The following is a 144,179-nucleotide window of genomic DNA, read 5'->3' on the forward strand; positions in this document are numbered from 1 at the left end:
ACTAAAAGTAGAGAATTAGACGGGAGTGCGATGTTGCGCAATTCGAGCTCTGAAGCACATTAAAGTCGGATCCTAATATTCGAGCGGAAAGATAGCCTGCACCTTTCGGATCTCCATTCCTCAAACAACATAATCCCCGGAGACTAAACTTCTTTCCGACGTTCCACGGGCAGCCACGTCAAACGAGCACACATCGTGAGACCGAGAAACGGACGGAAGACCGTGTAGAAGAAGAGAGGATGGTATGGGATCGGTAGCACGGAGAGAAATAGAAGAGGAAGAGAGTCTGGACATCCGGAGGCAATGGCCCTCTTCAGTAACCGTAGCTCGCTCTCGAGCTACCCTCCTGGGCTACCCACCACCTTTTCCGACCTACGAACCTACCCACCGCCTTCCCTTTTCGCTCGTTGAATCTAATTACACCCGCCAAGACCCACCCGCTCGAGAGGGAGACACGTAAAGCTGCTAAGAGGAACGGAAGAAGAGGTCGCACGGTCCCTGGAGCGGAGCAAGAGGGACAACGGGACTCGACAAAGGGGGGTTGGAGAGTCGAAGGTTCGAAGGAGAAAGAAGGAGAGACCCGGAGAGATACAGAGAGAGAGGAGAGCGTGGAAAAGCAGAGCGTTGCCAAGCGACGGGAGCCATCTTGGAGGGTTGCAGCCACTAATGGCCTAATGAATTTAATGGAGGCTTCCCGGCATAGAGTAGCAGGAGAACTGAGAACCGAGAATAAGAGGGACAGAGCAAGAAGGAAGCGTGTTCCGAGTGGAACCGTGAGGAAACTTTAGGCGAGACAGAGAGGATGAGAGCTAGACGTCGTCGTCGTCGACATCGTTGTCGTTCTCCTCGTGCGTCTCTAATTCTCTTCTCTACAGAAGAGAAAGCTGGCCAAACGTTGCTGGTGACGAACGAGAAGCAATGGAAACGGTACAACATGGAACGGGACGTTGGATGATGATAGAGAGAGAGGAGAACTGGCGACGTTAGAGTCGGGGTTTCCTGCTAACCGAACCCTACGCCTGGAAGACCGAGCCTGGTCTACCTTACGACTCTTGGATTTTCGCAATTAAGTAAAGGGCGAGTGGTTGTCGCCTTCGAGGGAACGGACTTATACTTCTGTCCGCGAAATTGCTCCTCGAAATATACATAATTGCATACTTTTATAAAATTCCATTTGACGTTTTCAACAATTGCTTTTATTTAAGGCTGTCAAAGAATTCTTAGTAGATAGATGTTATGCGAGCGAGGTATCTTTGATAAATAATATAGAGGGTGTTTGTTGAATGAACAAAAATTTATCAATCTACTCGCAGGATGATTATGAAATATCGTATACACTATCGTTCAAAAGTCAAGACGCTTGTTTATTTTTGATTATGTAATATAAGCGTTATAAGGTATCTTAATCAGAAAATTACAGATAAAATTGATTGCTAATCATTCCTTATATAATAAGATATTATGATGTAATTAAACTGATTCTTAAAGGCCAACTAGTATCGTAGATATTACGAAAATTCCTAATTTTGACATTCTTTTACGTCTATTGGCAATTTAATAACAATCTATTAATTGTCACGGTCTCGGTTTGGCAAACGCACCAAGGAATTTGTATAAACTTGAACAGCGTCAATAGCAGCCGTCAAATGAGAATTTTCTTTTTGTTCAACGTTTTAGAAACAGATTGCGAATGACTCGCGGTATAATAATGGTAAAAGTACATATCATCGTAACAACCTTCTATCAAGCGCAAGCTTATTAATAAAAGTTTTAAGCGACCCTGTGAACCTCGAAATCGGATAAATCCGAATCGAAAAACACGTGTGCTCGAGAATGACCCTTGAAAGGGTGGTTTACTCATTGATAACCAACGCATACGATATGAGATTATTACGAAGATACGAAAGTTAAAACGACAGTTGTACCACGCTTTGCCTGCGCGTAGATAATGTAATGAGGAACATGATGTTTCTATCTCTTTAATTGGTCTGCTCGTTTATTTACGTAGCACTCGTGCCATCTTTCGCGCAAGCACAGACAAATAGGACAATATTTGAACGAGGGGGATGAGCACGTTTTTTTTACGAATTACCTCTTTCAATTTAGATCATGCGCATAGTACGTACATGCTTGCCTGAACAAATCATTCGCTTACAGTTACATTAGAAGAAGGAAAATTATAAATCGACGCTTTAATCTTGATAAGAGACGTTCTTGTGACTTTAGAGTCGGACTGTAGAGCCGAAACGATGAATTTTAAATAATTTCGTCGAAAAAATAGTCGAGACTCGTACAACGTTTTAACATAAACGCGCAGCAGCACCTTTGTGCTTCGATTCACTTTCTTTGACGTGCGTATGTCTATTCGCTTCCAATGGTACGTAGTTTTGGTATCTGCGCGTGCGTGGATGAACTATGAGCGATCAATCCCGAATTTCAGAAACTCTGTTCGTCGAAGATGTACACACTTTACAGCAACAGCTACTCGCCACATAAAGATGAAACTCGCAGCCCATTTTTAAGCAGATCGAATAACGAACGAGTACATTGGTAGTTCTGCGTGTACTTTGAAACTATTAGGTACACGTGATATTACGTTTATTATAGTCCTAATAGGCACTGACGTGCTATCGTAAGAAAAATAAGGAAGAAGTTTCTAAAGCTTACGCTAGTGGAATTACAAGGTAATCTGACTATATACACAACACATACATAGTATATATATGTATGTATGTAAATTTATTCGAGATTTTATAAAAGTGAATCAAAGAACGGCGATATTTATTATATTCATAAAGCAATAGTAGAACTGCATGAAAAAGAAAACATTGCGGAATGTCGCGAGAGATAGAGTTTGCTACTTGAAAGCTCTTTACAAAGATTCACAGATGCTTAGCGCCGAAAGAACTATAAACAAGAAGCAGGATGAAAATCAAGCGTTCGGAAAATGCGAAGACGCAATGTCCAAGAAACATTAGTCGCATCGATTTGGCTCAGAAACGCGGACAGAGAGTCGTAGTACATAAAGACCGAAGTTCTGCTTCTTATCGGCGAAGACAAGAAAACCAAAGAACCGTCCAGCCAAAATCCACATCGCTCTAGAAATGGACCGGTGAACGCGAAAGCGGTAAATCCTTCTCGATGGAACGCTTCTAATTACGAGTACATTGTATCCACGCGTCGAGGTGATTTATAAAATTTGTCCACGTACCTGGTTCGATCGTGTTCAGCAGGTAGATCGAGCGAAAGAAAGAACGCCTTTTTACGTGTAACGCGGTGTAATTTTGATAGGTGAACAAGAAACGTGAAGAAGAAAATTTCATCCAAGAATATTCTTCGATTTCTTCGAGCGGCTGTGTGTATATGTTGAGAATGGAAGCCGAATGAAAAATCAAGCAAGTATCGATCAATTTAAAATAGTCAGCTCGCAATCCCGCGATATAAAGTAACAAACACTCGTATCGCGTATCAACAAAACGTTCGTTTTATCTTTTGCAGGGAAGAATTGGCGGCAAATTGGCTCCCGATAAACCGAATCGACGATGTAAAATCTAAAAATCCTAATTGCAACTATTCCAGCCAAAATTGTAAATAGGTCAGGCGATTCGTCGCCAATCAGCCACCGATTTCTCTGGCACAATTCGCCGGTTGATCCAGTGTCGTGGGAGGCGAGGAAGCCGGAAGAAGTACGTAAAGAATGACAAGTCCCGTCTCTTTCCCGACAGGGCAGAGAGAGCCACGGTAAAGATGGGTCGAAAGGGGGAGGCATTGCATCCGGAAAATAAAGGAAAGTAGCGGCGGTAATCCAGAGCGCAGGCCAGGGTCTTACCGAGGCTTCTACGGATGTTTATTGAGTCGGTACGCGCACGCGCTACATGCAACACTATCATCTCATCTCATCCGGTCTCGTCTCATCGCCCGTGTACCTCGGCCCAACTCTTTCCTCTTCTCCGTTCTCGCGTCTCGCTTCCTTTCCTCGCTGATTTTTTCCCACCTATCCCTGTCCATTCCCTCTCTTCGCTATATTCCCTCTCCTTCTTCTTCTATACAGTTTCATCTGGTTTTCCCTCCTCTAGCCAGTACGCTTTTTCATACCAACCCTGTCTCTTCGTGCGCTCTTTGGATCTTGTTTTTCCTCCCCTCGCCCCTCGTTCCTCCGTATTCTCTCTATTTTCCCCAGCTCTGTCTTTTTGTTTCCACCCATTTCCACACCCACGTGTGTTCGTTTCTTCGCCAGCCCTGGCTTCGTCTCTCCACACCTTATCCCCAGTCTTCACGACGTCCATTCAATCCTATCTCATCTGACGGAGGTTAGCCGGCACCTCGCGCAGCCCTCCCATTCTCCTCTCTTCGACCGGCAAGGTTCATTCATTTCTGGCACCGGCCAAAGGAAATCAAGACCGTCCTGGAAGTCGATTACGAGTGTCATTTCTACATGACGCCCACCTCTTCCTCCTTTCTATTCTCCGCCGAGCTTTTTCTAGCGATACACCCTCTGGCAACCGACACGATTCCTCTAAATAACACGTAGCAAGATATTAGAGGAGAATCGAAAGCTGACTGGATCTTCGAATCGTTGTAGATATCGCTGCAAGGAACTCGAAATATCGAAACTATATCTGCGAGACTGGATATTTTATCAAAGGACCGTGGATGCCTGGTCGAGTGAAGTTTATGGCACGGACGCTGGTAAATTAAAATTGAAAGATTATCGAGAATGAAGACTACGTCTCCGTGATGGGCCAAACGAAGAGTATAAGTCAAGAGGCACTGGTAATATTTCAAATGTTACGTCATATCGTCCTTACAGAGTAAGTATCGTACTCCATTTAGGAACATCCTTCTTCTTTCGAGTATTGTCTACTCGTATTTATTATTTTCACCACAAATGTTCAGTTTGTCTTTCAACGGCATTTCTAACAGTCGAGACGTTTTACAAAAATTAATAGACTACAAGCGAAGAACAGCATTACACTTATCCTGTTTCGTCCAAAATTTGATTCGTACTCTTTCCTCCGCCATATAACGCTGTAATGTAACGTAAAACAATTAACGAGCTAGATTTTTAAACAATTTACGAACACTATAACTCGATACCTCCGTGTACATATATTAAATTGAACATTAAGCGCTCTATTCATTCGTATTAAAGCGAAATTAGTCTGAAATATTAGTCTTACGTTATTCGATTCAACGTTTCTAAATCGTCTAAAATTTCAGCGTAAAGCTCTTCGAGATAAGTTTCAAGATGGGAAATTAAGTTTATGCGAATACAGATAATATGACGATATTATGATACTGGCAGCAGCAACGATGAAATAATGTATTCGCAACAATGCTTACAATAACGATTCGCAACTGTCATTAAAATCTGTGAAAGCTGCCAGTGAAGTACCCAGTAAGGGTAAGCGAATGAGTAAATAAAACCGGTTTTACGGTTAAGAGATTAGTCGTCGGATTTTGGCACGATCACTGTGATTACGCGTCTTATAATATTTTAGTACAGGCGATTAAAGGATTGGCTTCGCGACTGATTCCAGATTTTCTTCTCGCTGTTCCTTTCAAATCTTCCACGGAGAAAACAATTTTTCTTTCCATTGCACGATCCTTCATCGACGATCGATATAATTTTCTGAAATTTTATTTCAATAACGCGTACAATAATTTGATAAATATTTATAAATACACGTATAATAAAAAATAATGTAATTGTAATAACATTATAATTGTCACAAGTCGATAGGTAGGAAGATGATATCTCTGCATCGTACAAAAGTGTTGTATTACTCGAATTGAAAGTTATTTCTTTCGCAGGAAAATATGAAAAGCCAAGAATTATTATCTAATTGAAGTTATCTAAAGTTATCTCGATCGATTAAATATTATCAAGTGACAAAAGCAAAATTAAAATACCGATAACGAGGTGCTAAAGAATAAAATACCTTCCATTCTTAACATTCGGCTGATAATCAAATATTCAGTAAGTATTAAAATATCCGCTGATACCAGTTTCTTACGATTAAAAATCATGAGCGATATTCATTTCTTTTTCTTTCTTTCTTCTTCTTTTCTTATTTCAGATTTGTCTTAACTTTTGGTATCTTAAACGAAATTAACTTAATGTTGCTGATACTGTTCCTGCTGAGAAAACGCCCTCTATTTCATGCATCGCTTAATGAATTACGTCGATACTCATATTCCCTTACTCTCCTCTTTACTGTACTTGCTCCTTATTTTTTCCGTGTATTTGGCCTGATTTCTTCATATATGGGACACTCGCATGGTACATAGGCGGCCCCTGTTTTCTATTTCCCGTGTATCGTACATCCGACATGGCAGCCTTTCCTCCCTCTATTTTCTGCCTTATCCCAACTTTTGTCGCGTTACTGTCCATCCTCGTTCTCCTGGCAATCTTAGCTGCGCCATTGTCCGTTTGACTGATAAAGGAGCGTCCATGTTCAGGTAGTCAGCCTTTGCCAATGTTTTGATCTATTTAATATCTCTATATGTTTCGCCATAGATAGGTTTTAATCTTCTATCTCTGTCTTCTCCGGTCAGATTCTACTGTATGAAGGCGAATATCTAAAGCTAACTTGCTTTCTTCGAAAGAAGTTAGACAGGACACGTTTATCGTAAAACAGCATGGTGGAATCGCGCGGTAATTTACAAGGGGCAAGTTTCGCCTTCTTAAATCATAGCAACAGGGCCATGGGTTCGCCTCGTTAAGGAATAAGAGTTCAGGTGAAAGTGTTTGAATGTAAGAAGAGGTTCGTGATGATGAGTGGGGCGCAGGAAGAGCAGAAGCGCGGAAGAATAGGTAGTCAAGAATGCGAAGTAGGGTGATTTTGTCGGGCCCTCTAAGCGGTGGGATTAAGTGCTACGTAAATTCTTCCGGCGCGGCGCCAGCCTGTTCTTCCTCTCTGTTCCTGCGGATAAAGAATCGCCGCTTGGTTAAACACAGGCCAAGGAAAAGTGAAAGTTTTTCGAAAGGTCGAAAGAGGTTGAGTTATATTCGAATATCAATTCTAACGATACACGTAATTTTGAAGTAACAGTACGATAATAACGTAGTTTGTAGATGAATTTTGTAAGCGGAATGATATATCGAGATGAATAGATCGCAAGTATAATAAATAAAACGTTGTATTTTATTAGGAGTTAAGAAAAATTGTAAATAGTAGGTATGAAGAAATTAATGGATTAAACTGTTAACTTTAGTTATAAAAATGTAATGCTTATTAGTTCACGAATTGGCATGATTTACGAAATATGTTTATCAATTTTATTGAGCAATCAAGTTATCTAAGCGAATGGATAATAATTTGAGTAATAAATTTTAGATTAGCCAGTAATGAACTTTATGATTTTCTCCCGATGTTTGAGAAGTTCTATTTATTTTATTTTTAAATGTTTGCTAAAGCATTATATAGGTACATATATGTAATATGAAAGGTACATCCTTAAATAATTTGTGGATTTACAATTTGCGAAAAACTTAAACAAGTTAAATCGCTGAAATTGATATTATTTTAATGTGCTGGTGTGTTTTCCTTTTTATTATAAAAGTTGTTTCAAATGTTGCAAATTCCTGAAATGTAATATAGCGTCATCTGTCGGTACACATTACATTTATGAAAATAATATCCTCATTTCTTCGTACATAAATACATACATAGAATGCAATTATAGTCTTTAATTATATTTCGGAATTCTATTATGCGTGTGAAGACAATTGTTCATAAATTATGAATAACAATAAATTGATGTAATGTAGAATAATAAATCTTGGGAATACCAATTATTATCTGCAGATATGTTCATACGTAAACTACATTACCGATGTAAGTTAAAATAAGGTAAAATCATAAAATTTTAATTTGCTGTACGTATGTGTTTAAAATTTAATATTTCCATTGCAAAATTTTCTAAATGGTATTTAAGAGAATGTCTAATGACTTCATAAATTGGATTTATACTTTGAGCCACCAAAAGAAAATAATTTCTACGCTGTTTCAAAATATTGATGCGAATTGTAAATTTTCACAAATATAACAATTATATTTGAAAAAAGATAACTATATATAATTTTATTATTTTTTTTTTTAATTATCATGAACGTTGTTACTACTAGCCAGGAGAAAAGATAGTATAAATATTATATATTTGAATTATACTATTGCTATCTCTTATAACGAAATTTTAAACCAATAATGTATGCTGGAAATTTTACTGACAATTAAATTTTTGTGAATATAAATTATTGTGTTACTATATATATTTTTTACTTTACATTGCAAATATGAAAATTATTATAAGCAAAAATATTAAATAATAATACTTATAGAAGTGTAAGAAATTTGGAGAATACTTGTTTCAAGGTAATAATCATAGAGAATGTGTCTAATTATTGTAATTTTACTTTAAACTATTTAAATATGAAGATTTTCATCCATCGCCGAAAATAATTTCAAATAGCACCGGATATTCCCGCCAATCTGAACAGTCTATTGATATAGTCTAGTATGTATACATATTACGTCTCAACTATTGAAATTTACTCCGTCGATAATGTAAAAATTGATATACAGATTAATAGAAAGAGAATAAAAAATGTACTTGTAATATATGAAATATAAATACATATTTGCCTATTCCAAGGATTTTTAAAAAATTTTGTTATCTGTTCTATTACATCGTTTATTAATACCAAATATATTAACTAATTAAAATTTTAAAAATATCTGTAAATATTTCTTATCGTATTTAAAACTGCAATATATGTAACTGCTAATAATTTACATAAATATTATCGTTTATCGACGAAAATTGTAACATAATTTTATACATTACAAAATAGATTTCTATGAATTACATATTCGATCGTTGGCTTTTTATATATCCCCTATTTTTTCTTTTCTTTATGTACTACAAAACAGAAATCATTATAAAAATAATAAAAAAATACGTAGTTTTTATGTGAGATGACCATCGTTCGCTTACACTATCAATGGTTATACATCAGGTGCAGAAGAAATTTGTGTAAGCGGATGGATTAATACGTTGATACGTTCATACTTATCGTCATGGCTCCGTTCGTATGGAGTTTTAGAGGGAACATCAACCGGTTTTTAATCGATGTTCAGATATTACAATACCTTATCATACTAGTTGGATTATTTAATTTGTCTCTGTGTCTGTACGAAGATCAAGTTGGAAAATTTGACTGGTAAATTATTTGGAATCCTTGAACAAACGTTGATTACGATGCTGAATCTCTTAAATAATGCAGTAGCATGTTACCGTGATTTGACAGCGTATCAGTTGTGTCGAATCATTCTCAATGAACCATTTACTGTTGTGCTTGCAGGAAACAGAACTATGTCGGCAAAATTAAATTCGCCAGTTTTGATACTGTCTCGACCGCAAAAAAGATTATTGTTGCTACTGAAGAAAATGTTATTGCTGCGCTAAATCTAAAGTCAGGTGGGCTATAAACATTAACGTAAAGCCATTTCGATTAAATATGCGAAACTTTTTCATTTGTTTAATTTTACATATACGTGTGAATATAAATTTATCATATTTAATTGAAATCTTTGAAATTAGCTGAAAAGATCAAAAAATATGTAACATTTGTCTTTGTGCTATTTTTACAATTTACCATTTTAAACTTAGTATTTTATTACAATTTTATTAAACATTCCTTCGCAATGTGATTGTATGATATCATACGTATATGTAAACTATAAAAGTATAAATTATAAAAGAGATAGGAAGACGTACTCTTTTGGTTTAGGGCAAATATTATGGAGACGTGTATTAGAAAAAGGATATGCGGGTCGGATTCGAGCATTGGGTGGAATTGCAGACGGTGATCTTGTTTCTGTAAGTGGAGGTGTACCGGCTATTGTTCGTGCATGGGATTTGGCTACTGGACATATACTTCATGAATGGCCAATTGCTGAACAAAATCACGATAGGTTTGTTAATATTACTTCTATTTGCATTATAGATAATTAATTGTTTTCAAAGATAATTTGAATGTTGAAAGAAAATTTTTATATTATTTAATGTTAATGTTATAGATTTATTAACAAGATTTGTTTTCACGAAACAGTTATACAAAATAAAATGTAATTATCATTATTGGTTTTCAGACGTTTCTCACCATTTATATCCTTTTCTACACTGGGATTGTACAGTGCTAACAGGTTTCTTTATCCTTATTTAATGCACAATCAATAATATCTTTTTACATACTACATGATTATATCTCACAGTAATACGTTATTACACTTGATGTTACTTTTACGTTATTACGCATTTACCAGATAGTTCCAGTGTAAAGAAATCTGTAAAGGATTTTGTATAACGTAATACAATAGAACAAAACAATGAAAGATTTTTTACTTTGAAACAAGATGAATTCATTAAGCAACTAATATGAACTGCTTGGGATCTTTTTAAATTTCATATATTAAAATATATCTTGTTTTGTATTTAAAAATATTTAATTTCCTAATTATGATCAATTTCTATAAAATAATTTGTTTCTAAACATGAAAGTATACAATAATTTTATAAATGTTATATTTCAGCAGCACATAATGTTTTACATTACATATACTGATGTTACTAATAAAATCATTTTTTTCATACAGAATTAAAGATGTGAAGTGGCATATAAAAGATGGAACATTACACCATATTTTACCAATTTATAATAGTGGCGTAGAAGTAACATCCTATGACAGTAAAACAGGAGATAAATTGAAAACAAGAAGGGTCTCAGCACCATTTATAACTCAAGAAACAGAGTAAGAAATTACTTTATAAAATAGAAATATGTTATGTCAGTAAAAAGCTTGGTATATTTAAAATTCCTGTGTAATAAAATTTTTATAATTTTTTGTCTTTTAGATGTGTTTTAGCAGCTCCATATTTAGCTTGCTTAAAAGGAGACAGTTCATTAGCTATATTGCTTTTGGTACATTTATTTGATACACATTCTCAACCACAATCAGTTACAATAAATACCATATTTGGTGCTGGTGCACAAGGTCCATATCATTTAGAATCAGTGTTAGGTGAAGAAGCTGTTGTATCAATTAGCGCAGATAATAACCAACGGAAACGTATTCTTCTTGTTGGAGAGGTACCTGTTCCTATCCAAAGGGACATAGCAGAAGATTCTATGCTCTATATTGTTTCGGTTGATAATGAAAAAGTGCTTTTAGAAACAACTTATAAAAACGGAGTAAGTATCTTAAAATTTAACTGTATTGAAAAAGATTTTTTGAATATTAATTAACAAAAATACTGAAAACTTCTATTGATATAATTCTAGGTAACAGAAATTGTTGCTTCAGAACTTTTAACATCAAAACCTATGCCAAATTTATCTACCGTTGTAACACATAATTCATTACTCTCACCAACAATTATGGCTTCTGTTTGTCCTCGACAAACAAAAGGTGTAACTTGCCGTCATTTATTAGCTTCAGAAGATCACAGTGTTGCGCTGCTACAGCATAATAAATTAGTGTGGGCTAGGGAAGAAGCACTTGCTAGTATTGTAGCAGTGGAGATTATAGAACTACCTATGTCAGATAGAGATCAAGAAATAGAAACAGAATTCGATCAGAAAGAGAGTAAGTATAAATTATAATATATGCTTGTCATATTTGTTAAGGCACAGCAAACGTTATGATAAAATAAATTAAATATTTTTGTATAAGATCATTAAACTTAGAGATATTAAAAAATAATACTATAAAGATTGATAATTATAATATTAAAGATTCACATTAAGACTTGTAATAGGTGTCTATCTGTTACAAATAATTTAATTGCAACATTTCTTATATTTGACATAAATATTTTGATATTTGTAAGATGTAAAGCATTTTTTAATGCAAATAAGTAGTACTTGTATAAAAGTAATATTCCGATTAAAAATATTTGTATTATTATGTCTTCTATATTATTACTTAGAAAGTATTAAACAGCTTAATGTTACAGTTTAATTGTGACACATACAACAATAAATAAATCATATTATATATTCTCAACTTATATCTTAATAAGAAAAGTATTAGTTATGTTGTATTAATTACATTTCTTTTGTGAATGGCTGCTGGCAGGTATTGATGTAGACAGTTCATGTAAGTAGTGGAGCAGCAAAGGCTGGTTTGAAAATTACTTTATTCCTGCTGTTTATTAGTCTTATAGGCACGTTAATTTTCTTTAGAAGCTCAAGAAAATATAAACGAATTAAATGCAGACTAGTAAATATTTTTATCTTTGCTATTTAAGAAAGTTCCTACAATGTTATTATTTGCATGATAATATAAAGTATATTAATATAGACTTTTTTAATACAACAGTATGTTTAAATTTGCCTTACAAATAGAATATTGAAGCACTATGCATGAATGATAAAAAAAGATAAAAATAATAATTATTATACTTGTAAATTTAATTGTGCCTTATTGTAATTTTTTATTAACATATATTATTAATATTGTAGTTGTTTGTTAGGTTTGCAGTTAAGAAGTTTGTTGTTCCTTTGGTTTTTATGATAAATATGTTATAAAAAAAATAATTTACAATATTAATATTATACATATGACATATTTTATAATTTTATGTTATATCTAGGGGATGTATTGAGCATGATGTTTAGAAGAGTCAGTTCTCAACTTAAACAAGCAAGAACATTCTTCCAATCCATATTAAGTCTCACACCTCAACAGTCCAATCAACGTACTGACTTAGTACGAGATAAATTTGGTTTACATAAAATGATTGTCCTTGTTACATCAACGGGAAAAGTATGAAATTACATTGATTAATTAACATATGTTATATACATTTAGTTCAAATCATACATTTAGCGTTAATCCATGATTTTATATATTTATAGTTATATGGTATTGAAACTAGAAAAGGTGAAATTATTTGGCAACTTAGAGTACGAGGTATTCGAGGTTTCAATAAAAGATCTGATGCAATAATTTTATACGTACAACGTGGTAGCAGACATTTCCCATATCCGCCGCAATGTGCGTTATTGGCAGAGGATAAAGTATGTATTGTATACATTAAAACATTAATTCAATATAAATAGATCTCTTATTTGATTTTAAATATTTTAGCAAACGGGAGAAGGCATTGTGTATACTTTTAATCCGATTACTGGTCAACCATTAGATGGTTTAATAAAATTAGGATATAGAATAAAGCAATCTATGTTACTTCATGTAACGACGGATGATTTTCTGCGAGGCATACTTATTTTTGACACACGAGATAAAGCTCACGTATATCCTGAAGGTGCAACTGCAATTGCTGCATCACTCGCTAAAAATACATATATATTTACTGCTGATCAAACAACTGGAATATTGTCTGGATATTCTTTATCATATAGTACAGCTCAAGTATGTATAAGCTTATTTGGCAAACTTTCTAAATATTCATCTTAATTTCATCCTTTAGGAACTCATTTCCCATAAAGTATGGGAATTACTGCTGTCACCAAAAAACCAAAGAATAACGCACGTCGTATCGAAAAATCCAATTGAACGTGTTCATTCTCAGGGTAGGGTTCTAAGTGATAGATCAGTTCTATATAAGTATATTAATCCTAACTTAGTCGCAATTGTAACTGAGGGTGTTGGGCGCACTCATAAAGGTACGTTTATTATGCTCCTTTATAAGAATATTGTAATTATTGAAGTTCCATGTCATATATATAACTAATTTAAAAATAATTCACGACTTACAGATACGCTTAATTTATATTTATTGGATGTGGTGTCTGGAGCAATGATATTTTCTATTATGCACAAGAGAGTTCGTGGCCCAGTCCATGTTGTGCATTCAGAAAATTGGATAGTGTACAGTTATTTTAACGAAAAGAGTCGTAGAACAGAAATTGCTAGTTTAGAATTATATGAAGGAAAAATACAGAGTAATACCACAGGTATTGTTCACGCCATTTTTTTATTCTAATTATGTTGATTCATATCCTTGCTCTTGTTTATATTAAATATTATAAATTCAATATCTTATTCTAGTGTTTTCATCGTTAGCTACAACTAAGTTGCCAATTGTAGAAAGACAAGCTTTTATTTTCCCAGCAGCAATAGAATCCATGCGGGAAACTATTACAGAGAAAGGTATCACGAGTAAACACATCATAGGTATGTATATGAATTGTATGACTAATACTTTATAATTGGTACTATAGTATTGTACTAATAATTTATAAATAGGAAAACGTAATTGTTTATAAATTACTTTTTATACGTATTAGTGGCCCTAGCTAATGGCGGAGTATTGGAATTACCGTGGATGATGGTAGATCCACGGCGGCCTATTAATCCCGAAGTACGAGAAGAAGGTGTCATACCATATATGCCGGAAATACCTATTCATATGGATGCAATAATTAATTATAACCAAAGCGTCTTTAGGGTTTCCGGCATTCATACTAGTCCTAGTGGCCTTGAAAGTACTTGCTTAGTTTTTGTACACGGTCTTGGTAAGTACTTTAAGATACAACTTTGTTTTACCGTAACATTACTAATTACTGAGGGACTAATACATTTAACCCACTAGTAATGTATTACAATTAGAAAATTACAAGTAATTATGCATGTAATACGATGTTCGCAGACTTGTTCTACACACGTGTGGCACCGTCTAAAACATTTGACGTTTTGAAAGAAGATTTTGATTATTATCTTATTGTGATAGTATTGGCAGCGCTTTTAATTTCGTCGTACATTACAAAGAAACTAGCATCCCAGAAAGCGCAAAAGCAAGCATGGAAATGATGTTTGATTTTTCTAGAGAATCAATACATTACATTCTTAAATATTTGTTCACTAAAGGCAAGACGTTTTGCTAATAATAATTTGTAAAAAAAAGTACTGTTTTATAAAAAAACCAATGTTACTGCAAAGTGAATGTTAACGATTTATTATCTTACCTAAAGTATCAGAATATATATATATATATATATACATACATACATATATATATATATGTATTATTTATCCTTTTATTAGTACAGGACGCACACAATAGATAACATATTTCTGAACATTTTAAAGTGTGCTAATCATTGTATGACAACAGTGGACCAGGATCACTAATTATTAGATTATTAAAGTAACTGACAACATGCTCAAAATATAGTTATTTTTCGTTAAAAAAATACAAATATAGAGTTACACATTTCTTTAATATACGTACACCTATATTAAGTAAATTAATTTTAATAGAAAATTAAGATAAAAATACCAAGAATATTTTAAATTATTAATTTATTTTGTCATATTTAATATTCCAATACCGGAAAAACTAACATTTTCGAATACATATTTAGAAATAATATTTGCAAGACATATTATGTCATTTTAAATTTGCATATTAAATTAAACAGTTTCCCTATCACCCGAAAATTACAAATTCGTCAAGTTTAAAACTCATAATATATGTATATATGTTATTCTAAGGACTATATTTTATAGTTCTTTCTTGCAAGAATCGAAATATTATCATGTAAGCATGTAATGAGAAATGTATATAAATGTGCATATACATAAATGTGTACTTACACAGTCTTGTATACACAATAATTATACAAACATCTTTACGATATTGTCTGGTTTACTTCCCTTTTCCTTTCTCTTTGTTTGCGACTACAGCATGGAAAAGAATTTCGATGCATCTTCTTAATTAATATTACGATAACGTAATGTTTCCTTAAACGTTATGATAACGATAACAAACGGAGGAAAAGAATGGTAGAAGAAAACATTAAATATATTTGCTATACTGAAACAATTATTTTTCCAATTTTACCATTATGGCGAGTAATAGTATGTTATTAATATTTACAATAATAGTTACTTTATCACTCCCCCTCTCCCTTACTCGCTTCCTCACTCATCCACTCGCACAATCACTTTCAAGCTACAATCGTCGTAGATTTATGATGTATCAATTATTTAGATTTAATATAAATCAACGCATCGAGTTACGGCACTCATTATCAGGACTGTGTTTAAATTGCGGCTGCAATCGTAGCTCATTTACTAAGAAGGTAACTATAAATTCTATCTTCTATTTGAAACCTGCTTGAAACAACTTTGATCTCAGCACATACTGATCATTCCTGCCACAATGCCCAAAATCGTTGTTTCCGTAGCAGCGACATGTATACTAGTAATAATAATATGTTTGCAACGTGACCGATTTTTCGAACGTATTGTATTTTTTTGCAGCGACTACGCAAAGAATGAGATGATCGTTGAGCAGATATTCCTACACCATTGTCGATACAGCCATGATGATCGCGTTAACAGTACGTTTTGCGAACATCATTTTTTCAAAAATCCTCAAATGCGCGTTCCCCTAAGCATTTTCACTCGTACACCTATATATCAAACACTTATTCTTATTACACATCGCAATAGTAACTTATCGAGAGCTTGCATCTTTTTACTTGTAGATTTGCATCAAGAAAAGTCATAGAATCTTCATCATTGTGCAAAAATGATCGATTATCGCATAATCCGAAATAGAAAGAAAGAAAAAGAAGGCAATACTATACCGGTGTTTAAACGATATCATAGAAAGATAATTTTTTATATAATTACCCACCGATCCTCTTCGTTTTAACGTAGACTTTACTAATCTCTAAAATCATTCTCTATATGTATTGTATGATGCGATAATCTTTTAATATATCGCAACTTGCTTAGGATCTTATTAACGCATTCAATGCGGCACACAAAATCGAAGGGGATCTCTAGTGGCGGAAATCGATTTTTCTGTAACATGTATCCATTTATCCAGGTGCCATTCGCAAAAATATAAGAAATTCCCATGGCGCGTACGTTCACGTCCTACGCATGGAATGTGTTAATATTATGTATACACGTGTATACGTACGTACATAAAAACTGTTACCAGCAAAAGATTTCTTCGATTCGTAGATACTATGTTGATCGTATGTTTAATTCGGTAATTTTTAAGCTGCACGTGTACCTATCGAGTTTAATGTAGTATATGTATATAATTGTCAAATTTATACATATACTAACTTGCATCGCGATGTCGATTTACTTGGTGACCCGTGTCTGGAGAAAAGGAAGGGGGTGGGCACGCGCGCGCGTTAATGAAATAAATTCAAAAATATTTTCTCCATTCGTATTCCATTACATGTTCGGTGTTCGTTTTCTTTATGCCATTACTTATGATGCATAGCATACAACGTAATTCGGTATTTCTCTCTCTTAAGATCGGCTTTTTGTAAAAGTACTATATAGATTAGAAGATACATAACATAAACGATCAACAGAAAGTTAACTAAAAATGTATATCATTTGACCACATTTTGACATTGTACTTCTATTCTACGAAATATTGCATCGTTTCTATGACCTGACAGATCATAATAATAATAGTAGCGGTAGCAGCAGAAGTAGTGTAGTAGTATAGTAGTAGTAGTAGTAGTAGTAGTAATAGTAGTAGTAGTAGGAGGAAGAGTAGTGTAGTAGGAATAGGAGTGGTGGTAGTAATAGTACTAGTACTAGCAGTAGCAGAAAGCTATTCAAGCATAGTGAAAACACTTAGCTACAAAAATAGATACATCAGCTTTCTTTATTCGACCCCTTTCTCCTTTCCCCCCACTGTCTTACCTTTTTGTTTACTCTTATTTGTTTCTCTTTTTATGGTATTCCATTTTTTCGCAGAATTCAAGATTAAAATTATATATATTAATTTTAGGTATTGATTAAAAAGATATATATTAGCAACATTGATCGAGCGTATGATTTTTAATCGAAAGGTAAATATATAGGAGATTGTTCTTTAAAGCAAAGATTCTCCAAATGGAGCGAGAACCATAACAGAATATATTTTTTGAATCGTTACAAAGATGGAACGAAATTTTGCTGCTTATTTTTTCGATCGCTAACTACAGCTACGTACGGTACGTACGTACGTACGATATTATATACAAATCACAGCGTTTTATACATGTACAATAAAAAGGAAAGAAGGAGAAGAAGCAAAAGGGAAAATGAGAGGAAAGGAAAGTTGATCGCATGTGATAACAGAGAGTGTCAGCATTACAAAATGTAAATCGATGCAAATATCGATAAAATACATCGCTTTGTAAGATTTACTCTCTCCATGCTTTGCACTTCGCTTGACAATAAATGAAAAAATGTAACCGTCGAGTCTCTACGCGGATCGATGTCAATATAATGTCCTTTCGAAAGGTGTGATAGACTCACGCTAATTTCTATTCACATTATTTTCGAGTCTCAAGTGAAAGGGTTGCTTCTCCTCTTCAACGAACCGAATCGTTTTTCAGGTTCTCTTATTACTTCGAACGGCGCGATTTTCGTATTCCTAATCTGTCTTTCCTCGTTCTCGTCGCTCGGAAAATCTTCAAAGCTCATGTTACTGAAACCGGCAGCTGTGCTAACGACAGAACATTTTTTCGCTCTTGGTGTTTTTTTACCGTAACAAGTCGACTTACTTTTGTGAGTTAGCTTCGACGATGACAGTACATCGCTAATATCGCTATGAATTTCACTGATCAAATGATATTTCGACTTCTCCGATTTATTAGATTTTTCTTTTTTATGTCTTGGCATATCGTGGTGATCGTCATCGGTAACCACCAACGGTTCCGGCGACATGGGCGAAACAATGTCCGATGCAACGTCCGGTTTCGATACGCTGTTCATTGTTTGAACAGTGATTCGAGCAGTATGATGAACCGATTTAATCGTATATACCTCTTGTAAGGTAGATGTTGCTCGATCAGCGATCGGTGGTTGCGCTTTATCTAATAGCATCGCGTCTAAGTTTTCGCCAACGAAACCCGGCTCCTGTGGCTGCGACTGGCGCAGTTGCGTCGATGACGATGACGATAACTGAACAAATGGCATGCGAGTCTCCGATCTCTTTTTTTCTTCGTTTAATTGCAAAGATGCGAATTCGTCGAACGGAATGGAACCAAAAAGATCTTTCGAAGTATCCAAAAACGTATGCGAATAATCGCTATTCGCAGAGACATCGGTAAATTTAGAGTTCAATACTGTTTTTGTAGTCGATGATGCTGCCGCTGCAGCGGTGGTAATAGCTTGTTTCAAATGACAAACGTTCGGCGAGGATTGCTGGGCCTGAATGGGATGGACAGACACTTGAGTGTAACCATCGTACGATTCTTCTTGATTCGCAAACGTCATTTTTGTCGATTGTTTCGGTGTTTGCTCCGTAACGTTTCGTAAACTGTTAAAATCAAATGAATTTATTACAAAACTGCTCGGACTAAACGGCGATGAACCGAATAAATCTTTCTCTTTGTTTTCTCCTTTTTCTTCTTCCGCTTCTTTCTCTTTTTCTTCGATTATCTTTACTCTCGCTTTATCATCCACTTCATCTTCTTCTCGGACTACTGCACCTCCCGCTTGAATCTCATCATCTTGATCCACTTCCTTTATTTGATTCTGCATCGTGTTCCTTTTCCGTTCAGAGTCTCGGCGAACAATCGAGATTGCCTTAGTAACCGGAGATCGTTGCGTTTCTCCGGACAACAAGTCGATATTCGCGAATCCCTCTGTTTTCGTGACATTTGCACACTTCCAGGATGAATTACATCTTCCTGTAGGAAGCAACTTGTTTTCTACATCCGTCACCGTCTCGGTAGCGGGAGCTACGTTTTTAAATTGATTACTCTCTTGAAAATCGTTACCCTTTCTCGAATAGCTGGATGACTTTGGAAACGGAGCTAACGCGAAAACGTCTTTGTCAAATTTCCATAATACGTCGCTCAGGAGTTTCGTCTTCTCGGTTCTCTTTGACAGACCGATGTCGTTGAACGACTGATAATTTGACCCATACCGATCATCCATGACGAATGGATCGCCATAAGAGTAATCGAGTTTCGGTTCCGGATCAAGTTCGTCATCGAGTAAAAGAGGCTTCTCTCCATATTGATGCCCGACGACTGGATCCGTATTTACCGGACTGATCGACGATCGCTCTTCTCGATAATACTTCTTCGACTTTTTCGTTCTGTAATCTTGTTCACTCGTAGTAACAACATTTCTTTCCGAATGATGAAGAGAACCACAAACTCTATATATACCTTCCGGAGTTGCTTCATTTGTTCCCTCATATTTTTCATCGTTTTCATTAGTTCTTTTTTCGTTGTCGTTGTCGTTATTGTTATCATCTATGTCATCGTTATCTTTATCGTCGTCTTCCTCTTCCTCTTCTTCCTCCTCCTCCTCCTCCTCCTCTTCCTCTTCCTCCTCCTCTTCCTCCTCTTCCTCTTCTTCTTCGTCTTCGACCTTTTCAACTTCCCCTTCCTCTTCTTCTTCTTTCTCCCTTCTTTTACTTCCACCTTCTGTTTCTTCCTTTTTCATGCTCTCTCCCTCCTCCTCCACCTCCTCTGCTTCCTCCTGTATTTCTCCTTTGTTAGCTCCGTTTCGAATATTATTATGCTTTCTGTACCCATTAGCGCCGATACCATTCAATTTAATGGCGCTGTTACAAATACTTTGATTACGCCAGTTATCACCGGGCGTCTTCGAATTACCAGCCGAGCCTGTCGAATCACCCACGACCTTGTTCACATTCTGCGTTTTCCTCTTCCTACGTATCACATTCTTCACCCTTTTTCTCTTTTGCTGAATTCGCTCTTGCGACAAATCTTTGTCGCTATCGCTGGATACATCACCAGCGTTGAACGTTAACTTTTCGTATTTAGACCGATCTTCTAAAGGGACCCGAACAAATGGCGGAGAAATAGGAGGATTATTTCCTGTCATCCTGTGGTCCAGTTCGGGGCGCTCGAATCCCGGGTTCCATTGTTTCGCTGGTATTCTTGGTCTACCGTTTAATTGTGACTTGCCTGAAAAACAGAATGTGTCCATAACTTGTGTTACTGTATCTTTTCTAATTCTAACAACTTTCGTCGCGACTCGACAACATATCGATTCATACATTTCCGTATTGCAATGATGTCAGTCTGGCGAAAGGAACGAATAAACAAAAAGAAAAGGAAAGAAAAGAAGAGAGAAGAAAAGAAAAAAAAAAAGAAGAAAAAACGATAGCAGCAAGATAATTGATATTTCTTACCAATAGAGTCATGTACATAATCGGCATTCATAGTTTCTTTTGCTAAAATCGTCCCGTCACCCACGTTTCTGTTTAAAACAGCAGAAACTAACTTGTACTTACCTACATATACATATATGCGCAAATATGTTAGAAACCATTTAACGTAATACCAATACATTCTAATTGTATCGTTATTTCAATTCATATATGTTATCAACCTCTTAATATATCATTCATAGTGATGAAAGATAAACGGAAACATCGCGCTTTGCAATCCTACTGCTTCTTTAATTACATGTTCGATATATATATATATATTTTTTTTCTATTGCCTCTCGCATAAAACAATTTCATCCATCTTACTACGAAGAGAACAATCAAATATTTTAAGTGGTTTGTATAATAAAGAGTCATATTAGGCCTATTCTGTCTCTGATTAGGTCTGTTACAGTCGGTGCACTGTACTTCTGAAACGCTTAAACGTACGTTACGCACTCCTTACACGACACCATATATACAATAAATTAAGCGTCAGTATTTATTTTCTTCGTTCCTTTTCTTTTATCTGCTCTCTTCCTCCTCCCCTCCTTCCTCTCTCCTGCTCATCCTTCTTTTTCTCCTTTTTTTTTTTCTCGTTATCAGCCCCGCTTTTATTTTGCAACTGTGCCTCATTTTTCTATTTTAAACAACGTTAATTACTACCATCACCGTGTTACTTCATACCGTCACCATATGGTCTGGAACAGTCCTAATCAGATTCAGGGGGTTAAGGATAATATGTAAGAAAACGCAGTAATGATCTTTGTGTCAAGGTAACATGATTCAATGATATATTATTGCATGTGTCTAGCATAAAAGCGATCAACCCACAATACTAGCAGCGGTACTGCGATCAGTTACGTTATCATTTTTCTATACGTAGAACGAAATAGAGTTGCTACACGGACAAAGAATTGCTGCGTTTTACATTCGAAAAAAACAATAGTCCATACACTATATGGTAATTTACATGTTTATTGCTGTAACATTATCTTAATACAGCGAATACGAGATGTCCAAGATTGTCAGCCTCCTATGGTGCTCTCGAGTTACGTGCTCGTCATTTGGCATTCGTGATTAAGATGCATGTATATGCATAGTGCGATTCGTTATATTGCGTATTGAATGGATGGATGGATCAAAGCAAATGTATCGGAACAATAACGAATTGAATCATATTGTGTGTCATCGTTATCATCACAACAATCTAAAACTTAGATCTTATACACAAATCTTAAACGGAAGACACGGAGACACAATGGAAGGCAAACGACAGGGGACAAATTCTTCTTCTTTAATGTCTCTTTACGAATAGTACATTACTGTATGTGAACGTATAAACTGATAAATCAGTGAAAATTAATTATATATGCCTCCCAAACTCATTAGGGTGTTCCAGACAGTGAGAAATAAAATACAAATATGTACGACGAAAAACGACAATTGCGAAAAAAATATTAGGAAAAAAAAGAAAAAACCTATCGAGAAGAGTCTTTATTGGCTTTGAATGGTAATGACGTGGCAATAAAATATCACGTTAAAGAAACATTTCCATCAACTATATACTGCTATTCTATTTACATCTTAATATAATCTGCAGTTCGTGAAGACAAAAATCAGCGAAATACTTGCTCGGAGTCACATACGTGCTTACCAAACGATACGATCAGACATTTTAGCTATACAGATAAAGAAAAAATACTTGATGCTTCTCCGTTAACGTTAGTTAAAAACGAAAAGCAAGACGCAGCTACCTACAAGATTTATGGCAGAACTACCATATAAATATTCAAAATACCGATGTATACGCGAAAATACAGATATGTACTACGTGTTTCCACAAATTATAAAGAAAATAGGGAGAGATGTAAGCAAGAAGTAAGTAAGTGGGGGGAAAAAAAGGAGGATTAAAGACAAGAAAGAAAATAGATAGCGTGAGAAAAAAGAAGGATAAGTACGAGAATAAAATTTACAGGAGGAAAGGAATGTTGAAACACAGACAAAAATGGAGAGAAATGTATCAAAGAAATAAGAAAACATGAAACAAAGTGAAATTCAATGTGTAAATACTTAGTGTGGAGTTGTTAATCGATTGTTATATTCTTATACGTAGCTGTATATACAGAAAAGCAATCTAATAAATGTACTTTACAGTAGAACTCCGTTTATATGAACAGCCGATTATATCACGAAATTTTAATTGCATAAACTTTTACCGAATAAATCTACTTATCTGAACGTGAATTCCTATTATATAAATGAAAAAACATCAGAGAACTCCTATCATCAGAATTGCTTTTCCTACGTTTATACGACAGATTCACTCATAAACCAAGTTCTACGGCATATAAATATATATATATTTAGGACATATATATAGATAGGGAAGAAAAGAAATAAAAAAAGGAAGAAAATCGAAAAAAGAGAGAAAGAAGAAGAGAAAGGATTCCCTCGCCTCTTTTCGCTTACTGTTAAATCACCGCGTTGGTTGACAGTTTCCTAATACTTCCTAATTTTTTCATTTTTCCGATTTGTTTATACTTTAAAACCAAAATACTATTAATAGTAATAATACGTGTCCAATAAAAGATGAATGAGATGTATGAATGAAAAAGAATCGATATCTACCCGTGAATTCATGTAAAGTCATTCACTGCACTCTTAACTTCACGTAACCCCTTCTAAATTGTACATTATGCGGATCGAAGTTTGTTAAACTAGTAGATAGATAATATTACACGCACTGTGTTTTTCAATACCATATAAATTTGTCTTTTGACATCGTGAAACATGTGTCTCTTGATGTACGTGCACGCTTGCGTGTATATCTATATATGGCTATGTATACACATATTTATAGCGTTATAAATCTCTCATTCGTTATTTAGTCTTACGAAACTGTTGCTTTAACAGAAAAATTAATTGTGTCTATGCACGTATACCTGTAATACGCTAATTAAAATTACAGTTTACTTAAAGATTACAATGCATCGCATTACTTGACTATAACGTGTACAATTCGTTAAAAGGGATAATATGTAACAACGAATGGATATTGTAATATACATTTACTCTCCGTCTCAATTCCGTATTTAACCTACGTATATTTCTATTTGGAATCTCTCAAATTTATGATTCGAGTTATATGTATGAATAAACATTGAAATTTGTTTCGGATAGGTATATACATATGTACATAAATACGTACATAGTTGTGTAATTTCATGGCATAAAAGTCAAATCAAAGTATATTGTAACACATATTGTATGAACAATTGAAGACCGAGTATCGTGAAATTGTTTCTAACGTGAAATATTTTATTACGGACAGTACTATCGCCACCATTTATTAAATCCTTATATTTGTAATGTTTTTACTTATCTACAGATATACAACCACGAGAAACACCACTCGATACACTTCAAGTGTATTACTTAATAAACATATGAATAATACAATAATACATCAGATAGCAGCAACGATCGCGATTAGCATCTCACAAATTTTCCCCTTCGAATGCACACAACGAAAAAGTGAGCTCGACATCAACGTATCAAGTATGTAATATTATCCCTTTCCGATTATCTTTAAAACCCTTCATTAAATATAGCAACATCGGAATTCTCTCTGTGTCTCGCAAACATCAAAATCGAATTTTTCACCTCGTATATAACAATAACCATCATCGATACTTATCAACAGCGATCTTTACAATTTTTACACACGTTTCTCGTGTAATGTATCAGTTTTTCTTCCTTTAACGATTCATCCTTGCCTATACAATAATATTATATATTCTACCACCCCTCTCCCTACTTTTCCTCGCGTCACCGTACGTGATAGAACAGACATTTGTCAAAACTTATTCCTCTATCTTTGGTAATTCGAACAATTATTGAAAACACATCTTACAAAAGACACCAATATCGTACAAATTAGAACGTGAATTTTATGTAATCTTTATCTTGGTAATTCGCTAAGTTAGTACGAAATGATGGTAACTTTTATAACGATTATTCATATATTGTTAGCAATTATAGTTCAGCTTAAAGCGGACTAACTGTTAACTCTGTCTGCGAAGAATCCTATCTATGGGTTGAAAATCCTAACACAAACCCTTGTCGAATATTTTCTAATAACTCGTTTTGCTTTTAATATTCTCTTTTCCTACTTTATCTTTCCTCGTTTCTTTTGTTCTAGAATCGATCATCGTTTCGGATTACTATCCTATTCCTGTATATTGCAAGGAATTTGTACACATTATTGTTCTATTGTTCTATCATGTGCGTCATGACCCAGCTGAAACTAATTTTGTTCTGTACCCGACATTACATACATAGCATAATCATGTACATATATATATATATTTATATATATATGATTTCGGAGTGTTAACGACAAAACAGAATAAAGAAATTTCTTGTTTTCTGTTATAGTTGTGTATACTTTATCCTTACTTTAATAAAATCAAATCTCTTTTCCTACATCATTACAAGTAATACTTGATCGTTTCTTGAATAGAAAAGCTGTAGTGTAACTCTATAAGAATAATCATGCCCAATTGCATTGCTGCGATCGTCTTCAATGTATGTACACCGAGAATAAGTTATTTTATACTATCCTTTTGCTTTAAATCTTCAAGCATACAGATCAAGAAAGATGGTAAGTTTGTACACATTGTTTTCCCATGTGCACATTATCTTCTAATAAATTTGTAAGTAGTTAGTAGATAGGTTTAAAACGCGTCTATCTAGGAACATAATTTTTGATAGAGATTCGTCTTTGCAACGTTTGTTCCTCGACGTATCGATATATCATTTTATAAATTACATTATTCGTATCACATTAGACAGCGGATTCGACTTAAGCTAGTCTTGCTGTCTTTGACAAAAATCTACATTTAAAAAGTTGTACATAAATGTAAGGAAGAATTATACAGCCCTGAGTATACTATTTAATTACGACTTGGTGGAACGTGATTTAAAGAGTGAGAGAAGGGGGTGGAAGAAGAGAGAAAGAAAAGGAAGATTACGAAATATCGATTATGCTTAATACGCTTACGTACATTACGTATCATTTGTAAAACTCTGCTGTATACAGACTCATAAAGGAGAAAAAGGCAAATGGAATAAGAATGTATACGAAGCAGTCTATGCATTACCTCCAGCAAGTGCGGCAGTCTTTGATCCAATTTTGTTCTTCTTTCCTGCTAAAAAATACGTCAATATGTTACAACTATTTTAAACAAAAAAAAAGCATTATAATATAAAGATGTCAATTTTTTTAATACAGACATGTTAATTTATGTTACAACTAATAGTGATGATTTTTCAAAAAACAGATTCGATTAAAGATGAATTTAATCACAACACGTACTTACTTGGCAAACTAAAAGGTGCAGATTCAAATGGATCTTCCGGTAATTCTGCATACGTCATAACGAGGCTTTCGCGACTTTTTACACCAGCGATGCTTGCATTACTGCCTCTTCTAATTTTATCAAACTCAGCACCAAAAATATGATCTTCCGTTAATTGATTGAAAGGTTGTACGTCTTCAAACGGATTCCAAGCTGCTACATCCGCACTTAAAGATCTTCCTTCAGTAGCAGTTACGCTTGAAAGTTCGCCCTAATTAGAAACATTATCAACTGTTTAGTGATTTCAAATATATCAAAATATTTATTGACACCGTATACCCTGTATGTTTTTAAGATGGGTGCTATACAGAAAATAAAAACAATAAATTATATAATTCAAACGATTTAAAATCATTTAATGAACTTAAATAGTAATGAATTCGTGATCCAAAAATGTTTAAATATATTATTAATATAATACATATAATGTAATGTAATAAACATTTTTTTGAGCATATAGTAATAAGAATGGTGATAATAGCAACAATACTGATATAATTAAAATTAAATAATAGATACCAAATGAACGTTAAAGAAAATTATTAAGACAAATCAGTGCAGTTTATGTACTTACAATACGTACATGCGAAGCACTAGATCCTAGGCAAGGTCTTACACCAGTTAGAACTTCAGGAGTGTTAGCATCTTCTGAACGTGATTTCACTGAAGCTTCGTACGGTGCTAGAAATTGTGTTGTTTCGCTTGCAAATGCTCTATAGTACAAACAACAAATAAGTGTTTTATAAATTTTGCAAACGTATCGATATAAATTAGTTTTGTGGAACAAAAATATATATACTTACTTATTAAAAGCACTTGTATCGCTAACATTTCTTCTATGACGTACCGAGGAGAGTGTCGGACTATCGGGCGGGGAGGTACTTGAACTTATATTTTGACTTAAACTTTCAGTCTTATTGACTGGTTTCGGTAAAGTTGGTACTATTACAGGAGTAGCTTTATTAGGCCCCGTTGGAGTATTTAGCTTCGATGTTAACGAATTAACAGGTGTAAATTTTGGAGGTGGACAACTAGCAGAAACATTTGCCTTAGGCAGAATTTTAGAAGGTTTGGGAGCGACAGGTGGTGGTATTTTTGCGGGTGGTGGCATAGCTCTGTTATCATCTTTAAACGGATCTGGATAACCTATACAAATATAATGAAGTAAATAAGATACAATCTAATCTAATAAAGAGAAATTTAGAGAAATCTTTGCGTATAAATCTTCTTACCAGACGGTGGGAATAGCGCCTCTAGATTTTCTTCATTCACGTTTGTTGCCACTGGTGAATCAAAGTAATATGAACCTACAGTATCTTGAACACTTACAGGAGATCGTCTAATCGTAGAACATTGTGACTGACTCTGTTGTGATTTTTGGATTTGCGACTGATGTCCAAAGGGAACGTTTTGATTAGTCGTAGTACAACAAACTTGAGGCGAAACTTGAGTGAGCGTTGACACTTGATGAGCAGATGGTTGAGTGTTCACTGGTAATGGCTGAACACTTGCTTGCATATTTTGTCCTAAGTAAGGTTGTGACGCATTTAACGAAGCAAGTTGTTGACCCATTTGAACATACGAAATCGTATTTCCTACAGAACTTTGCGACTGAGGCTGAGTTCCTTGACCAGATATTTGACTCACGATCTGACCGCTTAGACTTATAGGACCTGTGCTCACAGCCTGCCCCTTTGGTCGTTGTCTTGGTGTAACTGACGTACCCTCAACAGTAGTTACCGGAGTCGGTTTTGGTGTCTTCACTAATGATGATCTTTTCATATTTTCAGATTCCATAGGCGGACAAGGTAATGATTCCAAAACTGGTGTTTGAACTTTCTAAAAGAATAAAAGTATTTCATTACAAAATGCAACATGCACGATATGTCCACGATATGTCTAAACATAAATCTGCATTTTGCATTATATTTATAACATATTATACGAAAAATATAACAATTTCAAATTGAATTTAATAATAAATAATATAATAATATAAAATACATAATATAAGGAATATATAAAATAAATAATATAATAAAATATTCAAATATTTAATAAATAAGTACGTGCGCATTTACATACATGTAAATTCTGTACTGGACACTCTTTTCCCTGAATTTGGAATGCAATCACAGACACTTGATAAATATCAGGACGATTATCAGGATCTGGCTCAAGCATATAACGTATCAAACAATGAAGGCTTCTGCTATATCTGTACGATGTAAAATAATTGTAACAGTTTTATTATGTAAGACGATCAAAAATAAAATATATGGAAAAAAAAAATATGAATGTATAAAACACAAACCTTGAATGATTTGGTATCGTAAAATTTCCCGATTGAATAGCAAGTGTGCTTTCCCCGAATGGTAATGTAAAGAAACAAAGTTTGTACAACAAACATCCCAATGCCTAAGGATTTATAAAAAATTATTTGTTTATTACTTCTTTCCGCAAATAAATTGTTTAAATTGGAAATTCTTAATTTATTTTACCCATATATCTGCTTTCGTTGTAACAGGTTTTCCACAATACATATCAACCATTTCAGGTGCTCTATAACTGAGAGTCGTGTATTTTTTAATTTCTTCTTCGACTATCGCCGCTCCCTGTATACTGGGATTTAAAATTTTTGCTGTTGCAGAACCAAAGTCACATAATACATAATGGCCAGTATCAGAGTATAATATATTTTCAATCTGAAAAATATTTTAAGCAAATATTTAAAAAAGGATATTATAAAACTGCTACTGAATTATCTGCATAACTGACAAATATAGCATGTGATAGACACAAACCTTCAAATCTCTATGTATTATCGGTGTCTGACAATGATGCAGTCGAGATACAGCTTCACAAACATCACAAAATATTTGCAGAACTTCAGACTCGCTAAATCCAGTCTGTAACCTGTAAATAATTCAGTCGGTAAGTACTTGCAAATTTTCTTCTATATCTTATGTGATTGTTCAGACTTATTTAACACATTTTTTTAACCTATTGTTCATCATTTGTAAAACTTGAGATTTGCAGTAAGGCATTAAAAGTAAAAGTTCATGTACTCCTCCACCTATGTGAGTGATACTGCTATCCAAATATCCAATAATATTTTTATGACCATTCAAGTTACTCTGAAAATAAAAATACGAATGTAGCTTTACAGGTACAAGCTAGATTCAATTCCTTTTATGCGAAAGAAAATTTTATTTCAGTTGGAAAAGTATGTAAAACTTACTGCAATTTGTATCTCCCTTTTACATACATTGAGATCATGTTCGTTATTAACATACATGCGTTTAAGTGCATAACGTCCACTCGAAGATTTTACCAGGAATACAATGGCAAATCCTCCTGCAATGATATTATTACAGTATATAACTATGTAGTCATGATAGATTGCAGATATCAAATATTAATAGATGTTAAAATTATAAAAATATATAACCTGAGCCAGACTATTGTTACAATATGATATAAAATTCAATTGAATTCCTTATGACTAACTGCTTGTGCTTATCTACTCACAATCTCCTCTACATATCTGAAGATATCATATTTTTATTCAAGTATACACTTGATTAACTTTTATACACATTAAAGGATCTGGTACAATAAAGTTTTCAAAGAAAACATATAAACATATAAAACAAGGTTTTAAATTCACACTCACGTAATGTAAATATCGTCAATAGATTCTCTATGTATATATAAATTAATATAAATGTAATGTAAAAGTTGAATGTTCCAACTAAAATAGTTGGAATATCAAACAGTATATATACATTACTACTAATTATTCTTAGTTTAATACGGTTTATGTTCGGCGTTCGTGTTCGATATCACATAATGAACTATACTGTTGTTTTCTATAAACGAGTTGTATATGGGAAGCATAAGATGATCGAACAGACGAATGAAATAGTGGAAAGGGGTGATGAGTATTCAAGGTTGATAATAAGACGCACCTTCGGCTAGAATGTCTTCGACAGTGACAGTGTAACGTCCCACCACAAAAACTTTTCCTATGTAACTGTTAGGCTCCTTCGACGTGTTTTCGATTTTTGAAAACAGCTTCTTCATATTGGCACACGTCGTCGGCCCCTTCAATGTTGAACTGAGTTGACATAAGGCCTCCTTTACTAAATTTTTTAATCTACAATATGGCGAGTTTGACTTTCTAAATCAATAATATTTATCGTATTCGTACCTTTCAACTTTTAAGTTACGATCAGTTTCGTAATAATTTAACAGCAATGAACTTAACGAAAGGAAATCGTTCCAGTCATGATAACAGTTAACGTATTTTACCCAGCCGACATATTCAGGCCGTAGAAACTGCGCATGCACCATTTTACACAACCTATATCGTAAACATATGTGCACGACTTCCGGTCGAATGTCAAAATTTCCTAATACTTTTATTGTTTATGTCAAATCGACATTTATTCGTACACATTTCTATGTACATTATTTGTTGTGCAGTGATATTTTAAGAACTGTTTTAAATGAAAAATTCCGATCAACTCTGGTTAACCTAACATTTAATTTTTAATGTATTTCAAATCGTGATCGAAATCGTTAAACTTAATCAGCATCACCATGACTCCAAAATACGTATGTACTTACTTACATGTTGAGGCAGATGAAAGAAAAGCAGCACGAATAGTCGAACAACACGTCTTGAAAACTACATCGACACATTTATTTACGTATATAAATATAAATACACGCAGTTTAAAGTCTTAACACGTACATATGTTTTTTAGTATATTTCATATTTTATCTTTTGCAATTTGCTTACAATTATTGTAAATATATTAATAATAGATATGGTTATTTTTCATAAATTGACGTGAATTTAATGTTGATCGAAAGTGTAATTTGTTAATTGATAAATAATACCGAACTTATCCACAAATCTGTTCGTAATGAACACGATACTGAATGAAGGTAATGGAAATAATGATCTAGTCGAAATGTTGTTAGAAAGTATATTTCCCGAATGTGAAGATGAAAATCATTTTGAGAATAATTACGAAATAAATGATATCGAATTAAGCGATAACTTAAAACAAGAATCTATTAAAGATCGAATAAGTGTACTACAAAATGAATGTCAAACCAAAGATGACTTTACGGAATGTAGTATCGAAAATTGCTATGATATGTTAGAGTATAACAAACAGATAATCTCTTCTTTAATGGATTTAAAAAGCAACATAATCCTTGCTCTTACAAAATGTCAAAAAAAATTAGCAGCAATAGAATGTAATTTAAAACAAAATATAGCTAAAGATACAAAGATTTCAATTTGCAACGCTGGTATGCCTTATTTTAAGGATAAAAATTATTTTTTTGCTTCCAATAACGAAGATGAAACATTGAAGGAAAGCTATAAAGAATTACAGCTCAAAAATCTTCCCAAAATTTCTGCATGGACTAAAAAGGAAAGAGATGTGCTTTTAGATGCGGTAAAAGAAGAAATTGAAAGAGAAAGAGAATACAACGACAGGAGAAAGAAATTTTCATCTACAGATATTTTACAAACAGTCAATCAATTACAACAAAAAGAATTTGATTGGTTTAAAATATCATCTAATTATTTTGAAGATGTCCATTCTCCGTTTGATTGTCGTATCATGTGGAATGTTTTTCTTCACCCTGACATCAACAGGAAGCATTGGACGAAGTCAGAAATTACTAAACTCAGGAGAATAGTAAAAAAGTATGAACATCAAAACTGGGACAAAATTGCCGAAGAATTAAATACAAATCGTAGTGCGTATCAATGTCTTATCAGATATAATACAAGAAAAACATTACCTAAGGTCCATTGCATTTGGAAAAATGAAGAAGATAAAAGACTTTTGAAACTAGTAGAAATATTTCAAATTGGTGACTTTATTCCTTGGGGCAATGTAACTAGTTGGATGCAAAACAGAACTAAGCAGCAAGTTTATTTTCGATGGTCATACAGCTTATCACCATATTTAACTAAAGGCAGATTTACTAAAACTGAAGACGATATCTTGAAAGATGCTGTTACTAAATATGGTACTAACTTTCGTAAAATATCAGCTGCATTAATGCCTAATAGATCTACCATTCAACTTCATGATCGTTATCAAACGTTAACCATTAACCAAATTGAAAGTTGGACTTCGTGGACGTTTGAAGAAGATAGAAAGTTACTTCATCTTTTTCAGTGCATTGGTCCAAATTGGTCTGTAATAGCTAAACAATTTTCATGCAAAACCAGGACTCAATTAAGACATAGATACACAGCTTTGCAAAAATACATTAAGAGAGGTGTTTCCATAGTTGAACTGCATAAATATCAATTACACAATGGAGTACAACATTCAGAAAATGAAAACAAGGAACAAAAGAAGAAAGAATTCTGTAAAAATATCTTCAAACCTAATAATAGTATTACCAATGAAGATCATGATAATAATATTACGAATATAGATCAAGAATTAATTGACTATTTTCATAAAAAATATAAAGCAGAACAATTGATACATAAGTGGGAACTTCATAATGTGGAAAAGTTGGAATGTAAAACAATAAGCTTATATAATATTTTACAAGCATTGAATGCCAAACTCTGTATATCCAACGACATTATTGATAAAAAATTAAACAATAGAGATCAACAGCTTTTGCATTCATTAAGGGAATATATAAAACTAAAAAGCGATAAGAAAAAGTACTTTCAAATTGTAGAGGAGTATGAATCACGCATGTTTAAACGCAATGAGTCTGAACAAGATTCTTGTTTTTCACCTCCACGTCCTTTTGATTCGCAAATAAAATTGAGGAAATTAAAGAAATGTATCGATTATGATATAGATAGAAGCAATAAATTTGTATTCGAACTACCTACAGACTTTAATACATCAGAGCTTATAATTCCATACATCGGTGGTGATGAACAAGAATTACAATTTCAAAAATTTGCTCGTTCCTTTCAAGTTAATAATTCAAAATGCTGTGAATCAGCCTTTGAAGCTCGAAACTGTTCCACATTTTTAACAAAATTACTATTACAACGTCGATGTCGTACCAATAATAGCAACGATAGAAACAATTCAACTGGCAAAACATTAAAAAAATTGGAATCAATCGTTCGTTTCGACATTGACACCGCTGCATCTCATGAAAATGACGATGTCAATTACAAATCTCAGCATATGGAATTTCAAAGCAAATGTCTATCTAACGGTACCACAGAAATTATTCAAAACCATGACACACCTATGATGTATGCTAGTTATGCAACTTTGATAAGTTTTAAAAACTTGACATATTTGAAACGATTAAATGAAAAGTATAGTATTCTTGATAGATATTTTATACCGTCAAACGAATTACAAGAAGCATTTAATTTATTAGAAACACGTTTAGAACAATTATTTAAGTACCCATTAGGTCTTTCAAATATCTCATTGCCACAAGTTTACGTAGAGGATACATTTTTGTTCGAAGATATTCCACCGAAAAAGAGACGTCTCAAATATTAGACACATTAGTGGAACATAAAACAAAAAAGTAACGAATATTAAGCGAGAATTTTAGGATATAATATAAGGATTCAGTTTAGGATATTAGACCATTTTTTATTTTAAGGGCGGAACAAAGATTTCTAGTTTCGTTAACGCCTTAACGTGCGTATAATCCATTTTATAAGTTTTACACTTCCAAATAAAGGCATCTTTCATTTCATTAAATTAAAGCACTATGTTAATTTTTTGGTAAATATTATTTTTCTCTGGCTTACGGTTTAATTTATGGGGATATTTCAGAAATTTCTGTTTTTATATTATTTAGACGTATATTTTTATTTATAACTAAGTCTACCATTAGATTGATAACATTTCTCCTTGGTAAAAATGTGTGAAAAGAGATAGTAAATGGAATTAAAGTTAAGCGAATGTGAGCTTGATGTTTGGACACATTTCTATCGAGAGAAGCTTATTATACAATGGTTAAAAGAAGCGGCAGTCCTCTTTTTTCATAGGCTCGAAGTATTTTTATGCGAAAGCTTAAACAATTGCTAAAGGGAGCTTGTAAATTTCAGATGCTACCTTCCGCAAATTTTTCAATATCTGTGAACTTTAACAATTTGTGTATTCCCATATATGAGATCGTACAGCCGCTTGAATAGCGGCTCGTAGAAGCGACTGACAATGAGATATTCTTCTCCGTGTAAATCTTTATCTATTCCTATTATTAGTATTTATACTGTAGCACGCCAACATATATAATAAAATTTTTTAGAAAAAGATGAAACGCGAAGAATATGAAGTGATTTTTACCCATACTTAGTAATTCAGGTAATTGTAAATTAGACTAACTGTCAGATGAATCAGAATAACAGGAAACATTCCATAATTGCACAAAAATCGGGACCCAAGTTTTCCAACCATGTAAAGGTAGAAACGATTTTTTTTCTGAAAACTGAGATCTTAGACGTGCCGAACGTGAAAAAGGACAACTCGAATGAAAGATAACGAGGGACTGAGAATCGAAGTGTTTGGCAAATATTAAAGACCCGCGATAAGCTGAGACCTTTAACTAAAAAATCAGACGTTCTTATTTTTTATTTTTGATAAATGAAACTTTTACCAACATGTTTGTTACATTTTTCTGATTAAAATGGTACCAAACACGATAAGATATAGCGCATATTTGCTTACATTAATAAATGATAGTTACATAACAATAAATAAATATAATTCAAATTATATCATGTTTGGTCTCATTTTAATCAGGAAGATCTCAAAAATACGGTAGTAAGAGTTGAATTTAAAAAATGTCAAAAATAAAAAAGTTCCGCTTTTGAATTAGTAGCTACATACATTGTCTCAACCATATCTAATATTAAATTACGTTATATTACTCGACCGTAGCTGATCGTTGAACATTGTCGCACTGTTGGGGGGAATCTCCACACTGTGGTGGGCATGAAAACCATGCAATTAACGAGAGGTTCTTTCTCTGCAATTATCACATATTTCCTGAATTATGTTTTCCTTTTAATCCTATGTCTTTATTATACTACATTAGTTATATTTTAAGATATCGATTAATATATTGACCACGATGATATTAACATGATAATCTTTATGTAGAATAATTGTATCTTTCAAGCATTTTACTTTATAAAACCGGATTCTATAATACGAAATAAATGTTTATTAAAAGAAGGGAATCAATATTTCTTTCTTTTTTCAGGTCATTATACACCAGTAATAATTTCATGAAAATGTAATAAGAAATGTAAAAAATCAAATATTAGTTGATTGCATAAATCTTTTATCGACCAAATTTCTGAAACGATTTAATTTACTTTTGTTGTAATAATATAATAGTTCTTTTCACTTGAGGAAGAAAAGAGAATGACACAGAGCTACTATACTAACTACATTATGCAAACATATACCTTTTTTAATCTACCTGTAAGTGGACTTTCTGACCGTTTTTATTTATTAAATGCACAACAAATTTCAAAACATACTATATACACTTATATTACATTGCAATAATTACTTAAAAGAAATACATTCAGAAAAATAGATCGCAAATAATTTAATTTAAACTTAAATTCGATTTAGAGTATTATCGTATATATGGACATATCATAGAACATATATATGTATCATTTTTCAACAAGGTAAAGTAAAACGATTTAATACATGTATAAAAAATTTGACAACAAAATGCGTACTTATAAATTTAGTACAGATATTTTACAATATCATTGATAGGAAACATATTGTATATTTTCTCAGTAAATTCGTTCTCTCCCCGCTCCCACACACCTTTTCTAAATTTTATATAGATGCATATGATCAATAGATGTTTAATTAAGATGTATAGAAAAAAAGAAAGAAAAATGTATTGAGCAGATGATTATGTATTCGTAAAAATATAATATATGCATAGTTTATGAAATAATTTATATGTATGATACAACGAAACTTGATTACAACTATACACAAGCACGTTTTTATAAACATAACCAACTATGAATTATTTTTTACTGAGAACATGACAAAAATGAGATAAATACTTACTTTTTCTTTGACATTGAATTATTGTAACTAGTCATGATGATTGTACAACCTGCTGTAAAAACTCCCCATAAGAGAAGGCTAGCTTCGATTTTGTAAACCAGAGACCTAATGCTATCGAAGAATAGTTTTAACGAATCGTTTGTTATTTTGAAAGTCGGCTTATCTTGAATAATTTTCATTTTTGATAAATATTCGAGAAGCGGTGGGTGATCGTGACTAAATATTGGAAAATATTCCCCGATTTTTTCTCTTGTCCACCAAGCTTGTTTATTCCACCTAATAAAAAATAAGATGAAACAGAAAATAATTAAGACTATTCAAACTTAAGAATAATTGAGAAGATATATATACATGCGTATAAATACTTACGATTGACTCCATGGGGTGTAATGATAACGATAAAGACTAGCTTTAATATATCTAGGTGGTTTTTCAGCAAATGGGTTTTTTATGTTATTCATTAGAGCCAACACTTCTGGTTGACCGCTCAAAAGGCGATACGCTAATGACATTAACCATGGATTTTGATGATAAGTACCTAACGCAGCAAACCACATTTGCCAATCGAGCCGTGGTTGATGAGGAGCTGAAAACAATAAAGATTAATAATAATTAATTGCAATTCCTAAAGATGTTGAATAATGTGATTTAGAAAGAAGAAGAAAGGTATAAAATATCGATTTTCGAAATGACCAACCAACAAACGGTAATGAATTATTAACATTTCCTGGTTTATATAAAAATTCGTATTCTTTCCATGGCCCGTCAATGTCATTGCTTCCTTCGATGATTACTTCTAGTCTACCTCCTACTCCGGTCATACGTCTAAATAATCCATAACTATTTACAAGATGAAGATGTTCAACTTTCCCTTGTATCTGTTTTAGTTGCACTGGTATCGTTGAATTATAACTGTGATGTAAGGTGGCATATGGTACCTAAGCACATAAACATTAAGAACATAAATGTTAAATAACATAAACAGTGACACATAATAATAGCAGGTACATACGTACAATACTTATAGCGAAGATAAAACAAACTGCTGCTGTATAAAGACTCGTAACGAACGTTGCCAAAATTTTATTTTGTATTCCTTTAATGGCTAATAAAGACGTAACTAATGCATTTACAACTGTAAATGCGAGGGATATTATGCCGATGGAGATAGAAACCGGGATTGTTCGTGATAAAACGTAATCAAATTGTTTCTGCGTAAATGCTGAAACAATGAAGTAAATAATAAAAGAAATGGCAACCATTAAGAAAAATACTTGTGTCTTTTGTTAAAGATATCTACATACCAATGTCGCTTTGGATTGTCCAATTATCAGATATTCTAAGATTGTAATATATATATGTTGCATAAAAAATTCCTCCATAAACTACAATACACAATATTGTAGAAAAAGATTCTATGATATTATAAGTACCATTTTTAGATTTTTTTTTATAAAAAAATTGATCATCAAGTAAAGAGATACATAAACAGATGGTTAAAAAGTTGAAAAAATTGTAGTTTCCTGTTGCTATAATGTGTATCTGAAGAAATACCTAATAGAATTAATATAGATTATTAAACAATCGTCATATATTAAGCATTGCGTAATACAAATAGTTATGACTCAGTTCATCAAATATATTTACCTGTGTATAAAATGCAATTATTCTGACTTTTCTGTTTGGAAAGAAGAACAAAAATGGAATGACAAGTTCAATAATATTGACAATCACAGTAGTAAAACGTAAAAACCATGTTGGCAAATGATGTGCGTACCATGCTAAATGAGTAGGTATACACTGTGACTCAAAATGTACATTCAAAGCTGAAACATTGTTGCAAGGAACTAAACATTCTTCTATCACTTGATTACAATGTAAATGTATGTTTGACAAAATATTATACCATTTAATTTCCACCACACAGGACAACCAGAAGTAAGTTTCACTACTCCACTGGAAAACATTAAACGGAAAAGTAGCCAACGCACAGTCCAAAAGGTTACAGCATCGCTTGGTGTACTTAGCTTTCCACGTTGAGAATAGCAGAATGGTGCTACAAATATACATAAAAATCCTGCTTCCAATAAAAGTACATCCCTGTAAAAGTATACAAAAATATCTATAAGCTTATCATAAATGATTTATATGGTTTATGGAATTATTGGTTTATATTTCTCTATGTTACACATAGTTACAATATGTTTCTATTAATTAACTTGTAATCATCTTACTTGTAGCTTTGTACCAATAGAAATTGGTTAAACCATGGTACATTACATTACACATATATTTATGCTGATTGAAGTCAATTTCAGAAAATAATAAAAATAAATTAACACAATTGATCCATATTGAATTAATACTATTAATTGATATATTATTCTGTACTTTATAGATATATGTATATATGTTTGCATATGTATATGTGTGTATGTTGTCTATAATGTTATATATATATACATGTATGTAATATGCATATACAACACAAGTATTAACAAATTTAGGAAATATTACTTGCCATTGAAACCACATAAATGTTTGACCAATTTGATACAAAGAATAATATAATGACCAAAGTAGTGCAAATACCAATGCAATACAAAATCTTTGTGATACAAATCTGGAAATAACCGATATTTACATTATTATAACCATTTATGTATACAACACTTATATAAATTACAATGAAATAATCAATCATTACCCTGCGAAGGAAAGAGCAACACCCACAAGTGATAATACATCTAACATGTATTCTATATTTAACCCAAGATAAGGAGCAAACCACAGTAATGTTGGTTTCTGTCTTAATTTATGAAATAAAGGTGAACGACTTTTAAGATCCAGCTGAGTTCTAGCCGGTAGGATGCCATTATCTCCATATAATCCTTTATCACAAATAGAAAAAGAAAAGAATAAATGTTAGAAGGAACAATGTAATAATGTAACAATGTAAAATAAATATTATTTATTTTGAACCTTTCAATTTGTACTCACCCGGTATTTGTATATAAAAACTAAGAAAAGCAAAAAGATATATAATGCAAATTCCTCGTAAAAATAAATTACGTGTATATCGTACTTGAACCATCGTCGATTACTATACGTTAGGATTATTTCAAGAGATTAAAATGTATTCGAATGTAATGATTGAGATCTGCAATGTGAAACAATATGTATATACATGTGCGTATAGATAAAATTAAAATTTCATTTAAATCCTTTAATTCTTTAATCTTTTAATTAATAATTGTAAATATTTTTTGAAACATCGTTATTATTTTATAGATATAGTTACCCTATTATTTCATAACCTGATAGAATATTGTTCATCAAGTCGTAATCCAAATACGTAACCTTTATTTCTAAATACATATATGATATAACTTACAAGTGATACAACGCTCAAGCGATTGTCAGATTTCGATTGTTTTTTCCTAGACGTTACTATCTAGTAGTATCAGAGAGGAAATGAGAGTGTTCACGCCCGTAGGTTGAGTTGCTGGCCACCAAGCGAACAAGTGTTGCACTAACTCAACTCTAGTATATATAAGAACCACGGTCGTGACAACAACTTATTGTGTTCCATCCTAGCATAGACAAGAGCTTATTCAGTTCTATCCAGACGAGTTATATGCGTAATTATATACAAACAGTGGTATACACAGGACTGAAAATTCTCCTGGTGGGGTAAGACTCTTAGTGACCGGACGATGTTGATTACCTGCTGCAGTAAGGCGCTTCAATCAAGTAGTTAGGATTCGTTTCGTGACGCCATCATGTAAATATTGTCCGAACCCGGTTGTCTCTGTTTCTTTCTCTCTCTTTTTAATGTTGTCCTGTATTCGATTCACGGCGAATTGAGTAGCAGGCGGGATGCAAAGAAAAGACGGTACCACGATACTGATACTAGAGACTGATCTTTGCCTTATATATAAATAATTATTACGATTACATTATTATTATTTCAGTCAATGTATTAACAGAAAGAAATGACTCAGGAAGAAATTAAAAGTACATAGATACATGTTATAAAAACTTAATAAAGCTAAACAATATCTAAAAAGTTGTTTAAAAGAAACAACTAAAGTGTTAATTAAAAATGTTTTATTAATTGTTTCAACCATGATAAAATTATTTTATTTGAATTAAAAAAAGGGATATATTTCACCAGCAAGGCTCGAAATCCGCTATTTGATTATCCATGTGTCCAGGTGACACATAAACTATACGTACGCAGTTTGTAAAGCCTGCTCCTTGACGCCATCCACTAACAATTACGATCGCATCGCCAACTCTAATGTACCCTTTTCTTCGGAGAGAGTCGATACCAGTCTGTATTCGAGTTTGCATGTCTTTACCCCAATCAGACAAGGGCTCCGCTGTATTGATAATTACATATATTAAATATAAAAATTTTTACTAAAGGACTAAATCATTAGTACTAATTGTATTATAAGACAGCGATAAGAAATTTATTACGCTGCGAAACTCGTTTGACTTAGTTTCATCACAATGAAATAATCAGCTGTCTATATCAGCATAAAAATCTAATGCTGCGAAAGTGGAGACGACATTGAAAGGAAAAGTATTGTTCTCTTGGTACATTTCGTATTTTTATATTACAACCTTTTAATAAAACTTTGAACGATCTACGTTTATATAACATTCTTTTACTCAACTCTACTCGTAGAATATACTGGTAAGGTTTAATCGTTAAACCCTGGGAGACTCTGTATAATAAAAAATATATGTGCACATCCATGCATATGAAGAAATGAAAAGGATAGTATATTTATTTTAAGGAAAAACATAAGATATATTTACTTCTGTAATGAAGAGAATGGATACCATAATACAGCTGTAGCCATCTAGCAACTACTCCATAACGAGTAACTGCAAGAATTAGACATCTAGGACGATACATTGATAATAAAACAGCGCTGCGTCCTGTTGTTGTAGTAACGACAATTGCTGCTGCATTTGATTTTATCGATGTCTCAACTGCTCCAACTATGATAGCGTGTAAAGGATCTAAAGGTATTGGCACCTATTTTCGCACAAAATATCTTCATATTAATGCATATTGTATTACGAAAAATCGAATTATGATAATATCAGCTTAATTCCACTGAATATCCCTACCTTGTAGCTTAATTCATCGAAAATTTCCTTTTGCCACCGAGCGCTTTCAGCTTCTCTGCATACTATATCAACATCTCTTAATAATTTAGTAGTATCTTTCATATTCATAGCACCAGTTTTCAAAAAAATTGCATCGACTCCATTTAAAACAGCATGCGCAATTAGATTCATATCAATATTTAATTGCTCGTTGTTATATACTTGAAACCCTAATATAATTGGTTTTCCTATCTATAGGAAAGGAAAAAGTAAAATAGAAATTTATTTATGGATCATGATCTTGAGAATTATAGCTTGCTAGTTTCGTTAAATATTAGCTACGATTAATTAATATAATTTCGGAACAATTCTTCTCTCTTTTTATTTATACATTACCTAATTACGGAAACAAAAATTCGACTTAAAAGGAACATAAATTTTTGTAACAGATATTTGTATTGACAATTTGTAAATTTGTAAATTTCTATCATTATGGCAAATCTGTTTTGTTACGGAACTGAATTGCATAGTATCCTAAAGAATTTACAGTGAAGCTATGCAAGGCAAATATCTATTAATAAAAGCTTACCCTGACACATTTCGCAATAATTATTTTTTCGACTAAAAATAGTTTTTCATTCCCTACGTCTATTTCAATATTGTTTCTATCGAGAAGAATAGCATCAGCTGAATGTAAAATTTCATCGAAATTTTCGAATCCTTGCTGAGTTGAGATCTTTGCCATAACGCAAATTTTAGTAACGCCTTTAATCAGTATCGATTAGCGTAATATCAATGTCATGCATCGAACAAATCATTGGAATAATGTATAGTTTATCCATACCCATTTTCTTCAAGCGACTTTTAATACCGTACAACATTTTCTCGTTACGTGTATGATTCATTATAAGGAAATCACATTCTAACATTGAAGCCAATTTCGTATGTTCAGTGTCTTTTTCCGAAATTTGTGGTAATGAAACTACACTGTCCAGTAATTGCACCAATTTGTTATCCCTTACTATACCACCTTTAATTATTTTACAAGTTACGGCTTCTTCATCTGCATTAAAAGAATTTTGGTTTCTATTAATGTTTATATCGTATGCATATTAATGTTTTGTAAATCAAGCTCTATTTCCAGATCAAAAGCTAAAATAAATGATCATTAAATACTACTACTACTATTTTCTTAAATTTATATTTTACAATCAGCGAAAGGCAGTACCAGTAACCATAGCGGAAATTTAAATCTAAAACATTCACAACTAATTTATCCATTTAGTCATTAATTTATCAACATAGGGTAAGTGTAACTAACGGATACAGGTGACTTGTAATAGAGCAGCGCCTCGATCAATCAATATCCTGTCTCCTACCCGACATACGCGAGGTAATTCAATGTAAGAAATCCAAAAACATGTAGCACACCCTCCACGTTTTGCGATATCGTTCGTTACCAATTTTACCATTTTACCTTCCTCTAATTTAGCGTATCCCTATAAATATTAATACTCAGTATATACAATCGCCACATAGAATGCCATGTAAAAATTTTACTAAAACATATACAATATCGTCAATAAATATCTTAATTCAAGTGGTTTTAGATAATAATCATACTATACTCTTCTCATCACCACGGAATACACCCGTTCTTATTTCGGGGCCCTGCAGATTCATTGCAACTCCCAAGGGGTAAACCTCCGTCGTCAATTCATACATTCTATTTCCTGCTTCTCTAACAGATTGTACAGTGATTGCATGCCATTTCTCTGTTTCATGAGACATATTCAAACGAACTATGTTCGCACCAGCCATCATCATATTAACGACGGCGTCAGGATGAGAATTTGCCATGCCTTATTAAATATATAAGATATTTTACAGTATACACTCTATTCATATCTAGAGTTTACTTATTTATTCCTTTTTAATAAATTTAAATAATATAACCTAATAATCAAAGGAATGTCACTACGAATGAGGTAGCCAGATTTTAAAAATTTAATGTTTTATGGCAAGCAATGATTGTATCTAAAAACTGGAAGACAAATTAAAGGCACTTGTTAAAGGAAATAATATTTTAAAAGAATGTACTTTATGGACATCGTTTTAGTCATTGTAAATATAATTTCAAATATCTAGTTTTGAAAGAGCAAAGATTTTTTATTTAAAAACATATAACTAAAGTTTAGCCGAGCATCTTACGGTACCTTCTTATCAAAAGCAATTTGTATTAAAAGACTAAAAATGACACAAATGTTTGCTCACCTAGGGTAACCATAATTCGTGTGAGCCTTGCTAGTTTAGGGCTGGAATTGATATCAAGTTGTATGTTGTGTTCAAGACGTGTATTTTGATATGCTGCTTTTACTTGATCATCTGTTATGTACTGATCTTCAAGATTTATCATCTGTGTATTACGAGATAAATTGACAAATTTAAAAAACATATTTTATGAGGTCAGATTGGAATGAATCAAAAGCATAAAAGCAAAAAGTTATAACATAACAAAGATGGGACATTAGCGTATTACTTATATTTTTACTATAATCAACGCAACTTATTTTCTATTTCGTTGTATAAACATGTTTGGCTTTACATTCTATTCCCTTTGTTCCTTGTATAATATTTTTATGATTTTTACTGTTTTGTATTAAAATATTAGAACTGTATTGAAGAAAAAGGGAAATGTTTCAAAACATAACGCTAAATTTTTATGAAAGTAAATGGAAAATTTTAAATTAAAAAATAAAAACATAATTGTATAAATTCAGAACGTTTAATATGTTCAATCGAAATAATAGTCCTTGATTCCTACTTATTTATTAATGTAAATGAAGCACGTATACCTAATCACGATAATTAATCAACTAATCTCTATTAGGTGCAAAAATGTCAATTATGAATATAGTACCCATGGCATTCGGCGGCATGATTTTATCCATTTAGTTGCTGGTGCAATGTCATTGGTACATAACATTGTGTAATTCAATATATGTTACAATTGTGTATCCTTCGAAGCTTAAAGAGATGTATGTGATTATTAAGAATAGGAACTGTAAGTTATTTGTCCATTTTATTAGTAATTTGGTAGAGGTTTATAAATGGTCAGGTTACATGTTGTGGTTATAAAAAAATTTGAACACTGTATGCTCTGATATAAGAAGGTAGTCCAGTCTTTTGAAATTTAATACAAGATGTTAGAATTTGAAGTTTGCTATGTTTATGAGTAATTTGGAAACGATAATAAAAAAATGCATGAAAGTAAAATAAATTTCTTTATTTATGTTTCCTACAGAAGATAAAGAATCAAGCATAGCGTTTCACTTGGCGAACAATAACTCAAGTTTCAATAATTTACTATTTCAATTAATTATTGTACTTTATTATTGAACAACGGGATTGTGTATATGTATATGTACATTTACATACATATATATATATATATATATATATATATATGTAAAACCTGATATACATACATGTATACACATGTAAATACATATGTATATATATACATTTTGGTTTGCTGTATTTATGGAGGTACATTGTAATGATATTAATACTGCAGCTACTGGCATCTTTAGATTGTTATCCTTTCAATGATTTTACTAAGTTTATCATACATCATCATACAATGTAAGTTACATATTAAATTTCCAAAATCTAAAGCTATTTAGTATCTCCTGCTCTTTACAATACAGCCAGTGTACATTTATTCAACCGTCCTAAAAAAAGGAAAATAAATATTAAAATTATATCATGAGTTTTTAAGAGTAAAAAATAAAAAATATGAAAGTTAATTCGTTAAAAGTAAAAATGCAACAGTTAAGGACACAAAAGGCAAGACAAAAACAACATTTACATTCTAGTACTTTTCAGTATGTACAGTTTGCTATAGTATATTTCAAACAATTTTTTAATTATTATTTGTGAATCTATATGTTCAATAAAATTATTAGTATAAAAAATTAATGGGAATTAAATCACACTTTTTTAATAAAATACCTATTGATGATTCAAAATTTTCGTTGGGAACTGCTAAGAACTAAAAAGAATACGATCGTTACTAGGACAAATATAAGATATGTTTTGATATATTAGCCCTCACTAAAATAAAATACACCCAAACATATATCAATTTGATCCGATTTTTTCAAGTTTTACTTTATTGATAGTTAGAACAGATAATAATTTCTTTCTGATGAAAAATTTTCATAAATTTAAATTACAATAATAAAATAGAAAACATTAATACAAACTGAAACAAATCTGTTTAATGCAATTTATAATTTAAAAGTAGATAATATTATTTTTTAAATATTTTCTATTTCATTAAGCAGAACGATATATTTTTATACAAACTGAAAATTCACTGCATGTTTTCTGAAAAATATTCTTCACTTTCGTGAAAATATTGAAATATATTATTAATACACAACATTATATTAATGCACAAAACGTTATTAACAAAGCCAAATACATAAATGTTAATTAGACCAACTATTTTCTTCTGTTTAACAAACTTTGTTAAAATGAGCACATATAATGTAATAAATTTGTATTTTTGAAAAGTGCAAGCGAAATAAATTAGCAATTGATATCAATGGACTGCATACAATAAATGCAGAAATTACATAATAGATTCATAACTATCTGTATCACTACGTATAGTACATGCATCATCATCTCGGGGAACTTCTATATCTACGTACACAATACGAAGTGTATTCGTAAATCCTGGGCCTTGCTTCAATCCAGTAACTATTACAACTGAATCTCCAGATTTAATGAAACCACGGCCTTTGCCGAATTTCAAACCACACTGGACGCGTACATCAACGTCTTTCACCCAGTCAGCTAATGGCGCTTCTGTACATAAGAAACAAAAAAAGTGAAATAATTATTATAACATAATTATATACAAAGTTTTCATATTTAAATTATATTTATACTCTTACTAGAAAAGTTTTATTCTACATTACTTAGTAAACGTCATTTAGTTGGATTATTTAGTACATTTCTTTTGAATAAAAAAATTCAAGTTTGATAATAATGTTAACCATAGGAATTCAATATATTCATCACTTCTTCATTAATTCCTCTTCCTGACAATTTATTTATGCAAAATATATCTAGTTAGCAATCTTAATTCAATCTCAAAGCCTGTAATATACTATTTTCTGGTTAGTACCTTCATAATAAAGGGGCAAAATGCCACGATAAAGATGTGCTTGTCGTGCAACTTGATGGAATCTAGTTACTGCTATAATTGGACAACGTGGTCTGTATTTTGCAACTATGTGCGCTGAACGGCCGGTAGTTGTGATTACTATAATAGCACTAGCTGCACATTTTACGGATACTTCTACAGCAGCGATTCCGATAGCATGAGTAGCATCAATTGGTGGTAATGCTTTGTGAGAAAGATCTTGGAAAATTTGTGTCTGCCAAATTACAGCCTCTGCTTCTTTACAGATGTTAGCCATTGTGCGCACACACTCCAATGGGTAATCTCCTTTGGCAGTTTCACCTGTTGAAACAATAGATAATTACATATTTATGTAAATACTAATATATAAAAATTTAACAGATTAATTAAGAAATTATATATAGATGATAATCGCTTATTATGAATTAATAATATAGCAATTAAATAATTTATACCTGATAACATGACACAATCTGCACCATCAAGTATAGCATTAGCTACATCCGATGTTTCAGCTCTAGTTGCACGCGGTTTCTTCACCATAGACTCAAGCATTTGAGTAGCACAAATTACTGGTTTCCCAACTTTATTACATCTACTGATCATACATTTCTGCGCTAAGAATACTTTTTCTGGTGGTATTTCAATACCAAGATCACCACGCGCTACCATAATACCATCAGAAGCGTCGATAATTTCATCAAGATTTGTCATTCCTTGCTGATTTTCAATTTTCGATATTATTTTAATATTCTTTCCCTTTTCACCAAGAATTGCGCGAATTTCCGCTAAAGCTTTAGCATCTCTTATAAATGACGCAAAGATCATATCAACGTCTTGTTCAACACCAAATTGCAAATCAGATTTATCTTTTTCAGAAACAGCTGGCAAATCTACTGGTGATCCAGGTAGATTGACACCTTTGCGAGAACCTAACATTCCACCATTTTCAACAGTAGTTACAATCACATCAGGATCTAAAATATTCAATACACTTTAATTAAAATCCACTAATTTTTTGTATATTTTTTAAACACAGAAGAGGAAAGAAGAATATAGGTAGAGAAACGACACGTACTGACTGCAGTAACTATGAGGGAAATCAAACCATCGTCAACGTAAACGCGACTTCCAACTTTTAATACTTTAGAAATATTCTCGTAATCTACGTAAACAAGATTTGCATTGCCTTTCTCCATGTATGCCTTATCGGTAGATAACTTAAACGTTTGGTCCTTAAGTAATTCGACTTCAGCAGATCCACCCTGAGAAAGTAATAAACAATTATTTATTATATGTTAATTTTATGTCTTACACGATATAGGATGCGTGAAAAATCCTATCACACTACATATTTTCATTAAAAAATTTCTCGACGAGGATATTGTAAATAGTCAGAATGTTTTTGAATATTTAAACTTTTTATTTTCATAATTTATGTGTGATTGTGTGGTAGTGCTCTGAAAGATGTTGAAATACTTTGAATTACTGTATTATGATCAAATATACGAATAAATAAATGAGTTACGTACGCCTTCCAAAAGTCCAGTACGGATTTCAGGACCTTTTGTATCGAGAGCAATCGCTACAGGAACGTTAATGCCTGATCGACCGGATAAGTTCTTCTGTGCTTTTCGTACGTTGCTAATAGTCTCAGCGTGGTATTCATGAGAGCCATGAGAAAAATTTAATCGAGCGATATTCATGCCCGTTTCAATCATCTTTTCGAGAGTTTCGACGGATCTTGAAGCCGGTCCGATCGTGCAAATAATTCCCGAAAGACGGACGAACGATGCATGGCTGTCGATGTCCAAGGCACACATATGATCTAAATGGCTTTGAGCATACAAAACTTGCGTGTTCGGCTTTCCAGCCATCTGTGAAGATACATAACGATTAAATTTAATTCTGTTTTTATGGGAAATATTACAAGAATATTAAAAACAATTCAAACATTTAATAGTTTAAAGCATCGCTAGACTCTGCGCAACATTTAACTATAAAAGTAGTTACTACGCAAAAAATTGTCTAAAAAGCACTGCATACTTGTTTCCTAATTAGCAAATAAAATGTAATATGTGCAAGTAAATGCGATACTATTATAATATTATACAAGCTGCAAAGGTGCTCGTAAGGCGTAATTCTTTCATATGGAATTGTGTTTTTAAAGCGTGGTTAAGACGTAAAGGGAATGTCTTGTAACCCTCACACAGGAGTCTATAAACTACTGCATCTTATTATTATAATATCGATGAATGTAAATAGTGGTAAAGTGGTGTTTACATAAAACTGTGCAAACGAAATTATTATTTCCGTTTAAGATCCGTTAAAGATCCGTTTAAAATGGCAAAGCAAACAATAGACATACTTTATAAAATTTAGGTTTAGGATTATAACTACAAGCCTCCGTTCTATTGAGGTATGACATGAGATTAAAGTATCGTAACTACTTATGTACATATATATACATACAGGATGTTCCATTTGAAGTTTCAAATAAAACTTACTCTGTTTCGGGGGAAAAGGAGAGAAGAGGATCTTACGGTGGTCACAAATCTCCTCTAGGTGCACGCACTTCCCTAATCTCAAGGTGACCTTTGCTTTTTTGTGCGAAACTATATGTTTTTATTTAGGTAGGCGTATATCCCGTTTCGTAGCAAATTTATCGGCCTATAACGTTGGTGTTCCAAAATTATTCAACATTATTTATTGCCATTCAAAATTTACCTTCGTTGGACGTCCCCAAGATTTGATTTACCGGAGTAGTGCGTCCATTAGGATGTAAACATGAATCGAAATCAAACTAATGATTCGATTTATCATTATTTTTATTTTTTCCTCCTTATTCTTATCTATAATCTGCTGCTAGGCAGATCTCAGTTTCTGTTACAGTTGCTTCGAAGAAATCAGTGTTATTGCAAATAGTATTACGCGTGCTTCCTTTCAGTAACCATCTGCTTTACTATAGTGTATTATACGCCTAATGGAATTGTCGATCCGCTTGTGATTTTAAGAGAATACGAGGAAGCTAGAGGAACTAGTTCTATCGTTTTGAGAAGAGCCGAGCTATCATTTGAGGATAGAGTAAATAATTGTATCGACGTCCAAAATTATTCTTTTGAATACAGGAGATAGGAAAATAGTAAATTTTAAATGACAATCAATGATTTAGGATGACTTTAAAATACCAACACGTTATGGGTCGATGAATTCGTCACGAAACAGGCTATACTCGCCCACCTAAGTAAAAACATACAGCTCTGCATAAAAAAAACAAAGGTCACCTTGAAATTATGGAAGTGTATCCATCTAGATTTGTGTCCATGATAAGATCCTCTCCCTTCCTCCAAACAGGGTAAGTTTTATTTGGAACATTTTTTAAAACGACCTATAGCTTGGGAAACAATTGCGTGCGAAACATTAAATAGGGCATATATTATAAAACCGGTATAAACCGTATATCGTACGTAGATGAACTAAGCTTGCATACATTTGAATAATTATTCAGCTTAAAATTAACTTAAAATATATTATAATATAAATCATAATTAATTTGCTTTAAGGGAATAAAAAATGAATATGATACAAAGAATTTTTAACCATATACTAGATACAAGTTATAAAATAAATTAGAAGATTCTAAAATTTGTCAATTACCGAAAGTAACAAATATTTCTAAACATTTTGTTTCCATCAAAATGTGTATATTCTCGTCAGTTGTGAAGAGCATACTACGTTCTGATACTTTTTTGAACACTTCTACCTGACGCTTGCCGTTTAGAGTTATAGATAACTCGACAGGCAAACGTTCATCATTGTCGGTAAGATGGATGTCGATGATCACAACCTAACCCATGCTTAGCATATATTACTTTAAATTAAACTCATTCGTTAAAAAACATGTATTTACTAAGGAAATTTATTTTACAAATTTATGATGCTTTTATTCTTCGAGAGAAATCGCTCAAAGAATGCAATGAATCTGTCACAGGAATACAGCGCTAAGATAATCATATTTTTGCATACCATAGCCATCGAAATAGTAACTAAGCAGTAGCAGCATACCTATGCGACCGGCATCCAGCGATAACCCCCCCACAGGAACTAAACACCTGATATAAAAAACCCTCCCAAGTCAGCACTCGACATTCTGTTCTGTTCTGTTACGACATTCTGTATCTTTACTCTTAATTATATATGTATAACTGTATCTTTAACTATCGTAATTGAAGTACCAATCTCTCACCTCACGTGCGGAACGCGAAATAATCTCGAACCGACGTGACAAATCCAAATTAAAGCTAATACACGTATAATACAAAAATCATAGGAATTGGTTATCTAAAACTAATAGGTACGTATACAACGGTAATAATGATTCATCTTGTGATTATTTCAAATTATTTGTTGCTTTAGTTATAAAATAATTTCACGTTAAACAAATAAATAGAAATGTTATTAATTAGTCTTTGTTAATTGGTAAGCAGCTAATACTAGTGATAAAAAAACGCTAATTTATTTTGTTAGTATCTACGAAGTGCACAAGGAAAAATAAGCATTCGGGTGGCCTTCAAGTTTAAATAGATCGTGTTAAAGTGTATTTATGCTAAAATATTGCCTTAGGATGTTTAATTGGAGAAAAATATCAATTTCATCGAGCATCAGACTTCCTTTTACAATTATCTCAATCGAGGAAAAACTTTCTGCTAATTATCTTGACCTTCATAGTCCTTCATATGATACAGACCGTGTTAAGGACAAGACTGCTTACAATTTATTAGGAAATTACATTCTGTTGTAAGCTCAGTAAGTTAATTTCATCATGTTTCTAACTGTATTGTATTTTTCAATCAAATATGAATATTTACGAACACTTACTGAAATTGCACATACGCCAATAATAGAAAATAGTTTTTTAAACCCTTTAGTTCAAATTAATAATTTGTCATTGATATTTATTGCACGCTAATTAGTATAGATGCTGAAATTAATCGAAATAAAAAATGCGAATTCTGATCTAGTAAACAGTTTCATTCAAAGGTCATGTATCTACGTTGTTACTAGGTACTGAGAATAACATGGTTACAAGATAAACGTTTTAAAAATGTACGCTCTTAAAGAAGAGTAAAGTTTTCTTGACATGCATCTGTTAGTTTGTCACGTCATGCATATAATCCTTCGCGACAAAAAGATAGCGCGCTATATAAATATAAATATTTTTAACTTTCGAAACAATATTACTTTTTCACTTTTATACCGTTTAATAAGAATAGCGTATTATTTCGATATGTTTGAATACGTTTATTACAAGAAAATTTTATTTTACAATACGTATTGAAAAATAACGAAAAATCGAATGCCTAAATGCCTAATATGTATAGAAAAATATTATTTCGTACGTTTGCTTTTATAAGCAATTAAACGTCATACATTGGCAAATATTTAAATCATTTTTTAACAAACTTCCGGCTTGATACCCAGTTTCGCTCGATGTATTTTTTAAATTTCTCAACGCCGTGAAATTATCTTCCCTTGACGCGTACTGATCTTTCATAGAGGCTCAACTCAGACCACGAGTATATACGATTGTGACTTAGACGGGCCACTTAGAACCGCAGCTAAACCATAGAACGGTGGTTGGACTATGTTCGGACAGAACGACACTCGGCCGGCCACTCGTGACCATTCGCAGAACACACGCGAATCACTCGTCTCTGTTCTATCGTGTTTTGTACTTGCATGGTTGCGAGTAGTAGCGAATAGCCGCGAGTGGTCGCAAGTGGTCGGCGTGTCGCTCTGCCCGAACATAGTCCAACCACCGTTCTATGGTTTAGCTGCGGTTCTAAAGTGGCCAATCTGAGTCAAGTCCTAGTGCGACCACCATCGAACAATTTCATTCTACAACTTGGATAATTTGCTGTCTGAAGTATTCTTTTGACTTTGCTTTGTGAATACTTGTATTATTCTATTGGAAAATAAAGTTTGTGCTCGCAATGATTACAATATATTTCTTCAATTGTTCGTCTATTAAAGCAATACAATTTGAACTCCTCGTCTTTCCACTTGTAAATTTAATCTCAGTGTTTCCGTAGTACCCAACGCCAGCCCACACCGTTACTCCTCTACCGCCTTCTAGTCGGCAAGTTAAAATCTATGTTCTATCACTTTTTCTGACTAAAAATAGCTCTTCGCCATTTTTCTCTCTCGAAAGCATATATCTCTTAGCAAATTGTAAACGTGCTTCTTTACGTTGCCTCGTTAACGGTGGTGATCAATTTTTGACGTTTTACGTATTCACATTCTTTTCTAATACGTTGTACATTACGCACATCAGCGTTTACACCAACTTCTGCTACAATTTCTCTTACAATAGCAGTAGAATTTGATGCACTTGTTAAAGTCGAACATCGTTGACCATCGGCTTTTAATTTTGGACGACCTGTGCTTTTGTTCTTTCCATACTCCTTTGCATTTCTTAAAACATTGTATACAACTTTCCGACTACGATTTAATTGTTTCGCAATTTTAGAAATAGAACAGTTTTCTTCGCGTAAATTACGAATTGTTGCTATTTCACAGTCACTCAATTTTTTACCACGACCCATTGTTCTTAATTGCACAAAATTTCGATACTGAAACACGCAGTATTAAATATCTTCTCGTATGAGCAGTTTGACGTCTTCGCACTAACTGAAAAAGGAAAACTTTGAAGCAGCGCTATCATTTTGACGCAGCGATCACCACTAATGTTTACGTTCTCAGTTTTAGTCTAACCCAGTAGGCAAAAACGAAGTGTTTACCGCGAAACGTGTAATTTATCGCTGACCGAAATGATATACAGAGTGTCTCCAATTGAAATGTCAAAACTTCGGGGACCGATAGTTACTTAAATTTGTTTCACAAAATCTTATAATTTTTTTTTATATACATATGAAGAAAGATCGTGAAATTTTTCTAGTTTTATCGTTGAAACATTACAATATAGAATATGTATTCAATTTTCAATTACATCTATGGAGTCTTTAGAACCATGAATATACAGAATCGTGTCTTTCGTGGACATAATATTAGGTTGTACACAAGAAAAATGAAAGTCACAGTAAACTTCAAGCATTATTTATTCAAGTATTATAGTTTAGTATAATAAATGACTATCATCACACAGTACTTTCCCAATATGGTCTTTTTCCAAACTTTACATTATATTACTGCTATACACCGACTATTTACTTATCTGTATTACATACTGTGATAATTAATATTTACTTGGAGACATTTATTCTTATCGATTTGAATTACTTTGAGACATGCTGTCATCATTCCGAACAACTTTCCCTTGTACATGTTACCGTCGCGATCACTCGATCTTAAATTCTCAGATACACAGGCAAGAACAATTTTATCACAATGTACACACTTGTAATATTATGTATTTGTTAAGATCTTTATTTAAATTGAGGCTAATTAGCGAGAAATAAATACATATATTACGATTTATAATTACTAAATTTATCGTTACGTATCGTAATTGATATTATGTAACCGGGAAATATTTCCACCATTATATCGAAAAATGCAGTTATTCGATTAGCAAAATTATACCGGCGACGAAATAAAAGTTCTACGATATAACCAACTATGGTAATTTTGTTCACAAGTTCCGTACGTCTTGTCTGCCTGTTCGTCACGTACACACTAGTAATAATTAAAGTCAGCACTCAACCTGAGTATCAACGTTCAAATATGTATAAATGTATCCCACAGCCAACCTAGCGATAATCCATGGACGACCTTAGTTTTCGTCTTATACATGAAAGTATGTTTGTCAATATATTGTATATATAATACTAAATGGTGGTAATCGAAGTTACGATTACACTTACGAAATCAATGACATAAAAATTAAGTCATGACAGCGTTACCGGTCGCCTGCCGCTGATCGAATATTAATCTAATCCAATTTACATATAACCCATTGATATATCCTTCTTTATTTTTATATTAAAGATGATTAGCATCAATCCAATGAGTTGAGTTTAGGGTGGGTTACATACAAATAATTAATTGAAGTTCTTTGCGAATATACACGTATATAGGGAAAAGTTGTTTAGAATGATGACCTTGACAAGGTATTTCAAGCTCATCAAGATCGAGGTGTGCCTCTGTGTAAATAATTATCCATAGATATGTATAGGTACTGTAGATAGGGTTAAAAATCGATTTTACATCAATTTTCGTTCAAGCGACGATACCGATATGAATACGAGTACAACAAAGCTATAAATCGAGCATTAGTTTACAAACGAAGAAAAAGAAACAGAAAAGTGAGCTAAAGAAAATTGTTTATTATGTTATCATCGAAAATGAGCGTTATGTGTTTCAAATTTTAGCTCTCTAACTGATTGAAAAGTGGGTGAAATTTCGCTTAAAAAGTTCCATCCATACAGATAAACACAGAAGCAAAGTGAAACAATTGCATTATTCAGCAAAGAATACTTAACATAATCGCTATTACTAAAATATCTTTTATCAGAGATATCTTTAGTGTAACTAATAATATTTGTTTTCGCTTCATTTCTTACGATTTTGTTTGCCTCTCTACATATTTTCGTTAAAATGCGTGAACTAAAAAATTTAACAACTGCGTCATTAGTTATTATTGAGAGGCTACTTATCAACTATGTAAATTTTAAATACGCAACGTATGTGCCAATAGCAGTAAATGTGGTAATATATTCGCTAAAACTTGTAATATACATTCAGTATATGTATATATTCTGTTACAAATCTTGTATATATAGTACCAGAAACAGATTAACTCAATAACAATGAGCGTAAAGTCCGATAACGTTTTTTGAGAAAAATTTGTTGTTATTCAGACAATTAAAATCAGACTTGGGTAGTTTTCTGTATTCTGCTGACAAGCACAAAAATATGATTTGTAGGAAAACCAAAAGGTTATAAAGAGGGTATTTTGATTTGAAAAAAGAATACTATTAAGTTATTGAAAGTTATATAACATAGAAATTAATAAACACATAAGTAGTAGGCTTAGATGTTTAATTTTCTACATATCTCGAATTTATTGATTTAATGATAACAAAACAATATTACCCATATTACTGGAAATTGTGTTACAAAATTCAATGAGCTTCTAAAGTTTTGTAATATAGCTTATAGAAACATAAATTAACATGCTTAGAAAAATGAAGAACGTTCAAAGTCAATTTCTAACGAACACATTAGAAAATATTCTATGTGAAAAAAATGCAAACATTAAAATTCATACTGCGAAAAACACAAACAGCACAGGTCAGATACAAGTCATGCAAAAACTAAGTTAACTCTAGATACTTATCACGTTTATTCGATAATTATTTACTTCCGATTATTATTAAGATATTACAAAACAAGGAAAGCAAATTAAATAAAAAGAAAGACATCGCAGAAGATATAAAAAGGAAAATATCGTCGAATCATTGCATTGAGATAAATTCGAAGACAAAAATATTTGCTAACGTTACATTATCTTTCACGATCGTGATATTCGACAAGAATTACGCATAACTCTTTGTCTATGAATGATATCTACAATAGCATTCGTTCACAATTTAACTTCCTAAGCAGCTTAAACTTTTGAAATATGAAAATTTTTGCCGATTAACGTACGTACTAACTTTTGTAAATTAGAAATTCTAATTACAAAGATTGTGCCAAATACTATAGTGACTTTAAAATTTTAAAAGTTGAAATAAAGCGAAAGGATCGCATGCAAAGAAGGGAACACAATGCAAATATATTATTTATAATTTGCTACACTTGACAACGATGTACTTAGCTACGATCAAATTCGATAACAATTTTTAATCGTATCGGATACTGCGATTTATATGAATCTATTGAAAAACAAGTTCGTTCGTAGAACATCATCTGTGATTTTTCGTCCAGTGAATCGTGTTCATATAAGAGAATTCCACGAAACATTTACTCTTAAACACGTAATAATATTGCGAGCTTGTAGCGACTGCGAAGCATAAGAGTGAGTCACATAAGATTTCATTCATATAAACAAAGTTTCACATATTCGCGAACATTCAGCGTAATTCGTGTAATGGCCTAAGCTAACGAAATAATGATATACGTGCGACAGAAAATCGAAGTTAAAAAGAAAAAAAAAAATACTGTGACAACACATAAAGTAAAACCATTGCAAAACAGTTGTCCACAATAATACCTTATCGTAGATGGTAACCCAGACCATTTTGGTAGGCTGCGCAAATAAAGAGGACACAGGAATTAGTTGCAATACTGGCTCGATGACAGCGAGCCTACGTCTGACCGCATTCGTTGATGTACAAGGTATAAACTGCTTGTCGCTTAAGCAACGGAAGTTTCGGAACAAACGGAAGTAAATGGAGGAATCGAAAACGTCCAATGGACGTCTTAGACGATGGCGGTACCAGTGCATGCAGCAATTGCGGCAAAATTCAAATGACGACATTCTAATTCATTTATTCAAACGAATTATAATTTCCACACCAACTGCGTTCTTTCGTTTTATTAACGATATAAAAGGTATCAAAAATTAGTTCAATAAAGTGAAAGTCGTAAAGATAAAGAAAATGTTTGTGAATTTGTCTTACGATATCTTTTTCCATGTCTCGTAGATTTAGGTAGCTTGTCTTAGCTACGTGAAACACATTATACGTATGTAGAACGAAAATTGTATACAAAACTGATTCTTCGTACAATTTTAAGTTGTCTCTTTGTATATTTAATTTACTATTAGATTATACAGGAAATTTAAATTATATTCAAATAAATAAAATATACAATGCATGTGTTGTTCTTCTAAGCAAATGTTGCCAAAATTGTACTTAAAATATTGAAGTAATAACTTTCAGTATTAAGCTTTACACAGCCTATTCTATGAAATGCAGAAAACACACATCAAACGATGCAATGTGCGATTCACGCAATGTTCAGATAATACATAAGCATCATTAACCTAATAATTATCGATCATAGTTAAGAAATGTACGTTTTTCTTCTATGATTCGTTTATATCTTATCAATATCTTCATTTACGATATCAAATAAAAGAATTGATACTAATATACAATTAAACAAGCAATAAATTAACAATGAGTTAATCAATACAAATTAATAAAAATAAAACGCGAACAAACGAATAAAAATATTGGCTTTTACGGAATACACATGTATGTACATCATCCGTCTGCACTCGCCGCCATCGTCTGGAAATATCTGGGGTCTTTAATTAACTGAATTATACGATTCTTTAACAATTACGAACTTAAGAAATAAAAACAACATAATATGTTTGATAACAAAATATGTGTATATGCACGTATATATTTTTTGTTTCACTTTTACTGTCATATTTCTCTGAAATATTATACGTTCATTAAACAAACATTTTTCAAGTTAACGTAATCTAGTTTTCAACAAAAGAAAATCCTCACTTTGTTCGAACGAAACAATAAATGCAGCAATAAATGAAACTTAACAGGATAAGATAAACATTGCCGATTCAATTTCAAAATTGTCTGATGATCTTGATGAACTTTTGTGAAGATTACCTACGATGAAATGATTTGAAAAATAACATACTTTATATAAGTTGACCATCATATATCCTATAAATGTCCGCCAACATATAAATTACACTCGCATCAAATTATGTGTTTCTAAAAATTTCTCAATTTTTATCCGAAACATTTTCCATCACTTTTAAAGATATTCACAGGAATCGATTTAAAAGTGAGACATTCTATATTAATGAAATTGTTTAATGAACCTTCGTGATGCCTATCTATTGTATTTTTTATAATTAATCGAACATATCTATATAACACATCTAAAGCAAATTTTGGCAATATAGCATAACACTGGAACTAACTTTTCTCCTTTTTTCTTGTTGTACCGTAGCGTTAACTCAATTCTAGTGATACTACTAAGAAGAAAAGTTTCATGTTACTGCACATCTTGTTCGTCAAAATAACCATCTCGTTTCTTTATGTTTTAAACTAGATGTAATCCAAACAATATTACATTCTAATACGCTCCATCGATTTTTACAATATCTTCTTCAATTCGTTCAAAGGAAAAGTGTTCCCAAATGAAAATGTAACTTGTACCATATTTTATTGTAAGTACTGTACGCTAGGACCTACATACATACATATTTCGGTCACGATCATATCGAGGAACGGGAATTCGATCTATAGTGCTTTTTTCTTGATATCGAGTGTCCAATTTATAAATTGTTTAGCATATTTAAAGCGTTTCTTTCTTATTTCGTGATTTTAATAACTGTTTCGTAGATTCCTTGTTTTCACTAACTACTAACTATTGGTATTTTACTGTAATTAGAAACAAGTATGTACAGGTGCCCAAACTTTGACGATGGAGCGTATCCATTTATCTTCTTTATCTTTACTTTTGTGCTTAAGACGGATATAATACCAACTTCAAACTAATAAAATGCTTAAAAGGTGAAATAAGTTTATAGCAATATAAATAAATATTTCAATTAGAGATTTAGAAATAATATTTCTAACATCACTATTATTTAAATGCTCAAAAATGTACAATAATATATATATGTATAAATATATAAATTTATACTATTTCGTAGAAAATAAAAATTTATATTCAGTAAATTTCTAATAAATTTCTGAGAAATACGAAAGATTAAGAAAACGCATACTTTTTCGCATTTAATTTCTGTTTTCACTAATTTATTAAAAAAAAAAAGCATCGTAGTTTAGATATCAAAAATTCATATTTAATATTAAAATAATTGCGTAAAATATATTAACAGAGAGATTGTCAACTATTGTATTTACTTCTGTATTTAAATGATATATCTATAAATTCATTGAAATAATTAATTGTTGAATATCAGTAATTTCTCCAATAATTATCAGCAAACACATAAGGACATATCTGATTAATAGTTATCGATGAAATTAGATTTAACTTCAAAACAGAAAATTAATTACGCGCGATGATAAAATCATCACGCTATAGTGGCGTGTTATAAATCGTGTCACAGATACAATTTCATAAAGACCGTGTCATTAAAGTTACATCAACTAATCTTCAGTTCAACAACTGAAGCAATTGGCGATATAAACTTATTATGGAATCGTATTTCATGACGTAAAGCTTCGCTATAACGCGGTGATTTACAAGTCATACATGCATTATTTTTCCCTTTTTAGACGGAAGAAATCCCGAAACATACTCCATGATAATCTTTACCTATAGAAGATTATCGAATATCACCGGAATATCAATGATTTTATAATATGATATTTCGACCACAAACGTGTATTTTGCAAATGATATGTTCGATATTCTTTTTTTAGAATTTAATATATTACAATTTATTCATAGGTCGATAAAATGTTCGATTAAAAAAAGTGAATTAATTTCACACACACATACGCATATAATTTTATTATATTATATAACTTTTTCATTACAAAGTGACATTTGAAATATCATACTGATATATTTTTTATTATTTGTTCCCCCAAGTAAACTTTTTTGTATAGGATGAGTAATCTAATCACTTCACATTTTCTAACAATATTATAAGTAAAATTTCGTTCCCCTTGAGTATAAAAATTATGAAATTCATTAAAAATATAACAATCTTTGTCAATTTCTACCAAAATATGTATACTTTATAACAAAGATACGACCTTAGGTTTTTATTCCAATAATATATATTCATATTATCATTTATGTATAACTTGAATTTTTATTTTACACGACAACCAATTTCGTATCTCTTATAAGCTTAATTTCATATTTGTATTATAATTTATGATATTCCAGATGTAATAACGTTACATTAAAGAAAAGACGACATCTTTTTTATATATACGGAAATTGCTATGATTTAAAAATTATTTCGACGAAAAAGCTAAGGAATATTTATTTGAAATATAAATTTAATTTTCATATTATTTTTTAACATATGCTTCATTTAAGATTCATACAAGACTTATATATTACCTATGTAACCATAAAATTTAAAAATGCAAAATTGAATCAAAGTACATATGTATATCTAAACAAAAATATATTTTTTATAGAAATTGTGGATTAATATTCAATTTCATTATTATCTATCTATTATGTCATTATTATTTATCCATATAAAATTTATACACTTTAATAACAAAGTATTTATGCATAATATAAAATTTAAATATAGTTTAAATATCTTTGTAGTCATATTGTACATATGGAAGGAATGCTGAATTTGCACAAACTAAACAACAAATGTTTGATATATTAATCTTCAAAAATGTGTTCAAACTAAAACCATTTGATATATTACTTATCAGAAATGTATTCAAATTAAAATGTCTGATATATTAATCATCAAAAATATAAAAATTCATAAATGTAAATTAAAGCATTATGACACCCACTTTGTGATTTGTGTATAAGTATATTTTCAATTTTTATTTGTTATTATAAAGTTAATTCCAAAAAAACTCTATACACTATTATTACACTTTTATGAATATATAAAAAATTATATAAAATGCTAATATAGATTAAACAAAAGAAAGAATAGTTAATCTCAAATATATTAACTGAAATTTTAATTGTATCTAGAATAAACAATTTTGGAAAAGGATTTTATACGGATATTATAAAGTATAAGAATGATTCAAGATTACTTTCAAACATGGTACTGAATTTTTATTGAATATCGAAAGCAATTTAAAAGCATTTATTGTTTCAAGGTCAAAACGATATTCGTTGTTCTGGCTATATATTTATTATAAAATTACGTATTCCTGAATAACATCCATGTGATAATACATACATACAATGAAAATTAAGTAAAACCCTATTAAATGAAAAGAATAAGTAAAAATTGGAACTTCTATCGATAGTTACAATGATATAGAAAAAGTTACTTAGAGTATACAAATTCTTAAGGTTATAATCATCAAAACGACAGCAAAATTTATGATACATTACTTTATAAAATTACATAATTTATTTTAACTATTACCTTGCCAAATCTGTTGAAACAAACTCGAATTTAATGAGACAGAAACCAATGACCAGATCAGACGTCTGTAAAAACCAAACTAACACGCCCACAGCTTACAAGAAACTGATGTTTTAAGGACACGAAAGGTCGCTGTCGCTAGTCGCTATTTCCTAGTGCGCCCATCTTGTACCTCTAGACTGATTCTCAACGCAAAAGATCATGTGCATTCAAGCTGTTCATAAAAGTTCTTATCGATTCATTAACATTATTTAAAATAGCCAGATTAATACAGAAAGAAGTATATACAACATGTTTTTATTAATTAAATCATTTATAATATTTTTACTAAAATTGTATACATAATATAAATTATAAATTACTACTATACTAATACAGTTATACTATACATTAATATGCATTTTATGAAATTATCGCGGAATTACAAATAATTTATTTTAATCACATCAAGTAACAACATACAACTCAATTTACGTATTTGTAAAGAAAAATCTATATTGTAATAAAGAATATATATTTTCAACTTAAATAAGTGGTCTGTATCTTATATTAGTCATGAATTTGATAAATTAAGATATAAAATAATAAATTAATAGAGTACGAATTATAACAGCTTATCTTATGACAATAATTGTCATATAGGAAATATAGAAATCTCTCTGGTTACACTTTACTTTAGGGTTTGAAATATTTTTTTATTCGCAATCTTGTCGTTTTCGACGTGTAGAATCTGCAGAATCCATTGGTTCAAAAGTTATGACTATGTAAAATTGAGCATTTTAAGAGTATTTTACATATTACTTTGACGCCATATTGACTTCTATCCATGCTTCGTCCAATGAGTGGACCGCACAAATGATATCTGATTGGTTCGCACTGGTGAGCATTCACATGCTCTCTACATACGCTTACCTTGTTCAAGAATGGAGTGTTTTCGGATCGTTTCTATCAACAAAGCCAACAAATCGATGTTATAACGGCAGAAACATCGCCAAACAAATTCGACAGGTGATGGTCAAATTCATTATCATGAAACGAGGGAAGTAACCTCTCCCCACCGTAAACCGAATTCGATTCTATTTTTTAGGTATGCCTACGTATTTAGGCATTTACGTATCAGTAGCTGCACATACTGTACGTATAAACAGATTTCGACATTCACTAGGGAAAATCGTCCTAATATTGAATCGTGACCAGTTGTGAAAAATCAACATGGAAGACAAGAAATAGATACAATCTACATATCTTTGTCTGTCTCGAAGGAACGCGAACTTTATTGATCTTTTATGTTGATTTTTTACGACTAGACGTAATTCAATTTTCAGACGGTTTTCCCTAACTAGCGTCCAGAGCTATCTATATGATCGTGCTTCATACGTATCTGTAAGAATATATATATATATATATTTAGTTACATGTGCATCATGATATAATGAACCAGATTATAATTTCGCTTAATTACAATAATATCTAACACAATTATTAAAATTTCATTACATAACAGCAAAATTTATAAATTATTTTAACTCCTACTTGAAAATATCCTAAAACTATCAAATACTTCTTATTTTTAAACATGATACACGTTGTGGGATTACTTAATATTTCGTTTTTTATGATGAACAATGAAAAAGTATATAAATTATAACGTAAGTACTTACTTTGATATATATTTGTTATTGAATATGTGTATATTTTCGTATAAATGTATTAAATTTTGACTCTATTAGGACATATTCGAATCCTTAGTGCAATAGATGTCACCCTTAGATATACAGTGACTATATATATTTACATACATATTTTGGTTTTATTACATCTGGTTATCATGATGTCCGATATTTTTTTGCTGACTTTTGTGATATTTAAAGTAAAGCTCACCGGTATACGCTATGGCAAGTAAAATAAGTAAAAAGGTTTCTAATGACGATTCGCTTTCATTATCTTATAATGAAGGTGTTGGAAGGTAAAGTAAATATTGATATAGGTTAATATTATGGTGTGACATTTTGATATAATATAATTAATATGAAAAGTGATCGTGACATTAATGCATATGTTTTGCAAGCAGTATCTCTATAATCTTTAATTTTTGTCTCATCAATTAGTATTTAGTATAATAGTATTAAGTGTTTATTGATTATATTTAAATTTATTTCAAACTATTTGTGCTTATCATAACACCTATATAATTTAGAAGTATAAATTAGAAGAATAACAATAGAAATAGCAAAATATAACAATTCTATGGTTATATCTTATAGTTTTTTAATATGTATGTTCATAATTCGTTTTATATTTTTAATATGTCAAAATATACAGTAGTAAACAAACTTATATCATTTCTTTTATATGGATCTGTATTTGCAATATCTTACTCTTTTATATATAATAATACAAACATAAATAAAGCACAAAACACACATTATTATAAATACAAATAAAAAAGCCTGTTTTACGATAATATTATGTCTAGGTAAAAGTATTGGCAAATTCTTAATAATAATATTTGATTTAATGGTTTCGATAATTCAATATGTTAAATGTTAAGCAACTATAAATTAGTATCTTATAGTGTATCTTTTTCTGTTGTGTTCGTAAAGATATAAATTTGTCATATCACTCAAAGTTTAGTTATTAACCTTAACAGTTATACAAGTAATGAAAAATTAACATGCTATTTTAATTAAAAAAGCAGCAAATAAGTATCTCTCTATAATGGTTTTGAAGAAAAAGCCTAAATTCTAAAAAAACAAGTGAAGTTACTAAATACAATTAAGAGTATGGTGTATAAAATAGACATATAATAACTTTATTTCTTAAATTATATATTAGTCCAACATTTTTAATTTGATCTTTAAGGCATATCAATCTTTTCATAGTAAATAATTAAGTGTTAACATTGCATTTGTTTTAGTATTTTAATGCATGATATATAAATATTATTTGTCATTATTATTTTTTTTTTTTTTTTTTTATTTAGTCCGTGCCTCTCGGCTTTGGACGAACATTCGATATTTGTCATTATTATTTGTATTTATAACATTATTGAACATGTATTAGCTAAACATGTATAATTATAAGGTAGTATATTAAATATAATAAAAGGAGGATATACATATAAACAATATATGAAATTTTACATTTGTATGCAGTATATTATTTATATTATTTACATCATTTTTGTATTTAGTTGTTTCTAATTATCTTGATTAAGTGTGTATTATATGTATATTTCAGAATCACAGGTTTTAAACATTATTCAACCTTTAAAATATCTCCCACTGTCATAGAAGAGAGACAAAAATTTTGGAATGAATTATTTCTTAAATATTCAGAAAGAGTATGTATAATTTCTATTTTTTTTTATTACATAGATATTTACTAAAGAGTTTCTTCTTTTCATAATAATAGTAGTAATTATAATATATTTTATTTCAGGAATCTGATGAAACTGAGTTGGATATCTTTACATTAAAACCATGTCGAAAAGAATTCTATGAGGAGGAGAAAACAAAAGTAGAAACGATAAAGCAGCCTATGTGTAAACCATTAAGTGTGGTACAATATTGGGTAAATACAGGTTATCTACCTTATAAAGAACTTTATGTACATAAAGACAAACAATCGAATATTGAATTATCTTTGACAAGCGAAGAATATATAAGTTCATCGGATCATAAGTCTTCTAGTAGTTCTGTTGATACCGCTGCTTATATTTTATCAAATATGAACACAACTAATAAAGTAGAAACAATGGCTATTGTAGAGGGAGCAAAATATAATTCAATAGGAAATTTTCAAATGACACAAGATATCGATGTAATACAAAATAAAACATGTGAAGAGAATAACGGAGACACTAATGAAAATATATTGGAGGCTAATGATAGTGATGAACAGCAATATTCTCCTAAGATTTGTGAAATGTCAAATCATATGTTATCACAAAAGGATACAGATGAGGAGGAATATACGACACAAGCACAAAGAAATACATATGCAGATGTTGCTACAGATATGTTGTCAGGGACAACTAATAGACATGAGGAGCTAATACGTACATTTCATGATAGTATTAATAGAAATTCTTACATTAAACAAAATTTATCAAATACGAAATCACCATATGTCAATCAAACTTGCTGGACAGAAGAAAGCTTTAAGTTCGAGGATAGTCCCACAAAAATAGGACATCGGAAGAAATTATATACTGGTAGAGATTCACCTGTTGATCTTATTAGCATGAAAAGTCATAACAGACATACAATATCTAATTCAAAACAAAATTTACATCCTGCATTAGATCTTGAATGTAAGTTATCAAAAAAATTAAAAATTCGTAAGAAAAGAAGAATAAGTTGCTTTTCCACATATAATAAACTAATGAATAATAGCCAATTTAGTATTTCTAATCATAAGAAACGTAAACGGAAGAAAAGTATACCAAAATTGAAGACTATAAATGACTACATTACAAAGAATTCAGTAATAGACCAACATTTAAAAAAAAGTGGCACTGATAAATATGTAAATAGATCTCTATCAGCTAATGTATCTATAAATAAACAAACCGAATTTAAATTAGAAGAATTACAAAGTTTAAATCCAGTAGTTTGTTTAACACGATTATCAAAAGATGATATTGCAAAATATAAAAGATCAAAGAAGATAATAAAAAGTATTAACAATCTAAGTACAATTGAATTATCAGGACTTAGTAATCAACGACGTAGACGATTAAATAAAATGACAAATATGAAACACTTAGTTGTTCGTTTATCACGTTTGTCAAAACGCGATATTGAAAAATATAAGAGGCTAAGTAATGTGGCATTAAACCTAAATTCAAAGGTTCGTTTAAAACAATCATCAGAGGTCGAAATTCAAAAGTATACAAAATCTACTAACACTATGAACAATTTTAGAAATTTAAATCCAGTGGTTTTATTAAAAAGACTGTCAAACTTTGATATTCAAAAATATAAAAGTGCCAATAATAAAAGTACATTAGGTACACAACTTGATAAATTAATGTATATGACTTCTATGTTACATGCTGTTGCAGTAACTGAAGACACAGTTAGTGACCAAACTACTGTTTTGCTTTGTAAGTGTGATAATACGTCACTCGACGACTGCATTACAGATAATGTATCTATATTTTCAAAAAATAGTTCTCAACCCCATTCTATTCCTATAAAAACTCGTATTAATCAAATGTTACAAATAAAAGAAAAATTTCATGAAAAAGGAGAAGAATTAAATAGCGAAATATGTAATAAAAAAATAGGTATGACAAAAACGCGTGCTAAAAATAAAATAGAAGGAGTAAATGATAAAAGTCAATTAAATCTTAGTACCAATAAAAGCAATCCTAAGAATAAGCGTGATTTAAGAAAGAGACAATTTACAAAGCTACATAGTATAAATAATTCTTTTGAGACTAATTCGGAAACTTCAAGTATAAAAAAAGATGATATAGCACCATCTTTGAAAAAATCAGATGTAGTTTTTGAAAGAAGTAATGGATGTATGAATAAAAATAGAAAGAAATCACATATCTCGTTTTCCTCTGATGAAGATAATGAATTTATGAAACTTGTACATTGTTCAGAAGATACGCAAAAATTAAAACTAAGACAATATTATAAAGTATTGAATGAAAAGTTCAATAGTACAGTAGATAAATTAGAAGAAACAAGGAATAGTATAATAAAATTTACAGTTTCAAGTATGAATTCAACTAGTTTATCAAGTAAGTTACTTTCAGACTCTATAATTAATGATGGTAGGTTTAAAAAAAAAGAAAATTTAAGCCCAATGAAAAATGAGGAGTGTTCGTAACAATGTAATTTATTGGTGGAAGAAGATTGTAATCGAAAGTTACGTAAAACAGGAACTGAAATTGAAAATTTAAATTATTATCCAAGACGAGTGTTACAGGGAACAAAAGCAAATCTTTATGTCTTAAAACAAAAATTTTTGACCTTGAACCATTGACCTAATAATTTATTTTGAGATGACAAAGAATAACCTAATAGAAAGTAATTTATAGTTATTATATTCTTTAAAAAAAAAAAAAAGATTTCTTGGTAGATGTAGCAAAATGTAATGCATTTAACTCATTGCAGCATTAATTATGTGTGCAGAAGTAAATGCTGGTGATGTAGAATAAGATTAAACTAATATAGAATAGATATTATATACAGCATATTCTTGTTATTTTTTTTTCTTAAATGACAAATATGAAGAAAAACTTATACAATGTTTTATAAGCGATACAACAACGTATATTAATTTTCTATATTTGTAATGTTTATATATGTTATTGTATTTTTTCTCTTTCATCTTGTTCTATCACCGTTTACGAGAAAAATGTCTATACATCTATCTTATAGTAATAACGTACATATCTGATATATTTAACCCTTTGCCGCACATTTCTTTTGTAGGCGACACTAAATGTAATTTCTCGTGACGACCATAGTCGTCATTTACGGCAATACGTTACCGGTACTCTCAAATAACGATTCAAGTTTTTGATAGAGAAAGTAGTATTGTGGTTAAATGTAATAGGTTCCAAAGATTAGATATCTAAGTGAACGTGTAAAAAGTGTAGAAAAATTGACAAGGAACCTATTATCGCTGCAACGAACTGTAAAAATATAAAAATTAATATAAGTGGCATACTTATATAGAAATTAACTCAATCTGAATTAATTAAAAACAAGTAATATTGAAGTATCTTTATTTTAAAACTACTGGATGATATTTTAGAAACTTGCAGGAGTATTTAAGAATTTTCGGGGCTTCTCAAACATAAAAAATTAAAACAAGCTGCCTGAACTTAAATGACTTAGTACGCAGATGATATACATAACAAAGATTAAAAAATAGGTTAGACAGAGGGTTAAATGAAGAGTTTGTTTGATTCTCTATATTGCATATTTTACATACACATAAAGCACTATTATATATTTTTTGCTCTTGTATATATATTTTGATTAATTTCTTACTTTCAATTATTAATTTATCGTTTGCAATTAATCAGTGTTTCGTTTCTATGATACTTTATAACAAATTATATTAAAATATAACAATAAACTGTTTTTTTATACATATTCTATTCTAGACCCAAAACTATTACATAGTTTTATTATTATTATTTGCTTGAATATAGTTTGCTAAGCATCCTGTCTCTTGTACATATGTTCCTTATAATCAAAATTTGCAGAAAGTCTTTCCAATTCTTTTCTTTTCCATACAGTTCAAAGATGTTTACATTTCACTGTTTTCAGCTTTCTCATATTACGTCATCATTTGCATTGCTTATCTTATATATTTTCTGTTAGCAGAACATTGTTCTCAAACAGCAACAGTTCCATTTGTTTGATTACTTTTTGGTATCCTCTTTTTATGAAAAAGTCATCAGTATCGTATACGAGTAAGGAATATAGAGTCGTGCTCAATGAGTCTTCCATGAGTCTGAGACATGCATCTCCTTTATTCTCATTCCACCCGCTGTCTTGACCCTCATCATTGCTTTTTCATACTATTTTTTTATCAACCTTATCATTCGTGAACTCAAGCCTATGCCAAATAACTTTTTCCATAATACTGAGTTCACGACTGAGTCGAATGCTCTTCGAAAATCTATGAATGTTGTCGGTAATTTTCCTTTTTATCTTTTACTTGCAGTGTTATCTTGGTGTCCAGTACAAACAGGTTTAATACAAACTCGCATAATCTGTCTTCGCTTCAGAACCTGATCAACAAATTCCGAAAGAATTTTAGTTTCCTTATACGAATTCGTGATCCTTCAATTTGTCAACATTGGTGTATACATATGTCTTTAGAATTGTAAACATCAGAGTAATACCTCTACATCTCTTAGAGTCCAATTGGTCGCCATTCTTCTATAGCAATGTCTGCTCGAATTTACATAATTTTTATTAAATATGTTATTAAATATTCTTAGTAATTGCATTTCACGTTTAGAAGCAGTTTTTTTTATAAAACTCTATTTGCATTCTATCTGAATATCACCTCAAATTCGTGCATCTTAATTTCTGACCTGGATTTCTGGCGTCAACATATTTGATAGTGTCAATGATTCCTCTGGAATTGTCCTATTGAATTCCTCAGTCTTGCTTATCCCTATTTACGTTGCTTGGTTTCTTATATCCATAAATCGGTGTTGACCTTGAATTTCAAGTTCACCATCTCTTTGCATGGCATTTATATCGCGTAACACTAGTCCCGAAGAACAAAAGTCTCGAAGGAATTCGAGGAATCTCTTGCAAATGGGTTGCGTTCTCTTGGAAAATGATCTTAAATTTCCATTGGTTCTTACATCGATGTTATTTATATTTCGAATTCAGACAGAAAGAGACTAGTTTCATATCAGCGAGGAAACAGGAGATTATTCCTTAGCACGTGAGATAATCCCCGTAAATAGAACGTAGCACCTCACTTCATGATTTTAAACTATGGCAAAGTTATTTACTGTATGAGGAAACCTTTACGAACAAGGGTCGAAGAGTGGAACTGTGAAAGTTATACTTCGTAAATGAATAACACTTTATTTGTGAATTAATTGATATTATGAATATGTAGGTACACTTGCTTGAATACAGTGTACTTACATATGCTAATTTCATTTTAGTAATTAATTCTGTCTTTGCTTCCATACATTATCCATTTGTTAATATATGCATGCTTTTATTGTTTATATATATAAATGTTTGTAATATTTTTCATTTTGTTAAGTTTAACTATCGAATCGCTACGCCCAATATATGTTGCCTTGAAAGAATCAAATGGAAAGGGTGGGATACGTAACCGTCAAGAGTAAATATATCCCATGTAACATGATGAAAACCAACATCTTTAATATTCAGAATAGGATCGATATCTAAGTGGCAACCTCCAAAAAGCGATGGCCATATTTTTGTTTGTGATAACACTTTTTGCAACCATCGTACAAACGTTCCTTCATTCTCAGGTACATGTTCTATAAATAAATATTGACCACCCTGTAACAAAGGACAGCACAAGTTAGATAAAATCTTTATATATATATTTATTTATTTGAATAAAATATCTGCTGATAATATTAAATTGCATTTCTGTATTTTACTATGTATACAAAATTGAATTATAGTAATAAATAAATATATATATATATATATATGTATAGAAAGACGAAGAGAAGCATGGTTGGAAGACAATAAGTAGATTTTTATGTATTTAACGCATATAATATGCGAAAATATATAAAATCGCTAACATGCGATATTTACTCTTCACATAACTACGATATTTATCCTTTATAATATTTAATAGATGATTCGAAAATTATGATATAAATATTTGCAAGGGTTTGTTATATTGTTTACACCAGATGTTTGAAGATTAAGTAATAATACTGTTTATTCCAGTAACATAACTTTGTTATGTTGGTGTAAAAATTTATAGATAGTTAAAGTTAAAGATATTTATATTACTGTAAAATCGAAAGCTTTCACAATCCAAATTATTGTTAAAGTACAAACATGTTCTTGTGGTTGTTATACGAAAAATTAATATAAAGAGAATGTAATAATAATTTTGATAAAAGTATTTGTCATCCATTTCGGATTATTTATTAAATACATAACGTATGGATGTCGTGGCGGAAAAAGAAACGTTGTCTTTCAAAACGATAAGATTATCGATATATTTTTGTAATTCCTTCTATTAACCAAGCATTTTTGCTGAATATATCGGATAAGGCAATATTTATATATTTTTGATGAGACGATGTTTTTTTAATTCGGTGGTAACCCGGTTTGTACGATTTCGCGTTATCATAAAGTAGAAATCGCTCGAAGATGATGGTCGGAGTCACTTTAAATTATACGGCAAGATATTTTTACATTTGCGTCGCATTTTTATCCAGAAACGTTTCCGATACTCCTCTTCGATCGTCTAAAGTTGTTTCAAACGAGATACGTCGTTCAGTTCGAAACCATCATCTCTAACCCTTTCGGACAAATCGTGAAATTTGTTTTCATACTTCTGCCAAGTTATTTTGGTTGCTTAGGTCACGGATTTTTCATATGAGTATAATGAGTATCACGATGAGTATAATGAAATGTACGATGGCGAATATGTAATCTGTTATTTGTAATTATGTAAAATATGTACATGGTTGATCATATCTAATCGCAAGCTACTATATATATATATATGTATGCATAATTTCTGAAATTTAAATTTCTTAATCTTACTAACAAATAAAATATTAAATAAACGAATGTCATTAGCATTATTTAAACTTTGTCACGAGAATTTATCTATGTATACACGTGTGTATACATAATGTATACACGATAATTGTTAATCATTATTAGCTGGTCCTCATTGATCGTAAATACATAGGAATATTGATATCTTTTAAGTTAAAAGACATGGTGTATATTGAAAAGCCTTCGATTAATATGTTAATCAAATTTAGTATGTGCCATGTATATATATATATATATATATATATAGTATAATATAGTATAGTATAGTTGATTAATTATTATTTTACCGGCGTTAATACCCTGTGGATCTCTCGAAGCGTCGACTGCAATGATTTCACCGAGCATAACGATCTTGTTGTCACAACTACGTCTACATATCCAGTGGGTACCTCTTTCAAACAGCTACCATCGCCAACTATTAGACGTTCGATAATGATATGTGAGAATTGCCAAGAGCGATTCCCGTTTATCAAATATTCAGGTAGTTTCAGATTTCGGTCAACTCCGATCAAGTGCGTACTGTCCGAGTAAAATTGTATATTTTCACCTGTAAGATTTAAACTTAATCCATGTGTATCCACGTTACTTTTGATGCGTATTTTTATAAAACAGAATTGCGTAGACATGTGTATGTCGGATTAGCGTTGGAATTTTGGGCGTTTGACGAATCTGCACTCGAATTAGCCATCGTGGTTATGTATTCTAGCTGAGCTTTATTGGTACGGATATGATTATTACAAGAGTTAGCAAGTAACAGCTGTGATCGGACAAACGAGATGTCGATGACAATGAGGTTAGGTTCGATAACGAATTCACGGCCAACGGGATGACGTGTGAGAGGTGATACACGATCCTGGTGTGACTCGACGTGCAAGTAGAACTTATCTGAATGAACTGACATACTCGGATTAGAACATTACAACAATTTCTCAGTTTTATTATTTAATTGCAGCAATAATAAAAGTCTGGGGTAAAGTATTGGCGTTTTCCCCAACATTCCAAAAGAAAGGTCCCGATGACCTTTCATCTCCGACGTGTATAACACCTTAGAGGGATAATCTAATCAACTTCAACTATGGTATAGTTGAGTCATGTTACGTTCATATCTATGCATACTGAATTATACAGCAAGAAACGAATTAACCTAAGGCGATAACGTGATCCTATCACTGACATTGCCGAATGTTAATCGCCGATGGTCTTTTGCATTTTACTAGGACATTCGGAAATACATATTGTGACATTTTAATAAAGAGAGTAAATATTTAGGGAGACACGATTTTCACAGAAATTTTTGTATCGGTATTACGTCTAACAATAAAACCAGAAATATCGTTGCATTTCAATATTACTGATAAAAGAATTTCCTTTCTCAAATTATACTTGTGTAATTTATGACTACAGCTATAACATGTGACATAATCGATGCTCAACAAAACATTTGTAGGATACAAGTTCTATGATTGTAATGTTATTAAATATTTAATATATTAATCTGGAAATAACATAAAACATGGTATTGTCCATCCTCTGTGAAAAGATACAGTTACCTCGTAACATGAAGTATATTGTAATTTTATCCTGCTTTACGTTGATATTGTATCAAAGAAGTGTAGTTTGTGTGTCTTTTTATGAATGTTCAAATTACATATTAAATTTATATCTAATCTTTTTTATTCAAAATTAATTTTATCGTCTTCTATCGAATTATTTTTTGCAAGTCATTTTTGGTTATTTAAAATCTCCTTTTTCAAATATAACTAGTTCCTTTATTTAAGTTTGCTATAGAGAATCAATTAGCTTTCGATTTATTCCCAATATTTCGAGAGAGATATTGGCATAAGATCATATCGCGTTTGCTTATAGCGAAGTAACAGAGGTCCGCTTTTGATACAACGGATGAATCTTAGACAGCGCGTATATGGAAGAACAAGAATTATATCGAATATCGAAGCATCTTTGTCTCTTATAATTTATAATTTATATTTAACGGTACAATGATACGTAGATGCAAAGTTGTCGAAATAATACGTATAATCCTTATCATTTTATTACTCATTACCATGTTTGCTGCATACAACAATCTTTTATCACATGAAATTATAATTAGTAGTACGCTGTTAATATGCGATTTATTATTAAAATATTTTTGTTCTTTCTTATATTATCTTAAAATTTGACCCACTTGCGAGGAGCGTTCGACGTACAATATCTTCCAGTCTTTACGCTTAATGCTTGATGTTTAATATCGACACTCGATACTCGTTTGTATCCGTTTAATTATTCTAAGTTGTAAATATCGTAATGTAGCTCTGTTACGTACGTATCTAAAATATCACGGATAATATGAACAGTATAAAGACAAAAATTCCAAACGACATTCCAGCTGTCCATTTGTATTTTTGGAAATTTTGGAGTTCTACGTGTGTTACTATATAAACCGCTGGCATAAATAAGAAATAATTGCTCGACGAGCAAGTCTTCTTTACTTTCGGTAAGATTTAGATGTACCACGATTAAAGACGTCATTTAATTTCAATAATTCATCTCGTAATAATAAATTAATATTTGTAATATTAAGATCAGTTTAGCAAACAGGAATGAAAAGTTAATCACGAGAAAATCTCGGTGTATTATCGTGTACCAATTAATCACGAAGCAAAATACGTATTTAAGTAGGATTCCAGTCGAACATTACGATATTAACCGTTAATAATGTACGTACATGGAATGCACACCCGTTTTAACGCCAATCTCGAGCAGACGTATGCAACCCATGGATCGTAATACTTTGTCGCTTGAAACAATGTACTGTAACGACTTGAATAAATGCTTCTTATAAGGTACCATAAGTTCGGCACACTCCACTTCGAATCCGGTTAAGTGAACCTTGTAAACGTACTGTCTCAAATTTGGCCATTTTCGCAATATTAAAATCACCATGCTAACGAAAATAAGCATTAACAATCCATAACTTGTAATCACGTCGCGTATCCACAAATCCTTACTGCTCATCTTTCGTTCTTTACCCTACACTTGTGGAAAAATTCTTAAATATTTTCGTAACGCGTACCTTCGTGACTGAACGAACCGATTAAGTAAGAAGACCGAGCGGCCACACTTTCTAAATTTCAATGATTGGCTTTGCTTGTTTCGTGCTTCTTATGTAAACTTCTTACACTGATTTCCAATATGTTTTATACGACACGCGAGTGTACGTAAGTAGGCGATCACACTTTAACGCGACCAGTGTTCGCTGAAACGAATATTGTTGACTAATCATACACGATAAGATAAGTATTACAGCCATATTTTCTGAATGAATACTACCTCATTATAATAAGTTCTATTTTAAAGAACGTAGTTAACCGGTTATTAGATTTTCCACTAAATAATACCAACATTCCTATGTATACTTGACAAACAATTATTATATCAGCTTTAGGAAAATATTCTCTACTTTCCATTTTATTTGTACTATTTCGTTGGCTCAAATCTACATGGGGTACGCTTTAGCGTTCTTTGATGCGTCTACAATGCTAGCGTCTAATTTATATGAAATAAAATGGACAAACTCGAAGATGGTAACCCGCTGAGGGTAGCCATCCACATGTTATGTAGCAATTAAGCTAGAAAAATTTTAGCGAATGTTCAGCTGGACAAATTGTAAAGTACAAATTAAATAATAATAATAATAAAAAAAATGTAATTTATATTCTATAGTTACACATAGATTGCCGCTACATGTTTCAAAATGCGAAGGTTATTTCAATATCGTTGATATCTTTTTGCATATTATTATCAGCCTCTTGTAATATAATGTGACGTTGTACACGATATCAAGAGCAGTTTAATAACCTATGACACGATGACTTTGAAACGATCCGAGAGAAAAAAGTAAAAATTGGAGCGATGCGAAAATAATAAAACAAGAGCAGGATAATGAATCAGTTGTTCGTGTTTGAATCCCATCGTTCCATAAGCTCGAAATGGTATCGAAATGGTACAAGAAACTAACGAAAATGTTCTAATTACTAGTAATACGTCTTCTATCCGAGACACGATTTCTAGTAGAAGAATGATCAATGTACCTTTAAATTTAAACGATTGAAATAAAGTTTTCGCTACATGCGATAGATCATTTTTATATATTTTTTATAAAAACGTAGACTTTACACTTCGATCTGTTGTTTTTGATTATAGGCGAACAAAATTCGTGACACTTTGATAAATTTGGAATTAAATAAATAAATATATATATATACATTCGCCATACGGTTCGCTGTAAAAAGTAAAAAGAGAGAAGAAGCGAGAAGGAAAAGGGGAGGAGGAGGAGGAGGAGGAGAAAGAAGAGGAGAAAGAACGCGTGTGCTGAAAATTTTACGGAAGAGAACACGATTCGGCTGGTAGAAGAAGAGGGAGAACAATAGTCTCACGTTTTCGAAATGCGAGAAAGAGCGTACAAGTTAACAAAGGGGAAACAGCCAGCGGGCAAAAAGAAAAACGTTCGAAACGAACATATCGGCGCTAGGGGAGCATGATTCTTTGTCACTCGAGTTTTAAGAGTGACCACAAACAAAACGGGTTCGATCAATTTAGTCCCTCGAGCGAGTGCGTGCATTCGTTTGCCTCTTGCTCGTGCTCTTACGCGTACGTACACGCACCATACGTATATCTTTGCGGTTCCACATGCATGAAACTCGAAATTCGTTCGATTCAGAAGCATTTCGCCAGCTCCAGAGAGGCGTTTTGTTGTTGGCATTGGGGCGGAGAGGAGGCCGACCGTTTTCGTAATGGCTCGTTGATTCCAGAGAATCGCCGTAAAAAATCATACATACGTCTTCCCTTCTTCGTTCTTCGTCGGCGTTTTTATTTTCTCTTACTACGTGCTCGTCGTGGCTCGCTCTGTTCCTCAACGTTTCACTTCGAAAGAGTTCAGCTATATCGGATCAAGATACATTCGAATCTCAACGACATTTTCAATCGTACTTTGCAGATCCTTCAGAGATCTTGAGAAAATACGGCGATCGATAATACCATATTTATCTACGACGATAAAATTATATTTATTTGATCGTATTCTTACAGTCAAGATGATTACATGGAATTAAAGCAGGCGGACCGTGAGACAGTATTGTATACTATGCAACTAAGAGACACGTAAGATGTCTCTTATACGTTGGAAATATCTTGCTTCGATATAACTGGTCGAACGATATTTTCACAGCGATAACTGCAATATTTTTTACAGCGATAACTGAAAAATCGCGTTTTTTTAGTTGCGTCACTTTCCGTGCAACGGTACGATATGCGCAAAGATTAAATTTGTCTTATTTGAGTAGAAAAGTACACGTCCTTTTACTCGATGAACTAATTTTTATTGTTCGCTATTTAATTCGTTGTCTACTCGACTGGAAAGTTTCGGTATTTTTGTCCCTGCGTTCTTTTCATCCCGCTTCTTGTCATTCGAGAATGCCCGAAGGCTCGTCAGCAAATTTAAGTTGGACACGTACAAGCACGTGAACAGTTCTTCGAGTACTTGGACGGCTTATTGGTGAGCACGAAGCGAACGGCCTACCTATCTGTTTGATCTTTCGAGAGTGAAAAATATTTAAATGCTGCCGTTGCTGTTTTATATTTTACCCACTTGCGCGCGTCACTCTGCTTCTCCTGACTTTCCCCTCGCAAACAAAGCCAGTATTTGATAAACTACCCGTCCATAACTTTCGTGCAAAATACCTCGAAATGTTATCATTAAACGATACAAGAGAATTCGGAACGTTACTCACTTATCATATTTTATTTACATCTTTCCACTAGCGAAAGATTATTTTCCAACGTTTCGTAAAATTCCATATCCTAATATTGTAAACTATAACGCGAATTTACATACTTGCGACCGTAGCAAACAATTAATCAACTAATAATTTGCACTAATACAAATACGAAGCATCGTTACCTGTAGTTAAAGTATATCTTAGTCGATGTTCCGATTCTTCTAGTTAGTCGTCGGTATCCCATTTGCATCCAAGCGCGGATTAACCCGCGCGACTACTTTTTTTATTTCCATTTTAATTTAAATAATTTCTTTTTAAATAAATAATTTTTACTTTCTTCCTCTGTTATAGAGAACGCAAGATGCCATGTTTGCGAAATAACATTGTCTACCAATCGTTTTGAACAGGAAATTTTCGATAAACTCCATGAAGAATTCGGATGTCATTTACTGCACCTACGACCGACCGCGCGCGGTGATAAAAACCAGTCCTCTTAAGTAGGGCCATGATGCAAATGGGGTATATGTATTTTTCTTTTTTATTTAGTAGACCATTTACAATCAATTCTCATTGAAAATTATAAGCAAATTCTTCCGGCGTGGTACTGTAACTTGGATTATAATAGTTTCTAGTATGTTTGATCCTAGTTGAATCTAATGCTTCAATCTAGAGGGTATTATTTATTTTTAGTCTGCGGATCTGATCCCTCGTGTCAAGTAGTTGGGTAACTAATAGGTTTTGATGGTTGTTAACTCTTATATTATATCTGTTTCTGAACCTATATATTTCTTCTTTAAAGATGTAAATTATACTTATCATATTGGAACACAGATTCTTTTATTATTGTTTTATTCAGCGCAGTTGTTATTTAAGACTTAGGAAAACATTTATACAGCAATCACGCCACTGTGCGCATTTGTGGCGCGATCCTCCGTACAGGGAGAGCACTTAGGTGGACTGGACTGCCGAAGCGAAAGGGTTAACTGTATCTTAAGGTCGTTTCGTTGGTGACATACCAAGGTTCATCTATCAAGGATCTTAGAGTTTCTGATTGGAATCGTTGGAGAATTTCTATGTTGAAATCACTCGCTGTTCCCCATAGTTGGATCCCATAGGTCCAAACAGGTTTCAATATGGCTTTAGGGGTATATGTACGTAACGTAATTCTAGAAACGCGTTCTTTCGCCTCAATTATTCCGATTTTGTAATTTTTAGGAGCACCTCAAGTATTTTTACCTGCTACAACAAATCCCGTATAATATATTCATCGTAGGAGGGATTCAACTTGAGCGAAACACGACGCCGTGAGGCATACAAGACGTACTTGAGAAGAAGCTCTTTTTTTCAAGTGTCGCTACGGCAGCGAAGTCGACGGCATTGTCTCCATTGTTGGCGAATCGTAATCAATATTTTCACAATATGGCGCCATTGTGCTTAGCACGAGCTAGGTGCAAGGGTTCTTCGTGTACTCTGTGAAGCTTTTATTTCTCAGCATCGTCACGGATCATTGTTTAACAAGTACGGTAAAGTAACGCAAAATAGAGTATGGCGAAACGAAGAGTCTGTTATATTTGCCTCGTACCCTTGTTGTTCGATGCACATTAGCCAAATATTTGATCCGCTGGAATTTTGTAAATTTTGTATAGGATGCTTTGGAATTGCAACTTTAATCGAGAAAGCGGTGATAGTTCGACGACGAAGCTTGAGAAACGTAGCTTCCCGGGGGCGCCTATCGACGAGCAACCCGTCGTATACTTGCCAGCTTCCGTGGGATTTCGATAAGGTTTTCGATTAAAAAATCGCCTATTTTCTTATATAGATACGATCCTTTGATTAAAATTTTTATTTGGTAAATTTGATTCGATATGTTGTTACATACGAATTCGTCAACGATTATTACATTTTTGTAAGATTATTATTTACAAATACTTCGATTTCTCTGCAGGCATCGTATCGATTTTAACGCAAAACTTAAGAAAATGCCATTTAATTAGATCCTAATTAGATCATAAATTAATTTTACAATTTCTATGTCCACTCTGGCTTTTATTAAATCGCTGTAATTATCGGTGTATGGTGTTACACAATGGTTGCACCGCGTTTACTGAATCACCAGCAAAGTATCATTCTCAAGGAAGATATCTCCGATTTTACAGTCGACGTTACTGCCATGTTTTCGTTTCAAGGTAGTTAGGCATCTTTTAGTATCCAAACATCGGAGCAATATTTCATGCAACGAGTGTCGCGTGGTAGTTTGTAGCGTTAACGCGTGCTACGACCAAGGTATCTGGTCGTAAATTAACAGACGCATTAACTAAGGCCGACACAATACATTGCGCATCAAACAAATCATAAACGATCACAATACATAAAGGAATCTATAGATCGGGTAAAAGAATGCCGTAAAAGTGATGGACCGCGCTCTTGATTTACGGCGAGTGCTTATTTCCGAGGTTACGGCAACACGCTGACACGAGGACACTTGCTCTCGATTTAGTTTCCTAACGGATTTTCCCTCCTTTCGGTTCCGGTATTCTCGTTTCGTAGACGATATTTTCTTTTAAAAAATTCCTCGCGACATCAAATTCGGCTTCTATCTCTGTCAGATCGTCTCATAAATAACGCGGTCGTTGGTTTTCGTATATGAAGTTTAAAAAATTGCATATCGACGCTTTATCGGCGATCGCGCGTGGCATTCTGATATCAGACGCATTCGTCTCGCGGCAAACTGTGCGTGCGATTTGTTTTGGACTCCGGATACTGTTCCGTACAGTTGCGGAGGCTAATTTACGGTTTCGATGCAAACAGTTGCAGAGACGTGCGTTAATTTGAAGCTAATACAACGCTGGTCGATAGGCCCACCTCCGTTGTATCTGTTTTACATAAGACACGATAAGGGGGAAGAAACGGGAACAGAACCGTTCTGTTTCCCAACAGAAGGAGATTTGGAAAGGAAATATTTACGAAGAACGCAGAGAAGAAGGCGTTGTGGGTTCGAAGTAAGAGATCCGAACAGGGATCATTTCCCCGAAAGATCGGTGTCGGCAAAGGAGAGCGACAGAGGTTCTGTCGGGACGAGAGCTCGTCGGCTCTCTCTGTAGTTCGATCGTGGGCGGAGCGTCGCGGTGCGCGGCGTCGTGTGTGAAGCAGAAATTGTCAATGGACGGTATTGTTGGGACGCTGGTGCGTGGCGGGAAATAATAAATGGCCGAGCTGCCATGCTTCGGTCCTGTAAAAACCTACGATATCGGGCAACACCCTCTTTTTTCCCTCGACGTTGTTAATGCGCAAAATCTTTGCACCGACGTCAGCCTCCCTTCTTCCACGTCGGCCAACCTACCGACACTTCTTCTCCATCAAAATGGAATCTATTCAACGCCTTGCCCGATTTTCTATTAAGTTCAACCCTTAATGCGCCCATCGAGTTTCCGGGTTTACCGACACACGACACGGACCGTTTCATTTTTTCTTCTTTTCAACTTTACCGAACCTCGTTCGTCCTCGTCCCTTTCGCTCCGTTGTTCGTACCAACGGTCTTGCAAATCGATCCGATAATTACAACAAATTAATCGACCACCTGTCTCACGCGAATATCCGAACGCTCCAATTTCGCTAGCGCCGTAACGAGACACGGCTATCGCGAGTGTATCGATGAAATTTGAAACGAATTAAAAATGTACACAGAAAGTCCGCCATACTCCTTGAAATAACGTACCTTTGCCTTGAGAAGTTTTCTCATGCGGCGATACATATGACGAGTGATCGATAACACAATTCGCAGAATTAGAGAAACACCTTACGTTAAGAATTGTATGTCGCTCAATTATAAGCAGGTACGTGCAATCGCAGCGGTTCTTACAATTTTCCTTGCTAAATGTACCTGAATATATAGAAGCGTGTGGACGTTTAGCACTGACAAAGAGGAAAATCGCAAGCAGACGTTCTTGTAATGATAGGCTATTAGTATTTTACGACGCGATATTATCCGTACTGTCACGGCTGTCGCTAAAAATCAGTTTCGATCTGTAGCAGGTCAAACGACGCGACGTACCAGTCTCGGAGAAGAGGCATACGACTTTAGAGGAAAAAATGTGTCTTTTTCGTTTACCAGATAAGTATTGATCCAGACATCCATTGTTCGCAAACACTGGAAAGGGATCGGTACAAAACTACGTTGCTTGCACGCGGCGATCTTTCTTATTCATCGTCTCTCCGTAAATCTGGCATGTTTAACCGTGACGCAATGAACATCAGTAATTTACAACCGTATTCTTCGACCACCCGCCGATTTCTCTAACTCACTCGAACAACGCCTTCTTTTCAAATCTGCAACTTGTTACTCGCGTATTGCAATTTTTTTCTTACTCTGTCGTTGTTACCTATTTGATCTATTTGTCAGGTATTCGTCCGCCAATTGTGCGAGATTGTACAAAAAGAAATTATCAGTACCTAGTATTATAAGTAACAAATACAATCCTATTTAGAGCGTATTCGTTTTTCAACGTACGTTGAAATATTTATCGAACGTGTATTTATTCGTCGACGTTCGTCTATATATTGAGAATGTTAATTAGGTGATATTAATCTACGTTTTGCGATGGGTTCTCCTCTTTTATTTTACAAATGATAGCCCTTGTACGTATACAGATATAATATGTTTTATATAACATTATCGATGATAACGTTAAAATTGATAATATCGATGGATAACGTTAAAAATTCGGAATTCTTTTACTCGAGAAATTTTATACGCAACGTGTTTCAATAAAAAGCTCTCCTCGATACAAAAAGGCCCGCGCGACGTCGCGTTGAAATTTCAGCAAACTGGAGTAAACAAATCGAATTCACTGGCAACATTTCTCGCTCTGTTCTTCGCGCTGCCTTTTCATACCTGGAAAAATACCGGATGCTAACGCCACCACCATCGTCGTCGCGGACTTGTTCGCTACCATCAGCATCCAACCACCATCGTCCGTGTCGCTTGTTCTGCCAGGAGCATCTGGATCTCGCATAAAGACCAACCACCACAAACAAAAGGTCTCACAAATCGACAGCCCCGCCCTCAAGAAGAAAGAAGTCAGGGGTCCACGCCGACAATACTCTGGCATGTTTTTCAATATTTAGTCATCATGACTTTTCGTCGGCCCTTTCGGACGAAATCTCCGCGTCGAATTGGAAACTAGATAATTCAATTAGAGAGCAGCTGCCGCTACAGCTATACGCGCAGGTAGAGCCTACCTCGGGATTATAGGGAGACCGTGGAGACGCGGAGAATTGAAAAGAGTACACCAAGGCAGCCTCCGCGTTCACCGAAATCCATGATATCTTTATTTGCACTTCGCCGCTGCCTTTTCTCTCTTCCTTATCAAAAGAAAAAATTAGTAGCCTGAAAGAGGAATACCTCTTTCCTTAATACGGATCGTTTTACAAATTTTGTTTCGAATACGCGTTGTGCACGTTTTTGTCGATAATTGGAATTGATTGTTTGTCGTATCGAGAGTCTGTGGTCTAAGGTTTGTGTATCAAATATTTTCATATAGTATAAATTATTTGCTAAAAATAATATTTACGTTATTAGATTATCGTACGATAGAAAAGACTCGATCAACGGAATTTTACACTGTTAAAAATCTGTAACAACGAATTTGTCATATAGCAACAAATCGGAGTTCTCTATACGTATTTCAATCATTTGGAGTAAAACTATATTTTACAGACGTTTGCGGTTGTTTCAAAGCTATTTTTTTTATTATTTAATTTGTATTTTACAGTATATCTGGTTGAACGTTCAGTAAATTTATCTTGTTTCAAAGTACATAATAAATTTTTGAATTGTAACGATAAAAATGTACCTGTTTTATCGTGTTATAGAATATCATAGAGTATCAATATAGAGTACAGAGTTTTATCGTGTTACATACTAAAAATATAATTTCATACGTTACATACATACATTTACAATTATTAACATTCTGTAATACTCTATAACACGATAAAACAGGTACATTTTTATCGTTACAAGACAACAATTTTTTGTGCACTTTGAAACAGGATAAATGTTGAAAATGACAACGTGAGTTCGTGCTCGCCATCCATATGTAGATGCGCTAGTTACAATAAATAGTAACTAAAAGATAGTTCTAGTTACAATCGACTGATTTAATCGATAGGTTTAAGAAGTTCCTTTGTTTTTATCCCTAGTCCTAGTAACAAAGTGCAATGAAGGCTTTTTTGGCTTTTGGAACGGTGTGATAGATTTATCCATTGAATAAAATAATAGCTATTGTGATCCTACCTCTGAGTGAAGAAATAACAACAATAAATTCATCGAGTGTCCAGCTGGACAAATTGTAAAGTACAAATTAAATAATAAAAAGAAGAAAAAAAGGAGCTTTGAAACAACCGTAAACGTCTGTAAAATATAGTTTTATTCCATATGACTGAATTACGTATAGAGGACTCTGATTTGTTGCTACATGATAAATTATAAATATATATATACATACGCATATAAATAAATAAAAAGAGACACCGAAAAGTTGTTTAGAAGAAATAATTAAAAATTTATTTTATAAATGTATTTAGTTCTTTGAACTTTGAAACTACGGAAAAGAAGATTTAATATATAACATTGTAAAATTCGATGACAGAGTCACAGCTTCGTAGCGGAAGGCAAAGCAAGCTATACCATAAGAATCCCATAGCCATTGTAAGAGGGCGATTATGCACGCAATAAATAGATTATTGGCGATAGTGACTCCTGTGGTGGGTAACGAATTTTCCTGAATACTCGTTGAGAATTCGTCCAAGATTTACCTCGAAAGGCAGGATCAACCACGTTCCGAAAAAATGCGAGGCAAATGTGTCGGAGGAAAAGCTTACAGAAGGTTCCTTGCGAGACAGTCACGGTGAATTTTAAAAATTAGTTACATCTGGTACCTCTTGTTTGCCTCTATCCTCTGAGCACAATCGAAGACATCATGTCGCGTAAGTAAGTAATGAAACGACGCTCGCTTTTGTGCCAATCGTAGTAAATATTTACAGCTAGTTAAAATTTACATTTCTTTATCCATATCGAGGTTAGAAAGGATCGTGCGATCGTAAGTTTGGTTCGGTAAATTAATTTTTATTTTTTACTTTTCGACATTATATGTATATGTATGCTTTCTTATTTCTTCTCGTTGTCCCTTAAAAATTACACTTTTCCTATTGAAACGCGTATAAACAGAGTCTCGGAGTATACGTAATTGTAAAAATTTTATATCAAACGATCCTTTGGTATTTTTGTAACAATTTTCTAACGAGTAAAGCAAATGCACGCGTACATGTATGACGATACGCGAGCACGCGAGAAGATGGTCGAAAATTAACTTACAATGGACGAATCGATATAGAATAGGCAAGAAAGGGAGAAAGTGTCGCTGCCTGCGGTTCCGTGGAAAGAAATTTCTGAAGGAGAAATAATTTGGATTTATCGAACGATAGCAGGATGCGCTTGACAGAAGAGGAGATCCGCCAGGTGTGAAACCGACGAGCCCCGACTTAATGGAGCCACAAATCAATCGCACGATGGGCCATCATTACTTTTGCTAACACAACGTGTTTACCACACAGAAACCGAAGAGGAAAGCTTTCCTGCCACCACGAGGGGCAGACACTGATCCACCTCTCATCCCTTACGCTCAATCGCTCGTATTGTGTCGCATCATGTACCGCGTGTGCAGAACAAAAATCATTTGGCGCTTTCTATTTGCTCCTTCATGCTAATCGAACGAGACTAAAGCTGACCCCTGTTCTTCCAAACGTATTCATCTATGCGCAGCCAATATCCATCACTCGATACGATACATTGTACGCGATCAACGGCGAAACGAACCTTTTACTTTTGCATTTGCGTTCTTTTCACAGTCGCGGGTTATCGCCAGTTTTTAAACATTTCGTTGATGATTTCACTGAAACGTGACATGGACAAATATTGAACATATTGGAAATTGTCGACGGTTTGAATCTTTATCTTAAGCGTAAATGAACAAACGAATGACTTTCGGTCGAAATGATTTATTTTTTTTTTAATATTTCTAGAAACATCGATGTCGAGGTATATCAAGTCGTCCGAGAAGTTTCGCTCGTTTTATAAGGAAATAATGGATGCACAACATTTTCCGTTTTATGTTATTCCGTTGAATTACGTATGATCCATTTTGTTCTATCAAAATAAAGATCACAACAGATTAGGTTTCATGTTTGTACAAAGATGAATCGTTGTAAAATACGTGTCTGTAAAAGAAAGACACTTTCCGGACAACCTAATACTATAAAATTCGTAAGTTTTTTTTCATTTTTCTTAATTTTCAATATCTCGATCGTTCGTTAATAATAGCCGTAAGAAGTTTTAACCAGCAGCGATTTAACGATAAATTTTATTTTCGCCACAGACCCGACACATTTTCTTCTTATCCTTCCAAGTCTATAAATTCATCATCAGTCACTTACAATACGGAGATTTTACTGTTATCGCCTTTCATCTCTCTATTATTCGCCGAGCAATACCAGAGAACGACGAATTAATAAAGATGCTGACAAGCTGTTTCATCTTTGCTTACACAAGCTCAAGTTCACAATTTCGAATCGCGTTGCGCTAATTCGGCAACTGCCGTATTAGTCTCTGTTGATAGACGTATACGCAACATGTTTTCTGCTCATCCTACGATACGTCCTGTAGCTCACAACACGATTTCTAACTTTATTGCTATTAGTTGGGCGTGCTCGTGGCTCTATTATCGTCCATCGTGGGAAGGAGAGGTTCGTCTTTTAGGCACCGCAAACGTTATGTATATACTTCTGTCTCTTATTGGTCTTATTAGCGTCCTCTTTCATCTTTCACAGGGCCAAGAATCGAGCACCTACCGTGTGATTAACGAGGCGTTTATGGATCGTTAGAACGCCCAGCGGCGATTTACACTTCTGTTCGAAACTGATTATGAGAGTAATTTTTATCGCTTTATCCTCTTTTGGTAGCGGTATCGATGCCAAGATCGATGATTTTACCGACTCGATTAATTTCACGTCTCTTCTATTTCGTCTACCGATTTATCAAAGACAATCAATTTTCTTACGTTTCTTTCCCCAATCATAAACAACCGTTTAACGTGATTCGACCGTTTGAGTGATTCATATCGAACGTCAAGCCATAACGGCATCTCTACGATCTCTTCACACAGATTTCTAATATGTTTGATTTTAACGAAACATCTAGGTGAATATCAATGGACCAAGCTGATTGCACGACCATTTAAAGCTACGCTGTATGTGTAAAACATTCCATTTCGCTTAATTGTTTATACGAATAAGATCATGTCATTGAGATCAGGAACCGCAATTGTTACAATACCAATTACAAAGATTATATAGTAAGAAGTCTTATCTTGGTTTAAACGATTTCGGTTACGAATAAGCATCCTTATCGTACATTTGGTCTCCGATCAAAAACGATGTTCGAAGCTAATTTTCGTTGATTCGCGACTTGCTTCTTGAACTCATTTTTTAGATGTCTGTTGCAAAGTTAATTTTGGAATTTCCATGGTATTCACAGTTTCTTCTGTTTCTTTCGATTTCTTGTTAGTGACAAAGTATGTATATATTACGCAGCTCGTGCTATTCGATTCTTCCGTCTGGCACGAGAGCTTTCAGACGAAATTTCATTTTCCATTTGATTTGACGGAAGTTAAAAAAATAATTCACACTGAGTATGTGATTGGAAAGTTTGCACGAATTTAAAGGTTCACACGGAAACTAGAGAAATCGAAGAAGCACAATTCGATACATTTTTATGGGCACGTCGTTCATAGGATGGGAGAACTTGGATCTTTGAACAAGCCACAAACAAGCAAACAAAGAGAAGCAGCTCGATTGTTATGTCACAGTAGCGGCACAATGCGGATGACAATTGTATCCAACAATAAGGCTATCCTACACTACTGCTTCATAAATTAGTCGCTCAGGATCCTATGACGAATCCTGGGGGACGCGTTCGCACGTCATTCCTAGTTACGAGGACAATAGGATCAAAAATGCTGTCATATGAAACCTCGTTGATCTCTGATCAGCTTTGCCAACAGTTTTACCGCTTCTACATGAAATTATTTTTTAAAGCAACTTTAAAAAAATTTTGCCCCAACGACGTCCTCTTTGTTATTTGCTTCGCGTGCTGCTTTGTACAAAGTTATTTATTTTTGTAAGTTTCTATTAAAGTCTTCGTTATACATACGTATATGCAGATAAAAATATGTTTACCGACAAACCAGCAAACACGTTTACCGTGCCTTTATATTTGCTAACTTTTGTTTCTTTCATTTATACAGCCACAAATTGGATTTTAATATCTTCGTCATAGAAGATACTATGTCCTTCCAACAATTTGTCTCTGTACTTGGACGTTTCGTTGAACGTACGAACAAACTGTTTATCTCGTATCAATGTACGTTTCAAAGATATCAATTGCACAGCGAAAAATTTGCAAAATGTCATCGAAGGAAGATTTAAAACTTAAACTTTAGTCTTAGGAAGACGGAATCTGCGAAACTGCATTAAGATGAAGCGTGCAAGGCACGAAAAAAGAGCGATAGATTATCCACATTGAATGTATTATGAGCCCTAAATGGGGCATTGTACGGTTATTTGTAAGTGTATACCTAACTGTGATATGTCAGATTTTTGGAATTTGGTGCCGCTTCGACAATGCTGTTCGCCTTGAAGAGCGCAACCTACGTAATCCTAGCTAGGGATAATCTAACTTCAATGGAGTGACGCGATACGAATTGCCAGCGTGAATGCGCTACTTAGCTCGTACCTACTTACAGAGCCACTTTTCTCTCCATCTATTTCGATATTCAAGTATCTCGGTTTACGCTTTATAGGATACCGATGACTTCCAGCTTAAACGAAATACGTCGAATACTCGGGAAAGTTACAAATTATTAGGTTGTCCGAGAAGTGTCTTTCTTTTACAGACACGTCTTTTACAACGACGCTTCTTTATACAAACGTGAAACCTAATTTGTCGAACGTTGCAATCTTTATATATTATATAAAAAATAATAATATAAAAGAAATAATATAAAACAGAAACATTATTTCCTTATAAAACGAGAGAAACTTTTCGCACGCCCTATCAGAAAATTGCTTTACGTTCTCGATCACCATATTAAAACCTGTTTCGACCTATGGGATCCAACTATGGGAAATAGAAATTCTTCAACGATTTCAATCAAAAACTCTAAGATCCTTGATAGACCTTGATGCACCTTGTTACCAACGAAACGATACATCGCCACCTTAAGATACCTACAGTTAGAGAAGAAATATGCAAATTCAGCAACAGATATAACGTAAGAGCTAACAACCACCAAAACCCATTAGTTGCTCAATTACTTGACACGACGGATCAGATCCGCGGGCTAAAGAGACACTACCCTGTAGATTTAAACGTTGGATTCAGCTAGAACCAAACATACGATAATCACTTATTATTCACGTTATAGTACCACGCGAGAATAATTTACTTGTAACTTTCAATGAGAATCGATTGTAAAATTCTACCACATAAAAGAAGAGAAAAAGGATCATGAGTGTTCTATAACAAATGGCACAATTTACAGTCCTATACAGTCTATTTGCAACGTTGCAAAGAAATATGCGAATCGTAGAAGACTGTAGACGAGTATTAATTAAAGATTGATCTTCGTATGACAGCGCATAGAGACGTTTTCTAAACGATGTGTTTAGTCAAACAAATGTAGCTGTATGAACAAATTGTACTGCATATATACGATTTGTTATAAAGTAAATTATCTGTAAGCGAATCTGTAAGCGAAGATTGATCTTCGTATGACAGCACGTAGAGACGTTTTGTAAACGATATGTTTAATCAAACGAATGTAACTGTATGAACAAATTGTACTGTATATATAGGATTTATTACAAAGTAAATTATCTGTAAGCGAATCTTTCATTCGTATTGACCGGTTTTGCGGGTCATGAAAGCTGCGTTCCCTGTTAAAAGATTCAGCGCTATTTGAATCTTTTCCTTCTGATAGATGTCTCGTCAGATAGGAGTTACTTTGGTTGCGCGTAACTCGATACCTAGATTACCAGAGGGTAGCAAAAGGAAGAAGAGGAAAAAATGTAGACCTGAAGCAGAGCAGGGTCACGACCGTTGTATTTGCTCAATTTACAGTTGCGTAATTTCATAATGAAGGGCCAACGTTTCTGCTTCCCTTTTTCCCTTGTACGATCGATTTTTCTATGCCTAAAAATGTTACAATAGGCGACTTGGCCTTTTGAGAATCTGCGAACGAACAATCCCTCACAAAGCGCAACTCTCGTTTCGATAGAAGTACACAAGGTGTCGTGTTTCTCGGTTGTTTTTACGTATAAGGAACACAAAACAAATCAATAAGGGTAGTTTTCCCAAAACAATCAGCTTCTACGGTAACACAGCATTGTGCAAACACAATCGCCGATCAATCGTGTACGACTAACAAAAACTATGTCAAACATCGATTCTCTGTTACGTCAAGTCGTTTAAATTTACGTTGAACGAGCTTTTATCTTCTACGTATAATTTTATTTACATAGTCATCGCCATTTTATTTACATAGTAACGATAACGAGTCATTCTTCTCTCGTAAGCCGGGGAAAAAGAAATTTCCATTATATTTCCGAGGATACATGAAAATACGAATTTATAGTTATTCGATTTTGTTAACGTAAAGTTCGTCCTTTCGTTTCGTTTCGAACTTTAACGTTTTTTTACACGCACGTGTTGTTTTCTTTTCGGGGAAGGTTTCAGTTACGCACGGATTAGCTGTGAGTTATGCTTACATAGACGGATAAGGGTTTGTTTTCGATATATAACGAATCCTTGTGTTTGCCTCAATTAGGTTGGGTCCATTTGATACAGCGCTTTGTATTCGAACCTAAAATAACACTTGCAGCTCGTCCAATCTTTTTTCTAAGCTTCCTTTGAATTTTTCGGACGATTGCATCGTAACGACTTTGTTCTTCGGAGAAAGTTCTACTAAACAAATTTGCCAAGTCGACGTTTCGACTGTTCCATAGATACACCGTTTTCGTAGTTTTCCTCTTTTTTGATCCATCATATTTACAAGCACGCGAATATCTTCTCACCTTGAGATATATTACTTATAATAAACATACATTTACCGAAAATCCAGCTGGGCAAATTGTAAAGTACAAATTAGATAAATACGTAGAGGCGACAACGAAAATCGTGTCAATTCCTTTGTATTAAACAATTTGTGTAAATTATCTCGTTAGACTGCCGATAACTACGAGATATAACGCCGTAAATCGATATTTTTACCAGGCGTAATTTATTCGCTGATTCCGTTCAATTAGCGAAAGCGGACGAAATAAAGTAAACTACGCACGTATATGTGCAGATATTACGATCGTATATGTACACGTATAAGGCAACGCGTATAAGAAGAGAGGAAATATATACAAACTTGCTAATTTCTATAGACACGGTGATTTATGAAACAGCGAACTACGATATAAAGGTGTTCCTTGGATCGTGAACAAGATCTATGGAAGTCGTGGAAATTTTTCCATCGGCGTATAACGTAAGTAATAGAAGTAAGTTTCGCGTAGATATTTCTATACGTTGAAATATAGCGTGAACATGAAAAATCGTGTAACGTGAAAATGTTAACGCTGGTCGCGTTAATAACGGCGATCAGCACGTTTCGCCGAGAGCGTAGGAACATTACAGCGCGTCTTAAGACATGCATAATGGCGGGTCACCGTAACTAAAAGGGCTAATCATGACAAATGCAGCCGTTACTGCCTCTTCAGGGGTCTGGGGAGACTTCAAAAGCATCTTGTAGGCTGCTGTACGAGCATCTTCGTTCTCAGGATAGGTCACCTTCGAAAATTCTCGCGGTGTTCCGTCATTTTTATCTGTTGCTTCTTTCGCTCCACCAACACCGTCCAGCCGTGAACGAGTCAAGCTTTTGCCAGCCGTCCCATTGTTTCTTGAAAATCTTTGACTGTCTTCGTTTCTGAGTATTTCGTGACCAGAGTGCAACAGATGACGATGACGAACATGCTGCGAGTCTATTTGTTCAACTGCCCTTTCAACTTCCATCGGCAACCGTGAGGACGAAACGCGTTCTTTGCAAGTTTGCAAAACACCGCATTAATTAACGACATGCCAACCCGCTGAATAATTTATCCGGTTAAATTTACAATTTACACAGGGTGTCTCTGTAATTGCGCTACACCCACAAACAGGATGGCTCCTGATGAAAATATCGGTCGAATAAAGCTCTTCCGTATACAATGACAAATTTCACCTCGATCTTCTCTCCTTCTGTGTCTCATGCCCTCCACCTTCCGTTTTCGTTTCACCATTCTTCGTCTTCCTTCTTCCACGAAAACCTTCTTTTTAAATCGGTTCATTTCATTTAACCCTTCCCATTGGTTTTTTTTCTCTCTTTCGTCTACACACACCTGACCGGCTCGTCACTTAACGTCACATCCTATTCTTTGCGATACTTTTGTTTCTTCGTCTCGTCCTTCGTTTCCTTCCGGATTCGTGTACGTAATCTGTTTGTACATTCTGTAAAGATCATACGAAACAGCTAGAAAGGTCTGCGCGATGCAAATTTCTATTTTTGCGGAGCTAATCTAAGCAGAGATTTACTTCGTGCAGTAAATATTATAACAAGTATCATTAATTGGCATATTTTATATGCTTCGTATGGTTAAATTTGCCATAAACGTATTATAAATATCCGCAGTCTGGTCGCAAGTAACAGAGGATACCTTGTGAAATTAGATTACGCGTTTGTTGGCTATTAACACCGCTATTAACGTAGTATCACGCGTGTAAAATATAATGGTAATTACATATAAAGATTTCCGTTTTATTTCCTTCGCGTGGTGCTCGTTTTAACGATTCGTGTTTCTTCAGCACCGAGCCATTAAACTCAAAACAAATTCGTCATACATTCGCAACGATTTACCGCAGTGACTGACAACTGGCTACGAAACGGGTATCGTTTAATTAGTATAACGAAACGAAAAGAATCGAACGAAACGATGTTAACGGTTAGCAAAGCGTGTCCGAAGCGAAGATAAATTGAACGAGACGAGAAAATATTTCTTATTGATCACGTTTTGACAGATGTAGCGAGTACGTTGGAGTAAAAAAGCAATTTATTAATTAGCGAGCCTGCCTGTCCGCTGTCAGAATATACTTCTTAACGACTCGATAATTATACATTTAATGCCATCGAGCCGCTACAGCTGCTCCTCCATGCTATGGCTGACAAGCTCGTTTGAAAAAGCCTTTCGTCGGACAGCTACATCCTCTTCTTTTGACTACCACTACTGTCTGCGTTTTCGCCGGTTATTATTTGTATTTAACCGTTTGCCGAAATTCAGCTGTGTTGTTCTACACTCGTCTAGAAAATGTCGACAGCAAAATTTCAGTTGTTCAAATGATCGGCCAACGTGTCTCAGTCGTTCGTATCTTTTTTATTTTTCGTACGATTCTTATAGATAGACTCTATGGAAAAGTGGTTCTACAAATGCCGTTTCCAAATAAATGAAAATAAATCCGGTCGTATCATCTTCACGCTGCGAGAACAATCCTGCCCACAGGTGACCATAAATAATATTCCAGTTCCAAAGGAAGATTCACTCAGATATCTGGGCAAGATGCTGGACGGAAGAATGACATGGAAACGACACATTGTAAATATAAATCCAAACAACTTAAATCAAAATTTAAAAAATTCCACTGGCTCATTGGCACACGTTCCGACTTAATCGTGCAGAGTAAAATAATGCCACGTAAGGCCATATTAAAACCTGTTTGGATCCAACTACGGGGAACAGCGAGTAATTCCGACATAGAAATTCTTCAACGATTCCAATCGAAAGCTCTAAGATCCTTGTGATAGATGCATCTTGGTATGTTACCAACGAAACGATACATCGCCACCTTAAGATACCTACAGTTAAAGAAGAAATATGCAAATTCAGCAACAGATATAACGTAAGAGCTAACAACCACCAAAACCCATTAGTTGCTCAAGTACTTGACACGGCGGATCAGATCCGCAGGCTAAAAAGACATTATCCTGTAGGTTCAAACGTTAGATTCAGGTAGACTCAAACATACGATAATCACCTATTATAATAGTATTAGAGTTGATTGTAAAATTCATCCAATTAAAAAAAAAAAAAGAAAGAAGATCCTTATAGATGTATCGGGCTGGCAACTAAGTGATTGCGGATACATCTATAAGAATCTTTTATTTTCTTTTTATTTGTATGAATTTGACGATCAATTCTCATTGAGAATTTTAAATAAATTATTCTGGCATGGTACATTAAATGGTAACGACAAAATCCGCGGTCACTCAGTTTCCATCCCAATATTTTGCTTCCTACGATTTTACAAAAGCATGTTTCACGAATTTGCCATTTTGCCATTACCATCTAATGACAAAATCCGCGATCACTTAGTTGCCGCTCCAATACATCTATAAGAATCTTCTTTCTTTTTTTTTAATTGGATGAATTTTACAATCAATTCTCATTGAGAATTTTAAACAAATTATTCTGGCATGGTACATTAAATGGTAACGACAAAATCCGCAATCACTTAGTTGCCACCCCGATACATCTATAAGGATCTTTTATTTCCTTTTTATTTGTATGAATTTGACGATCAATTCTCATTGAGAATTATAAGTAAATTACTCTGGCATGGTACATTAAATGGTAACGACAAAATTCGCGGTCACTTAGTTTCCAACCCAATATTTTGCTTCCTACGATTTTACGAAAAAAATGCCAGATAGACGATTGCTGCAAACGAAGTAAGAAATAAGTGTATTTGTAAATAAAGCGAGCAAGGGTAAGCGAATTTGTTCAGGGACAGTTCGTCGATGCAACTGTTAGCCTTTTCGCTCAACTTTTTCAGGAGATTAGGAAGCGAGGGAACATGCTGTCGTATATAGTAGATAATGTACAATACGTACACCTTCCGTAGAGTGACAAAATTCTTCTAATCAGGAAAAAAATAATTTTTGAAAAATTCAAGCCGAACGAGATAACGAGAGAAGGTGTGCCAGAGCTTTTGAAACTTTACGTGTAAAATAAAATACGCGCAACTCCAAATTACTCCAAATTATATATAGTAAAATAGTCCATTTTCTGCACAGTGTAATACCTTTTCTCTAATTTCATACCGTTTAGAGAATTTTTAAAGAACGTCTCTTTTTCGTACGATTGATTCGAATTTAGAGCAAAGATTTTACAATTCTATTAGTTGCTATCGTTCGATAATCGTCCAGCCGAACTGAGCGTCTATTTAGATCTCGCTATAGCGTTGAAGAATTACAACTTAAAAAACAAACATATGCAACGAAAAAATGAGATAACAAGGAGTGTCGCATTTTTAGTTCCTAAGAAAATTCTCTCGGTCGTAATCTTAATTGCTCGCATCGAAATTCGAAATTTTCGATCGGCAAGAAGCCTCTTCTTCGTTCCTCCAGGGCTTCCTCCAACCAAATTGCGTTATTTTTAATTTCCCTTTTATTTCCAGTCACGGAATCTTTTTCGTTTCGTACGTCTCACGAATTACGATCCTCGGTGTGTACGTGCCACGATAAATATAAATCGCCGATCGAAAAGTTTCTTTCGTTTTATAAGGAAATCATGGATGCACAACATTTTCCGTTTTATATCATTTTATCGAATCCATTTTATTTTATCAAACTAAAGATCGCGACGTTCGATAGATTATCGTCTGTAAAAGAAAGATACTTTCCGGACAACCTAATAGAAAAATTGAAAACGTAGAAACGAGAATATCCGACATGCCGAAGACGTCGTAACCATAGCTCTGCTATTTCGTAAATAGTCGAACTTATCGAAATTTCTGCAAGTTGTAACGAATAACGCGTCATCGTTCGATAACAGCTTGCATCGAAACTAGAAAAATTCGATTGGTAAGAAGCCATGCCCTCTTCGTCTCTCGAGGGCTTCGGTCCCGTTGTGTAACTCTATAACCCTGCATATCTGCACATTTGTATCGAGCTGCAGGGTTTCAGGTCACGGCCTCCTTTGTTGCTCCATGATGTTGTTTCGTTTCATTATTGGCCGCAAGGTTGTACGTACACAGACGCTTCGCTGTATCACGATTAATGCCGGAGGGTAGTTTTCTGACGGCATATGGTCGAGTATCGTGTTACAAGACGTTTGTCATCATCAGTGTGGCCATTGTTCTTGAAAATCTCAGGGTGCTACCGAGCAAAAGTGAATTCTTGAAAAATGTCTCTTTCATTTCGCCGCTTTCCTTTCTTCGAATAACTTCTTAAATCGTTTCACGGCTTTTCGTCTTCCAACGTTATTCCTACTTCGTCGGTTGCCACGACAAGTGGCCGTGTTTCATTTCTAGTTATCTTTGCTCTTTACGTTAATGCCGATGCTCGTTACGTAAAAATCGAATTTTAAGCTTAACACGTTCGTCGCCACGTCGCCCGTATCTATGTGACGGGTATACTTCCGTGGGGGTCCCATCACCCAAGTATGGATGACGCTCCTCTTGATCCAGTTAATTAAATACAGGATATTATATAGAGGATATGCTATATAAAAATATTAAAAACACATTATACCATAATTTTTATTCATTTATATTCCGGATAAAATATTACATTATGCCATATCGCATGGTAATTGTTAGAGTTTCGTTATTTTACAGAAATCAAGGGATAGAGCAGCTCTAATCTTGCATCGTAAAATAAATAAGCGGTGAAACGCATGTTTTAGGTATAATAACGGGTAGCATTAAAGAGAAACAAGTATATAAAAGCAGCTATTTAAACGAAAGATATCGGGTTCAGCCACTCGTAGGAAACTGTAAACTCGAGGAATTCGAAACTACGATGCTACACGTTGTTACGTAACGTGATATAATTACAGTTTTGTACGATTTACGCTCGTAAGAAAGGAAGAAATCGTATTGGAATTCCGCCTCTAGAGTATCGTTTGTGTCTTAAACGAGCGAGTAAAGCGTTAACCGTGCTAAACATATAAAATAATTATTCCGAGTATATCGTAAAAGTTAGTATCGGGTAATGACGCAATTACGTGGCGCGTAATTCTTTCCTATTGGAATTAAAGACGTTTACGCTTCAATCATAAAATGTTTCGAATAATCTCGTTTCTGGGATTACGATCCGTTGCGACCGATGTTTCGTCTGTCTCGGTCTGTCGATTACAATTATTTTCTCATCGCATCCACTACTAATTATGTTAATTATCGAAAATCAAAATCGACGGACGAAACCGTGTTTCGACGGTACTTTGCGTTGCGCGTAATTAAAAAAAAAAAAAAAAAATCTGCGTTTCGTTTTTCCGTCGCTTTATCGTTAGCACGACTGTCGCCTCTAACTTTTATAATTTCAACGGGGAAAAAAATTTCGCGGAAATCATTTCAGTTGGCAACTTTCATAAATCAATCCGCGCAAAAGCTGAAGGGCTCTTCGACTACCCCGTACGTGTAACCTTATCCGCGGTTATTCCAGAATCAAATGTCGATCATTACGTGTAATCAAACGGGTGGTTGGTTCGGCGATTGAGGTTTTTTGTCCAAAAATTTTAGCCTCCGCTCTGTAGAACGTAATTCAGGTGTACGGATCAGCCGGTACAGCCGTTGCACCGATTTTTCGACGAAATTACCGATTTTTTCCCCCTCGTAGGCCCGAACTGCGTTTAAGTTCAATTTTCAGATCCATTGATGTCGAAGGTCGGACCGTTTTTCGATAATAAATTTCCGAACGGTTTCCTCCAATTTTCATCTACCTGACTTTACGTTCGCTAAAGTCCGCCTTTTACCCTAATGTCGATCGAGAAATTGATCTTTTCCAATGCCTTTGTTAAATACACCGTTTTTCAAATGAATAATTTCAACGAACTATACACTTACTCGATGATCTGAATTTGCGTTAAACCGGATAAGATCATCGATCCGATCCAATCTTACGAAAGGCGCGAAACGTTTAAACAGTGAACATCTATCTATCTATCTGTATATGTCGGAGATGAAAGGACATCGGGGCCTTTCTTTTGGAACGTTTGGGAAGGTTCCCGATACTTTGGTCAAGACTTTTTATTATAGCTGCACTTAAATAATAAAACTGAGGAATAGTTGTTTATCTTCTAATCCGAGTATGGGTGCCCGAGGTTTATAACGATGGGCTTGGGGGCTCGAGATGACATAATGAGTCACCGAACGTAGCCACGGTCACGGGAAGGACGTGTACCTAACACAGGTATGCAATAATTATATAGCTCTCCTTAAAAACAAAGATTGACCCGTGAGATACGGAGAGGAATATATAAGGGCAGTTCCACTTGGACTGCGATTCAGTTCATTCGGATAAGTTCTACTTGTACGTTAAGTCACACCAGGATCGTGTATCACATGGCATTCGTCATCCCCTTGGCCGTGGATTCCTTATCGAACCTAAATTCATTGTCATCGACATCTCGATCATCCGATCGCAGTTCTTACTTGTCACACTCTGTAATAATCACGTTTGTATCGGTAAATATCATCCCTAGTACATTACAACGACGGTCAATTCACGCGAAGATCCATTATACGTCCCCAACTCTAATGAAAACCCGACATTGCGAAAACAGTGCGTCAGAATGGTGATAATTTCAATGTACAAGTAACCTTGCCGTTTTAGGTAAGTTAAATTATGCGAAAATACAAGTTTTTCAGCTTGGAAAAAGTTAACTGGAAACCCGTCGATCGATGCGCCCCTTGGGATTCTTAAATCCACATTATACATTTTGAATATCGGGAAAAACGACGAAAGGGAGGAGGGCTGGCGTACACGAACAAGCTTGCAACAGTCTGTTTGACTTTTCAGGAAGATGGAGAACCGTGGCTCGATGCGACTGCAAGCGAACGCGTGGCACGAACCAAGATCGATACATCACTCTCGATCATTGCCAGGCTCGATCCTTTGAAACGTCCGCGCCTTTTCTCGCGCTAGAATTCGTTACAAGGGCAAACCGACGAGCACACGGTCTAGGAGGTTGGACTCTTCCGCCCTGAATTATCTATCCTTCGAGAAACTCGAGTTATCCCGAGGGAAGATTTGCCATGGATCCAATACCGATGAATTTTCTCCGACATTCTTTCAGATTTCTCGCTCTACGTACGTTCTACGACGCGATACTTTCGATGCGAATAATTGTCGGTTGCTTGCTGTCAGTTAGCCAAATTAATTTTCGCAAATATTCATAGCGAAGAGTACAACTGTACGAACAACCGTAGATTTTTGTATATTCGTCGTCGTTTTGGTAGACGACGATGGGAACACGTTGCACGGTTTATCGTACCGTGAACGAAATCTTGGAGAGAAGACTAATTTTCCTGGGTATGGTACCTACACAGGTAAAATAGGTACCTACACAGTCGTAAAAGTAACGACAATGCATGTTTTCATCTGGATCCGATCGATAGGAAACCAAGTATTTTGGCAAAACTGGTCAGATTCGTTACCTGGTTTCCAGTGCTATATTTTGAGAAAAATTCGTACCGGGACGATGCTGCCGTAGCGTTCTCCAGCTCCTACGTCTTTCTAACATAGAAAATGTCTGTGATTCGTACAACGATATATGGGAGAGACGCGGCAGATCCATCAATCACCGCGACGTTATTGCGATAGACAATAGCATCGAGGTTGTTTTGGCATTGCACCGTAGGCGGGTTCCGGAAGCGAATGGACACCAGCGAATTGGAGGTGTGTCGAATCTCGTCCGTACACGGTGTCTCGTGGGATAACCCATTATATTTAACAAGTATCTGTGCCTATAACCCTCTGCACGCTTTTCTCTTCGTTTCGATAAAGGAATCACGAAACTTGATGGATCAGCTGCTCGGTCTCTTGAACATCACTGGCCAGGATTCAGGTTACAATACGTATATTCATCGGATAGACAAGTAGTAGAATCAAAGAAGCGTGTAGTTTTCTGTCTGTTTGGTTTTGTCACGGTATTTAGTTACCATCTTTCTGAAATGAAACGTTCGTGAGGTTGAGGTTGACCGATCGAAGAAAACCAGTGGATGAATTTGCGATAGAAAAGTATATTGACATAATTAAAGGTATAAGTATAAGTAGTTTATGCCGATTCAGATCCTTACTCTCTTAGTGTTAATTACTAGACAATGATAGGGAGCACGTTCATATATTTCTAGCAAAAGGACGTTGCCAAAATAGTTTCACCTTTCCTTCTTTCCTCCTCGTGTGTTTGCACTTTATCTTTCCTCTCTTCGTGTTACTTCGTGCTTTCCTTTCCTTTTTCCCCTCACACTTCACTTTTTCTACGGAGCACCCCGTCCACGTGTTACCCTTGCCTCGCACCAAACCGAAAGTCCTACCAAAATAGTTAACTTTATAGTATATTTTGATTAGAGGCTACAGGGAACGCAAATAGAAATCTGTTTAATTAGTTCCTTTGTTCCTAGACCCAAAACATAATGTAAATTCAAAGGTACGATGATATGCACCTCTCCTTATTTGGAATACTTCTGCGTAATGTCAGTATCGTAACGAAGACGTAGAGTCGCTTCAACGCAAATAATCGTTCAAAATTCAAGGAAATTTATTCGCAAAAATTATTCTCCAAGGTATTTTATAGGAATGAAATTCAAGCCGGGTCGATCGCGATTTATAAACTCTGCGTCGATAGTATCTTTGTATATTACAAAGAGGTGGGAAGTTGGAGAACGTTATACAGCGGAGAGAAGGGAGAATGACGAATCGTTGTTGTGGGTGTAAATGTTACTTCGAGAATCATTAGGACGAGATGGAAGAAAGAGAAGAGAATGAATACGACTGAGACGAGTGGAGCTATGATTAAGTTCCAGTTAGGTAGCGGGTACCATCGAGCAGAGTTTGACAGGTGGTTATTGCGCGACAAATGAAGGGCTGCTTTAAGAACCAAAACAATTACAGTTCCCGATGCAACCGGAGGACGGTTAGGATGAAGACGATCGAATTCTTGCCTGACACGATTCTGACATGAAACCGACTTCTTAAAAAATTGTAATTAGAGGCGGAGCTTTCGCCGTGTCATCGCAGTTATATTTTAAGTTTATCTTCTTCCTTCGGTTGAAATTCGAGAGATAAGAAATATAAATACAAAACGAAGTATCTCTGATAAAATTGAAGTAATTTTTGTCTATCTGATCAATTTTAAATCGAATACGGAAAAATTGTATGGTCTCTGCCGAGCAAAACGACGTGGAGCGTTATCACGTTACAAAGCGAAAACCACACCTCCAAGACGCACCATATTTTCTTTATATTTTTCGATTTATTTCAAAAACCGAAGGTCTAAGAAAAAATTTGAGCTCGCGACAGAGCAGACGTTTCTGGCGAGAAAAGCATGCAGGAAGATTACAAAATCGCGTTCTGTTCTTAGAATAAAAGCGAAATACTTTGGCAAGGCACGTGGCGGCGGCGGCAGTGTTACTCAATGTTGGCAAGTAATAATCGCGCGCGTTTTGCGTTTGTATCGTCATCGAAGGTCACTGCCATCGCCGCCAGTCTCGCCAAAGCGTTTCGCTTTTATCCTAGAAATAGAACGCGACTTTGTAGTTTTCCCTGATGCTTTCCTTGGCACAAATGTCCGCTCTGTCGCCTGCTACGAATCAGATCTTTCCACAGATCTCCGATTTTTGAAATAAATCGAGAAATATAAGGAAGAAATGGTGCGTCTTCCAGCAGTGGTTTTCACTTTCATCGTTGTCTCAACATATTACAGTCGTTCTACTCGGTAGAGGTACACGGAATCGTTTCGATAACTCGACGGCTGCTATCGTGGAAGCGTAAATCGTCTGCAAAAATTGAAAGATCTACGAGAACCGCGTATCGAAGGTTGCAAAACTCCGATCGTATACGTAGGTTGGGAGGCGATGACGAAAAGGTGGCCAAGGAGTAAGATTCGACGAAACTTTTATTCGTGTTTGACAAGGCCGGAGATATCCGTTGGTATAATCCTGCGGGATGACAATATTTTTAATTCCAGGCAAGATGTAACAGGATCAGCGAGAGCGAAGGTAATGTTATACCGAACTTGCCGCTAATCTGCCGTAAGTTTCTTAGCGATGTAGAACGAAACAGGGTTAACTTTTAATCTCCTTAAGTTTTAGGCTTGAGAAGACGAACCATTTTGTTTCCTCCTCGAATTCGCGGGTAATACGTAATCCTCTTAGAGACGTCAGGTATCAAGGAGCACCTACAGCGGTAGAACACGTCGACGATCCTTCTTACCGGAAACAAATATTTTATTTCACAAGGTCTGTTCCAACAGCGGAACGTCGTCTTTCATTCGCTACACGATCGCTTCAGCCATCGAATCTTAGGATAATCAAATGCAACGAACAGGAAAACCAAACTTTTTACCTACGTTAAGCTATCCACTGGATATCGGTTTGTAGCTTCGTTTTCTAAAATTCTAATCCAAACCAAGCTGCTCTCGTAAGTCCATAAGTATCGGGCGATTAAATGAAACTTGGACGGAAATATATTTTCTATTTATACGCGTAAGTGCATCTCTGTCTGTATATTCTGTACATTTCTCGCACACGTCGAATTTATTTAGAAATTAGCTCGGTTAGTTATCGTCGCTTACTAAATCTCGCCATCGTAGACTATGAACTAGAATGCGACTACTCTGTTCTCGTCATATTTTTTCCTACCTCGATCGAATATGCGTGCACCAAATATAGCGTCTACGGAGATTTTTCAATTGCCTTCTTGTAACAGAGTTGACCGTGCGTGGAACTCGTCGTACCGGTCCGTTTCATATCAGATCCACTGAAATATGAGAGCCTTTGATCGGAGACCTAATAGGTGTCCGCAACAAATAGGTTCGAGCGATTGCGGTACATATTATACAAACAAAAAGCGATGATCGAAGGAGAAGGCTGGATAAAGAAGAGGTGTAGCAGATATAACAGCAGGAAGACGGTGCCGCTGGTATACGGGATAATCGATCGTCATTAGCACCCTACGGACGTGTCCGTATACGTCTAAAGGCGCGGCAGCCAGCGTCGTCTCGCCGGCCAAAGGATCGAGCTTGCTTTCGTCGGATGAAAAGAACTGCACTCGTGGCTTTTCCGTGTCAAGAAAACATTAATATAAAACGCGCGGCTGACAAAATGAAGGAGACCCGTTCGACCACCCGGGCGCGTAACAAACGTAGAAATTAATAGCGCGCACTTATCAAACTTGACAACTTATTATAAAATCGTTGCTCGACGAAACTGTCCACGGTGCTATTATTTTTCCACCGATTATCCAACTCGAGTCGCCAGTTGACGCGTACTCGAGCTTTCCAACTTCGCGTCCCCTCGAATCTTCCGCTTTCGTACGAAGTCTTCCTATTTAACTTGTACTTTACAATTTGTCCAGCCGGACATTCGGTAAATTTGTCCAGTTTTATCGCTAAATAACGCGTGTAAATAACGGTTTGTCCATTTTATTTCTTTGGCGAGGCGAGTGGGGTGCTGTTAAGACGAAAACTCCCGTGGAGGAGACGATAAACTATAGAGCGAAATTAGAGAAATTTCTGTGTTTGATTTTATTTCGTTACTGCAACGTGTCATCTCCGTTTTTTACTTACGTTTCATTATGTTACTTCGCGTTACGTGATATTCTATTAACTGGTTTCAGTAGCTTTGGCTTAGTTTTCGAATTGGAAGTTAAACGGTATTCCGGGCAAATAAAAACGATCGCAGCGTGACGAGAGTAACGCAGGAAACGAAAAGGGAAACGGAGAACGGATACGCGTGTCAGGATAATGAGACTAGACTGTTTCGAGGTAGTTTACTCGTTAAAATACGTGTCAGCAAAGAACCGAGTAGCATGGCCGCGTTTCCTGGACACCTCTATTCAATTTCTAAGCACAAAATGGCGACTATCCTGAATCGAGTTGTAATCATGACGGGCAAACGGAATGACTTAATTCTAGGTTGTCTTTCTGTCTGTCTGAAATAAGGACAGGGTAACACTCCCTCCCTCCCTCGCTACGTTCTCCGGCAACGTGCTTTTGTTCGTTAAGACAAACAAAGGGAACCACTTTCCTCGCCTCTTCTTCGTTTCTATAATCCGCGCGAAAACCGTCGCTTAACAAACATACGTTACAGAGATCACTTGCGCGTCTTTTACGCTAATGGGGTTTTGCTTTGGGGCAAATTATCGATCCATTCTTTCGCAATCCCATCGATGGCAACGTACTTGCTTCTTTTAACGGTGTCTACGCGTTTAAGGGGGTGTCCTGGATTAGAATGTTCTGAAACAGCGTCTTTTTGTGATTTCTTTTTTTTTTCAGAAGGGAAAGGAAGAAACGAAGTTATTGAATTTTGAACTGCGGTTTTATATATATTTAACGAATACAAAAAAATTTTGTTAAAGTAAAAGAAGAAATTATAACAGATTTCTAAGTCTATTTCATGGGCTGCAGTTTTCAATCGGCGTGAAAGATCCAACTCGTAATTCTTGTCTGATACAAAAAACCAAAAAAGCATTAAATTATTATATGTTTTCCTTCTCGATGAACTAAAAAGGTTCGTCAAAATGTTTATTGAAATAATCGTTATAGCACCTTAAAGTTTACATTTTATTTTTAAAAAGCACGTATTTCCTTTAAACCCGGCAAAATTTTTAATTTCACATTATTTTCTGCCTTTCTTTTAGTTCATTCTTCCTTTCCCTTCTAAAAGAAATGACAAAAAGACGCTGTTTTAGAACATTCTAGTTCAGGACACCCCCGTCAAGTACGTAATTCCATACAGCAGCGTATTACCGTCTCCTAATCGAACATATTTGGCCATTTATTTGCGATATATCATAATCGATTAAACAACAGTTAAAGAGAAACAACGAATCGTTTCGTCCGTATCCGCTGCAAGGTTTCCGTCGAAGAGAATTTCAAGTACATCTTTATATATAACGTCTATGAAGAGGTGGACTGTGCGAATGGGAAAATAAGAAACAAAAGGGAGAAGGTAGGTAGAGATTCGTCGCGCTGTCTCGTAAACTATTTCGATCTCAATAGTTTGTTTTCGTTCAACGGAAAAATAAAAAACGCGTCCTATGACTATTTTCGATCGACAAAAGGGATTCGTAGAATCGTTATTGAGGAAGACACAGTTTACGGCGTCTAGAAAGGTACGTAGTTACGATATTATATTATCCAGCACGTTGCTCGCATTGTCGTACTGTGTTTTATGGGACAGTTCGCAGCTTACGAGATTCATCGTCGGTCTCGATTACTTCCACTTCCTTGACCGCATTTAATATTTGTTTCTACCCGCCGTCTGATCCTACCTGCCCTTCCAACAAACGTCATTTTCAAGCGGAGGAACGAAAGGGTGTCGATCTCGTGAGAGAACGTCGCAGGAAGTAACGATTTTCATATCTATTTTATATTTTAACTCATCGAGTCTTCGACATCTATTTATTGGCATTAATCGATATTAATCGGATTTGTTTTTAAAATACATATCGAGTTGGCAACTAAGTGATTACGGATTTTGTCGATACCACCTAATGATAAAACCCGCAACCACTTAGTTGCCAACCGAATATATCGAGCTCGTCGAATGAGATCGAAGATATGTAAATTTTATACGAGATTTCTTTTTTTTTTGCCTACGGTCCAAAACGGCGTTTCGTACAAAACACGTTAGTAGACGCAGATACGAATAGGTAGGAGGGTAGAAACGACGGTGATCTTTGATTTCCGGTATAAAGAGATAAAGCACAAAATTCACGAGATAAGAACGCAAACATCGAAGGAGGAAAAGGACATGTGTTGCTCGTCCCGGCACTCAACAGTAGCATGCGTTTGCATGCACAGCGAATGTAATCGAAAACGATGTGTGTGCTTTATCGATGTCTTATCTTTCCGCTTTGAAAACCCGAACACGGGCGATTTCAGGACGATTATATCGCGTTAGAAGGATTATATCGAATCATCTGGCAAATATCGAGCAACAACTATTACATGTTAATTCGTTTCCACTTCTGCAATCGCAATAGAAATCACATTGCTCGTGTTAGTTTGGAATTTCCAACTTGTCGATCGATATTGCGTAATTTGTCGATCGTCTACGCGTTCACGCGCCTTCTACGTTTTCACAAATTGCTATGAGAACGGACAATGGGAATTTATTTTTCTTCGGCTAATTGCGATCCGATCGAGTTTATGCTTACACTCGTCTTAATCGTCTCGATTTCACCGATGTATAATTTCATTTTCCGAAGGAACTTTGTCAAGATCGTAGTTTTTGTCAAAATTTCTTAAGAAAAAAAAAAAAAAAGAAGAAATGAAGAAATGAAGAAGATAAGCGTTCCGAGTTTCGAAACCTGACAATGTTTCGGTTTCGAGTTTCGCGGGTCTAAATATCAGGTTGCATCTATCTGTGATGGAAACAATTTTGAACGCGTTAAATCGGCAATGGCGAAAAACATCCTCGTTCGAGTTAACTTTAGGTATTTGCAAAAGGAAAGTTGCGCCGCTGCGTTAAAGTTGCGAGCAAGTAAACGCTGTTTAATAGCCGAGCAAGTTCTGTATCACTCGGAGAACTCGACTTTCAAGTTAAAGCGATCGGATTTTTAGATAACAGTTGAAAATTGCAGGTATAATGCGATGCGTAATATAATGGTAACGTCATGGTAACGCAAGCCGACAGGAGCATCGGACCCTGGTTTCTTATGATTCAGTGCTGTTCTTTTCACAGTGCACTTTTATTTTCTACCCGTCCTTGCTTCTTTTCTTTTCTTCCTCTCGATATCTAGATCACTATCTTATTCTTTTATCGCGTGAGTTTGCTCAGCGCGAATACACGTACCTCTGTTGCGAACCTTTGCCTGCGTCTTTATAAAACATACCTTGACCTCTTTTACACCACGTTAACCGATGCATTAAAACACGAAACAACCGATACCGTTCCTACCCTTCGTGCCTCGTTCGATCGCCACAATTTTTGCTCTCGAAAACATAAACACTTTTACGCAAGTGCGTGTAATCTTTCAGGTCGAACAAGACGAAACGAAACTGTATGCGAACGACGCAACTGGACCGTCTTTTATCGACGAGCTTACTCCACGTACTTTGAATAATGAAAATTATACAAATTTTTACATCGTTCATTTACATCTGGGCCATTAACACTTTGACTGCCACGTTGGTCACATACGATCGGCCACGGTTTCTCCTGTGACGCCACGGTGGTCATCGGTGACCGGAGCGCTTGAACTTCTTACAATTGTGAAAATTGCATGAAAATTGACGGTTAAGGCATTTCGAATATAACCGATAAATGGAAGACACTTTGAAGTAAGAAGTGCCCCATCGAACGATTAGACATTTTTATTAGAACATCGATAAGAAAAATGAGAACGAATTTTGCATCTAACGGTGCACCGTGTTTGCATCCATATTTTTCAGGGGCAACCTACGAATATTATTGTAAACACAGCTTAGAAAATAATCGTAAACACTGCTTTATAATCACGTAATTGAAGTTAGAAGTGTGCACATACGACCAGCCATGGTTCCTCCTGTGACGCCACGGTGGTCATCGGTGACCGGAGTGCTTGAACTTTTTACAATTGTGAAAATTGCATGAAAATTGACGGTTAGGGCATTTCGAATATAACCGATAAATAGAAGACACTTTGAAGTAAGAAGTGCCCCATCGAACGATTAAACATTTTTATTAGAACATTGACAAGAAAAATGAGAACAAATCTTGCATCTAACGGTGTACTGTGTTTATTATTATAAGCACAGCTTAGAAAATAATCGTAAATGCTGCTTTATAATCACGTAATTGAAGTTAGAAGTGTGCACATACGACCAGCCACGGTTTCTCCTGTGACGCCACGGTGTTTTAGATCGATCATTTACATCTGGACCATTAACACTTTGACTGCCACGTTGGTCACATACGATCGGCCACGGTTTCTCCTGTAACGCCACGGTGGTCATCGGTGACCAGAGCGCTTGAACTTCTTACAATTGTGAAAATTGCATGAAAATTGACGGTTAAGGCATTTCGAATACAACCGATAAATAGAAGACACTTTGAAGTAAGAAGTGCCCCATCGAACGATTAAACATTTTTATTAGAACATTGACAAGAAAAATGAGAACAAATCTTGCATCTAACGGTGTACTGTGTTTATTATTATAAACACAGCTTAGGAAATAATCGTAAATGCTGCTTTATAATCACGTAATTGAAGTCAGACGTGTGCACATACCTTGCTATTATATGTACAACGAGCAAATACTGTTTACTAATATCTTGTACACGTTCCAACGATATATTCCGCGCGTTTTGCTTGCGACGAAACGACGAATGCGAATGGTTTGTCGAAATAAACGAAGCCTCGTTATAATATGTCGGCGCTACGGTGGTCACTCGTCACCAACAATAAGACAAACGGTCCATTGGGGAAGAACGTCGTCTTAAATCATCGATTTATTATTATTTCGCCGTTATATGCTCCGAATAATAAAAATACTCCCGTGGCGTCTTCAGCGAAACACGTGATTTCGGTGTGGCAGTCAAAGTGTTCAACGGATACTTGGCGTCTCGAAACGATCGAACGCCATTTTAATTCCTCAACATTTAGCAGGATAGTTGAAACTTCCTGCAACATCGGAATACCCCGTATGAAAGAATACATCGCAATTGCGTTCGACGATAATTCGTATGTTATCAAATAGAATGTTTATTGATTACTTAGGGAAATGGATAGAAGTTGGTCAATGAGTATCGCGTTGCGCATTTATTAAAATAAATTTGCCTCGCTAATCTCTTTATCGCAGTTATTCCGTTATTCCTGTCTATTGCTAGCCACGAGGATTTCAGAATTTTTGTAACCAATCAGTCACGTAAACCGGGTTGTATTATAAATCGGCGAATCGATTTCGGTCTTAAACGTTACGTGGTACGGTAAAATAAGACAGGTGACATTGAAATCTCGAAGAATACAAGCCACAGAGAAATACGTCGTTTGTCATAATATTTATTCTCTCGTAAGAAACAACATTTTCTACTGATATTCTTTCTATCCTGAGAAACAAAGAGAAATTTAACGCTGTATATAATTCGACTTTACTTGAATACGACTTGTATAAATAATAAGAGTTGAAGCTCAGACGAGTACATTCGATTAGCGTAAGTTTCGTCAATCGAATGGAATTTTCTTTCAGTAAGTGCACTTCCACCATATATTTTACCAGTTTTAACAGTTGTAAACGTATTTTGTTTAAAGATTATACGTTCACCTTTCACGAAAGAGTTCTTGCGCGCAACAAATACTTGTCGATCGTTCCTCTGTGTCGCATTAGAGTCGCGTTTGTATCTGCTTTGTATAGCGAAAAGGTCTCGTTCGATTTTTAAAATTGTTTCTCTCGACGACGCTGACAGTGGACGCGCGATATTTGTGTCGCTGTAAGCCAACGATACGGCCTTCCTCAAAAGTAACTTTACGTGCACATCGACGTTGCGTAAGACCAATGTGAAAGCGTGATTGCAACGGTTGCGCGTTAATTCTCCTGTCAGTTGAATAAAATTCGAACGTTTCGCGCGATTACTTTGACGCCATAATCGTTTGCAAAGAGACGACACGCGGCGCTCGGCGGTCAGTGATTCCACGATGGACGAAGTAAAACGTAACCGGGTAAATCGAATCGTGTCGGAGAAAGGAAAGGAGGAAAGGAAAGAAGAGTGGAAGAAAGAAAATAGAGAGGGTAGAAGCGAAGGAAGTGGTCGTATACGACGATTACAAGGTAGGGCAGTTGGTATCAACGTATTCGTCGTATGTCATTGGGCAACATCTTGACGTTACGAGACGCGCGTTATATTTATATCTTGTTACACGATTATCCACAGACCTACTGCTACGGTCTGTTTTCGTACTTGAATCTTACACGCGATACTACACTTTTCATCTCGCCCCTTTCACTTTGCTTTCCTTTTCCACGTCTCTAGCTTCGCGAACTTCCCACAAGACACAACGTAACAAATAAGTTCAAACGTCTGCTCGCATGTTCGTCCCCGCGTACGAGGACCTTCCTTAAATGGGTTTGTGCGAATTCGCGTCACACCTGCATAAACTCTCGCTTCGTACCGCATTCTGTGACTTTTGATCCAACAGATACAAACCGAAACTTGTATCGACCTACTGAAAGACGAAATAGACGAAAGTAGTTTAACAGTACGCAGATAAGGAGATTTCGATAATACGAACCGCGAGACAAGTAGAAACATCGTCCACGTTTTCGGTAGTCCGCTGTTTCCCTGTTTTCTTTTTGGGGTTTGCTCTTCGAAAATGTTCTTTCGGTGTTTCGTCTGGTATTTCGGACAAATCGTCCGTTCGAATGTTACTTCCAAGTTACAGTGATTTTTCAAGATACCGCACGCCGTTTGGTGCGTTTCGAAGCTTCGGACGTTTCTCCGAAACTTGATAAAAAAATAGTGCTACGAGGAGGCAAGATAAATTTGCCGAGGAATGCTTAAGCGATAGGAAACGTGAATCTCGAAGGAACATTGGACACGCATGTGTGGAATGACGCGAGGGATAGATGACAATAGGCGCATAACTAGATTTGGAGCAAAGCAAAAGAGGGTTATATAGGTTTGGCAAGGGTTGTTAGAACAGGGCCAGAAACTAGCGCCTCGTAAATCATCGGTTAACGCACTGTTTAGGCGGGGCGGTTTCACGGTGGGTACAGTCCATACACGGGTTTTCCAACACTAAATAATTCCACCATTTGCAACGGGGTGCGCGGAACGGATCCCTACTTTTTAAGCCCTCCGTTTATTATGAAAAACAACAAATTGATGTCTTCATTTGACTCTCGAGAGTCCTAACGACAGAAGCCGCATGGGAAACAGGTTTTTGCATCTTCATACTATACCGATCTTTTGATATTTGGTACACGTGCAGTCAAATATTACTCCGTACAGTGTAGCACGTTTAGATATAAACGAAATCACAAAGACATTTTACGAATTAATTTATATTTATAATTCGATATTTATTAATATAATATGTACGTGTACGTAATCTTGGGTAGCTGCTCTGGAAGTAAAATAGCGCGCAACGAACAAAGGTCACTTGGGATGCAAAGATCACGTTCATAAGGATCGCTCAAATTTAAGCGCGTGTCTGATTTTCTTGCAAAAGTCGACGAAAGAGATCGTTATCGTAACATCGAATATAAACGGGTTCTTTCCTGTCTAATGTCTATAAACGCAATAAAAAGAAACCAGATAGTAATTATTATCAATCGTCGAATGGTTTCTCGCGTCCAATTAAACCTTCGTACGTCTCTTAACAAATATTCGTGTACTCGACACGAACGTAAATTTGGAAAACGAGGTATTCCATGGAAATATTATTTCGCGATAAGGTGGCAAGGACTGTTCTTCGCGACAGCGACAGAGCAACGTCGTTATAACACCTCGGCCGTTTCAACACAGCATTCGTCTTGCTTTTAGGGCGACCTCGGCGACGTCGTGCTCTCACCCATAATCCAGCGGTCGCGTTTTAAACGATCAACACGCGGAGGCGACATATTTATGGCTTGTTTTTAAATATTAAATGATGCAAAGGTACCGCTTTGCCAAGATTCTCGCCGTGGATACCGCGTTCTACTGGTTCTCGCTGATAGAGACGTTATTAACTCCGAAAAGCCGACCGCGGTCGTGAACCGTGCCGAATTCTGAACTTGGATTTATGAAGCAACCGAGAAGAATGCGTGCCATCCGCCCTTTCTCGCCGTTAATTCGTAATTGATGTCTTTATTCGGCCGAGCCTGTACCTACGCGTTCCACCTTTATACAGGGTGCTCCATGAAACACGCGATTTTTCGAAATATATACGATATCGATTCGAGAGAGAATTCCATCCTTCTGTTTTCCTCGCGATCGTTATTTCTTTTTCGACACCTTAGTCGTCTGTTTTATTCTTTGCGTAACGCGTGACCACGCAATCGATATTCCAGATCGTCAGATTCGTTAGTGATACTTTGTCGTTTGTCGAGCCGAATTCGCAAGATTACGATGGTTTTTCCAAGCTGATGGGAAAGCTTGCTCGTAACGTATACGTATTTCTTCCTATCGCGTCACGGTGGTTGATACGTTCCGTAGTTTCAAGTTCGTAAAATACAGTTTACGCGATCCACGTTCCGACAAAGTTTCTTCTGGAAGTACTTTTATGGTAATTTTTGTCCTTCTTTTTTCGCGTGCTCTGTGGCTGCGAAAGCAGAAACACTGGCGAATCTAAAAGTAAAACGAATAACAAAGTTACGCTCTTTTATTTCGTCCACCGCGTTTCTTGCCTATGTGGCCCTACTACGGAATTCTTTGTCCCAACTTTATCGATATTGCCATTTAATCTCGCTTCAGAAATTCTAAGAGCAACGATCGATCTTGCCCGATAATTGCTCTGGATTTTATTTTACCTGGAAACATGGATTACCCGTACACTGGATCTCGTAATCCGATCGTTGGACGATCGACGAATCGCAATTTTCCTAGTCGCGCTGGCTCGCAAGTGCCTGCCGCGCAAGACGATAAAAATCTAAAGTTACCCTCGGTATGTGTCGCGATGCTTTCAACCGTCCGTTCGAGCATCCTCGGATAAAAGCGGCGTCGGTTAGAACTGTTATCGAAGAAGGTTCGACTACGTAATTTATTAACGAATAATTATTCCATGTTGCAAAAAAAAAAAAGGCAAGCGTTCGTGGAGAAGGTAGGCGTGACAGAAGTTGGCCGACCTATTATCGTATTAGATATTTACTCGATTCTATGCGAGCTCCTTAATAATGTGGTAACGGTACGCCTAAAGATGAGCCATCATTATTTGAACTATTCAGTGGTAAAGACAGGTGGAGGATCTCCCACAGCCAGAGCATCGGCGATCACCGCCTTTACGCGGCACGAAACTCTGTTAGACGCGTTTTTGCCGGTTGCTATCTAATGACAGACCGGAAATACATGCTTCGTAGCTGCCTCTTCTTTTGTCATCGATCGCGAATAACGAAATACTTATGCGATACTTTGTAAACGCGATCCTGTTACGTCGTTCGTCGTGCCACGAAATACGAACCGCGTATTTAATTACCGAGATAGATACCTACACTGTCATTCATAAACCTATCCGAACACTGTGATCGAATTGTAGTAACGGTGCGAATTTTACCAAGCAACGTGAATTAAGCTGGTGAATTAGAAATTGGAAGCAACGCTCGCAACCGTTTTATGCAATCGGCATTTTATGGAATAATTATATTTTACTATTTATTATGTACGTTGCTACGTACATTGACCGTTTAGATGTCGTCAGTTGCGTCGACACGGCAAGTCGTTGTTCCTTCGGTTCTACGAAAGAATTAATTATGAAAATATGTATACAGATTTTAACGACCGTGCTAAATTACGTCCAATAACGAACAATAATTCGATAGTTAATCCCTACATCTCTCAGCGATGTAAGAACTCACGCGTTATAAACGAGCTACAAAAATCTATACAGCCTTTTCCCTCCTCGTTCCATGAACTACTTAGGTATCACAGAAGCTCGATGGAAAGACGCTATTGTTCGATAAAGAAAGGTTTTCTGTAATTGTACAGGTCGATTGCTCTGCCACTTTCACGAACATTCCCTTCTTTACTTTATTCAAATTAATGGCATATACGGACAATATCGTCCCTCGAGACTATTATCGAACTGTTCTTCGCAAAGAAACGAACGTTTAAGAAATATGAAAAGCACAGTTTTATAGATGTAAGAAGAATTGACAACCTTCTGTATTTCCATATTTTCTTCTACCCTCTATACTTTTTTCTTTTTACATCAATTACTCACGGCTGACGAAAAACATTCATTGTACGATATTGTAATTTATTTGCAAACTTTTGTACATAAGCGCGCCAGTTCTATAGCCGTGCTGTAGAACCTCTTTTGATCGATGCATGGCGAGTGAAAAGTTCACGGGCATTTGTTGCTACAAAAACTATTTCTTAGCGAACAGTCTAAACAAATTTATTACGCTAAATACACTTGTAACTTACAATAAGCTCGATTCGTAGCCCACAAATATTTCGAAATAGATTTCATTCTAATTTAAACAATTTTTTCCGAATCTCCGCTCTTTCTATCATTTTTCTTATCACATTCGCAAATATGATATATATATATATATAAATATAATATATAAGTAAGTAAATACAGGCTACGACGAGTATACTCGTCGAACGTATCGAGGCAAAGTTTTTGTTCGACGAGTATACTCTTGCCTGTTATACTTGTCTGTTGTATCCATCGACGAGTATACTCTCGCCTGTTATACTTGCCTGTTGTATCCATCGACGAGTATACACGTCAAACAAAAACTTTGCTTCGATACGTTCGACGAGTATACTCGTTAAACGTATCGAAGCAAAGTTTTCGTTCGACGTGTGTATACTCGTCAATGGATATAACAAGCAAGTATATAATATATAAGTAAGTAAATACAAGCTACGACGAGTATATTCGTCGAACGTATCGAAGCAAAGTTTTTGTTCGACGAGTATACTTGTTAAACGTATCGAAGCAAAGTTTTTGTTCGACGTGTATACTCTTGCCTGTTATACTTGTCTGTTGTATCTATCGACGAGTATACACGTCAAACAAAAACTTTGCTTCGATACGTTTGACGAGTATACTCGACGATAGATATAACAGGCAAGTACATAATACATAAGTAAGTAAATATAAGCTACGACGAGTATACTCGTCGAACGTATCGAAGCAAAGTTTTCGTTCGACGTGTGTATACTCGTCGATAGATATAACAAGCAAGTATATAATATATAAGCAAGTAAATACAAGCTACGACGAGTATATACGTCGAACGTATCGAGGCAAAGTTTTTGTTCGACGAGTATACTCTTGCCTGTTATACTTGTCTGTTGTATCCATCGACGAGTATACTCTTGCCTGTTATACTTGCCTGTTGTATCCATCGACGAGTATACACGTCAAACAAAAACTTTGCTTCGATACGTTCGACGAGTATACTCGTCGATAGATATAACAGGCAAGTATATAATATATAAGCAAGTAAATACAAGCTACGACGAGTATACTCGTCGAACGTATCGAAGCAAAGTTTTTGTTCGACGAGTATACTCGTTAAACGTATCGAAGCAAAGTTTTTGTTCGACGTGTATACTCTTGCCTGTTATACTTGTCTGTTGTATCCATCGACGAGTATACACGTCAAACAAAAACTTTGCTTCGATACGTTCGACGTATATACTCGTCGATAGATATAACAGGCAAGTATATTTGCAGGCTTATTAGAAAGAAAGGCGATGTAAGAAAGGGAAGGTTATTTCTCAAACGATGCAGCATAATTTTGTAGTCAACGTCAACATTCTTGGCGAAACTGAGAACGCTAATAGAATGTAAAAATAAAGTGGTATGATATCGATCATACTTGCTTCGCAATGCTATCGTATTCCGCGCCTATGAAAACTTAAAGATGACGGCAATCGGTGTTTCTAACTAGACCTTTCTATGACCATAAATGTGTCAGCGAGGTAAATGCTGTTCATTTACTCGAAGCGTCTTTTCAAACCTTACGTTTCTTTGTCAACATTCGATACAACTTTACGGCGGAACGTACGTTGCTGTAACCTTTGAACGTTATCGATGCTTTAGATTTCTTCTTCTTCTTCTTCTTTTCAATCACAAATTTGTCAATTCTTCAAATACGTTGTGTATACGCAAATGAATCATCGCAGATAGAGAAAGGTATTTAGAACGTTCAAGGTAGTAAGAACGACGGTTTACATCAAGTGAAATTGAATGGCTACGTAGTGGAAAGAGAGCAAGACGTTATCGATGCTTGTCCAGGTAGGAGGGGCCTGTAAGATATTCAGGCCTTCTATTTTTTTATGATTTCACCTGGATATAATAGATGTATGTATGTATGTATGTATGTATGTAACTTTCATATAACGTCGTATTTCTCACGTTTTTACTTCTCTTTTCTTAATAAAACACGACAGAATAAACGAATCGCGTTGCATCTTAACAATGCGTACGTTGATACGTCGAAAAAGAAATCACGCGAATAAAATAAAATTCACGTTTTTACTAAAATATCGCGTATCTGAAGAGTGTATTCAGAGCTTTTCGAGACTCTTCCTATACTATTTCATATTCTTGATCCTTTGGACTCGAGAAGCGACTCTCAGTCACCACTACGTTCCGTGCTGCAACTGCAGTGGCGACCGAAACGCGACAGTTCCTGCTAGATTTCATTTCCAATCGACGAGAGTGCAATATTGGTCCGTAAACTGGTTCCTTAGCTCTTTCTGTTCTTTGTTAGGAAGTGTACGGTGTTAGACTTTAAAACGGAGATAAAATATTTAATCCCATATCCCTCCGAAACAACGTTTCTGACAACGTCTCCAACGTTAGCTCTGATTCGACGATCATGGCAAAAGTATTCTAGTTTAGAAACCCTAAGAAAATGGTTTTCGCTAGTGAAATTATCCGGAACGAAGACGAACTTGATTTTGAACTGTTGAAAAATCAGATCAATTCGATTCAAGAATGCATCTTGGTGAATGCTTTATAAATTATCATACAAAAAAAAAAAAAAAAAGAAAAGTACAGAAATTAATATTACAAAATCATATTTTCAAAGATGTAGATATAGATAAATTATTAGAACGTAACGTTCTTGTAAGTTAATTTGTATGTAAAATCATGATACGCCAGCCGTAAGACACTCGTCACTCGGAGTAGTTGCTACGCCCGGCCGAAAAAGTTCTCCGGTGCAAAGGGTCAAAAGCTTTTCACGAAGTGTGATATTCAAATATCTCGGCCAGTCACTGTATACAGAAACGTGTTACGATTAGCGGTATGTTACGATCGGCCAGCAATTTCCCGTATCTATCCGATGTTGTCGTAGCCGAGCCCTTATTTGGGAACTTTTGACTTCGCGGACACCATCTGTCTCCACTTACCTATCCCCGTGGGTCGTGTACCGTGACCTGGCAAACGTGTACTCGTACACAAGCGCAAGGGCGAGCGTAACCGAGCGAATAGCAGCTATCGAAACTGCGGCTGCTAACGTGTATGATTTAATATTGCGTACCGCGCCCCTCAGTCATCGGTATAGTCGAGGTTAACACTTTGTACGCAACCCCCTGGAAATGCGTCAGGATGGGCTGGCTATGCTTGAACGGGGGGCGAGAGACATTGTGTTACACTTACATATTTATCGTCTAACAAATAGGCGTTTGGTGTTATGATACCGCGGAGCTACACCACCGACTGGTTCGCGCTATTCGCTACAGAGTCGATAGATCGCCAAGGGAACAGCTGTCGCTATTTTATTGCTTATACCTCTTAAATCCCTTTTCTCTGTTTCTTTCTCTCTCTATCTTTTTGCTCCCGCCGTCTTCCGATGCACGAGTTCTCGTATAATTAAGTTATCTATGTATACCACCGTTCGTAAGTAGGTGAAATAGACTGGCGTTTAATTTCGATCGATAGATCGAGGAAGTTGACGAGGAAATTAAACCCTGGCCACGTGCTTTGGATCGTTCTCGATCGAAACGCGTGTTTCTATCGTTGGCAAGTTTCTTGGATTTCAAGAGAATACGAGAAACGATCATCGATACGCACGATGAATTGCTCGTTGCGATCGTGCGGCAAAATAATAAAATACGCGTATCTGCGAGATGCTGTACTCGAGATACGAGATCGATAGATATGATAGAAGAAAATATTTTTTACATACAAGATACGCAAAGTGCAATACTCGTTGTAACGTTTGACGAGCGAAACGAATCTCCGTCGAGATCGTAGCTCTTTTCGTTTTCAACTTGTTGCTTTAAGATACGTAAGAACGTTCGAAAGTGAACCGAGCGAAAAGAATAACGAGATTTTCAGATATAAATATAAATAAACTGGAAAGTAACGGGATTGCGAGGTTCACGCAATACCGTGCACTGTACACGCATGCGTTTGTACTTCGTTAAAAATTTATCCGCACTTCGTCCCGAATTGATGATTCATTTTCCCCGCTTCGTACAGACGCACACCTGTTTAAAGGAAACGCGAAGCAAGAGAATGTTTTATTCATTTTAAAATGAACCCCTCGCTACGCACGTACCTACTACGTAATTTGTTAAAAAATTGCGGCTATCATCGAAACGACGTATTTACATACATCGTATTTCAAGCTACGACAACGTCGAATTACGCGGTTTAATCGACGTATCGAACAAGCAAACGTACGATGCCGAAACATCGTTGTCCCGTTCCTCTTTATATTCGTAAGACGTTTCAAACTCAACAAACAAACGTTACGCTTGCGTAAAGTACTCTCTATGGCGATGATTTTTCGAAGATTCTACGAATATCGTCATTTTTTCTTTTTTTTTTTTTTTTATCAGTAGCATCGTACGTCACGTTGTACGTTGTCGTTGCGAATAAACATGATGCGATAAATTTCGCGCATTTCCAATAATTCCATCGGAATAACGTTTGTATCGTAGGATAGCAGGTGTTCGTAGAAGTAAGATACAAAGGTAAAATATAACATTAACGGAGAAAGAAAATTTTTTATGATCTTACAACGGTAGAACGGAGATCTGATTTATTAACACGCGATGTGAAAGGTGTATAGTACCTACTTATTGGACAGATCGGATTTTCCGAAGGGTTATAGACACACGCGCTATTTTCGGCCATCCTTTCTAAAGCCACGTGAACGCAGAGGAATAGTCCTACGCTTTGCTGCCTCTATCCATTTCTCCTCCTATAATGGATTATTTTTTGTTAGCAGAAACCACGTGAAAGGATCACGCAGGCCCATTAGAAAAGGTTTAACCAATGTGGTTTCATTGAACTGATTCGAACATTACGAAGGAGCTCGGAGTTTCCCAAGTGTCGGAAGAAATTCTAGATTTTTACACACCTTGCAATTTTCCCAAAAAATGTCCGAAGCTCTTTGTGCAGCGTACCGACGAGAAATAAAACGCCGTCACACGTGTACACGTCTTCCCGCGTCTACTTCAAAAATCATCTACTTCAAAAAAAAAAAAAGAAAAAGAAAAAATTCAAAGAACATTTTGTTCGATCAAAAGTATTACAATTTTTGTACGCTGCATCCTGCTAAATATTCGCTTCTTTTATTCCTTTTATCAAGTTTTTCACTTAATGTCACTTAATCAAATTAATTAATAACAAACGACTGAACGTGATTCGAACGTAAAAGTTGGACGACTGTTGCTGCGAAGATGCACAGTTTAGGGTGGAACGTCTGGTCGAGAAAACGAGATGGAAAGGTGTGCGTTCAATCGCGCATGATCTTCTCTGGTAGCGGTGAATTCGAATTAATCAATTATCCTCGTATTAACACCTTTATAGTTCGCTTGCATTTTCAAGTTGCTCGCTAGTGTAGTTACCTGAACGATTCATCACGGGTCTTGGCTTTTCAAGTACACAGATCGTGGGACTTTACGGGTTCGCAGGTAGTCTATCGCGACCGTGTCCCTTTACAGTTTTCAAACGGTCTCCTCAGGGACGTACGTACGCTCTCTTGACTGCTCAAGATTGCCTCGATGGAATTACGCGCAGCGAATAGAATTATTCGCCGGTGCTACGTAATTACCTCATTCGTCTCACGAACCGTACAACTTTTACGCTTGTACATTATCTTTGTTTAACAACGCGCGAGCAACTATTTCCGTCGATTCTATATCTTCTTTCGATTTTTCACGACATTTCTGACAGTTTAAAATCATAGTACAAAGGTTAAACGCAATTTAATAACGTTCATCTGTCATGTTACGAAATCTCGTACTTGTCAGGTTTTAATTGCACTTTATATCTCCACTCTATTATTAAAAATAGTCAAGTAAATTTTGAGAGTGACGCACGACGACGTCTTGTCTCCTGTACATTTTAAGATATAAATTATTATTATTTAGAAAGCAACAAATTACAAACGATAAGAGTATCCGTACAATATTACTACGTTGACAAACTACAAATATACTAAAAGAAAACCTAGATATTATTCGTTAATTGCATATAAACTACAATATGATCGTTGCAAGAAAAGTACAGTCTTACGGTTAGTACCTTTCGTTTAAATTTACTAATTAAATAAAAATTCCTTCGTTAAAACATTTAATACAACATTTGATATACGTCTTCTTCGATACGATACGGATATTTCATCTATTTTTAACGATATCGTAATAAATAATAGCAGCGCAGTTGCCTAATATAGACGGAGTGAAGAATATGACATAAAGCAAAGGAAGACTGGAAGCACGACAAGAACGTCAGTTTGATTTCCAAGGGCCCGACCTCTTCTATCGAATTTTTCTTCGTTTACGTAGCCGGAGGATGACAACTAGACGTTCGTGAATACGACGTCTCCCGTTTCGAGAGGGGTCGGAAAGATCGAAGAGACCGGTGTTTCCGAGACGGAGCTAAATTTTTACGCTGCCGGGATTTTTCATGCGTTCACTCACGCGTGCACACACGTGCATTAGATATTATTTCTATGCTGCTCTTACTCGACGACGAATACGTCCCCATTATTAAAGTTCCAGCCATCTCAAACGCGGGAACGCGTCTACGAGGTTTTCAACTACGAGACGCGCCCGTTTCGAATACAATGCAGCGCGATTAGAAAGTAAGACGATTGGAAATTTTCCTCCACTTCTTCGCTGGAATTATACGGATGTGCTTGGGCCGATTTATAGCGACAATGTGCGCACGGTCGATCACTAAAGGTCCGATCAAGAAAGAGGAAGATTTAAGAACGCGCTTTGTCGCGAACTTAATTACGCTCTCCTCCGCTTACGTATCGATAGCATTGTCATTAACGTGCTTCTAAAAAAGGAAACTGAAAAGAATTAAACGTTTAACCCCTTAGCCTACTATTTACGTCCGAGAATTTTCTTTTTTCTTTTTATTTAATACTTTGCGTTCACAATTTGTCCAATTTGGACATTTGGCAGAATTTTTTAGCTGTTTGATTATCACGTGGGTGGCTACCTCCAGGGGGGTACCATCTTCGTGTTCGTTAGGTTATATCCTTTGTGATCGAGAATTTTGGCCCGAAAACGTAAAAGGAGCTCGCGCAGCCTTCGAGCCATTCGCACGACTTGCGTAGCGCGTACCACGAGCGATGCCCGTAATATTTACGTTTGGCCCGATCATCTACTACGGGCTATGCCCGTAGCTGTAGGTTAAGGGGTTGAGTCGGACAAATCTTGGATTGGAATTACGTCGGAAAGGAGAAAATCTTGAATTTTTTAAACGCCAAGCAGATTCCAAGATATTATCCGTGTTTGCGCGAAGGGAAAGGGGCCACGTACGTGCAATGTACATAAAACGTGTAAGTCGATTTGAGTAGAAACGGTGTCATTTTCGCGCGGAGTTCTCTTCAAGCGGAAAAATCGCGAAATAGCCAAATTAGAGGGATAAGCGAGATAGCCGATGTCCATTTATTAAAAGGACACTCGAATGAAATTTCGCAGAAATTCCATACTTTTGTCCAAAGGTAATTTGCCATATTCGCGTATGAAGAACCTCTGGAATAATCGTACGAAGAACCGGATAAGAATATTGAATTTGCAAATGAAATACGAGAGCCAGATACAAGATAAGCCGTGTCGTATCTGGAAAAGTTATTCGTACAAATTTAATCTTAAGGGGGTGTCCTGAGTTAGAATGTTCTAAAGCAGCGTCTTTTTGTGATTTTTTTTTTTTTTTTTTTAGAAGGGAAAGAAAGAAATGAAGTTATTGAATTTTGAGCTACGGTTTTATATATATTATATATTCTGATTAAGCGTTGCTTGGCTAATATGTTTTGGGTTACTTGCGCATAGCTTCGGTAACCTTGGGGATTAATGTTTCCGCTTATAATGTTTGGTTCGTTATGTGCTATCAATGCTGTATCATTCTGCGTTGTACCTTGTTGTGGTTTGTAGTTATTGGTTGATCTATTGCGAAGTGGTGGAAACAATTTGCGTTGTAATTGTTTCCTGATTACACATCTTTTGTAGCTGGCTGGGTGGTTTCCGTTTCAGTTATAGCACCTAACTTCTTCTATTTTTTCTGTGTATGGGCAGTGTATTGTTAAGTGATTTTTTGCACATTTAACACATGCCGGGCTTCTGTTAGAATAATTTTTTGTATGACCGTATTGTTGACACCTCATGCATTGCGGTATATCTTTTTTATAGCGTGGTGGTTCTACAGTTACTATTGTGTTTAGGATTTTCTTGATTTCATAAATTTCTTTGTTGTTGATTCTTGGTTCGAGTTCTATTAAGAATAATGGTAACGGTTGTTTTGTATCGTATTTTGTAATATTATTTATTGTTCCTGTTTGGTGTCCAATTTTAGCCAGTTCATCACTTAGCTTTTTCGTGCTGATTTTTGGATGCAGTCCTCTTATGACTATCTTGTAGCTTCTTTCCGTTTTTACCTGATATGTGTGGTATATAGCATTTTTTTCCTTTAATGCTTTTATTACATTCCTATAAACCTCAGGGGTGTTTGTTTGAATCTTTACTTGATCAAGTTTCGTTTGTTTTATCGTACAATTGTCATTATCGACTATATTATTTAATAATTCAATAAGTGGGTCTATTATTTGTGCCTCGACAAATGTTGGTGGCGGTTTTGTAATATAACTTGAGTGAGTTGTATCTTTATTTGTCGGATCAACGTCTGTTTCTTCCGTTAATGAGCTGAACGAATTTCTTAATGGTAATTCTTGCAGCCATCGCTGCTTTTCTGTATCTGGCTTTATTTTACGCTTTTTGTTGTTTTTTGGTATCTTCCAGTTTTCATCCTGATAATATTTTTCATTATCTTCACTGTACTCCTCCTGTCTTCGCTGCTCATTCGTTTCTTCTACGTCCATATTTTGATTATTATTAACTTATTGTTGTTGGTTTAGGGCTGGTAAATCTACCAACCATTGCTGGGTTTCCCCTCACTATCATTAATCATCAATTTTATTTAACTCTGAAATACTTCTCTGATTCACTACACCGGAGTATACGTCTGTTTACCTCGGTTGCCCGGGCAGAACTCTAACGTACATGTTATTCCGAAAGGCGGACGGAACGAAATTTTGAACGACGAGGATTAGCCTAATCGCCATTCTGTCGTAGTCCAGGATAGAAGCAACAGGATTATCTGCGGATTTTCGAATAACATCTTAGAACCGTAATTTCAACGGAGCTTTGGTCAACGTTCATAGAACCAGACTTTTTGTAAGGAACTTGTTTTCCTAATTTACAACCGCACAATTACGTACGCTTTTGTGAATAACGAATGATAAGACAAAGAAGCAGCAAAAAGGATAAGGATTGTATTTACCTAAACGTATACCAGCGGCAAGCAAAGATACGGAGGGTTAGATGGGTTAAGGGGAACTTCTATCGCGTCTCTCTCTGTAGGACGCTGCTTATGAAAACTTGTCATCGCTTTGGCAAACAGGTATGACGTTTCTAACCGCATTTAGCCGCCAACAAGATTTATTGCCATTGCTGATTTTGGTTTTCCAATAACGGTTTCTTTCAGTTGTGGTTAAATCTAAACACTGATTGACAGGCAAAGCAAAACACCACGGCATTAACAGCGAATAAGATGTTTTTTAGGTTCCTGTTGAAAATGGAATTTTCCCCATGGAATGGTTTCACCTTTGCGACCGACGATTAAGATTAAGATCAATATTTATGAAACGTTTTCCTTACAAAATCGAAATATTGATCAGCGATTAGACATTACTTTTAGCCTCGAGTACGTCAAATGTCGTGTACCTTAACAGTAAAGGTGCCTTACAGTAGGCTTAATTTAAGTGGAACTTACGTGGCAATGCATGAATGTGTTAGTAAATAAGGATATGCGCCATAGAAATATCTTCTGGCCTTAACAGAGCCGGTCAAACGACCGCTTTCGTAATTTCCTTGAAAATCCTACATTCATTGTTGTCTCTTTATTCGTCTACCTTTAAATGTAAATTCTTTGTTTACGTAAATCTTTAAGTAATTTCTAATATCGAGAATGTATCAGATAGTCTGCAATGTCTCTTTCGGTTTGTAAGGAAATAATAGACGCACGATGCTTTTTGTTTCATATTAATTCATTGAATCGTCCACGAACATAATAATAGAAATAGAACGAAATGGATCATACCTAATTCGATAAAATGATATAAAACAGAAATTCTTCTTCATCCATTATCACCTTATGAAACTAAAGAAAATTCTCGGACAATCTAATACAACGTTCAATTGAATTTTGTAACCGGTCGCTCGAACCAGCTTGGTAAGGTCAGCGTTAAAGGGCAACCTCGACGAAGATTTTTATTTTAAACTCCAAGCTTTCGGAATAATCGGACGTTTCGCGAATATCACGGCTCGTCTTCGGCGAAGCAACAACGAGCAACTTTTTGTCGCCTTGTGTCGCGCTGCATGTTCCAAAATATTCCCAACAAGCGGCAACTGTACCAACATCTTGTCCACGCCGAGGCAACATGCGACGACTTTTCCAAGGAACATGAAACGACAACAAAAATATGCTGCATGTTGCTCGAGTGAACGCCAGCCGTTTAGAGTTTGTTTCTTCAGGACAGACCCGAAATTCAAGGTCTTCGCAACTGTCCGCAATGTGCGTAGCTATCTTTTCGAATGCACGTGATCGACCTATCGGGCCGATTGTTCAAAGTCGGATGTGTAACCCTTAGAGTGCTATGGACGCATATGTGCGTCTGGCGAAAGCCATCGCTGTGGACTAAGCACGCATATATGCGTTTGTCAATTTTTCCGAGCACCTACGCACAAGTAACAGTATTGCGTTTGTGCGAGATAAATATAAACGCATTTCGATGTTAATGCCGCGTTCGAAGAAACTGTCTTTTCTTTTTTTTTTTTTTATTTAATACTTTGCATTCGCAATTTGCCGAATTTAGACATTTGGTAGAATTGAAACTGTCCGCGAGAGAATTTATTTGACAAGCGCACGTAGCGATATATTCGCAAACGATAGAATTTGAGAATATTCGTCGAACTGTTCGATGAAGGGTAGCGACAAACGTCTACGACGATCGCAAGCGACATTCGGTCGACCTAACGTTTCTAAAGTCACGAGTCGGACAAAAGCGCGGAACAAAGAGAAGGTGAGAGAAAAGGGCGCGGTAAGGAAGAACAAAAAGGATTTTAACGACGATGCAGACAACAAATTTGCTAGTGAATGTCGTGTATAGGACTGATCTATGTAACACGCTATTGTACCTTGCTCGTATTCAGTGGTCACCCGGGCAATTGTCCTTCCAATTTCCCAAGCAAAAAACAGGGACAATTTGGCTAATGAATTTTCATTGAATGGATTATTCGTGTAAACATCATGAATGAAGAATAATAATCATTTTATTTGATGACGAAAATTAGAAATGTCATTTGTTACTGGGATCGGGAAGATTTTCTATACTTTGGCGAAGCTTAGCAGGTCATAAATACGCGAGTACCTGACTACGTTATGTTTGGATTGTTTGTCGCGCAAGTTTTCAAAATTATGAAAATTAAAGATGAGATATCGTTCAAATTAATTATCTCCAAACACCGATATGCCTCTGTGCTTTCTGTTTCTTCTTTTCTTTTACAAATTACATGTATCGTTCGTTACTCCGAAACGAAGAGTCAAGGAATCCAAGACAAACGGAGCAACTGGCGTAAGCGAGCCAAGAGAACGAACGTCTTGAAATCCACATAATTAGATGCAAAATATATTTATGCGTATCTATGTAAATTAAATTAAACTACCATTCCACAAAATCATTCTTCCCATTAAGCTTTCCGTTAGTTACTTTCCCCATGTCGATTCTCTGTGATTCGATCGATCGTCCCAAAAGATAAGAAATTCAACGCGCTCGGACCCGCTTCATCGAAACGCGAATGCCGCGATAAGAACGGCGCGCAAGTGCATAATTCGTTTCTACCGCGACTCGAATGTCAGGGACACTCTCATCGTCCTAAAGAAGAAAAAAAGAAGAAAAAAGAAAAAAAAAGACGAATGCAACTCAAATTAGAAAACTATCTACGAAGAATAAAAATCGATGCGAGCAAAGAGATATCCGTTCGCCACGGGACCCCGAACGCGGAATAAGAAAATCGCCAGCGCGAGAAATTTCAAGCGTAATCGATCCAGGCACACGCGTATGCACGTTTTCGGGTATCAGCCACGCGTAAACCGGTCCGATGACAGGCGTATTCGTGATCGTTGGAAACGAACGAATGGCAATGCCCACGATCGACCAACATCGTATTTGTTGGGAAACGAAATTGAAGCGAATCGAAGGCGAACGGGGCGTATATCGTCCGAGACCTGTCGACGGTAGGTACGTTTGTATCAGAAAGACGATGAAGAGGATGAGGGTGAACCGGAGAGTAACGGTAACCCAACCCATACCGGATATGGATACCTGTCTGTACCGCCTCCACCAATTGCGACCGACGAATCAGACGCGTATCTCCATGGTTAGGTGTACGAATCGGGCGGGACCGCTTTCTACCCTTCTCTCTTTCTCTCTTCCTTTCTCTCCCTCTCCCCCTTTCTCCCTCCTCTTTCTCTTTCTTTCTCTCTCTCTCTCTTTCCCTCTCTTCGACAGCCTCCTGTTCCGGCCGCGTGTACGTCGGTACACGCCGCGCTCCTTTCCATCGTCTCCCTCTTCGATTTTGAAAGAGAAACGCACGTTGCTGCAGCGGTTTTCTGCCAACCTTGCTTCTCAGTGCTGAACGCTTTATCGAGTCACGAACCTTGCGCCGTGAAAAGAATTGATACCAGCGGACGTTGACCCAAAGTGACCGCAGTTTTCAGCCTTTCACGATTCCACCAACTACGGCCAATGCCGTAGACAATTTGGTACATCGGAGAACGTTTCCACGTTGCGGATCAAATCGATATCGTACGGTCGAGATGAGGAAATTTAGTAAAATTGTCGCGTTCGTCGTTGGCCGTAGAATTAAAACGTAACTCGACGATGTGGCTACGTACTTGGACGAGTTTAGTGTCTGCTGCGATAATACGTCGCGCCGTTCAATAAGAACGTATCTACCAAAATTCAGAGAAATTTTCACTTACCATAAGCATCGAAGATTCTTAAACACGCGCTTAACGCTCTACCTGCAACCTCATTTTCACCGACGTCGTTCGCATACCGGGTCGTCAAGTCCATGCGCCTTTTTAAACCTTTCGTGTTTCAAAGAATCCACCGAAATATTCCTCGATACTCTTGCAAGCTTCTGGAATAACATTCGACAGTCGTTATCGCTTAATTTCGTTAAACGAAGCAAAATTGAGAGAAATATGGGATAATGAAAAATTAGTTAAAGTTACCGATCGACAAGGACCTAGCGTGTAGTTGGACGGTTCGGATCTTCGTAATAAAGACATCGTTAGGTACATTTGGTCTTGCTCGACGTTCAGAGCTCTGCCTCGAAAACTGATCTACAAAATCTTTGCATCAACCGCAACCGCACGACCTACGCTGAAAAGAAATAGGAGGTAGGGCACGCACGATTGTCGCTGTACAAGTTCAAGCAACGATTTACGACGATCCACTTTCCTTTTGCAATAAAACGTAAGAGAAAAATTTCTTATGCGAAGCTCCAAAAGTTTATGCAACGTTTTGTCAGGTCGTGAGGTCTCCTCGAGCTTTGTTGCGTAAAACATAGAACGCTCTTTTTGGTTGGAAAAATTTATCGAGCTTCCAAGATTATTCACACACAGTACAAGGACTATCTGTTGCTTCCTTCGATTTTATCGTTTCATCCGCTGTGTATTAAATGTGCTTCTTCGCTGTTTCATTCTTCTCTTAATAAATTAGTCGCAGATGTTACGCACCCGATAAAAACTGTTTATTTGTTTCGGTCTTTCAAACCTCTTCCGTTTAATTAAATTATTCTCTAATTAAAATATCGTTTCCTGATTAAATCGATTAAGATTCGTTGCGTTACGATTTTGAATTTCGTGCCGAACGAATACACAGGCGACGATTGCTCGTTGATTTAACGTTTTCACGCTTAACGATCGCGGTTATAAACAACGCCGTAATTGCGAACACTTGTATTTTGCGATAATTCATATTTTATGTTTATGTTTAATATTCATAGATGCACGAGTATGACCGATAACAAATATTGATCAGCAGATTAGTATCGCTATGCGTAAAAAAAGACTGACATTTATACGTCAGTCGCATCATGCGTTATTCATTATGTGTTTTGCGCAAGATTCTAACCTACGACCTTTGTTTGGAACGTAAAACACGTCGATTCTTTCGACTATCGAAGGACTTTGCAAAACTAGTAAATACAAAGCGTACAGTATCGGATAAAATTCATTAAAATTACGAGATAAGTTAACTTAACGTTTCCAATTTTCTTATCTTCGCGTTGGTAGGCTGCTTTCTTCCGATATTTCCGATTAGTTCCAATGGATCGCTCGCTTCGCAAAGTAACATCGCGTCGAGAAGACGGAAGGATCGCAAACTGACCTGTTTCTGCGACCAGGTTTTCGGGACAGAGATAGGAAGAGAAGAGCAATATCGTATATAAGCACCGCTCTACAGCGACTTAAATCTAATTTATAAATTCTAACGCTAAAAGGATGTAAGTCCGACACACAAATCGATACTTTTGCCTAAACCACTCCACAACCGAAGTCCATTGTTTATTGTAAACAACATACAAATGTGATAGCCGTTTACTGGTAAATTAACGTTATTAATGAAAGAACAATGGAAGGATCGTAAAGTCAAGCAAAGGGCAGCTTGGCAAATATTGGGTTGACAACAAAGTGATTAGGGATTTTGTCATTACCACCTAATGACAAAACAATGCCAACCGAAAACTTACTGGACGTCGGTCCTTTTCGAGTATTAGGTTGTCGAGTAAACTGTCCTTTCGCACACGCGCCTTTTACGACAGTGCACCTTCGTACAAACGTGAAACCGAGTCCGTGAAATTTTTCTTTTTATTTGAAAGTAGCGAGGTGTAAGCGTTGGTGAAGGTGCACACGAGAAAGACTCTTGGTGTTCAACAATAACGTTTATTGTTTCTAACAACAAACAACAATTAACTCTCAAGAGTCAATAATCCGTTTCTCTAACTGCGTTTGTCTCGCTATGACGCTTAATCTTTTGCACTTGACAGCTCTTTGTTTCGAAACCAAACAGATTATTTTCTTCGTTGCCCCTCGATATCCCTACTAGGGATAGGGAGCGTTTATTAAAAGTCCGCGACTGCAGTTGCTGCGTTCTTCCGAATATTCGGCGAAAGAACCGTAGGGATATCGATGGTACATTTAGATGGTACGTTGTTCGGCCTTACGCTTTGAAGGTATAGCACTTTGTGTCGCGAAGCCGTTGGAAAGTTCCGTGGTCGAGTGCCGCCACAGTAGTTTGCAGTAAATTCTCATTGAGAATTGTAAGTAAATTATGCTACTATAAGGCGAATAACAAACGATTGTCGTACGTCTGATTCTAGCCGAATGCGATGTAACGCGAGTCTGTGAAATATCGCGGTGTTCGTCTCGACAGAGGAAAATGGATCGTACGCAATTCGACGAAATAATACAAAAGAAAAAAGGTTGCGCGTTTTTCGAAAGAAACTTCTCGGACAACCTAATGGTCGATACGACGCGAATGAACGCGAGTGGGCGTAATAATCGGAGTACGGAAACGACATATGCATGCTTTGCAAAGGCAACCTAACTGGGACCTGTAAACAATTTGTTCTTCCACATCATAGACGTCAACGTCACGTGGTATGAGCAGTAAATAATAAATATTGAATGCAAAGAGCAAAAGACTGAATACAGACGTTAACGTGTGTAATATATGTGGAATAAAAAATTCAACAGTGATGTAAATTTTTCCTCTTCGTGCATCGAGCGTATTTTGTTTAGAGTCCGTTTATCGCGAAAAGAAGAAAAATAAAAATATATGATAAGCTGATCTTCAGCGTGTGCACCGAACAAATAAATTGGATAAGATACGATTATCCGACATTATGATATTGGTATTAGGATAAGACGGGCATGACCGAATAATATTTAACAGCAAATAGCAAATAGCAAATAGCAAATAGCAAACAACAAATATAGCTGACTTTGAATATATGATTTATGTATGTGCAGTGTCCTCAGTTTTAAGAGTAGTTTTTTAACAGCGAGCCAAGTTACATTATTCATGACGTGAGAATTATTTTCCTATTTAGAACGTGAATGCTAATTTCCATCACAGTTGGATGATTTATGTAGTCTAAAAGTCTGACATAATGTATACCTATATAATAATAATAATTTCCAATGTTGTTTTCCAAATAAAATTTTCTATATACTTAGAACCGTGACAATTTAAAATTGCTACTTTGCGATCGACCGTTGCAAAATAATTTGTTCGACCGTTGATAAAATTTGAAATTCTTCGGAAACACGTGTCGCTCGTTAACCTAACGATACTATCCCGAGAAAAGACCCGAAATTATGTACGAAATTGATACGCGCGATTGACTTTCTTTCGAAAAGAAAGAAATCCTCGAAACGCGATGAAAGAGATTTTGTCTCGTCGATGTTAAAAACCTGCTGTCGATAATAACAAGATACTCGAATCTCATAGATCGATCGGCGAAATACAGTAACGGCGAAAGTAATCTGGCGCGTACCCTATCGTCGTTTTAAAAGACGGTGTAGCGAGGCTTTTTCAAAATTCTGTCGTAAGAATAATCTCACTGGACGATTGGTTTCGTCACGCTTAGCCAAGTTGCTGATTCGTTTGACCCAATTTATCGAGATATGTGCCGGCCGACTCGATACGAATTCGACACGCATAGTGTCAGATTTAGATGTGTACGGATCGTCGAAACCGATCCACGTTCGACGAATCGCGAGGACTCGTAAGGCCGCGCACAGCGAAGAGAAAGAAAGGTGGGGCTCGACGAAGGGGGAAAATAAAATGAACGAACAGAGAAGCGCTCTTATTTGACCCCGGGCCCATTGCGCGAGTTAGCGGACCGCCGCGATCAGTTGGGGTCACGCAAGTCGCCACCCCAATTCACCTAATGGGGACAAATATCATAATTGCTGCTTCTTCTTCTTTGCTAAGCATCCAAATAAATTGATGCTTTCTTGCTTGTTCTCCTTTGCAGCGCCATGCTATGTATCCTCGAGTACCGTAACATCGATCTTCTTCCTTTATTCGCCACACGATCCACCTACCGTTCGAACAATCGTGATTTCCTTCGTTCGCTTGTATCCATTAACGAGAAACGGTTATCCTCTCGTTTTGACTCGAGGAGAATCTCGAGATAAAAGATCTTTATATCGCGTATTATTATATTAAATACGCAAAAATTATATATACAAATCTAGTTTCTGTTTGCGACGAGAGATTAAAAGTACGAAGTCTCCTGGAAGCGTGGTGATCTGAAGCAAAAAGCGACTGGTAGAAAATTGTGCAACAAATACGAGACGCGTCTGATCTTGTCATTTGACTGCTACATAAGGTAAATGTCGATACACGCGTTCCATCCTATCGCATAAGCGGTCTCGTTATTTTTCTAATTACGTTCTACTTCCAATTGCCACTCGACACTAACCGCAAGAATACTGGACAAGTTTCTTCTTACCGTAAATCGAATGTCGAGCGTCGATACCTTTTAAAGAAAAGCGAGATCCAGGTTACAAAAGGTGTCGGAAACGCGTCACGAGACAAGCTTTTGAGGGCAAAGAGTTCCGCGGCAGCTTAAACCCGATGTGGGCGAACACCGTGCAGATATCCACTTGACCCGCGCCTCGACGGTATATTTATCTACCTAAGGTCTGTGGTGTCAACACGAGTCAACAGTGGTCAATAAGCGATCAAGTGACCTCGCAGCCTACGCCAATCTCCACGAATTTACGACATTTCTTACATAGCCGAGGAAAATCGGCTGTAAATTCGTCGATTTAGCGAATGATTTACGCCGGTTCGATGGCTGGGTTAAGCGAAATTGGATCGAATCGGAGTTTCCGGCGAGGTCACCGCGAGAAACGCGATCCAGATGGAAAAGACGAATCCGTTTGCTCGGAGCGCACGGTTTCAACCAAACGACTTAACCTCGCGGCACAGTGTCAGCGGTTCACATTAATTCTGTCGAATTAATCGTAAGCGTCGTCGCAACGCGCAACCCTGCTCCATAGCACGGATTTATTGAATCAACCGGTCGAATGGTTCATTGGTTATGTCACCGACTAATTTCGTGTCTCCGTTCCACGCTATGGACTTTCTCGTTCATCGTTACCATCGACGCGAGCGTAAGGAGACCGCGGCATGCATCGGTGTAGCCGCATTGCGAAAATCTCTGCACGTACGTACAGCGATAAGGAAAAATATTCGCACGGAATAATTTCCTTCGGCGCGTCCACCATGGTCGTCGCTGATCATCGCGTTATTAAGCTTTTTATTATTAGCTAACGAATTTTAACGCTTTCACCGCCACGTCGGTCACATATGGTCATTGGTGACCAGACTCAACTTGTTACAGTTGTAAAAATTGAACGAGAATTGACAGTTAGGGGATTTTGAATGTAACCGATAAATAGAAGATACTTTGATATAAAAAGCGCCCCATTGGACGATTGAAACATTTTTATTGGAACATCGATAAAAAGAAAATGAGGACAAATCTTGCATCTGACGGTGCACTGTGTTAAAACTGTGTGCGACGTCCTGAGCGGAACACGTGATTTCGGCGTGGCAGTCAAAGCGTTACAAGAAGCTCGCCGATGCGATATAATATTTTGCGAAGAAAGATCGAGCATTTTGAAAGTTCGATCTATCGCGACTGCCAGGGCAAAATGTATAAAACTCGACAAAGCATTTTGTCCCTTAAAAATGATTTTCTACAAGATGAGTCGATCGACGTAGATCAGAAGTTTAACGGCGTCTTCCTTACGTTATAACAGAGGTTTGTAAAAGGAAAAAGTACATTTTCAAATATGCGTTTTGCCCGTGTAGTGGATCGAACGACTTGAACTTTTTCTGTTCGTAGACACGAGCGAGTTTGTCGTTGATGATTCAACCGTAACGTTTAGATAGGTGTTCCGGCAGAAAGAAATCCAAAGCGATTCTCTTCTTTATAAATGTATTATGATCAAAGCGTCGCGTTAAGAGATTCACGTACGTACGTACGTAGAATATGGAACGCGCGTAAATAGCGAAGTACAGTTTACGCTGAAAGTATTGATTTTAGAAGTTACGTCGATTAAGCGCTTAAAGTCTTTTCTTACTGTTCCGCGCAACGTTCATAAAAATTCATAGGTATATATTTATAGCGTTTCAAGTTTCAAGAGACGAAGAGCATCAAAAACAAGAAAATTCTCGTAAACACGGAAAAAAGAGCATAGGTGAACTTCTGAAGGATGAAAAAAGTATCGATCTACTTTGCGAACGTTTCGCGTTCGTACGTTGATTCTGTCGAGCGTAGCCGATATCGTACGAATCAAAGATGGTGAAGTATTCGTTTTCACGAAGCCAAGATGATATTGCAAATGTTTCGTCAAGTCAAGAGCGCCGAATTTGAAATGACAATATCATTTTTGAATTTGATTTGATCAAACACGTGTCTATCGATTATTCAATTAAGTTACCACTTAAGTTACGCGCTACGACGTTGTCGCAGATACAGCGTCAAATAACGTTGTTTTAGTCCTTAATTTACTATCCTTGTGAAGATTACGACGTTTCGAGCTCTCGACGTGACAAGCTCCAAGCGTACTTTGTCGTCTCTCAAGGAGAATTCGTTACTTTTCCTTGCGTAAAAGGATCGATTACGTTTCGTTCTAGGACAAAAAAATAAGGCGCCAAACTACGCGCAACGTTTGAAAACGCGGAACGATGAAGCGATTCCGAACTGCGTAAGCATCGTTCCGAGGAATGTACCGCGGTAGAAGAAAAGACGTGGCTTTAATTTTCCTTGGCTCTCGATCAATTAAACGCTAATTTTACAATTCTCTTGGCGAAACAACGAGTTAAACGGACAGATCTTAATTCGTTATATCGACGATAACATCGGCCGATCTACTTTGCAATAATATTTTCAGCCTGCTAGATACTTTTTGCGACTGAGCGCGAGCGATATTCTCGACGACGTGAGAGATTACTTGCAAAATAATTTTTTAGAAAACGTCTTCCTTAGTTTCGTATGTAAAGTTATACAGAGTATCCGGCGATTTACCATATATACAAATTTTTCTCGCGCGTTTTATAATGTAAAAATGAGCCCGAAGCGTCGTATAGCAAAAAGTCGGCAAACATGTACGTCAATACTGTTTTGTATTCGTTTAATGCCTGACAAGATACAACATAATGTTGTACAGTTACGGTGTTAACGTAAGATGCATACGTCGTTACGTCCACTATTTTTCTCCACGATTCTACCGTAAGGCGACAAGCGCATACACGTGCTTCGTTTGATTTGTAAATTAATCGCAAGAATCCCACTGTTTCCGATTATGTCGCATTAACCCTTTCGCTTCGGGTGCCGCTTATAGGCGGCGACCACGCGACGATCGCCACCCCATATATCAGGCATACACCAGTACCATCCGTATATTACCTGTAATTTTCTAAGTGTTTTCATATCAAAGATGTAAATTATACTTATCATATCGCAGCAAAGATTGTTTCATTATTGTTTTATTCGGCACAGTTGTTATTTAAGACTTAGGAAAACATTTACACAGCAATCACGCCACTGCGCGCATTTGTGGCGCGAGCGCGCGCGCCTCCGTACACTTACACAGTACAGAGCAGTTAGGCGAACTGGACTGCCGAAGCGAAAGGGTTAAAACGGTATTTCTTAGCGGAAAAGTCACATACTTGGAAATTAACGAGAAACGTACCTATCGCTTAACGTTTTCCTTCTGTAGTCTTCGAACGTACCGTACAACTCGCGCGAAACAAACGTACGTTCCATGTCGGATCGATGAATTCGTTTCTCGAATTTCTCTTCTTTCTCGAATCTCAGCCGTGCGTCGATAAAGCGTTAAATAAAGTTCTGTCGTTTCATAGTACTACGTCGATTAACGGCGATGCGACGTATAGCCGGCGCGGCAGAACGTTTAAACGTTTCCTCGATATTCATTAGGTAAACACGATATTACGGTATTGATGCAAGTCGTAATAGGTTGAAGTTTCTGCTGTTTTGCATAGTCGATCAGAGACACATGTAAAGTTTCGTGGAAGGGGAGCGAAGGTGGAGCACCGGAGGAGCACCTTGCGATGGAAGAGTCGCCGATCACAGCTGCGATTTCCCACGACCCCATCGCCAATTCATCAATGATTCAGCCAGAGAAGAACGACCGACGCGACGCGACGTTGCGATTGTCACGAAACCGTAACTCGTCGGAGTACGACTCTGTCAGTTTTTCTCTCAGCCGAGTCGTCGAAGGTAAAGGAACCTGTCACGGAACTTCGACCATAAACCACCACCGTCGTCCAGCGTTTTCCCTAACAAGACGATACAAACTCCCTTTCGCGTGTACACCTGCATTGCTTGCTTATTGATCATTCGCTGCTCTACGCAGATATTTCCACATATCGTAGAAACACGAATACGACGAAACGAAGAAAGTACACGGTTCTGTCGATCTTTCCATGGCTCGATAAAGGAAAAAACAAAAACGATATTTCCCCGATATCTTTTGCCTTTCTCTCTTGGTCGATCCTTTACGATCCTGCCATCGTAGGTTATCAGCGACTCGGTCGAAATTATAAACCGATTTGTTCGACGAATTTGAACAATTGCTGCAATTAGAAGAATTGCCGCAGCGACGATTCTAAAGATCGCAATAGATTTTTCTTACTCTAGCTAGTATTCTCTTACGCTGTTCGATTGGACGATCGTAAAATCCTTATCTGGTCGATTTAATCGCAACGTTTTCGAAAGATTCCTTTCGTGAGAAGTAACGACGGTAACCGTAAGAAATAGGAAGGAACATTCCTAACCTCGGAATTCGTGGCACGACGTAATACGGTGCCTTGACACTTGTGATCAACGAGCCTTAAACTAAATAGATTAATGCGGCAGATATGGTCGCGTTCGGTAATCTTAGCGGACAGCCAGAGAGTCAACGATTAGACGAGAACATCGCACCGTTGCTCGAAACGAAAGACGAGGAAGGAGTAGGTGAAAAGGAAGAAAAAAGAGCACCACGTAAGTCGTTCGGAGATCGGTTATTCGGTGAAGAAGTTAATCTCGGCGTCTGCTTGTTCCTCGGTTGCCCTCTCTCGGTTCCTTCTGTCCTCTCGGATGGAATGCGCGCGTACGAATCGTTTCGCAGGACTTCGAAGAGATTCTCGCGTGATAGACATTGGTCCGACCTGGACCGACCGGCACCGGCTTGCACCGGATTTCTTCTCCCTTGTTGCGTAGGAGCGTTTCAACTACACACCACGTCGTTTCAATCGCACACGGCACGATTCGTCCGTTAATGGAAATCGCTGCTCCTCTTATCACGCCGATTCTCTCACGTGGATGTAATTCCGCGGACCAGTGCTCTTAACGCCAGCCTATCGATCTGTATCTTTTTAGATAAAGCTGCGCTGCTAGACACTTCCGCCCGATTGTTTCCGCGTTTCTCATCACCGCGCAAGCCGTACAGCTACGTCGCTCTGTGATCTACGGTGGTTCGTGAAAGAATTCGAAACTATTTTCTGTTTTCCTTTACTTTACGCCGTATTACGTAATTTTTTTAAATTTGTCCCATTTATTTATTTATTTATCATTTCGATTTTGTCGGAAATCGAACTTTGTCGAAATCTTCCAAGTCTTTGAAAAATCGACCACGGCGATCGTAGCAATAAAATTGTTGCAAATTTATGTTTCAGTGAAATGTCAGTGAAATTTCAAATGAAATGTCCAGTATATACAACGCGTGTATATATAGGCAACGATTGTGCGACATATAATAGCAATAGCAATTACGAAAAACTCCAACAAATATAAATATAAACATCGTTAGCGATCCCACAAGCTGATATTAAGAACAGCTTGTTCAGGTACGCGAACCGGTTGAGCTCGGTAGGCGAATAGAAAAGAAATCCAGTTCTCAGCTTTATTCTCAATTACATCTGCCGGTGCAACCGAGGGGTCGCATTCCCATATTAGCTGATCATCGATATTTCGGAAGCAGCTTATCCGTAGTGGCCGTCAGGATTCGCACAACTCTATCTGAACATCTTAATACCGGAATTCTTGGATATGCATTGAATGGTTGGAAGCGGGCGAAATAGCGTGTAAACACGAGCAGCGGTCGGTTCTCCGTTTATCCTCGATCCTTTCAGGTTTCCCTAGCTTCGCCTGCGGAGCGTGACCGTAGATACCCACACACGCCACTCGATGTATCAATGCCATCGATGCGACAATCCAAATATTTGCTAGCGAGATTAGCCACTCTTCGTGGACCACGTCGTTTCCTGTTACTATTTTTCCCCCGTTCTCGACGTCTCTGCCAACGTGTCTTCGGCATCTGTCTCGAACGCGCTCTCTCGTTCTTCCTATCTCGAGCATCCCCTTCTCGTTCGGCTTTTATTTTTCCAACTACCAAAACTTCTAGTTAATTTTGTCATAGATATTTTCAGTACGTCGCTCTCGATTACGCTCGGTTTCTTCGTTCCACGTTCGTAGATTCCGTTCGTAGACCAGATTCGTTTTCTTTTAGCCTGTCTCCGATCGGATAACAATGAGTCGTGAAAATATTCGTATTTACGTTTCCGGAACTACGATCGACTTCGATTGTACTATAATTCGCGAATAAACGATTACGTTGGTTATTTAAAAAAAAAAGTTTCGATATTACACGCCCATGTACCTTTAACGAAAATATTGCTACGATAAAGTAAAAATATACAAAGGTACGCGTTTTATTTTCCAACACACGGTCGAGTTATCTTTATTGTCCACAAACGTAATAGATTTACGCTACACAATAAAATATATACACGACACCGTTTTCAAAACGTTGCGAGAGATTTTGATGATTGGGAAATTTCGTTGATCGAATTTTTCATGGCCTGTAGATGGATGGATAACCGAGCCGAAACGAGCAACGAATATCTCATTTCATCGTCGTACTACAACGATCAGATGATATTCGTAACAGGTACGTATATTTTCCACGTGTACGTTTTATTCCTGTCACATCCTCGTTGAGGAACGGTTCCGGTACGGAGAGTGTTCACACACAGAGAGCCGGTTTCTCTGTCGAACTCTTTACCGATTACCGAGATAATGGCCACGGCAATCTCAAGGGGCGATCTTATTGCGCGTTAAAGCCGAACAACGACCAGGTGGTTTCTCGGTACACCTTCAAAAGATCCTTCCTCTTCCTCTTCGGTGGCGGAGAACCTTGGCTGATCCTCGACGTTCAGCGGCTAAAACGATTTAACGAAGGTGAAAAAACGCGCGAGTCAAAAGCCCGTGAAACCAGCGTTTCTTCGTCGTTTTCGGACGCAATGGATCAAGAAGGATTGCCACGGAACCTCGAGAATCTCCTTCAAGCTTTTACTCGTCAAAGAAACCTGCCGTTCGGTTACCGCAAACACTTACTTATTAACACAAACGTGATCGAAAACTTTTGCGACGAAAATTTTCGAGCGGTCGTCGAACGTTTGAAAGAAGAAAAGATCTGTTACTTTTACAAAATTCGGTCTCCTTCGTGTCCGTGACAAAACACTGCGGTACTTTAGGTGACAGAATTGCGGATCGTTCGATTTAAAGGTACAACGAAATTATATGGAAAATAGAACGATGAATGGAAAATGGCAGAAAAATACAATGACACAAGTGTTATTTTTATTTTATTTATCGAGCGAAAGAAAGTAGAAGACGTCGTAAAGTTAGATTTTACGCGACCGTCCGCTGTCCGCGTTTGCTCCGTGTCTGCTCAGAGGTATAAATTCATTGAACGGTGGACGCGCGTATTTATTGGAACTTCCTTGTACGCGACATCGGGTTTCATTCTTTTTCGCAAAGTACTACATCAACGGTAACAAATACGAAAGTATTATTCATCGCGAGACCTAAGCCTAACGAATGGCAGCTAAGCGTAAGCAAGTACTTGTTATGTACTATTATAAAGTTTAATCCTATTACCGTAGAAGCAGCATCGAAAGTGACGAATTTCTTCCACTTTTACGCGCGATCGAGCAGACAGAGTCGCTGGCCGTTCGATCTTTTTTGCAAGCGAAAAGCGGTTTGCTAGAGAACGCATTCGCCGCAGGACGTTGCGTTGGCCGGCAAAGGGACGAGACCAAATCGGATACACGTAATCGTTCCTTAGTCGACATCAGCAGCTGTCACTGTTTGTTGGTTTGCGCTGGGGATTACTTGAAAATAGATCGTAGGGAGACCACGCTGAAACCCAACACCATACGTAATCCATATGAATGATTACGCTTAGATGCATCCTCGGTATGCGTGTCAACGTGGATTAAAAATGTTTATCGCACAGTTCCGTTTAATATCTGAAACGTATACGATGATCGACGAATGTATTACGACGCTTACTGGAAAACACTTTTATAGACCGATCGAGCGTGCTACACGGAATTTGTTACAACTCGTCCATTAGCGCTGTTACGAGACACGACCATCCTTACTTTTTAAGCTACGACCGTGTCATACCGTTCTATCAAACTTCGTAAACGGTACTATTTTTCACGCGAATTTCGTCATCACAAATCGATCACGATCGCGACGTATAAAGATTCTGTTTAGAAGACCAGCAAATCGTATTTCGAGTTGTTTCGACAACTAACAACACTGGAATTCGATGGAGAAGAAGAGAAGACACGACCATCCTTACTTTCTAAGCTACGACCGTGTCATACCGTTCTTTCACGCGAATTTCATCATCACAAATCGATCACGATCGCGACGTACAAAGATTCTGTTTAGGAGCCCGGGAAATCGTATTTCGAGTTGTTTCGACAACTAACAACATTGGAATTCGATGGAGAAGAAGAGAAGAAAGGGCAGATGCTTCGTTGCGTTGAACCTTCGGTAAATGTAAAGCAAACTACGTACGAATAGTATCGACGAGAGAGAATCTTAGCTATAAAGATATATCAAAATGTTGCGAAGGATGTGAAAAGCGAAAAATGGCCAACCTTCGTCTACAAGTTTGTAATATTTCGTATGGATGCGACCAGTCGTAAAAATTCATAAAATATTCACAAAGGATTCGCAGGCAAAGGTGCGATACTTACGAGCAGTTCCCTTCGACCGGAGATGAAAATGACAGGATGCGATCAAATTTCGAATCAGTTGGCCCTATCTTTGTCTCGTAGACTTCTTCACTGTCGATCTCGAAGGGTTAAGCATGTACCTTGGGACATCCCTCTTGTCCCTCTGTACTTACCCCGCCCTCGGAGGGTTAGCTTCCGTTTCCGGATTGGCACGTGAATCGTGAGGACCTTGAAGAGGGTATACGTTGTCGTGGTACCACTTAGGCACGTGGTGTCGCATGAAAGACCGTCCGAGATTCAATATGGCTCCATTATAGATCCACTCCTCCGATACTACTCCTTCAGGAACACCAAGGGAGGCCTCTTACCCTTCGACTTGTTTCAAGTTTTACAAAAATCCCGCACCATCGAGCAACGATCTTTGTATTTGACGCGCAAATGCGTACTCTGCAACCATCAACAGCGATTGAAATTAGTTTACTTTTATAATAAGATGGTAAGTAGCACGCATGGTAGAACCTCGAGAATAAAATACGCATTTTTCTTTTCTTTTTGTAATTTTATATTCCTAATTACTTTACGTTTCAAAGAGAACAAGACAGAAACAAAAAAAAACAAGGAATAAGATGCGACATAAATGTAATACTTTTCAAATTACTTTGATATATTACGTATTTTGTATTATATTTGAGAAACTTTTGTCTTTCTGATAAATAATAACCGATACTTGTATTCGAATATTTCGAAGACACACGCTTTGAAACGCAAATTTTCCTAAGGCTTTGTTAATATTTGATATCCTTACGTTCTCTGCTAATCACCTTCGATCCTCGTTTAAAGTCCTAATTCCTCGATGACACGTGTTCGCCAAAGGGACAGGGATATTTTTATTGCACACGTGTCACGGAAACTGGCATTTCGAACATTACCTGAAAAAATAATAGCAGAGCTAATTATGTAGATCCTGTCGTTGCACTGTGTATCGTGGGAGCACAACGATACGGTTAAACCAAGAGTCGGCCGCCTTATCAAAATACTCGAACAGAGAAACGTACCAAGAGCACGTACATACCACGTGTTGTCCAATTGTGAGTTGTAGCCCGGCTAAACTTTGATATTGCGTTTCAAAAGATCACGTACCGATAATATTATTATTTTATTACTATTATTATTGTTGTTGTCGTCGTTCACGAGCATATAGCTCTTTAGCATACGATTCGGTTACAAGTTTTCTCGTACTCTTTCGTTACGACAGCCAAATAAAAGGAATTATCACAAGACATACGGAAAGGCGGACAAAAATTGATTTCATCGTGTTTACAAGATCAGTTGGACGTTGACGTAGAAAGAAAAGAGGCAATTGGAGGGACATTTTAATTCGTCGTCGATTCGCAAGTAATAAGACGGAAAGAAAGAGTGGAAAAAAAGAATGAAATGTATTCGGACGATACAATTAAGTTTGAACCCCCGGTGGACGTGAACCGACACCTGGCCCATCGGTGAACACCGAACAGTGAACACACACAAGACGCTGCGGGACACGAGCAGGAGGCTGGCCACGTAATGAGCATCTCTGTCGTCATAAAATTTCTTCTTTCAACGCGGTGAAATTATACGATCGATTAAAAGTTTCGAAAAGTCTCGCCACGCAATTAAGAATCACCGGCAAGGTGCAGCTGATATCCCGGCAGGTCTTCACACCATCTTTCCTGGTAGTACGCATTAAATTCAACCGTTTTTCGTGGTTTTATTCTACTAGTTTATCAGAAGTAACGCGTAATTTCGTTCGGTGAATATTTAACGCGACAGCTAGTTATCATCGGCCGTTTACTTTACGCTTGCTATCGATAGAAGAAAAAAGAACCAGCGAGTAATCACACTGTCATTAATTAAAGGTTCTGCTTATTAGGAGTTGCGAGACGCCAACGTTACGTGCCTCGGAAAATATTCCAGAAATATTTCGTTATCGTCGATTTATTAAATTATCTTGTTACATATAATATAAATGATATGGCGATGTTACAGTTTTATTTTTGGGTGTCTCTTCGCCCTAAAAATAGTAGATACACGCGTATTTAAACGGCTAGATATTAAATAAATAAACGGAGGAATAATTTTCATCGACCCCAGACTCCTATATATTTGGATTTATTTCGGCTCATTTTGTATATTCACGGTTCACGCCGAAGATCGCGTGTTATATCAAAGTGTAAACATTCGCGTATTGAAAATCAAATATCTCTCTATTCGTTGCGTTCAATTTTTTGGCAAAGCGTTAGGCGTATGAAACGTGGATTTGAAAATGTTTGTTCGTAAAATTTCTCGCACCGCCTTTATCTCCCTACGATTTATCACGGGTATTCTATGATAAACGCGAGCCTTGTAAATAAAAAATAATATCGGTTAAATCGTTCGAGATATTTTCATTTATTCGTATACGCTCGCCGCTCTGCGTCCCACGCGTATTTACACGCGCGTATATCACTTGTATTTTCTATACGATTCTAGCGAATAGTAAATTATTTATAATTGAGCCGTTGAAAATATCGAAGGATTTCGTAGTGCATTCTAATGGGATTAACGTGCCGTATTTATAGAGTCCGATAGCGAATAGTGTCGGTAATTCGCTCGGTCATTAATCGTGCAGTCAGGATCCGGCATAATTGCGTTTTCAGTGGAATTGCGCTCGTGCAACTTAATTGCGCCACGGTGGAACTGCACGCGGGAATCCACCGGATGCTGTTCCGTCCCCGAGAAAAATGTGGTGACCGCGGGAGCCACGCGGAGCATCGAGATCCGCTAGTCATGCGTTCTAATTAAGATCTCACGGATCAGGCACACGCGATCGCGCACCAGTCCCGCTCTACCGTACGATTCATCCCTCTTAATAATAATTTCGCGTTCGAAGCGTCGTCATTTACAATTCGATCACCCAACGTTGTTTATATCTTTCGTTTAATCGCCTTCGATTCCAAGTACTGTACGGAAAGCTGCATCAAAGACGCAAGTTCTTCCTTGCAAGCGTACGGGTGCAAACTTAGGGGCAGACTTTATACTTTTTATTTCGCGCTTTGTAGTTTTCACGCTATCCTTATTTTTTATCTCTTGCAACTAGGATGAAATTTGGAAAACGTTACGCAAGCAGAGATTTATTTCGAGTGCGATACGACGAGACAGCCATATTCTGAGTGCTTCTACGTGCTTTTTTCTCTACCGCGCGCGTTCTGTGCATTTTTGCAATTTTTAATTCCCTAGAAATGCACAGATTGTCTATAAATAGCAGATACGCTAGATCTTTTTCAAACGGAAGACCTCTCGTCTTACGTTCGTCTCGATTCTTCCTGTCTGCGGATCTCGAGCTTCTTATCGGTACTGCGATATGTTCAATTTTACGGTCGACGTTTCTTCGAAAAAGCATATACGTTGGATCTGAGCGTATGTTACGATGTTGTTCGAATGAACGGAACAAATCGCGTCAGAACGCCTCGTCGATAGC

The 144,179-nt window shown here is 35.7% G+C and overlaps 8 protein-coding genes and 4 long non-coding RNA genes across 26 annotated transcripts; 5 read left to right on the top strand and 7 right to left on the bottom strand.

Annotated features, from left to right (window-relative positions):
• Window positions 1-4,190: 4,190 nt before the first annotated feature.
• Window positions 4,191-7,119, top strand: LOC122566436. Of its 2 annotated transcripts, XR_006316518.1 has the most exons (4): window positions 4,191-5,404; window positions 5,815-5,980; window positions 6,081-6,462; window positions 6,559-7,119. It is a non-coding gene; the product is annotated as an uncharacterized LOC122566436 (long non-coding RNA). The 2 variants fall into 2 exon arrangements; XR_006316517.1 differs by having other exon boundaries at window positions 5,815-6,462.
• A 1,893-nt stretch (window positions 7,120-9,012) lies between these two features.
• On the top strand, window positions 9,013-14,971 carry LOC122566735 (ER membrane protein complex subunit 1). 2 transcript variants are annotated; one of them, XM_043724408.1, is made up of 15 exons: window positions 9,013-9,226; window positions 9,368-9,483; window positions 9,797-9,980; window positions 10,662-10,817; window positions 10,921-11,257; window positions 11,348-11,651; window positions 12,144-12,164; window positions 12,661-12,833; window positions 12,926-13,087; window positions 13,158-13,442; window positions 13,501-13,696; window positions 13,790-13,987; window positions 14,082-14,207; window positions 14,321-14,548; window positions 14,683-14,971. In XM_043724408.1, exons 1-15 carry the CDS (start codon window positions 9,084-9,086, stop codon window positions 14,841-14,843), a joined length of 2,790 nt encoding a protein of 929 aa, XP_043580343.1. In that variant the 5' UTR covers window positions 9,013-9,083; the 3' UTR covers window positions 14,844-14,971. The 2 variants fall into 2 exon arrangements, with proteins under 2 accessions (XP_043580343.1, XP_043580345.1); XM_043724410.1 differs by lacking the exon at window positions 12,144-12,164 and having other exon boundaries at window positions 9,014-9,226.
• A 347-nt stretch (window positions 14,972-15,318) lies between these two features.
• Window positions 15,319-31,194, bottom strand: LOC122566734. 7 transcript variants are annotated; one of them, XM_043724404.1, is made up of 14 exons: window positions 30,832-31,194; window positions 30,590-30,738; window positions 29,860-29,975; window positions 29,622-29,755; window positions 29,423-29,534; window positions 29,120-29,323; window positions 28,933-29,036; window positions 28,704-28,836; window positions 27,851-28,457; window positions 27,422-27,764; window positions 27,193-27,331; window positions 26,580-26,829; window positions 26,361-26,408; window positions 15,319-20,950 (listed from the first exon to the last, which is right to left on the bottom strand). In XM_043724404.1, exons 1-14 carry the CDS (start codon window positions 30,972-30,974, stop codon window positions 18,348-18,350), a joined length of 5,085 nt encoding a protein of 1,694 aa, XP_043580339.1. In that variant the 5' UTR covers window positions 30,975-31,194; the 3' UTR covers window positions 15,319-18,347. The 7 variants fall into 7 exon arrangements, with proteins under 7 accessions (XP_043580339.1, XP_043580338.1, XP_043580337.1 ...); XM_043724403.1 differs by having other exon boundaries at window positions 27,202-27,331; window positions 30,590-30,777; XM_043724402.1 differs by having other exon boundaries at window positions 26,361-26,405; window positions 30,590-30,777.
• Window positions 31,195-31,245: 51 nt separating this feature from the next.
• LOC122566736 lies at window positions 31,246-34,912 on the top strand. Its single transcript, XM_043724411.1, has one exon. It carries the CDS (start codon window positions 31,553-31,555, stop codon window positions 34,148-34,150), a length of 2,598 nt encoding a protein of 865 aa, XP_043580346.1. The 5' UTR covers window positions 31,246-31,552; the 3' UTR covers window positions 34,151-34,912.
• A 1,392-nt stretch (window positions 34,913-36,304) lies between these two features.
• LOC122566738 (lipase maturation factor 2-like) lies at window positions 36,305-40,238 on the bottom strand. 2 transcript variants are annotated; one of them, XM_043724417.1, is made up of 11 exons: window positions 40,101-40,238; window positions 39,707-39,866; window positions 39,414-39,597; window positions 39,228-39,329; window positions 38,613-38,806; window positions 38,354-38,532; window positions 38,011-38,260; window positions 37,723-37,928; window positions 37,404-37,644; window positions 37,076-37,292; window positions 36,305-36,982 (listed from the first exon to the last, which is right to left on the bottom strand). In XM_043724417.1, exons 2-11 carry the CDS (start codon window positions 39,798-39,800, stop codon window positions 36,703-36,705), a joined length of 1,947 nt encoding a protein of 648 aa, XP_043580352.1. In that variant the 5' UTR covers window positions 39,801-39,866; window positions 40,101-40,238; the 3' UTR covers window positions 36,305-36,702. The 2 variants fall into 2 exon arrangements, with proteins under 2 accessions (XP_043580352.1, XP_043580351.1); XM_043724416.1 differs by having other exon boundaries at window positions 40,008-40,155.
• Window positions 40,239-40,855: 617 nt separating this feature from the next.
• LOC122566741 (pyruvate kinase-like) lies at window positions 40,856-44,953 on the bottom strand. Its single transcript, XM_043724423.1, has 9 exons — window positions 44,754-44,953; window positions 44,108-44,249; window positions 43,457-43,695; window positions 43,155-43,332; window positions 42,678-42,896; window positions 42,423-42,598; window positions 41,855-42,085; window positions 41,537-41,759; window positions 40,856-41,091 (listed from the first exon to the last, which is right to left on the bottom strand). Exons 1-9 carry the CDS (start codon window positions 44,817-44,819, stop codon window positions 40,877-40,879), a joined length of 1,689 nt encoding a protein of 562 aa, XP_043580358.1. The 5' UTR covers window positions 44,820-44,953; the 3' UTR covers window positions 40,856-40,876.
• Window positions 44,954-45,104: 151 nt separating this feature from the next.
• Window positions 45,105-62,278, bottom strand: LOC122566739 (pyruvate kinase-like). 2 transcript variants are annotated; one of them, XM_043724420.1, is made up of 8 exons: window positions 62,122-62,246; window positions 57,286-57,321; window positions 48,584-48,928; window positions 48,130-48,316; window positions 47,507-48,028; window positions 47,034-47,372; window positions 46,555-46,711; window positions 45,105-45,567 (listed from the first exon to the last, which is right to left on the bottom strand). In XM_043724420.1, exons 2-8 carry the CDS (start codon window positions 57,310-57,312, stop codon window positions 45,555-45,557), a joined length of 1,590 nt encoding a protein of 529 aa, XP_043580355.1. In that variant the 5' UTR covers window positions 57,313-57,321; window positions 62,122-62,246; the 3' UTR covers window positions 45,105-45,554. The 2 variants fall into 2 exon arrangements, with proteins under 2 accessions (XP_043580355.1, XP_043580356.1); XM_043724421.1 differs by lacking the exon at window positions 57,286-57,321 and having other exon boundaries at window positions 62,122-62,278.
• Window positions 62,279-63,362: 1,084 nt separating this feature from the next.
• LOC122566737 lies at window positions 63,363-71,025 on the top strand. 4 transcript variants are annotated; one of them, XM_043724415.1, is made up of 4 exons: window positions 63,363-63,504; window positions 63,626-63,770; window positions 65,362-65,464; window positions 65,563-68,210. In XM_043724415.1, exon 4 carries the CDS (start codon window positions 65,662-65,664, stop codon window positions 67,966-67,968), a length of 2,307 nt encoding a protein of 768 aa, XP_043580350.1. In that variant the 5' UTR covers window positions 63,363-63,504; window positions 63,626-63,770; window positions 65,362-65,464; window positions 65,563-65,661; the 3' UTR covers window positions 67,969-68,210. The 4 variants fall into 4 exon arrangements, with proteins under 4 accessions (XP_043580350.1, XP_043580348.1, XP_043580347.1 ...); XM_043724414.1 differs by lacking the exons at window positions 63,363-63,504; window positions 63,626-63,770 and adding exons at window positions 63,949-64,087; window positions 70,894-71,025 and having other exon boundaries at window positions 65,563-67,879; XM_043724413.1 differs by lacking the exon at window positions 63,626-63,770 and having other exon boundaries at window positions 63,367-63,504.
• On the bottom strand, window positions 70,681-76,358 carry LOC122566740 (methyltransferase-like protein 7A). Its single transcript, XM_043724422.1, has 3 exons — window positions 75,152-76,358; window positions 72,701-72,960; window positions 70,681-71,159 (listed from the first exon to the last, which is right to left on the bottom strand). The coding sequence occupies exons 1-3, from the start codon at window positions 75,426-75,428 to the stop codon at window positions 70,899-70,901; spliced, it is 798 nt and encodes a 265-aa protein (XP_043580357.1). The 5' UTR covers window positions 75,429-76,358; the 3' UTR covers window positions 70,681-70,898.
• A 20,578-nt stretch (window positions 76,359-96,936) lies between these two features.
• LOC122566590 lies at window positions 96,937-103,011 on the bottom strand. 2 transcript variants are annotated; one of them, XR_006316568.1, is made up of 3 exons: window positions 102,487-103,011; window positions 100,540-100,690; window positions 96,937-100,326 (listed from the first exon to the last, which is right to left on the bottom strand). It is a non-coding gene; the product is annotated as an uncharacterized LOC122566590 (long non-coding RNA). The 2 variants fall into 2 exon arrangements; XR_006316567.1 differs by lacking the exon at window positions 102,487-103,011 and adding an exon at window positions 100,824-100,966.
• On the top strand, window positions 101,939-102,602 carry LOC122566591. Its single transcript, XR_006316569.1, has 3 exons — window positions 101,939-102,029; window positions 102,099-102,377; window positions 102,465-102,602. It is a non-coding gene; the product is annotated as an uncharacterized LOC122566591 (long non-coding RNA).
• A 22,363-nt stretch (window positions 103,012-125,374) lies between the features above and the next one.
• LOC122566589 lies at window positions 125,375-128,751 on the bottom strand. Its single transcript, XR_006316566.1, has 3 exons — window positions 127,789-128,751; window positions 127,534-127,694; window positions 125,375-127,466 (listed from the first exon to the last, which is right to left on the bottom strand). It is a non-coding gene; the product is annotated as an uncharacterized LOC122566589 (long non-coding RNA).
• Window positions 128,752-144,179: the final 15,428 nt, after the last annotated feature.

The sequence above is a fragment of the Bombus pyrosoma genome, linkage group LG4 (assembly GCF_014825855.1).
Source record: "Bombus pyrosoma isolate SC7728 linkage group LG4, ASM1482585v1, whole genome shotgun sequence".
NCBI classification, from domain to species: domain Eukaryota; kingdom Metazoa; phylum Arthropoda; class Insecta; order Hymenoptera; family Apidae; genus Bombus; species Bombus pyrosoma.

Excerpts from the sequence above, each read along its gene's own strand:
- LOC122566740 (XM_043724422.1), bottom strand. The coding sequence starts at position 75,428 with ATGAGCAGTAAGGATTTGTGGATACGCGACGTGATTACAAGTTATGGA. Across the intron at positions 72,961-75,151 it reads CGAGATTGGCGTTAAAACGG|GTGAAAATATACAATTTTAC; the intron begins GTGTGCATTCCA and ends TAAATCTTACAG. Across the intron at positions 71,160-72,700 it reads TCCACAGGGTATTAACGCCG|GGTGGTCAATATTTATTTAT; the intron begins GTAAAATAATAA and ends CCTTTGTTACAG.
- LOC122566738 (XM_043724417.1), bottom strand. The coding sequence starts at position 39,800 with ATGGTTCAAGTACGATATACACGTAATTTATTTTTACGAGGAATTTGC. Across the intron at positions 39,598-39,706 it reads TTTTTATATACAAATACCGG|GATTATATGGAGATAATGGC; the intron begins GTGAGTACAAAT and ends TTTGTGATAAAG. Across the intron at positions 38,533-38,612 it reads TGTGTGGTGGAAATTAAATG|CTTTGAATGTACATTTTGAG; the intron begins GTATAATATTTT and ends ACAATGTTTCAG.
- LOC122566735 (XM_043724408.1), top strand. The coding sequence starts at position 9,084 with ATGGCTCCGTTCGTATGGAGTTTTAGAGGGAACATCAACCGGTTTTTA. Across the intron at positions 13,697-13,789 it reads TGTTGGGCGCACTCATAAAG|ATACGCTTAATTTATATTTA; the intron begins GTACGTTTATTA and ends CACGACTTACAG. Across the intron at positions 13,988-14,081 it reads AATACAGAGTAATACCACAG|TGTTTTCATCGTTAGCTACA; the intron begins GTATTGTTCACG and ends ATCTTATTCTAG.
- LOC122566739 (XM_043724420.1), bottom strand. The coding sequence starts at position 57,312 with ATGGTCTGGGTTACCATCTACGATAAG. Across the intron at positions 48,929-57,285 it reads GGGTTACCATCTACGATAAG|ATGGCTGGAAAGCCGAACAC; the intron begins GTATTATTGTGG and ends GTATCTTCACAG. Across the intron at positions 47,373-47,506 it reads AGATTGTGTCATGTTATCAG|GTGAAACTGCCAAAGGAGAT; the intron begins GTATAAATTATT and ends TTGTTTCAACAG.
- LOC122566737 (XM_043724412.1), top strand. The coding sequence starts at position 64,014 with ATGGCAAGTAAAATAAGTAAAAAGGTTTCTAATGACGATTCGCTTTCA. Across the intron at positions 64,088-65,361 it reads TATAATGAAGGTGTTGGAAG|AATCACAGGTTTTAAACATT; the intron begins GTAAAGTAAATA and ends TGTATATTTCAG. Across the intron at positions 65,465-65,562 it reads TTCTTAAATATTCAGAAAGA|GAATCTGATGAAACTGAGTT; the intron begins GTATGTATAATT and ends ATTTTATTTCAG.
- LOC122566736 (XM_043724411.1), top strand. The coding sequence starts at position 31,553 with ATGAACACGATACTGAATGAAGGTAATGGAAATAATGATCTAGTCGAA.
- LOC122566734 (XM_043724401.1), bottom strand. The coding sequence starts at position 30,974 with ATGGTGCATGCGCAGTTTCTACGGCCTGAATATGTCGGCTGGGTAAAA. Across the intron at positions 30,778-30,831 it reads CGTAACTTAAAAGTTGAAAG|ATTAAAAAATTTAGTAAAGG; the intron begins GTACGAATACGA and ends GCCATATTGTAG. Across the intron at positions 29,037-29,119 it reads CAACGAAAGCAGATATATGG|GCATTGGGATGTTTGTTGTA; the intron begins GTAAAATAAATT and ends ATAAATCCTTAG.
- LOC122566741 (XM_043724423.1), bottom strand. The coding sequence starts at position 44,819 with ATGTTATGTACCAATGACATTGCACCAGCAACTAAATGGATAAAATCA. Across the intron at positions 42,086-42,422 it reads TTATTGCGAAATGTGTCAGG|ATAGGAAAACCAATTATATT; the intron begins GTAAGCTTTTAT and ends CCTTTCCTATAG. Across the intron at positions 41,092-41,536 it reads CCATTCTCTTCATTACAGAA|CGGAGCCCTTGTCTGATTGG; the intron begins GTAAATATATCT and ends TTATCAATACAG.